Source organism: Camellia sinensis, chromosome 11 (genome assembly GCF_055761805.1).
Source record: "Camellia sinensis isolate YWXY chromosome 11, ASM5576180v1, whole genome shotgun sequence".
Taxonomy (NCBI): Eukaryota; Viridiplantae; Streptophyta; class Magnoliopsida; order Ericales; family Theaceae; genus Camellia; species Camellia sinensis.
The window spans coordinates 75792565-75936743 of NC_138971.1; the positions used below are offsets into that span (position 1 = coordinate 75792565).

General features: G+C 39.5%; 2 protein-coding genes and 1 long non-coding RNA gene across 10 annotated transcripts; 2 read left to right on the forward strand and 1 right to left on the reverse strand.

The window, feature by feature from the left end:
• Positions 1-1224: 1224 nt before the first annotated feature.
• LOC145802013 (uncharacterized) lies at positions 1225-8222 on the reverse strand. Its single transcript, XM_082894169.1, has 11 exons — positions 7801-8222; positions 5061-6019; positions 4831-4971; positions 3343-4192; positions 3043-3129; positions 2641-2944; positions 2461-2545; positions 2283-2372; positions 1908-2159; positions 1653-1792; positions 1225-1572 (listed from the first exon to the last, which is right to left on the reverse strand). The coding sequence occupies exons 2-11, from the start codon at positions 6015-6017 to the stop codon at positions 1386-1388; spliced, it is 3093 nt and encodes a 1030-aa protein (XP_082750295.1). The 5' UTR covers positions 6018-6019; positions 7801-8222; the 3' UTR covers positions 1225-1385.
• An 8333-nt stretch (positions 8223-16555) lies between these two features.
• On the forward strand, positions 16556-23023 carry LOC145802418 (uncharacterized). Its single transcript, XM_082895130.1, has 4 exons — positions 16556-16593; positions 18400-18580; positions 21154-21990; positions 22072-23023. The coding sequence occupies exons 1-4, from the start codon at positions 16556-16558 to the stop codon at positions 22915-22917; spliced, it is 1902 nt and encodes a 633-aa protein (XP_082751256.1). The 3' UTR covers positions 22918-23023.
• A 33382-nt stretch (positions 23024-56405) lies between these two features.
• Positions 56406-78745, forward strand: LOC114301777 (uncharacterized). Of its 8 annotated transcripts, XR_014344145.1 has the most exons (7): positions 56406-57321; positions 57440-57544; positions 58641-58731; positions 60224-60289; positions 66282-66353; positions 66942-67036; positions 67134-67544. It is a non-coding gene; the product is annotated as an uncharacterized LOC114301777 (long non-coding RNA). The 8 variants fall into 8 exon arrangements; XR_014344148.1 differs by lacking the exon at positions 66282-66353 and having other exon boundaries at positions 66942-67042; XR_014344144.1 differs by lacking the exon at positions 66282-66353.
• Positions 78746-144179: the final 65434 nt, after the last annotated feature.

Here is a 144179-nt window from a genome sequence, read left to right on the forward strand (position 1 = left end):
TTGAGAACTTGTTCATGTCGAAAATGGGAAATAAATGGGTATCCATGTCAACATGCTGTTGCTGCAATTTTTAGGAGTGGAAAGAATTTGAATTCATTTGTTGAACCATTTTTTCATGCTGATATGTATCGTCAAGCATACTCCTTTTCGATTGGCCCAGTTCCAACTGTTGAAAAACCTGTGTGTAGCATTGAAGATGCTATGATTTTACCTCCATTGAGCAAGAGACCTGCTGGGAGGCCGAAGAAGAACAGAATTGCTTCTACTGGAGAGTTTAAAAGAGTGATTAAGTGTAGTCGTTGTGAGAGTATTGGTCACCATAATAAGAGGACATGCAAGGAACCTTTGTTAAATAGTTGAGGATTATACATTTTATTGATGGAATAATACATTTGATGATTACTTTGTGTATTTTGTTTTGTGAAATTTATTTTTTGGACAGTGTATATAATAATATCAATCAAATTCATCCAGAGAAATTTTTCAATATGAGTTAAAGTGTGTTTGTTGATATATACTATAGGCAGTGGGTTTGTAGTACCTGTAAAATTCATCCAGAGAAATTTTCCTATGGCAGAGAAAATTCTGTGTGTTGTGTTTTGAAGCTTCATATTCATCCACATAAATTTGACAATGGCAGACTAAAGTACTGTGTGGATTGTGTTTTTTCAATTTGATAATTGTTTTGTACTAACACAGTGCATTAGAGATTGAATGATCATATAGGCACCTTCTTTGGTGAGATAGGAGTTAAATTTATCTGTAAATTTCTGGTAGCTTCATATCAGTCATTTCAAGAAATGTGCACAGCAGACAGAGGATTCAAAAAATTTCTCTGAGTTGAGAATTTCTCTGGACCAGGATAGAATTTCTCTGGACTCACTTGAACTCAGAAATTTGTGTCAAAGCCAGAGAAATTTTCATCCAGAGAAATTTTTCACCAACAGAGAAAACTATATGGGCATTGTGGTCTGAAATTTGAAATTCATGCAATGAAATTTTCCAGTGGCAGATAAAATTATTGTGTGCTTTGTGTTTTGTTGAGTTTGATGATTGTTTTGTACCAACACAAAGTTTTACAGATTACATGATCATATAGGCATCCCCTTGGGACGATACAAGTTAAATTTCTCTGTGAATTTCTGGTAGTTTATACCAGAGAAATTTCTGCAGACAATTTTCTCTGGTAGACAATTGTTGAAATTTACATTAGTCGAAATAAAAAAAAAAAAAATGAAATTTAGATTAGTCAAGAAAGGATATATACATATACGTCAAGGATCATCATTCCTTCAATGTATGAACAAGAAAGGATATATACATATATGTGAGACAATTTTCTCTGTGTGGATATGTACATTGTCTTCCTTTCACTAGTTTCACTATTACATTTGTGGTTCTTCTGGGGGTATTTCAATTGGTTCAGTCCATGACCTGCCAACTTCGGTCACAAATCTCTCTATGAGTTCTGCCCTCATCAACCTTATCTCTTGTGTGGATAATTTGGATTTGATAGGTTCATGCTTGCTATATTGTTTCATTATATAGCAGACGAAGAGGCCACAATCCAGACTGCATACAAATTATAGGTATGGTTAGTTTTAAGAAACATGCAACAGAAATTATCTTATTTATAGATGTATGAAACTTACGAATCGCTTTCTTGTTGTGGAGCATTGTTGACATACTCAAAGTCATAACTTGTGTTTTGTGAGTTAATTAATTTGAAAGAGGGTTGTGATTGAGCGTCTCTTTCAAGACAAGCTTTCAGAAAATTCTCCACGTAATCTTGCTGCAAAAAAATAATTTTTATATAAGAGAGAAATTTACGGACAAGTCAATGGGATTCTATGAAAATTATCATCACATAAAGATGATGATGGATCAGAGAAATTTGCACTCGTTACCAATTGTTTTGCATCTTTGACATATTTGTCTTCTGCATCATCCCTCCTTGGCCTCAATGAGTTGTAGAACCTCCATAAATTGTCTTGTTTGTCCAGGACAAGCAAGGTCCAGTGATTTCCATGTGTGGACTTCTCATTACCTCCAGTATTTATTGGGAAATGGAGGAACCTATAGTTCCTCCATGCTGTTTCAATATGCTTGTCAAATAAGGACACTCGAAAACTTTGATTTTCTGTCATGTTGATGAAATTCTGTGCTCAGAGAAAATCAAAAAATGGTTTTGTTAGTGACACAACTGACTTCAAGAAGTATATTAAGAAGAGAAAGTAGAAAGTAAATTCCAGAGAAAATCAAAAAAAATAGTAGTAACATACTAAGCACATGGATGTGAAAAAAAATGAGGTTGGTTGTTGTTTCTCTCTGATTTGGTCAGCCAAAAGGATCTCTCCATAGCCATCAATGACCTGAAAAATATGATTTATAATTGTAATATTGTTTTATAAAGGCTGATGGAACATTGCAGAGAAATGTTGATGAAAGGGAAAGACTTACATTGTTGGCAATTTCTTTTTGCTTTATGAGGTTTCCAATGTCTTCAAAGGTAATGATATTCAACTCACTTGTCCAAATTAAAGCTCTACAAGATGACAAAGAAGGGATTGAATTGTTGTTAATGCAACATAAGTTTGTAATTTGTTGTTTGTTATGTTCTATTTTGTTTGTTGTACTTACTCAAGCCCAGACACATTTGATATGTGCTGCAAGATGTCTTTTATATGATCTTTTATCAATCTTGAAATGGGAAGAGTTTGTGGAAAGACCCAAGATTTTGTGATGTTTATAGGTTGAGGCAAGACGTATGCATCAGCATCAAGCACTTCTTTGTCCTTTGTGCTTTGCTCAACTTGTTTTGCAGCTTGTTTTGAAGCTCTAGTCACTTTCGCAACTTTCGGATATTGGAATTCTGGATCATGCTGCTTTTCCTTCCTTTCTTTTGCCTTTAAATTTTTTATCATTGAGGTTGGATCTTTTTTGACTGTAGGCAGTGAAAATATTAGGAAAAGTGAAATTTCTCTGAAGCAACAGATGATATTTCAATATGTAAATTTATTTAATTCAATATTTTGTAGTTACCATAGAGTTTCTTCTTTTGTTTCGGTTGTTGTTTGTGTGGGATTTGCTCTTGTTGGGTTGTTGGTTGTTGTTCCAGTTGCATTCCAACTATATACAGTGAAAATCAAACAAGCCCCAAAAATGGAATAAGAAAATATACAGAGAAATGAAATGAGCAGTAGAAATATAACTAATGTGTTGAGAGAGATATAACTTCCAGAGAAAATTACCAATGACAGAGAAAATTATAATAAATAGAAATTTCTCTGAGTTATGATGGCACAAGGACATAACTTTTTGTGGCTCAAGATTTTCACTGACCTTGTGGTTGAAGTTGTGTTGGTGTTCGGTATGGTTGTGTTGCTAGTTGGACAGATAGTTCTTGAACTTGTTCATGCAATTTGGCATTTTCAGTTTCAAGCTCCGAATTTGAACACCTCAACTGTTGAATTGTTTTTGCATCGTCTGCTTTTTCAACCTCCAACATCCTTAGTTTCATTCGGATTGTGCTTTCTTTTTCTTGAAGTTCTGAGTTATGTGATGTCAGGATTCTTATTGAAATATCTTTTTCAGCAAGTAATTCCATCCAATTTCTGTCTTCTTCTTTTTTAGATTGAGACAGTGCCTTCAGTCTTTGACGTAGATCAGCAATTTGGGCATCCTTTGATTCCTCAAATTCTTCAGGCTGATGCATTGTTGAGCCACAAATGCCATCATGTTGTTGGTCCATCTGCTCATTATTTTCTTCTTCATCACTTTCATCCTTGTTCTCTTCTTCTTGTTCATCTTCATCTTCATCTTCTTGTTCACTTTCTTTCTGTTCATTTTCTTCTTCATCACTTTCTTCATCATGTTGTTGGTCCATCTGCTCATTATTTTCTTCTTCATCACTTTCTTCATCATTTTCTTTCTGTTCATTTTGTTCTTTGTCTTCTGGTTCTATTTCTTCACTTTCTTTGGTGGTTTCTTCTTCTGTGCTGCTTGCTTGATGTTCTTGTCCATTGCTGGTTTCTTTGGTGGTTTCTTCTTCTTTTTGTTCATTCCCTCCATCTTCAGATGGATCTTGTAATTTCTCCTTGAATATGACAATTGCCTTTTTTAATTCTTTCTTCGTCTTTTTGCCAAGACAAAACTCCTCAGATGGGTTTTTGACTAGCTGCTTGTTATCAATCTGTAACAGGAGACTCTTTTATTAGAGAAATGTTACAAAATTCACTCAGAGAAAAAATTCAAATAAGGAAAATAAAATTCATCTAAATGATACTAATTGGAAACAAACTTCAGAGAAAATTGTATTGGGCCAGAGAAAATTAGAGGCATGGAGTTAATTGTATGGGGCAGAGAAAATTATGAAACAGTGAAATAAACAGTGTTTATAAGTTAATGTTTTACTATATTTGTGTCAGAGAAATTTGAATTCCAGTGAAAATTCATTAGAAGGGTAGAAATAAACAGTGTTAATCAAAGATGCAAGGCACACAAGTTATGGGCAGAGAAAATTACACACAAGGAGATAAAATTTGATGGGCCAGAGAAAATTATGTGACAAAGAACATAATTCAGATATTAGAGAAAATGAATCAGGGCACATAAGTTAATGTGTTACAATTGTGGTCAGAGAAATTTGGATGGGAGAGAAAATTGATTACAATGGCAGAAATAGACCAGTGGTTAACAAAGAAGAAAACAGAAATTGATATTTCAGAGAAAATTAATCTTAATCAATCAATGCATAAGGAGGGAAACAAAGCAGTAGTCAGAGAAATTTTTGAAATTTCACTGAGATTTCGGTAGCAATAGGAATCTAACCTGTCGAGGTGCAAGAGAGTGGACTGGTGTCTTCTGCAGCTGTTTCGTCAAGGTTTGAAGGTTCCACTTGGCACATCTTGGGAAGTCTGTTGTGTTACTGTCTTCTGAGTCAATGATAGTTGCATGTTCACATAGCCAATACTGTGATGAAAATGAAAGTAAATAAAATTTTGTAAACGCACAAATTTGTAAGTATGATAACTGCAAATTTGAATGGATATTATACTTACCAGCAATGCAATGACACACCCCGTAACTTTTTCTGGAGTTCTATGCAATGCCATGATAGAATCAATCAATGTTGATGTGATTGCTTCCGGCCAATCATACTGTTTCATTGATTCAAGAGGTTCCACATACTTTATAAAAACCCAACCTATTGAATTCCCACTTGTTGCAAAAAATAGGGTGAGACACAAGTACAATGTAACAATGATTGCTACATCTTTGAAGTCAGTTGGTTGCTTGCCTTTCATTGCTTTGACCAAGGCATTTTTAAGAACAGGACCAGTGAGCCTTGTGTCCTTTTGGAATCTTCTCCTGAGGAATGTAGATTTTGGCTTTTTAGAGTATCTTAATGACATGGCTCCTTTACCTCCTTCCAAACCAAAAATCAAGGTCATGTCATTTGTTGTAAAGGTCAGGTTCTTCTTCCCAACTGTGAATGCTTTTGTTTTTTCATTGTAACATTGGATTATGACAACTACATCATCATCGGATTTCCTAGATTTCTTTGGATCCATCCTTCCAGTGGTTAGAGCTTGAATCAAATACCAGAATGGGGTCTTTTGAAGCTCTAGAAGATGTTTTGAACTGAATTTAAGTGTTTGAAAGAAGGAGACGACAGATGAGAGGTTGGATCGGTATTGAATGCTGTAGTGAGCTCTCTTTCTGTGGAGTTTAACAGGTTTTTTCCCCCTTGAGCTTGAGTCTTTTGAAGTTGGGGTACTCATCTGGATGCTAGTTGCTTCATCAGCTTGGACTTGTGTGTTTTGGGAAGGAGTTTGTGGTGTTTTAGTGCTGGTTTTTGATCTTAGATGATAAGAGGACTGAGAGAGTTGTTCTTGCTTCCTTGGTGTTTCTAGTGTTTTGCTGCTGGTTTTTGATCCTTGTGCATAAGAAGACTGAGACAGTTTCTGTTTTTTGCTTGGTGTTTCCGGTGTTTCGCTGCCTTTACGTTTTGCCATTTCTAGACAATGATTAAAGCATAGAGATGTCAACATTAAATCCCAGAGAAAAATGGAAATGTCAGAGAAAATTACAGATAAGGGAGAAAATTGGAGATGCCAGAGAAAATTACAGATAAGAGAAAATTACAGAAAATTTGACATGTCAGAGAAAATCAACTCAGCATCATAAACATGGGAGAGAAATTTTCAATAATTGTTTAAATTACAGATAGAAGTAAACATACCAGAGAAAATGAATGATAGAAAAAAGTAAAACATGGCAAGTGAAAGAAAATTTGCATTCCACAATTAGCAAAGATAAAATAAACAAAGTAATGTAAACATGGCACTGAGAAGTATACCATATTGAAATCAAGAATTGAACAAAATAAACATACCAGAGAAAAATGCACATTCTGAAAAAAATTACACATTCTTGAGGAAATTTCCATTCCAGAGAAAATTTCAATTCATAATATTAAAATGCAAGAAAAATTTACATACACAAGCAGAGAAAATTAACCATGATAGAGACACTCAATGGAGGAAAGTGGTGCGATGTGGTCAGAGAAAATTATAAATACCAGAGAAACTTAGACAGGGGCAAGAGTGTAATTGACATTGCAGAGAAGGATACATATTCCAGAGAAATTTACAAAGCAGAGAAATTCAGAGACAAAATGACAAAACATATTCAAGAATAAGATTAAAATTCAGATAAATAACTTTTTCTCAAAGTACATATGGCAGAGAAAATTCCAAGAAGAAACATTCATTCCAGTCCACAATATTAAAATTCCAGAGAAAATTTAAAATGACAAAGACACAAGGGAGGAAAGTGGTGCGATGTGGTCAGAGAAAATTGTAAATACCAGAGAAACTTAAGACAGAGGCAAGAGTGTAATTGACATTGCAGAGAAGGATACATATTCCAGAGAAATTTACAAAGCAGAGAAATTCAGATACAAAATGACAGAAACATATTCAAGAATAAGATCAAAATTCAGAGAAATAACTTTTTCTCATAGTACATATGGCAGAGAAAATTCCAAGAAGAAACATTCATTCCAGAGAAAATTATAAATACCAGAGAAACTTAAGACAGAGGCAAGAGTGTAATTGACATTGCAGAGAAGGATACATATTCCAGAGAAATTTAGAAAGCAGAGAAATTCAGATACAAAATGACAGTAACATATTCAAGAATAAGATCAAAATTCAGAGAAATAACTTTTTCTCAAAGTACATATGGCAGAGAAAATTCCAAGAAGAAACATTCATTCCAGTCCACAATATTAAAATTCCAGAGAAAATTTAAAATGACAAAGACACAAGGGAGGAAAGTGATGTGATGTGGTCAGAGAAAATTATAAATACCAGAGAAACTTAAGACAGAGGCAAGAAAGCAATAGACATTCTAGATTAAGATAGACATTGCAATTAAAAATACATATTACAGAGAAATTTACGGAGCAGGAAAATTTATAGACAGAATTACAGAAACATGTTCAAGAATAAGATAAAAACACAAAAAATTGTTGTGAAAATAAACTTGCCAGAGAAAATTGAAAGAAGAAAATTACATTAATAAAAAATCAGAGAAATTCAAATGCCAAAGAAATTTACAGATAAAGTCAAACAAACATGTTGAAGAATAAGTTCAAAATACACAGAAATAAATTTTTTCAAATGCAGGTAGCTTTTTATTACGAAATTGAAACCCTAATTTATGAAAGGTTATTATAAAATGCTATTAACTGTGTTTCCAGAGAAAATCTAGTTGTATTGTAGAAAAACTGACCAGAGTTAGGATGAAACTTGAATGATGAGCTGATATGGTCCGCGATGAAGATGCGACGTGACGAAGATGGACTGAGATGATGATGAGCCGTGAAAACGAAGCTTTAACGTAGGTCAGAGAAATTTGTGAGGAAGGAATGGGAATGATTTTTGGAGAGGATAACGAAGCTGTAATGTCGATGGTGCAGATGATGTTGAAACCCTAATTCTGCTGGTCTCCTGTTCGTGAAGATGCTGGATGTTTGGAATGTAACTGAGACGTCGGAATGAGTTTGGTTCTGTGTTGATTTTGGCGAGGGTATTTTGGTCCACAAAATAATTAAAAACGCGCGCCAAGTTGTTTCAGGGACGTGAGGCATCACTATCTTTTTGTGTGTCCTTTAGCCTCTAAATTGTTATTATTAGGGATCTTAAAAAAAAATCTCCATTTTTTTTTTAAGGGGATATAATATCCGGTGGGATTGTATATCCCCCAAAAGTGGAGGATATACAATACCACACCCCCCCATTATATCATATCCCCTTGGTGGAGATATGATGTAAAAAGTCCAATTTACCTTTTTTTCTATCTAACATAATATAATTTAATATATTTTTTTGAATTTAATATAATATAATTATTGAATTTAATTTAATATTATTGAATTTAATATAATATAAATATTATTGAATTTAATATAATATAATATTATATTATTTTATTTAATTTAATTTAATATAATATAATTTAATACAAATTTTGAATTTAATATAATATAATATTATTGAATTTAATTTAATATAATATAATTTAATATAAAATTTTGAATTTAATATAATATAATATTATTTAATTTAATATAATATAATTATTGAATTTAATTTAATATAAATATTGTTGAATTTAATTTACTTTAATATAATATTATTTAATTTAATACAAATTTTGAATATAATATAATATAATATAATTTAATTTAATTTAAGTTAATATAATATTATTGAATTGAATTTAATATAATATAATTTAATATAAAATTTTGAATTTAATATAATATAATTATTGAATTTAATTTAATATAAATATTATTGAATTTAATTTAATTTAATATAATATTATTTAATTTAATATAATATAATTATTGAATTTAATTTAATATAAATATTATTGAATTTAATTTAATTTAATATAATATTATTTAATTTAATACAAATTTTGAATATAATATAATATAATATAATATAATATAATATTATTTAATTTAATTTAATATAATATAATATTGTGAGGGCAATCTTGGAAATTACTTGTTATATCCCACAATATATTTTGTAAAACAAACATGCATAACATATATCCAATCTTATATATCAAGTCAACAAACATGACTTGGGGGATATACTATCCAATATTTATATCCTATTCATTATATATCCTGACTAAATCCCACATCATATTATATCCTCCATTTTATATCCAACGAAACAAACGGGGCCTTAGATCTTGAAGGTATTTTATTTTTATTTTTATTGAGAAGTATTTGTTTTCTGAAATATTGTGGTAAAGAGTATTTTTTTATTAGATGATATTTTGTTTCCAGTTTTGTCTTTTATTTTAATCTATTTGATCAAATCTTTTTTTATGTGTTTAATTTTTTGAAACCTATTTGTTCAAATTTATATCTGTTGAAATTAATCTAATTTATTTTTTTTGGATAAATTACCAATAGATCATAATAATTGGATTTAATTCTCATCAAATTATTGAAAATAAATGTTAGTAAAACCGTCGCTAAAAAAAAATTGTGATGATTTTTTCCATATGTCGCTAAAAATTGATAATTAGTGAATTTTTTGTCACTATTTTTATAAATTATCGTTAAAATTTACAATTAATAACGTTTTTCTCTGACTAATTTTTCAAAATGTCACTAAAAGTTGAAAATTAGTGACATTTTTTTATGATATTTTTTGAAACTGTTGCTAAAACTCATAATTAGTCACATTTTTTGTGACAAAATTTTCAAACTGTCATTAAAAATTAACAATTAGTGACTTTTTTAATAGTGTTTGATGAAAAAGTCATTAATTAGTATAGAACCTATTGGACAATAAGTCCACCTATTAGGACCTACACGCAAGTCCCCAATTTTTTTCTATTTGTTGAAAGTTACAAAGTATGTTTCCTATCTGTTGAAATTCACGAGGCTTTGTTTTTCTTATTTGATTAATATTTTTTTTAATCCCAAATTTTATCTATACAAATTTATCTATCCAAATTTTATCTATACAAAAATTTGCAAAGCGTATTTTTCCTATCTGTTGAAATTTACCAAACTTATTTTCCTATCTGTTTAATTTTTTATTCTATCTATTTGTTGAGCCTATCTATTCAAATATTTTCATTTTATCTATTGAAACAACATAACACCGTATAGATACATACATATAGAAACAACACAACACCACAGGTACACAGATACATACACATAGAAACAACACAATACCACGGATATATACACACAGATATACATACACATTATATGAGCTATTCCAAAATAAATTAACTTTTTGATGGGTGGATGGGGCCATGAAAGGAATCCCAACTTCTTCAAGATTCAACAACAAAACTCATATCTTCTTATCAGTATAAGACATAGCAGATGCATCTTGAGTTTTAGAAGTCAATAAAGCTTCCAAAGGCAATGAATAATATATATATATAGCCAGTTCGCTCTATCTAGTTCCTAGGACAACGAGCTCCGCCTTTGGGGCCTCGACGGATTCAAACTCAGAAAGAACATAGACTTAGCTACTACCAACTTCTTACTCTGTAAGCATCGAGGACTGTAGATCATTTTAGAAAAGTAAGGAAAATCGTCGATCTGAGTGTTCGCGATCCACACTGGCAACAAAAAAGGCAATAACGTACAGCACAGAGAGAAGGTAATGGCGTACAACACAAAGAGATCTGAATCTGCAAGTCAATTTGATAAGATATGGTGCTGATTCACGAGTCTCAGAGCTGAGCGAGAGTGTAATATGCTCAGGGGGTACCCACGCGCGTTGAACAAATCGGACCCTCTGTCTCTTTGATCTAGTCTCACGAGTACAATGTGAAACATAGATGAGAGTCCTGTAATACCCCTGTTCTGTATTATGTTAACTGGTCCTTAACATGGGTATGATTATGTGTTTAATATGATTTTGTGTGCCATTATGTGAAAATATGTGGTTTTGAATTTCTATCTGTTCATCGTAGGAATATCTAATTGATTATCTGCTTTGGAAATTAAATCGAAGGCCTTATCGGCCACAGAAACCGAATTTGATTACGCCATTGTGATTAGTATAATTTTTAGAGCCTACGGTGAAGTTCAATTGAAAAATGGATTCGGATCAGATTAAATTGATTAAATTGTTGAATCCGTGCCCAATTATTTATTATTATTATATTAAATTAGTGGGATTTGTTGTATAAGGGCACTACACCCTCAATTCTCCTCCTTTGTTGCATTTTGGCTGATCTTGAGCTCTAAAATAGAAAGTGGGCCGGCTAGAGAGAGGGAGAGAGAAACAATTGAAGATTTGCTCAAGAAGCTTGAATAAATTGAAGGCTAGCTCAAGAATTAACCTTAATTTGAAGGATTAAAGCTCCTAGGTGAGTAAATTCATGAGTTTGAGCTTGTAATTTGTGAATTAAAGATTAATCGGTGATCAAGAACAAGAGTTGTGCTTTAATTGATGAATTTGAAGTTAAAATGCACATGCATGTATAAGATCACCATGATTTTGCATAATCAAGTATGTATTAAGTTGAATATGGAAAAATGAGTGTTAAATCATACATGCAAGTATGTTTTTGTTGAGTTTCATGAGAGTGAACACCATTTGCATCATCTAGGTTATGAATAAGGGTAATACATCACATGCATGTACAAATTATAAGAATAGGAGCTTTGAATGCATGAATTTGCATGTTGAAAATGAGTTTGGTGTCAATTGGGATATGCATGTGTTTGATTTATGAAATTGAGCTCCATATTGATGTAAATGGGTGTTTGTATCATGATAGCATAAATATATTTGAAGTTTGAGCCAAAAATTATGAGTTTGGAACCTTTGGAGGTCGAATTGGGCTCAAGAACAAATTCTGGGAAAACCCAAAATTCTTGATGTCCGCTCGCGCGGGGAAACCGCCGCTCGAGCGTGAAATACGAGCTCCCAACATATTTTGTAGACATGGCTTCCGCTCGAGCGGAGAAGTTCACGCTCGAGCGGGGAGCTATGTAGACAGATCTTCAGCTCGAGCGACCAAGTTCGCGCTCGAGCGTGAAATTCATGCAACCAGTACTTTTGCAGACCTCATGGGTCCGCTCGAGTGGGGAAGTCCGCGCTCGAGCGAGGACCTTGTTTTCTGAAATTTTGAAAAGACATTATGTGTTTCGTTTTCTGTTCTCTTTCACTTCTAAGTACTCTTAGGCATACATTGAGCATTATAATTGAGTTAAAGAGATAAGAATGAAGCCTAAAGAGGAAAATGTGAATTTAGAGCGGATTGAATTGTTTGTGACCCTTTTATGTTCATGGAATGTATAGGGTTGAGCTCCAGGGCAAACCAACCGACTGATCACTGTGAGTAATGTCTTAACAAGATATTTGAGATACGTTATTGTCCAACAGTTTACGTCTACGTAAGTTTTGTAAGCTCATTAATTTGAATAGTGGACAACGATTGACATGAATGATTGGGCCGAAGGTCGATTGATATAAATGATTGGGCCGAAGGCCGATTGGCATGAATGATTGGGCCGAAGGCCGATTGACATGAATGATTGGGCCGAAGGCCGATTGATATAAATGATTGAGCCAAAGGTCGATTGACATGAATGATTAGGCCGAAGGCCGATTGACATAAATGATTGGGCCGAAGGCCGAATGACATAAATGATTGGGCCGATGGCCGATTGACACAAGTGATTGGGCCAAAGGCCGTCTGTTGTAACTGTTTCAAAGATTGCTTATGTATCTTCCTTATTGATATTATTCACTGGGCTTTCGCTCACACTCATTCATGTACATGTAGGTGAGCCAAGGGACGTCTAGAACCAGCCTCGGTGAAATTGTGAGAAATAGTCAAAGTTTTGAGGAGTCAGTCCAAACGTCTCACGCACGAGACTGTCTTCGCTTTTGTCCTTTGTTCATAGTTTTGTTATGTTGGCGAAAGCATTGGACTACTTTTGTATATAAGTCTTGGGTTCGACTGACTTAAACTTGTATGATCCTGTATGTACAGTGTTCTGTGTTAGTACATATTTTGATGTGAGTTGTTAACATATAAATGTTTGGAATGTTATGGTGTGCATATATGTAATAACCCACATTCATGTCTTAGTCATATTCGTGTACATTTGCATGATTTTGTCTTGTTAAGCTTGCATTTGCAGACTTTGACTTGTTTTGCCTAAGTAAAGGTCCCTGTCTTGTTTTGTGCTTATGTGATTTGCCTAAGTGTTGTATGCATGTTTTGTTCCTTCCTTGCTGTCTCAAGCCTAGGTCATATTAAGTCTAGGTTAAGCCTAGGTCACACCTTTGAACCTCTTACCCCTAGGACCATCTTGGAACCACTTTGGTTGACCTCCACCATCACCTAGGCATATTGGCCGAGATGTCATCATCTAGGCCGAGATGTGCATCATCTAGGCCGAGATGTTATCATCTAGGCGTCCTAGATCCTTGATCCTCGCACCTACTGATCTTGTTCCGGGACTGAAATGACCTAGACCGAGGTGTGGCACATCTAGGTCGAGGTGTGGCACAGTTAGGTCAAGTGTTATCTTCCTAGCTGAGGTCATTGGAACCTTACTTGCCGAAGCCTATGTCCTAAGTCGAGATCACTACCTGCCGGAGTGCCCATGCCACCTTGCTTGTCATACACACTTTGTCATACACTTGTCTTGTCTTTCAATCACCTTTTTGAGGAGAACCAATCCGGTAGTGCCACCTGTCCCTACAGAGGGTTAAATCAGCCGGCAGAGAGAGAAAAACATATCATTTGCTATATCCTTGTCTTAGAAGAGAGAGAAGCTCTAGGAAGAGGAAGAGGAATTCTAGAAAGAGGTAGATTTCCAAGCTTGATCTTCACACCTTGAACCGTTAGATCCGTGTTTTGAGGTTAGATTCTTGGTTTACTCTTGTTGTTCTTATTGTTCATCTAATTGCATTGCATGATCTAGCATGTTTCATGAGCCATGCATTGCTTTGAAGTTCGATTTTAGAAAGAGAAAGAGAAAGTGATATTCATGTGTTCTTAAGGAAAAGCCATGTTTTGATCTGAAAGTTTGTATAAAGATCCATGTTTTCGTGTTTATTTTCATATGATCTTCAAGTATGGGTACTAAGGTCCATGTTTTCGAACTCATAGCATGAAATCCCAGATCTTGTAATAACAAGTTATGATTTTAGCATTCATGTTCTTCATGCTCATATCTTCATGTTCTTCAAGGAGGAAACCCAGATTTCCAAGCTTCATTTCCCTAGGTGTGATCACTGAGACCACTCTTGCCTAGATCACACACCTAGGCCAAGCATCGAATCTTACCTTGGCCTACCTTGCATGATCACTTGCACGTTAGTTTATCTTGCATGCACACCTAGGCCAACCTCTGCACACCTAGGCCAATCACTGCACACCTAGGCTAACCACTGCACACCTAGGCCAACCATGGTACACCCTTGCCGGCACCTTGTAACACCTCGGCAGGCAGCTGCACACTGAAGCCTAGGTAACCACACCTCGGCTAAGAGGTGTGGGACCTCGACCAAGACCTCCCGGGTTCACCCAGCTAAGTCATTTTAGCCTAGATCATCTCTGTGCATCCATTCCAAGACCTGGTTGGTACCCAACATGTTTTCCCTAGATGAAAAACAGTGTTTTAACTTCCAACATGTTTTCCCTAGATGAAAAATAGTGTTTTAACTTCCAACATGTTTTTTCTAGATCATTTGCATTCATGTAAAACTTATTTTTAAGAGTGCATTCAATAGGCTTTGCCATGTATTTGTAGGTCTTGGATCATTGCTTTAACCCCGACGTCTGAAGAGCTATGTGAGTGGTATTTTTAATAAAACTATGTTATAAAGTTTTGATAAAGCTTTGCTTTGTTTTGAAAAGTATTTGATCAAGCATGAATGATTATCCCTAGTTTTGTATCAAGTATTAGCTTTGTTTTGATGACATTCTTGGAAAGTTTTCCCATGCTAGGGGACTCTAAGCCCATATAGCATCATGTTTGAGAGATCTCTGCCATCGACGGTCTATAAACGAATGGCCCCACCGACGGTCTGGTGTACGGGTGGATTTGTCTACTCGATTCCGGGTTGATTATTCCCTTGTTTTGTCCCGAATGTCATCCCCCATGTTGTATATAGATGTTATTAAACATCCCAAGAAGATTTGAAAGACCATGATTGATGAACTTGATTCATCCCACGTTTTGTTACAAGCTATGATATGTATTGTTTTGATAAAGATCTCGGATATCATTCATTTAAATCTTTATTACTAATATCATTCACTAAGTATCCAAACTCACCCTCTCCTTATATATATATATTATGTAGGTGGCAAGCAAGAAGGCAGTGACGCCTAGATGTGTTGTTTTGCAAGATGTTTTTGGGTTCATGTTATGTCGGCATTTTGAAGATTATGCTTCTTGACTTTATATTTCATGTATTTTGTATATGTCGGCTTGAGAAGCTTTTTGATCAAGATGTAACATGTACTTTATTTTATGTGTATTCAAGTTGTAAAACTATGCTAAGATGTATGTCATTTCATTTGATCTATGCACAGCTCTTATGGACTACTTAGATTTAAATATATTGCTTCCGCACATGTAAGCCCCATATTTCTACTCTGATTGTGTGTGAATTTCTGTAAGTTGGCCTTTGGTAATCTCGGATTACTGGCCATCACGGCACCATTCTACTAAGGGCGGAATAGGGTCGTGACAGATTGGTATCAGAGCACGAGTTCCTTATAATACGTTATTCACACACTTTGAGTCCTAAAGAGCATATGATTTCCCTTAGAATGATGTTAGGATTGTATCATATTGCTTGCTACTTAACAAGATGTGCATCATCTCGGCATGATCATTTGTTACTTGCATACATATCTATTTGCTAATTTTGTTTTATGAGTCACATTTTTGCATACCTCTAGCATCATGAGAAGGGGTAGACCTCCAGTTGGCCGAGATCAATCCGAGAACAGGTTGGACAGATTAGAAAGGATGGTAGAGGGTTTGACCCATGAGTTGAGGCAAGCAACGCAACAGAACACTAGTACTACATCCACTCAGGCCGAGCAGACAGATGGCCGACATGCAGTTCCACCTCCGCCTCCTCCAGTGCCGCAAGTGCTTCCACAGCCAACTTTATATGGAGATGGCACAATAACCTTGATCAAAGAATTCAAGAAGATGAATCCGCCGAAGTTCCATGGAGGTATAGAGCCGATGAAGGCAGAAGCATGGGTTCTTGAGATGGAGAAGTTGTTCGAGATTTTTCCCAGCACCGACACTCAGAAGGTGTCATTGGCAGCATTCACATTGGATGACGACACTCGTAGATGGTGGATGATGATCCGAGAAGGTAATCCAGATTTGACTTGGGCCAGATTTTTGGAATTATTCTATGACAAGCATTTCCCTCTCAGTGTCCGAGATCGCAAGACCACAGAATTCCAAACTTTGACACAGGGTAACAAAACAATGGCTGAATATGATCGTGCTTTCACCGAGTTGGCAAGGTATGCACCTCACATGGTCAATAACGAATACAGGAAAGCTAGGAAGTTTGAGAGTGGACTTCGGGGACCAATACAAGATCGGGTTAATCTGCTCAACATGCCGACTTATGCCGGAGTGTTAGATAAAGCCATCTTGGCAGAAGCTAACTTGAACAAATACCAGAGTTCAGGGGAGAATCAGAGAAAGAGGCAGGATTGTGACAATCGCCAAGCATCGTCCGATGTCAATAAGAAGGTAAATGTGGGTAATTCAAGCAACTCAAATCAGGAAAGTAGCACCAGGCCGACATGTGATGTGTACACACAAAGTATAGACTAGTTTGCTCAAATTGGAACAATTCAATTTCATGTTTGTTTTTCAAAAAGGGTTTGACTTTGCCACTTAATAAAGTGGGCTTAAAACTCGTAAATTTGCCACTTAACAAAGTGGGCTTAAACGTACATTCATCGAATCATTCCAATTCAAGCAACAAGCCTTCATCTACAAACATTCAAATAGTTTATCATTTCAGCAATTAGTTTCATGGTAAGATGCTAAACATAATAAGAAAATTATGTACAAGCGAGGTGCTAAAGCATAAAAACTCACATATTTACCGATGTTCCACGAACAACTACAAAACAAAATTAGTAAAATATGCATAATCCTATATACAAAATCCTAATGTAATTCACTCATGAGATGCAACTAAAGATTTGATTTTTAAGATATGACATGTGAAATATTGCAAAACATGAGGTAATGCATAGAGTCACATAAGAATTGATTAAATCTACAAATATAAATTTAGCCGAATCTTAATGCATAAAGCATGGATGCAAAGCATGAATATGCATGGCATGTCAGATATATACATATGTACAGTTAGGGAAAACGATTAAAAAATGGGATAGATAAGAAGCAGGGCGAGGGATTATTACAACACTTAAATAAATTATTACAGATTCAAGGGAGATGAGGAAGAAAACAATTATTACAACAAAATATAAAAATTCTCACAAACTTTCCCAATAAAAATAAAATAAAGCAGTGACTCCTTAATCACTCTTGATAGAGATGGCTCGAGCACAACCTCATATAGAGTCACATGAGACTCACGCGTTCAATTAACATGAGAAGATCGACTATAAATAATCCGCTGCATTATGACTAAACAAAAATTTATGGGCTCACCAATCAAAGAACCCAAACAAACTTTGCCCATGCATGGCCCAATCTGTCTAGATAGAAGAATCCCTTCCGTAAGCTGCAAACCAACGAGTCCGGATCCTCTCCAGCCAAAGACTCCCACCGGTCCTCCTGTCAACGGCCACGATTTGGCCACGTCGCTCAAATGAAGATCTACGGCTCAGATAAAAAAAAAAATGAATTTCTGCCATTCTTTCATTCAACACAGTAGCAGCTTCCAATCAGTTTTTTTCCATTTCACTAAACATTTGGTGGTAGAGATTGGTCATCGTTTTGGGCAAAAGCAAAGATTTTGGTGGTAGAGATTTCTATAACCAGAGCTTCTCACAATTTGCTTTCAACATTTCAGAAATTACTTTGATTTTTTTCAACTGGAATCAACCCAAAACCATCAATGGCAAATTACTTTGTTGCTCTACCTCCAAAACCAGGCCTTCATCTTTATCACATTCCAAGTTGGATACAAAAACAGAGCAATCCATGTATGTATCCTAAAATGGTGGTCTCTCCATCTCAGATTTCCTTCATCTCTGGTGAAGGACGGGAAAGGGCAAGAAATTATTTTGGGGGAACAACAATTTTTTTTTTTAAGACAGATTATTTGGTGGTCTCTCCAGCTCCAATCGCGGCTCAAATCGTAGTCTAAATCTTCGGAGTAAGACAGAGGGAGAGCCCACCGATACCACCGACTTGGATTTGCCGTCGGTGTCACGAGATGCTGTCGTCGTTCACAAAGCTGAAGAGGGTGGGAAAAAAGTGAAGCGGAATGAAGCTTTGGAAGCTGCTGCTGCTGTTGCTGTGTTGACGGAGGAAAGAAATTCAAATTTTTTTTATTTATTTATCTGAGCCATAGATCTTCATTTGACCACGTGGTCAAATCGTGACAGTTGACAGGAGGGCCGGTGGGAGTCTTTGGCTGGAGAGGATCCGGACTCCAAACCAACACACAAATAAATCCATACAATCAAATTTATATGACTAAAAGCAAGGGGCCCACCGCCCTCTATCAAAATAATACCCGCCCAAGCAACAAAATCAGTGAGCGAAATGCCCACTAAAAAAATAATTGGCCAGCCTATGTGCTTCTCACAGATTTACACCATCAAAACGCACTTGAGCAAATTGTCCAGCTAATATATAAATATAATATTTATATATATAAAGATGACTACAAAAATCATAAATCATGGGCTACAGGACAACCTACGGTCCCTACTTCCCTATATGTTGCCGAAAGAAGACCCGTGTACTGTTTTTTTTTTTTTTTGGAAATAGATATGTAAATAGGCTACTCTAATATATTTGTTAATGTGTGGGTAAAAATCTGACCACACTGCCCGTTTAGTGATCAGCAGCAAAGCACCGGCAGAATAAATGGCTCCAGCAACCTGTAACAGAAAAGGAAAGCTCCGGCGGTGGTTCTTCCACCCGGGGGCACTCCGACGATCAAGTCAGTATGTTTCTCAAGGATAATCAAGTATTAAACTGAATACTCAAAGTCTGAATTACATACCTTAGACCCACGGGGGTGCCTCTCTTTTATAATATACTCAATCCAAGTCCAACTAGAAGTATGACTTCTATGAACTCCAATCTTAGTGCTTACTCTGGACTCTTTAAGAGATAGAGATAAACTCCCTAAGAGCTTTATCCTTATCTTAACTAAGTCCCCTCTTTGCCTTAGGACTCTTGTCCCTTATCTTCGGACTCCGACATCTTCGGAGATGACCTCGGCTTCTCCGAGATTACCTCGGCTTTAACTACCAGGGCACGTGGCACCTCGGCTGACACGTTGGCGTCACCATGCCACGTGTTGGTATTCAAAAAATATGTCCCCACAACTGCCCCCTAGGTTCTATTACCTCGGCATTCTGAGGTGATGGAACCTATTCCGAATTTTTTGTCACTTCCTTTCTGAATAATGGCTCAAGAAGACTGCTTTGCCAAGATTATCTTCTTTCAGCCGACGTGTTCTCTTCGGAGAACGAGGCTTCGGTCGTACTCCCCTATGCACATGAGCTGTCATTCATGTCTAACTGTTTCTTCCACGTGTTTCGTCTTTATTTGAGCGTGTCAGTGACGCGCCTGGAAGCTGTCTGTTCGTTCGTCTGCGCCGTCTGACGCGTGCGTTACCCTAGGCGCAATAATTGCCCTATTTTTGCCGCCGTTTCAAATTTTTGACAAAACTTTTTTTGCCTCTATCTTTTCTTCACTTTTTCTTTCCATCTTCTTTACTCTTTCTCTTCCGAAAGCTCGTTCTTCCTCTTCAAATCTGCCATTGCTTCAATTTCTTCTCTGGAACTGTTCTTAGTCCCGTATTTCTTGCAAAGCCTTTTTTGCTGTCGCAACTGGTTTCTGGGTTCGACGAGTATTGCCTTGGCTTCACTTCTCCTGGTAAGACCCCTTCCTTTAATTTCTTTCATTTTCTTTATGCGCTATTGTCAGTCTGTTGCCATTGCTGATCTTACTCGAGGTCTGGGATCTATTTGTATCTTGAATTTTGTGGCTATATTTTGAACCTCTATGTTTTTCCATCATTCTCTCTGCCGCTGTTCTTGATTTTTTCCTGTACCTCTATTGTTTCTGAAAATTATACCTCTGTGCTTGAATCTGAAACTTCATTTTTGTTTTCTTTTTTTTTTTTTTTTTACCTGCCCCAGATCTGTGCCCTCGATCTTTATCTTAATAGTTCGTAGATTTGGGATTTGTCTGTAGAACCCTTAATCTTTAGGGTAACCTGAAAAACGCCCGTCTTCTGAAACATATTCCTCTTAGTTTAGGCCGACATAATGGGTATGTGGAGGCATAGGGTAAATACCCCAACAAGTCTTGAATACTTTAGGCAAGAATTCTCTATCCCGGCCGACGTTCATCTTAAGCTGGCTGGGGATAATGACACTATCGTGCCTACAGACCATACAATGCCTTTTCCAGTAGTTGCTTTTATCGAATGTGGACTTCGGCTTCCACTCGATCCCCTTTTTCGTCAAGTTCTCTATTTCTATAAGCTACACCCCATGCAACTTACTATCAATTCCTATAGGGTAATTAATGGTATTATAGCCTTAGCTAGGCAAGAAAACCTTAGAATCACCCTAGCTGACCTTCAATATTGTTATACCATGTGCCCTCTTGATCTGAAGGATAGGGGTTTTGTCTATTACCTTAAGCCGAGATCCACTCAGTACAAAATTATAGCCGACCTCCCAGATTCCAACAAGGGGGCTGGAGATGATTTTCTCATTGCTTCTGGAAATTGGGAATTTGGCCCAGATGAAGATGTCCACCTCTACCCTCTTCCTCGAACACTTACAGAGGGCAAGAGTAAGAGCCCTGAGTCAACACTTAATTATTTTTACTTAGGACTTTAGATACTTTTTGTTTCTGACGTCTGTTTCTTTGCAGATCTTCATCAACCACCGAAAAATTTTCGTCAATCCTTCTTCCCAGGACCAGATCTAAGAACACTTCTTGGCCTTCCAATCCTTAAACGAAAAGCCCCAGTGTTATTAAACTTTGTCCCCACACACAAATCCATTTTACCCGACGTCCCTCGAAAAAGGAAGAAGAGTCTCTCTCCACCAACAGCCACAACCTTAACTGCTTCTACATCTCGGACAGATCAAGAGTCCACATCTGACCCAGCCGATCTTCCATCAACTTCGGCCCCCTTCTTGATACCAATTCCTGAACGTAAACGTCGACGAAGGCTAGTAAAGACTGCCGAGATGGTTCGTCCGAGGCCTGTCGTCCAAGATCTTCTCGCCGACATTCCAGCTGACGCCGAAGCCGCAACAACGCAAACAATGCTTCCACCCAAACCGAAGAGGGTAAAAAAGGCTCAGCCTAAGGCCAAGGTTACAGATGCCGAGGCTGAGGATGCTTTGCCGATTTCGAAGCTAGCTGAAAGCAAAAAATCAGCCTCTACTTCAACAAAAAGGTCTGCTGAGGGCCAACCCTCAGGATCTACACAAACAAAGAGGCCAAGGTCATCATCTGCGACGACCTCGGCTTCGAAGAAGCCCGACGTCCCATGGGCCCCTGATCTATCTCTGGAGGACAGGCCTATCATGGCTAGTGAAAGTGCTGATGATATCAACGTTGCTGTCGCCCTTAGCACCGCTCTTCTTCTACCGAATGACTTGGAGCGAAATGCCAAGTTCAGTGAGTATGAAAATTACGCTCTGATGCTCCAACACTCTGCCCAAGTAAGTATTTCTATTTGTTTTTGTGTTTTTTCCTTCTGTTTCTTTCTGAGAACATTTTCTGATACTTCTGTTTTCATTCAGGCTATCCAACATGCCCATTCATTTTCAATGCAATCCTTTGAGAATCGTCAAAGATTGGTTGATATGAAGAGGGAAGCAACTTCAATGAAGAGAGAATTAAGGGCCCTTGAAGTAAAAATGAAAAAACTAGAGGATCAAGCCGAGGCTGCAACGAAGAACCAAACCTTAGCTCTTGAAAAGGCCGAAGCTGCTGAGGCCGTTAAAAAAGTAGCTGAAGCCGAGAAAAGGGAGGCCGAGGCTCAGAAGGTCCAAGCGCAAAAAGAACTTCAACAAGCTTTGGCCACCAAGGAGGCCGAAGTCAAAGAGGCCGATGAAAAGGCCTACGCTCAAGGCATGGCCGACGTTGCAGAAGACTACAAACTTCAAGTCAGGCAGGCCTGCAACAGGGGATTTTCCCTTGGTTGGATGTCCCTGATAAAGAAGCTTGATCTCCCTGCTGACTCGCCATTGCGCCAAGCCGATGCTATTCCTTTACCATTTCCTCCTCCAAGTCAGACTGAAGATGAATCAGAGGCCGAGGTAGAGGCTGAGGATGAAGACGAAGAAAAAGATGAGGGTGAAGCCTTGGTGAGAAAACCCAAGGACGCTGCTAAGGCCAAGTCCTCTCTTCCAGCTGAGCAAATTTTAGACTTAACTCAAGATGAAGTGGGTGATGAGGCTGTGGAGGTGTCCAAGGAATCCGTTCAAGGGTGTCCATCATCTGACCTCCTTCTTACTGACAGAAGTCTTGACACAACTTTGGCAGAGATAGATGCCGAAATACAAGCGGAGAAGGTGGCCGAGGAGATTCCACCTGAATCATCCGAGGTCTCCGTTCTTGCTGCTGCTGATGTTCAAGAGTCTTGATTTCTCTTTTTTCTTTCCTGGATTCTTGGACTTTGTTTCTTCTCTTAATTCTTGGATAATGTATATTCCTTTTTGTGGCCGATGTTCTTTCTTCACTATGTGATTGTACTGTTCTTGCAATGGATATTTTCGATCTTATGATGTTCTGTTGTTTGCTTCTGCATAGTTCTATACTTAGAAATTTTTGCATGCTTTCTTTGTGCAATCTTCTCGGGGTTACATACCTCGGGTATAAAGCTTTTACTTTGGTAGGATACTGACCTGCAAACCTTGTATAAATTTTGATAAGCACAAAACATATACTACTCAATGTATTCTTCTGCCATTTTTTTTTAAGTTTTCAATAAGTATTTAAACAATGATTTCGTTCTAACCTACTTGTAAATTGCTACAAATTTCAACAAGTGTTTAAACAATATACTTAACCTTTGCATCGACCCGTTAATTTTCTGTATACCTCAGCGGGTGATCATACGTCGGCTTAACATAACCTTGTAAATGGCTACAACTTTCAACAAGTGTTAAGCATCTTCTCTAGGGTTCAGACAACCCACATATTGCTATGAGAACTTAAGCAATAACCTCGGCCTATCTTCGACTTGTAAATTGCTACAAATTTCAACAAGTGAAGGTAGGGAATCAGCTTGATTCCAACTTGTAAATTGCTACAAATTTCAACAAGTGGATCAAGGAATAATATCGGCTTAACTTCAACTTGCAAATTGCTACAAATTTTAACAAGTGAAGATAAGGAATCAGCTTGATTCCAACTTGTAAATTGCTACAAATTTCAACAAGTGGATCAAGGAATAACATCGGCTTAACTTCAACTTGTAAATTGCTACAAATTTCAACAAGTGAAGATAAGGAATCAGCTTGATTCCAACTTGTAAATTGCTACAAATTTCAACAAGTGGATCAAGGAATAACATCGGCTTAACTTCAACTTGTAAATTGCTACAAATTTCAACAAGTGAAGATAAGGAATCAGCTTGATTCCAACTTGTAAATTGCTACAAATTTCAACAAGTGGATCAAGGAATAATATCGGCTTAACTTCAACTTGTAAATTGCTACAAATTTCAACAAGTGAAGATAAGGAATCAGCTTGATTCCAACTTGTAAATTGCTACAAATTTCAACAAGTGGATCAAGGAATAACATCGGCTTAGTTTGCCTGAGTTTGATATGTCTTCAATAACCATTAATCATACATGTTGAGAGAATTCTGAAAAGACTTTATTGATAATATCGGCCAAACAATGATGTTTATCTAATGATAGAAGAATTTCAAGTTACAAGTATTCCAAGGTCTGGGTAGTGCTTTGCCCTCATTGTCTTCAAGCCGATATGCTCCATTGCCTAGTACTGAAGTAACTCTGTAGGGTCCTTCCCAGTTTGGGCCAAGCTTGCCCTCCCTGGGATCCTTCTTGTTCCCGACGACTTTTCTTAGGACTAAGTCGCCGACTTGAAAATCCCTTGGATTAACCTTCTTGTTGTAAGCTCTGGCAAGCTGTTGCTGGTATACTGCAAGCTGAATTGCAGCCTTCTCTCTTCGTTCTTCTAGTAAATCCAGGTCTCGGGCTAAGAGTATGTCATTGGTGCCATTCTCTACTCCCTGGGTTCTGATCCCTGGGATGCCGATCTCCAATGGGATGACTGCTTCTGTGCCATAGGCCATGGCAAAGGGGGATTCTCCCGTTGATCTTCTCGGCGTAGTCCGATATGCCCAAAGTACGTTGGGCAGCTCGTCCACCCACTTTCCTTTTGCTGCTTGGAGCCTCTTCTTTATTCCATCCAGGATTACTTTGTTGGACGCCTCTGCTTGCCCATTACTTTGAGGAAAACTTGGAGTTGAGAAATAGTTCTTGATCTTGAATTTCGCACAGAAGTTTTTGATAAGTTTGCTGTCGAACTGTGTTCCGTTGTCGGCAACTATTGCTCTTGGAATCCCAAATCTGGTGATTATGTTTTTCCAAATAAAATTCTTGACATCCACATCTCGGATTTTGGCAAGAGGTTCTGCCTCTATCCATTTTGTGAAGTAGTCTGTTACTACCAGTAAATATTTTCTTTGCCCAGTTGCCTGGGGAAGTTGTCCAACCAGATCCATGCCCCATTGGGCAAACGGCCAAGGGCTGGATACTGGGTTTAGGTCAGCAGCTGGCTGATGTATCAAAGGTGCAAACCTTTGACATTGCTCACACCTCTTTACATAGGCTTCGGCATCCTTTTGCATGTAGGGCCACCAATACCCTTGGGTAATGGCCCTATGGGCTAACGATCTGCCCCCAGCATGGCTTCCACAAATTCCTTCATGAATCTCATAGAGAAAATCTTCAACCTGCAAAGGGTGTACGCACCTTAAAAGTGGTCCAGTGAAGGACCTCCTGTAGAGATGGCCTCCCGCTGTTAGGCTGAATCTGGCTGATTTCAGCCTAATTTTATGTGCTTCTTTGTGGTCTTCTGGCAGCTTCCCCTCTTTTAGGAACGCAATGATTGCATCCATCCAGCTTGGTCCAAGGCCCACGCACATCGTTTCATGCTCGGTGCTCTGTTTATCTATACTTGGGGCCGACATGTAGTCGATCATAATTGTCCTTGTTTTTCCAGTTTGAATTGAGCTGGCCAGGTTGGCTAACGCGTCGGCGTGGGTGTTGTCATCTCGGCTGACTTGGAGTAATCTGCAGTTGTGGAATAGGGCCGCCAGTCGGATGACTTCCTTTGCATATGCCGACATTCTTTCGTCTCTGGCTGCAAATTCTCCTGTTGACTGGTTAACAATTAATTGTGAATCACAAAAAACAATTACCTCGTCTGCCTCTGCTGCTGCTGCTAGCTTTAGTCCTGCAATTAATGCCTCATATTCTGCTTCATTATTGGAGGCTTTGAACCCCAGTCGGATGGACTGTTCTACAATCTCTCCATCTGGAGATATCAGCAGTACTCCTGCTCCTGCTCCCTGGCGGTTTGAACTTCCATCGACAAATAGTCTGAACGAATCGCCGATGTAGATGCTGCATGGTCTGAGCCTTTCTTTCTCTTGCTGTTTTGTCTTTGACTGGGTTTCTTTTTGTTTGTCGGGGTGATGCTTATCTCGGCTTGACGGAGCCTGAGGTGTGATGGCTTCAGGTGTGAGTTCTGCGACGAAGTCGGCCAAAACTTGGCCCTTTATTGCTGTTCTCGGCCTGAATTCTAGGTCAAACTGTCCCAGTGTTACTGCCCATTTTGCTATCCTTCCTGTTAAGTCTCCTTGATGTAATAAGGACTTCAATGGGTGCTCTGTTAGAACCACAATCTTGTGTGCCTGGAAGTAATGGCTTAGTTTCTTTGAGGCCATTACCAAGGCTAGCATTAATTTTTCCAGTGGAAGGTACCTTGTTTCCGCGTTAGCCAAAGTCTTGCTTACATAATAGACAGCTTTCTGCTCCCCTTTTTCCTCTCGGATTAGCACTGCACTGACTGCGTGTTCAGAGACTGCTAAGTACAAAAATAATTCTTCCCCTGGGATTGGGTTAGAAAGGACCGGGGTTGTGGTCAGGTACTTTTTCAGGTCGGCTAAGGCTGCTTCACATTCTTCGGTCCACAGGAAGTCTGTGGCTTTTTTCACCAGGTTAAAGAAGGGTCTGCACTTGTCCGAGCTTCTGCTGATGAATCGGTTCAGGGCTGCAGCCCTTCCAGTGAGCATTTGGACTTGCTTTGCCGATGTTGGGCTCTGTAGCTCCAGGATGGCTTTGATTTGGTCTGGGCTGGCCTCTATGCCCTTTCTTGTTACCAGATAGCCTAGGAATTTACCTGACCCAACTCCGAAGGCACACTTTGCGGCGTTGAGTCGGAGCCGATATCTTTTGAGTATGTCAAAGACCTCTTTTAGGTCGGCAAGATGACCTTTTGACTCCTTGGTCTTTACGACCATGTCATCAATGTAAACTTCTACTGTTTTGCCGATCAGATGTTTAAACATCTTTGTTACTAACCTCTGATAAGTTGCTCCTGCGTTTTTCAGCCCAAAAGGCATTACCTTATAACAGTACAGGCCTTTCGGGGTGATGAACGCGGTCTTCTCCTCATCTGGAGGGTACATAGCAATCTGGTGGTACCCTCTGTATGCGTCTAAAAAACTCATTCTTTCGTGTCCCGAAGTGGCGTCTACCAGTTGGTCGATTTTGGGCAGAGGGAAGCTGTCCTTGGGGCAAGCTTTGTTGAGGCTGGTAAAATCTACACAAACCCTCCACTTGCCATTTTTCTTTTTTACTACTACTGTGTTGGACAGCCACGTTGGGTACTGAACTTCTCGGATTGCCCTGGCTTCAAGGAGTCTGTCTACCTCTTCCTCCACCGCTTCGACGTGTAATAACGTCGGCCTTCTGGCTCGTTGAATCACTGGTTTTGCCGATCTGTCGACATTCAGACTGTGGCAAGTGACCTCGGGGTCAATGCCAGGCATCTCATAGGGTGTCCAAGCGAATGCCTCTATGTTTGCCCTTAAAAAATCTTCTAGTTCCTTTTCTTCTTCTTTAGCTAAGCCAGAGCCGAGAAGAAAAAATCGTTCTTCGTCGCCCTCCTGGACGAGGATTTTCTTTAGCGCTTCTTCGCTTTTTTCGGTCGGTTCTTTCCCGACGTCTTCCAGGACTTCCATGTCTTCCTCTTCAACTTCTGCTTTCTTTGGCTCCTGTATACTACAGGTGGACTTTATCGCTGCCATTGAGCAATTTTTGGCTTGTAGTTGATCCCCTCTGACTTCTTCAATCCCATTCTCTGTTGGGAATCGGAGTAGTTGGTGCAACGTCGAGGGAACTGCCCCCATTGCATGTAACCACGGTCTTCCAAGGATGATGTTGTATGGTGAGGGTGTGTCAATAACCAGGAATTCTGTCCTGATCTTTTTAGTGCCGGCTTGTACCTCTAAGCTTGTTGCACCCAGTGGCCATGTCGGCGTCCCATTAAAGCCGACCATCGGGCCGCTGGATTGCTCTAGGTCATCGGGGTGGAGGCCTAGCTCTCTGTAACATCTGACGTACATGATATCACAGGAGCTGCCTTGGTCTATTAGGATGCGTTTTACTTGGCATTCCCCAACCTGGAGGGATACTACCAAAGCATCATTATGCGGATGTTGGACCAGTTCTAGGTCGGCTTCGGTAAAGGCTATCATTGGTCCTTGGCATTCTTCTGGCCGATGTCTCTTGTCCCCAACTTGGTGGATATGCTGTAAATGTCTTACCCTCTGGGTTTCTCCTCTGACCTCGTTTTCGTTGACCCTTGAGTGAATCACATTGACCACCCTTGGTTCTCTTGCCTGTGGTAGCTGTGCTGGGGGAGGGGGTGCTGCTGGTGCTTGAGGCAACCTTGCCTGCTCTTCCCTTGTTCTGGCCTCATCGACCAGGTCCCTCAGAAGGCCTTGCCTTACTAGGTCCTCCAAGTGTGCTTTTAAGGCTCTACAACCTTGAGTTGGATGCCCTCCTTCATTGTGGTAGGCGCAACGTCTGCCGACGTTTTTTCCCATGAATTCCCCTGGTGCTCTTTCCGGAGCCCTGAAGTATGGTTGATTCCGAATCCGATCCAAGATTTTATGGATTGGGATCCGGAATACCGTGGTTACCGCCTGTTTATTTCTTAATTCTATTTCTTGTCTGGTGGGTCCATTGTTGACTCGGCCTCGCTTTGGCGAGCCGTTTCCCTTTTCTTGCTTCACCTCTTTGTTTCCCGACGTATCTTCCTCGGCCCTGGCGTATTTCTCAATTCTTGCCATGAGTTCTTCCATGCTCTTTGGCAATGTTTTTGCCAAAGACTTCCGTAGTGGGCAGTCATCTTTCAGGCCGTTCTTGAAAGACACGACTGCTACTTCCTGGTTGCATTCAGGTATTCGGTTGAACACCTCGTAGTATCTCTTCGCATAGGCCCTAAGGCCTTCTTCCTTGGTTATTCTTAGAGCCATCAAAGCATCAACCCTCAGGGGTTGCAGCTTGTTGGTCACGAACCTGGCCACAAACATCTCGGCCAAGCCTTCCCATGTCTTTATACTTCCTTTCGGTAACTTGTGGAACCAATCAGATGCAATTTCCCCAAAGGATGAGGGGAATACCTTGCAGAGCAGTGGTTCGTTCCCGCTATATAGTGCCATTGAATTTAGGTATAGCCCAACATGAAAGTTTGGATCTGACTTACCATCATAGATTTGGAACCTCGGCATACTGAACCTCTTGGGTGGTTCGAATTTGTCCAGTTCTACCGAGAAGGCTGTCTTCGGTTTTACTGGGGAGTTTACTTCGGCCTCTGCATTTTGCTGCCTCCTCTTGAGGTAGTCCCTTAAGTCTTCTTTGCTCCTCCCTGGAGCTCGGCTGTCTTTTGATTTTAGTCTTTTTGGTATACTGCTCTCGGCCTCGAGGTGGGTCCGTTTGGGTCTTTCTTCATGGGTTGTGTCAAAGTGGAGTACTTGCCCCTGAACATGTCGATGTTCTTTGGGGTCTGGATTCTTCACGTGTTGCGTCCTTCGGGACTCCTCTTGCCTTGGCCTTTCTCGTCCGACTTCCCTGGAAGACCGGTGAGAATGCCTTCCGCTCCTGGTATGTTGAGGGACCTCGGGGATTGTTTTTCCTCCACCTTTCTGGGTGTTGGTTGCTGGCATCGGCGTATCTTGCAGCGGGTATGGTGGTTGCATAACATTGTTCTGCATCATGAAGTTGACGACCGACTGGAGGTCCGCCAACTTGTTTGCTAATTCCTTTACTTCCTCGTCTCTGCGTAGGCACCTGTCCCTCCATACCTGGAGGTTGTCTTCATTGTAGTATTTTCCTTGGTTTGATCTTTTTGTTGTGTCACCTTCCTGGATATGGTCGTTCTCCCTGTGACCCTGGTCACGGGCTTCTGTATTGTGATTGTCTCCTTCGGTGTCAAGGTTAATCGGTCTGCTGCTTCCAGAAGGAGCATCGTCCCCAGCGTTTCCTTGTTGTCCGTTACTGGCCATCTATTCTTCCTTCGTTCCCACAGACGGCGCCAAATTGTGTGGGTAAAAATCTGACCACACTGCCCGTTTAGTGATCAGCAGCAAAGCACCGGCAGAATAAATGGCTCCAGCAACCTGTAACAGAAAAGGAAAGCTCCGGCGGTGGTTCTTCCACCCGGGGGCACTCCGACGATCAAGTCAGTATGTTTCTCAAGGATAATCAAGTATTAAACTGAATACTCAAAGTCTGAATTACATACCTTAGACCCACGGGGGTGCCTCTCTTTTATAATATACTCAATCCAAGTCCAACTAGAAGTATGACTTCTATGAACTCCAATCTTAGTGCTTACTCTGGACTCTTTAAGAGATAGAGATAAACTCCCTAAGAGCTTTATCCTTATCTTAACTAAGTCCCCTCTTTGCCTTAGGACTCTTGTCCCTTATATTCGGACTCCGACATCTTCGGAGATGACCTCGGCTTCTCCGAGATTACCTCGGCTTCTCCGAGATTACCTCGGCTTTAACTACCAGGGTACGTGGCACCTCGGCTGACACGTCGGCGTCACCATGCCACGTGTTGGTATTCAAAAAATATGTCCCCACAAAAAATATGTCCCCACAGTTAAGAAATATTGTCTCTTAGCATCTATAATATATTTATGAAGAATCTCATCACACCTACATCAGAGCCGAAGCTTAAATCTCGCGCGTGCTCCAAGAACTAAGCAGCATGTTTAACTCCAACAAAAAATTATAGAGACTCGAACTTAAATTTTGAACTAGAAATTTAAAGGTCTTAAGCAACCCCGATTAATCCGTGTTTTGTCCTTTGAGTGGTAGTAAACAACTTTGCAGCTGGTCCCTCGGTCCCAAAAGGGTCAACACTCAATGACTATGTTACGCGCCAACAGCTCAATGACGTGCCGAGCAAGGTAAACATCGTTATCTTCATTATTTCACGCTCACTGTAGCGATGCCGGCGCTACGAAACCAGAACCAGCGCTAGAGTGACAGAATTCCTTAACCTCAAGCAGTTCGGTACGGGAGCCACAGGCCTACTTTAGAGCCAACAACTTCTCGACCTGGAGAGCACCATTGCCGGAGTCCAAAACCAGTCCAGGAAAACACCTTTGGCCCATCACCAAAACCCACAACGCCGACTGAAAAGGCCAGCGAGGCACCAGGAAACTCACACCGGAGACAACCTGCGTAATCTGAGACAACAAACAGAGCCAAACAGACTGAGGTTTAGACAGCAACAACGCTATTATCAACAAATAGAGCCAACCAAAATACCATCTCTGTTATCATCATCTTCCTCTCTCTTGAACTAGAGAGATGCGCACCTACAGTTAAACCATAACTGTAGACAAGCCACTCTCCGATCTAAACTCACTAAGAACGTGAGCTACCAGACTGTGATAAACCCAGCGACGGCTAGATGGATGGAGCCACCTAAGACTCAAGTAAACCCATAAGCATAACTAGTTGGAAATAAGTCCGGACTAGGCAGCGTTAAATCCAAACCCACTAGCACCGCAGTGGATGGAATACAACCATCTCCATGAACAACGAGACCGCCACCACCAAGCACAACCGATACGCACCGACGACGAAGAAGATTATCGTAAAACAACACCACCCACGAAGCTCAACTTCTGTCAAACCATTGCTGTTGACGACTACTGTTCGATCTAACAACCCACCAAAATGTGAGCTACCAGATTGTGATATCCTCAAATGCAATAGTCGATCATCAAACAATTTGTAACCACACCAAACTCACACAGAAAACATGCTCACTCACACTCAAATTATAGAGTGGAGGAGCCAAGTTGGTTTTCACTTTTTCTTCACTGATGCCAAGAACCTTCATAGCGCGAAAGGCTTTTACCACTCTTGGATTTGGGTGCCATTGCTTATCTCCAAGCCAACCATTTTCAAAACAGACTCCCAATCATCCACGGTGATTTGCAATGGAGTGCAATGAGAGTGTCCGAGAGCCAGCCTCAAGAAGAGAGATTGTTGTCTTTGTTTTAGAGAGAGAGCGCCAGCCCCGTGCTGTGGTGTGTGTGTTTTTTTGCTCAGCTCCAAAAAGCCCTCTCCCTCTCTATCATTGTATCCCCCCCCCCCCCCCCCCCAAACAAAAAAAAACCCCATCTGGCCCTACTATCTTTTTTGTTTTTGTTTTGGTTGTTTTTTTTTCTTTTTTATTTTTATTTTTATTTTTTATTGATTACCAATTTATATAAAGACATCTAAAAAAAAAATATACACACTCATAAAATTATAAAATACTACAAATTAATGAAATAATAAAAAAGATTTGAGTGATATAAAATAATTTGGCAAAAATGGGTGAGGTTTGGGATTAAAGTTTCAATTTGATTTTTCTGCTAAGAAATTCATAAAATAGCATATTCCAATATTCATCATCGCACGTTCAAAAAAAATCGCCAAAGTATTAGGACCGGTCAAAATAGGGTGTCTATAGAGAGCTTTTGGCTTAAGGTATCAGACATAGCTTTCATCTGAACTCTTATTCGAAGATGGCCTTCGTACTCGGCGGTTCATGGCTTCTGAATGTGGTGCAAAGGCAATGTGGATAGAGAGATTGGGGTTAGAGAGAGATATAGGTTTAGAGTGAGAGGGAGATTAGGGAAGGCGCGCTTTAAAGAGAAGCGGAGATCGCATTCTTTCGCTCTTTCTGTAGAGTGTTGCTGATGAATTGTAAATGGAGAGATGATTCTAACTTTGAACTTAGTAGGGGAAAAAAAAAGTCTGAGAGAAATGGAGCAAGAAGGAAATGAAGGTTGGATTCCGGTAGTGAGGCAGCAGAAAAGAGGTAGAGCACAAGGCAAGGAAGTAAAGCATGGACTTTTTATTATATTCGTGGATAATTTACCAAAAGCTATGGATGCTAAATCATTGTTCAAACTTTTCACAAAGTTTGGTCATGTGAAGGATGTCTTTATACCTTTCAAAAGAAGGAAAGTGACAAACTCAAGATTTGGGTTTATGAGATTCGGTTGCCATGTAGTCGTAGATATTGCCATCCAAAAAGCGAATGGTTTGTTGGTAGATGACATGGTGCTATAAGTCAAAAATGCTACTTTTGATAAGAGCAACAGAGATGGACAAAGTAGGAAAAGGCCACAGATCACCAGAAAGACCTTTTGAAACAGGCAAAAATAGGGATAAAGTTCCATATGCAAGCCAATGATTCTTCGCTGAGGTACTAAAAGGGGACACACCCACTACGGCTGGGAAAGCAAGTACGACCAAAAAAGTCAATGAAGATGGCCATGGCTGGCTCTATGAAAGTGCAATAATTAGACTTAATGCTAAGTATTCCACTCATGACATTGGCAAAGCCCTGAAGGAAAAAGGGTTGGATCAGGAAGTGGTCAGAAAAAAAGGGAGGACGCGATGTAATATTAACTTTCAAACCTCAAGAGAAGCTGAAATCAAATATCTACAACATCAAAGGATGGTTCAAGGAATCAGTTTGTGGTGGAATGGAAGCCAGGATTTCATCTTGAACAAGAGAGATGTCTGTGGTTGAGATGTTATGGCATACCCTTAAATCTCTGGAATATGAACACATTCAACAATATTGGAAGTATACGGGGTACTGTCCTCAACTTGGATGGAGATATTTGTCAACCAAAGTCTTTCTCCTATACCAGAATCTGAATGGTTACAACATATATGGAGCTTATTAACAAAACTACAATTTTGAGTGTAAGGGTAAACTAAATCTCATTCTTGTGTGTGAAGATCATCTAGTAGACTTTAGTAGCGTGAAGCACAATGGCATGGAAGATTACAGCTCCAACGAAATCTGTTGCAGTGAAAATGAAGGAAATTTCCCAGAGGAGTGTTGCAGGGAGAAAGAAGTAGGGGTGGGCAGCAGTTTATCTGATCCGCAAAACCCGCCCAACCCACCAAACCCGTATATAAATTGGCAGTTTCGCAGACACAATATGGGTAGATACGGTTTAAAATATGTCATGTTTGCGGGTTTAACCTGCACCCACAAGCACCCGCCCGCACTATTTTTTATTTTTATTTTTTTTATCTTAACCCTTGATTTCATTCCTATCTCCTACCTATATATTTTTCAGTTTGTTTTTGTGCAGGGTTTATCAACCAAATGCATGGAATTGAGATTTTTTAAAGTTGGATATGATCCATGATGGAGTTTGAGATATTGTAAATGTTTTTATGTTATTTAATGGGTTTGAATTGAATGCAGTTTCACAACAATTTATTTTTATTTTATTATTGCATTTTGGATAAATGTAAAAGTTTATGAAGAATCACTTTTAGGTAAGTTTAGGATTTTGAATGATTTTACTTTAATTGTATTGTTGGATAGTAGATAAATACTGAATGTGATTAATGATCTAGCTTAGGATTTTGAAATATGTACTTGTATTACTTTATGATTTGATTTAGGATTTTGAATGATTTGTTTATGTTAGGAATTGGTTTTGTTGTGTTTTTAATTTTATAAGTTTTAATTCATTGATTATTAATGTTGGAGCATTTTAAAAAATGGGGAGAAAATGGCTCAAAATAAATATTTATAAAATGGGAAAAAAGCTCAAAAATAATTTTTTAAAGAAAAAAGTTCAATCCGCAAACCACTTGTACATCCACAAACCCTAACCGTACAAACTGCAAACCGCATTGTAGGCGGTTGCAGGTTGACTTTTTCCCAAACCGCATACATGTGGATAGGTCCAAACCGATCCGTAAACTGTCCAAAATCGAACCACGGACACCTCTAGAAGGAAGATGATGACGAGATGGCAAAAATGTGTGATTGTCACATGCTTGGTGCTGAGCTGGCACGTACCAATGAGGTAGAACAAAGGAAGGAGCCTATTTACTGTCACATAAGAGAGGAGGTAAACAAGTAGTTGAGAAGACAAAGTAGGACGGAAGAGAGCATGCGCAAAGGAAATTATGATGGAGGAGACATTGCACAGACCAAGAAGTAATGATGACAATCAGAGGTGTGTTAAGTAAGTCTTTACACCTGGTTTTATTAGAAGCTTTAGTGGACCTAGTGATAGACTTGAGCCTGACATCAATCTCGAAGTGGATTTGGCCTAATCACCAAGTAAGAACTTAGCTGCTAGTCTTTCTAATAGGCCCAATGAGTCTACTGATATCAAGCCTAACAGTAATGGGATTTTGGCCTTGTGTTTCTCTCATATGCACTCATCTAGGCCATTATTCAATTAAGGTCCAAATGGGAAGGGCATTTTGAGCCTAAATCATTCAGGCCAAGTTAGGCCACCTGCTACTATCTCAAATCCCTGCAGAATGAGAAGAAAAAAAGGGAGGGAAAAAAAAAGGCTCAGCTAGAGGGATTTACTAGCTTTGCTAGACTATACAGGCACAAAGCTGCACTATTCAGTAAGCACACTGTAACGGGTTTTTCATGCTCCTCGGAGGGATTTAGTGTTCTCGGATGCGATTACCCTATAGTTCGGACTCCCGTGGTTCTGAATCTGGTTTCACAAGTGCAATGTGAAACAGAAAAAAAAACAAATGAGAGTCCAGATCCAAAAAATCTTAGAAAATCCATTAATCATCAGAGATGCCAAAAATAGAATGTATTGCCAAATTTCAAAGTTGCCACCTGAATATTTTTGAGAAATTTAGGAAACCTGTGACTCATACCAAAGGCCACTTGTCCGTCATAACTAAAGTGTCTCAGTTCGGGAACGTAGGTATGAGAAGGAAAGGTCATGAATTAAGCACCTTACTCACCTGATCAAAGATCGATTTGTACTAAATTATGATGTGAATTTTATGGACATTATATGCTCATGTTCTAATTATTTAATATATTAACATTACTATGTGAAGTAAACAAATATAGACCACGCCACTTACTTTGGATTGCTTTGATTTCATCCTTTTTTCGAAAAAGGTTTTGAATATATGCACCTCAAAGGAAAAGTGAGCTCATATGTACAATAATCAATGCCATTCCAATCTAAGCAAAATAGCCTCCATCCAAAGGCATTCATAGAGATATTTCAAGTAAACGAGTAACCTCATGGTAGTACGCTCGACATGGCAACGCAAACACATATATGATATGCTAAAGCAAAAATGCTCACTTAGTACTTAACGAGGCAAGCCGAAGAAAAGAAGATAGTTAGAAATGCATGATCCTACAAAAATGCGCATGACTAATGCAACACATATAAAATGCGATTACATGATTTGGCTATGAATATGTCGTATGAATCCACTCAAAGTATGAGGTAACACATGTATTCAAGTACTAAATAATAATGACATCAAGTATGATAAGCTGAATCTTAATGCATGCAAAAATGGATACAATCATGGTAGTGATAAAAAAAATATGATGCTATACACTTACGGTAAGCATTTAAATAAAAGGAAAAAATAAATGGGGGTTGGAAGACATATATCACATGTTACAAATTTGCCCTCTTCCAAGAGGGTTCGAATATCCTAAGTAACTAATTATTACAAACACAAATGAATGAACTAATTATCTAATTATTAACTAATTATTACAAAAATGCGAATCTCAAAGTGATTAATCTAAAGGAATTGAATGAAAGGTGAGGAATCGCGTGTGTACAAGCAAGAACATCCTCCAGCAACCCCCTTTGCTTATTGCCAGAAACTGCCCTATTCATAGTCAGACAAAAAAAAAAGTTCTGTTTTGGACCTCGGGATTTGAAAAACCATCACTGTCGTACAAACAACGTGGTTGGCCAGTCTAATGAACTGGTCGGCCGTACAAAATTGTAGCCTGCTGGCCACTACTTTGGGAGGAAAACCTACTGCTACAGAATTGGAACAGAGCAAAAACAAAGAATTTCCAATGGATGTTCATCATTCTTGTTCCCTCCTATCATGAAAATTTTCAAGAAGAGAGTAGGTTTGCTTCACAAATCATCAAACATCCCAAAGGTCTTTAGACGATGATTAATGAAGCAGCGGGATGAAAATCAATGAATACAAAGCTAAAGCAAATTAAGAAGATGAAGCGTAGATGGCAACTTATTCTATCTCATGGAAAATAAGGGTAAGTGAGTACTCAAATTTAGAGAGAATAGGTTTAGCCATTCTTGAAAATAAAGCTTACAAACAAGAGATTACATCATTGAGGAAAACAAAGAGACTTTGCTTTCTATTCATGGAAGATGGATTGAAATCCATTTCCATACTTCAAAAGGAACTAGAAGAGAGTCTCTGATACCTTCGATGGAAGAGCTCTCATATGACTTCAAAGCAAATTCAAAATAAGACTAAGCAATTGAATGAAAGCGATAAAGAGTTGTTGGATGAGACATCCATATCTATGCTTTAAAGATGGAACTAAAAGAGAACTTAAAACAACTTTGAAGAAGAATGATAGATTCAAGAATTAAGCTATCTATTTAAATCTTTAAACACATATATAGAGTCCATATTCATGCAAAAACTAACTAAAATAGTGCTGAAGTCAATCTAAAAGTGAAAAAAAAAAAGAAAAGAAAAAAAGCATAGAGAAAACAAAGAGAGCACAACTATGGATAAGCCTATGGAAGGGCAACCCTTCCACTTTTAACAAGGTTTAAATTGCATTTTTAAGCCTAAAACAACTCTGAAAATCAATGTTTAAAACAGAGGATGAAGAACAAGAGGATAAAAGAAAAGACAATGAAAAGAGTTCAAAGATCAACCTCTTGAAAAGAGGAAGAGCTTCTTGATTCACAAATTTCAATCCACACACTCTCAAGTATATGAAATAAGGTTCAAAACTTCAATAAAAAACTTCAAGTTTGAGCTTCAATGGTATATCTATAGTGTATCTATATTCAAGAGGGTGGAGAAATGCTTTGGACAATCTTTTAAGCCTTTGGAAAATTGTTCTAACCCTAAACTTTGAGGTGAGGTTGTCCTTTTATAGATTTTCAATTGTCTTCCAACGGAAATATCTTCAAAAGAGAGCAATTGACCAAATCCCGTGCATGGGAGCAGCTTATTTCTGTAAAATATCTATTTCGCTAAACATGGCCAACTAGCCAAAAAAATGTGGCCTGTCGATCAACTTTTGGTCTTGCTGTTCTTTGAGTGGTTAAGCTAGAATAGCAGGTTTTGGTCCAAATGGGGTGCAAGGTTTTGGGTTCAAAGCTCAAAACTGAATTCTTTTGCAGAAAATTTGAAAGATTACATAGTACAATATTTCATCATCAAGTGTTTGGAGTGAAGCACCCAAATCTTAGGGGTGGTCAAAATGGGGTGTCTATACACACCTCCAAATCTATCATCTACAGACCAACAGCAGTTGCTGTTATACATTTAGATCTATCTAAGAGTCATACAAGTCTGAACAATTATCTCCGTAAAAAAGCTACAACCACTATCTCATTGGGAAAAACTTTTGGTATCAACTACAATGGGAAAGAAGATGTTGTTCTGAACAAGATTATTGATCTAGAGCTAAAGGACAAAGAGAGAATCAACAATGCGGGAAAGGCAAAACAGTAAGTTGATGTTGATGGGAGACTTTGAGTGTTTTAATTGTTTCTCCATGAAGCTACTATCTTGGAATATTAGGGGTTTGGGAAAGGCTGAAAAGAAAGGTAGAATCAAGAAGCTATTAAAGGATAGACATATTGATGTTGCTTTTTCTCATGAGACCAAGAAAGCAGTGGTTTCTGATAATGTTGTTAGTGGGCTTTAGGGGAGTAGGAAAATTGAGTATATGTCTATGGATCCTGAAGGAACTATTGGAGGGCTATTATGCATTTGGGACCCAAACGTATTCTAGTTTTCTGGTTGCTGCTGCAATAAGAGGTACATTTTACTTTCAGGTACATTATATAGCTCATTTGATTGTGTATTGCTCAACATATATGCACCCAATGATGTCAGTATCAGATCCACTCTTTGGGACTATGATGGCCGAATAAATGAAACTGAGTCTTGGGCTGGCATAGTACGAGTCGGCAGAACATGCTGAATCCATGGTCACAGACAAGTCGGCCATATCAGGTCACACAGAAACTTTTTTCTCTTTAAGTTCTTGATTTTTCTCTAAATACAACACTTCTATTTATACCCAAAAATATACTCGTTGGAAGTAGGACGCTCCTTGCTGACGTCATGAATTACATGGGCACGCTCCGTGATTTCAAATAGATAACTTTTTTCTTTTTTTTCAAACAATGAGCCACCGTTTTTCTCTTGTAGGCAATTTTACCAAAATAATATAATACAATATTCATAACTTTAAATTCAAACAAGCAAATGATTTGCTCCATCTTTTTCTTCTTGTTTTATTATAATAATATAATACAATATTTACAACTTTGAATTCAACCAAGCAAATGATTTGCTCCATCTTTTTCTTGTTTTATTATAATATAATATGTGTGTGTGTGTGTGTGTGACATGATATACTCAATGTAGTGTAAAAAATCTAATTGATCACGTGATGTATCTTATTTATATTATATGCATTATATATAATATTCTAATTAGTAAAATCTCTTTAAGTAATATTTATTATAGATCTGAACATGTATACCTGTGGGCTCACCTTTTTCCGCGCCCAGCCTTTCGGAAAGGGTTTGAAAAGAAGGCCTCACAGTTCAGACTCCCGCGGTTCTGAATCTAATCTCACAAAGTACAATGTGAAATTGATAATCACCAAAGAGTCCAAATCCGGCAAACTTTTTTAGAAAATCGATTTTAAATCAAATAATGCCAAAATTGGACTGTTTTGCCAGATACAGAGTCGCCACCTAAATATTTTATTTTTGAGAAAATTTAGGAAACCCTGACTCATGCCAAAGGCCACGTGTTCGTTATTACCAAAGTTGCCTCGGCTCGGGATCTTAAGTACAAGAGGGGAAGGTCCTGAAGTAAGCACCCTCGCTCGCCCGATCAAAGATCGGCCTCTACTAATCATGATATGCTTTTTATAAACATTATATGTTTTTATTCCGGTTATTAAACTAGCTTTACTATGTGACGTACACAAGCAAATATAGACTAGTTTGCAAGATTTGAAACAATGCAACTCATGTTTGTTTGCAAAAGTGGTTTGAATTTGCCACCTCAAGTGGGCTTAAAAAATGCAGATTTGCCACCAAACATAATGGGCTTAAATATGATTTGCCACTTCAAAATGGGCTTAAAACTTACATTCATGGAATTGTTCCAATTCAAACAACAAGCCTTCATCCACAGGCATTCATACAGTTTAGCATTTAAGCACATAGTCTCATGGCAAGCATGCGAAACATGACAATATGGCAATCACACTCGTGCAAGTATGCTAAAGCATAAAACTCACTGAGTACTCCAAGTCAAAACAAAAACTAGTTAGAAAAACGCATAATCCTAACTATGTAAGATGCCTAATGTAATACATGCAATATGAAATTAATAAGCTTGGTTACTAATATAGCAAATGATCAATTTGAACAACATGCGATTAACACGTATTCAAAGAAGTATTGAAATTGCAATGCAGTTTGAATGATACGCCGAGCCTTGGTGCGTGCAAGACAAATGAATGGATGCAATCATGCAAGCATAAGGTATGCTAATTGAAAATGTCCCAAATCTAACCATTGAAAACGAATAAATAAAAAGAAGAAAGACGTGGGGTTGGAAGACATGTACACACGCACGCACGCACACTTATTACAATATTATACCCTCGCGAAGGAGGGTCCAAATGAAATAAGCTAGCTAGCTACGCTAATTAAGCTAACTATTACAACACGAAACTAATTAACTATTCTAGTTAACTAATTATTACAAACTAAAATTGAATAATTAGCTATGCTAAGCTAATGAAAGCAATTAAACTAATTAACTATCTAAGCTAATTAAAGCAATTAAATGGCCTTAAGGGCGAGAGACACATGCATGCTTGGTTGGTTTCCTCCCGGGAATCCACCGCCTTGCCATTGCAGCCTCTGTTTGCACATGCTTGAACACTAACAGTGCTACCAACTTCCAGAATGTCTCTGCTCCAACTCAAGAGCACACTGTGCAAAAATTTCATTGATGGTCGGTCGGCTACCAATGGTGGCCGTCGGCTATCATTGGTGGCTGGTCGGCTACTATTTTTTGCTGCAACAGAGAGCAAACAGAGGCAAAGCAATGCATTCTCAAGGTTTGTGTGTACTGTTACTCTCTTTATCATCAGACAAGCTCAAAGGCGTGTAACTCTTGGCCCTCAAACCATCAACCAAGCATTTTTCATACATGATGGCCAAGGAACCAAGCTTGTACAAGCTTAATGAGTGCAAAACAAGACTCAACAAAGCCACAACCCTATCATGCATGATCAAGGGTAATGATGACCAAGAAAAGTGGCACGTTTCATCACTTTGAGTATGAAACATCCCATTTTCCTCGTGTTCGAATTAACGTTCGATCCGAACACATACAATGCAACACGAAAGATGCTTTATCTTGCCTCTTTTACTTGTTCATTTTGTTTACTCATTTTAGATTACCAATCCATTCTTTAATTGATTAGTCCAAAAGTGATTGTCCTCTAATGAAAGAGGTGTCAACCAATGGATGATTTAAGGCAAGAGAGGGGTCATGTCTTTGATTAGTAGAAACCCTCAAAAGAGGATTAAAACCATTAAGCATGAACCTCGATCTCAAGCTTAAACACAACCCGAAAGTTAACCAACCCTCAAAACAAATGAAAAAGTGAAGAAATGAGGAAGGTTGCAGAGATTTAAAGCGCTGAAATGGATCAAAACAACACTTAAACATGCTTTCAACTCGAAAGAATGATGATCCAAGCATTAAAACATCGAACTAACGAAGGAATTAACCTTACAACTATGCAAAACAAGCCTTAACTGAATTAACCAGCCTAAAGCAGAGCCAAAATAGGTCAAATCAAAGGCAAAAACATGCTGAGATTAAGCTAAGTTAAGCTAGAAAAACATGTTCACATGTGAAGCTACCTAGGCATGCAAGCAAGACACAAGGAGGGGAGGCTAACCCCTCCAATTTTGGACTTCAAAACAAGGTTTTTACCACTGAAATAACTCTAGTTTTCAGTGGTTAAAAGGCCCAAAAATTTTGATTTAAAGGTGATGAAAGATGGCACAAAAAGCTTTACAAACTAAAGAGCAAAAATGGGGGACAACCCCCTAACTCACCAAGACTCAAACTACCATTTTGATGCCTCAAAAACAGAGTTTTTTTATACTTCAAAAATAGCCTTAAAACAGTTGAAAAAGATAGTAAAACAAATATGCACAATAAGTTTAAGTGAGGTAAGTGCAATACTTTTGAAGCAAAGTGCAATTCAGCCACCAACTTAAGCTCGAATCTCCTTCCAAGGCTCAAACAAAGCTCCAAGGGACCTCAGCTCAAAGGTGAGAGTGTTTGGTTTAGGGTTGATGTGCTAAAGTGTAGAGAAACCAAGCAAGTGTATGCAAAATAACAAGAGAAAGAGAGAGAGAGATTTTTGATCCAAAATTTCTAACCTTCTAAAATGGGAGAGCACACCCTATATATATAGAAAATCAAGGTTTAAGCTTGAGTGCATCCTACCATACACGTGTATGAAGATGCAGTTCAGTGAGCAATAGTTGGCACAACTGGCAAACAAATATCTGGAAAAAGGAGATTGGTGGCTGTCGGCCACCACTGGTAGCCGACTGACCACCAACATAGCCGACCGGCCACCACTGATGGCCGACAGGCACAAGGCATGGTCGATAGGCTGTAGGGCTGGCCGACAGGCCACCCTTTCCTCCAGACTTGAAATAACAAGCTCTTAATCCACAACCAAGCACAAAGCAGATAAGGCTCAAAGGCTCCAAAGACAAGGCGCTCGGCCAAGAACTTCGGGCACTCAAGACAAACACGAGCATACAAAATCATTGAGTGTTCAAAAGATGACATCCAAATCTTGAGGACGGTCAAAACTGGGGTGTCTACAATACTCTTTTTAAATTTCTATATATGTTGTAGAGATTTTAAAATAAATATAACTGTCACGACCCGAACCCGCCCCCATGGGTTAAGGACGTAACCGGCCAGCAATCCTCAGATTACCTACGGCCTCAAACCAAAACAGACTTAACACATCAGAGTAAAGGGGGCCAAAAGGGAAGCAAAATTTAAAACTTTGTCCATAGAGCTGTGCTTACATGGCACCTCAAAACAAACCATACATATGTACGTTAATAACTCACAACAGAAACATAGTGATATAGGTTCTGTACCGACAGGATCATCCAAAACTAAGTCAACCCATAAAACTATAAGCAGACATATACAAAACTTCGCCAACCTGACAAAATGCCAATACACAACAAAGGGCGAAGGCGGGTCTCATGCGTGAGACACAAGGGCTGACTCTCTCAAAACCTTAGTGGTTCCATACAGACTTCTCTGAGGCTGGGTCTGGACTTCTCTTGGCTCACCTACAAACACATGAATGAGCGTGAGCGAAAGCCCAGTGAATAATATCAAATCAAATACAGAAGTTACATAACAATGTAGCACAACACGTTCCAAACGGCCTTAGGCCCAATTCCTATTTCTATTTAACAGATATATAACTATACGAAATTCAAACCAAGTGACTGTAGTTCTAAACATTCTGGCCCTTGGCCCATTTAAATTTCCATTCATGTCAAAACGGCCTTCGGCCCATTCATTTATGTCAAAACGGCCTTCGGCCCGTTCATTTATGTCAAAATGGCCTTCGGCCCATTCGTTTACGTCAAAACGGCCTTCGGCCCATACATTCGTGTCAAAACGGCCTTCGGCCCACTCATTCATGTCAAAACGACCTTAGGTCCATTTATTTCTATCAAAACGACCTTCGGTTCATTTATTCATATCAAAACGACCTTCGGTCCATTCGTTCACGTCGAAACGACCTTAGGTCCATTCATATATGTCAAACGACCTTCGGTCCACTCATTCGTTTCAAAGCGGCCTTTGGCCCACTCATTCATTTCAGAACGGCCTTTGGCCCACTCATTCATTTCAGAACGGCCTTTGGCCCACTCATTCATTTCAAAACGGCCTTTGGCCCACTCATTCATTTCAAAACGGCCTTTGGCCCACTTATGCTTACCGAAACGACCTTGGGTCCATTTATGCGTTCATATCAGACTTACGTCCACAATCCCACAATCCCAATTAGCAATTCATAAAGCTTCAAAGGGAGTAAACAATTGGACATTTACAAGCATTCAAATATCGATATTACTCACAGTGATCGGCTTGTGGATTTGCCCTGGAGCTTGACCCTACACGTTTCATGAACACAAAAGGGTCATTAACAGTTCAATCCGTTCTTTAATTCACATATTCCTCTTTAGGCTTTATTATCATCTCATTAACTCATTTACAATGCTTAACATATGCCTAAGAGTGCTTGCAAGTGAAAGAGAACGGAAAACAGAACACAAAATACAAAAACAGGATTTCAGGAAAATAAGGTCCCCGCTCGAGCGGACCCTTAGGTCTGCGAAAGTACTGGTTGCCTTCAATTCCAGCTCGAGCGTGAACTCGGCCGCTCGAGCGGACTGCCTGTCTACATAGCTCCCCGCTCGAGCGTAAACTTCCCCGCTCGAGCGGGAACCATGTCTGCAGAAAATGCTGGGAGCTCGATTTCTCCGCTCGAGCGTCACTTCACCCGCTCGAGCGGACGACGAAAATCTGGGAATCCCAGGTTGAGTTCTTGAGCTCCATTCCGACTTTTAACCAACAAATCATGCATGTTGTAGCTCAAATATCACATATAAGTATACTAACAAGGTATAAACACCAAAACACCTTATTATGGAGCTCAATTTCAAGGATTAAACACTTGCATGTCTCAAATTGACACCAAACTCAATTCTATCATACATATTCATGCATTCAAAGCTCCCATCTTCAATTATTCAGACATGCATGCCCATTTGACTTCATATTCACTTCAAATAATGTAATTAGTGCTCATTCCCATAAAATTTAACAAAGACATGCTTGCATGTGGGATTACACTACCAATCTTTCACAATTTCACAAATTACATGCTAGATTTTGTGATTCCATAGGAGTTCTTTACATGCATGCACATATAGTCTTCAAATTCATCAAAACCAACTCCTTTCATGTTCTAGATCACAAATTAATCTTCAATTCCCGAAATCACAACTCAAATTCATGAGTTAGGGGTTGGTTACTCACCTAGGAGCTTTAATCTTCCAAATTCTAGTCAATTCTTGAGTTAAATCTTCAAATCCCCAAGCTAGAGCCAAAAATTGCTCAAGTCTCTTCCTTTTTCTCTCTATAGCCGGCCTCTCTCTCACTCTCAAGTGTCTAACTCAGATTTTGAGTTTTTGAGAGAGCTAAAGGAGAGTGCAACGCAAATATACAACAAGCCCCACTAACAAATATTTTAATATAAAATAATGGCGCACTTAATTTATCAATTTAATCAGTTTAAATTGACCAGAATCAATTTTCAATTAAATTTCACCGTAGGCTCTAAAAATTACGCCAATCACAATGGCGTAATCAATTTCGGGTTCTATGGCCGATAAGGCCCTCAATTTAATTCCAAAGCGGATTATTCAAACAGATATTCCTACGGTGAACAGGTAGAATTCCAAAGTCGCATATATTCACATAATGGCACACAAAAATCATATCAAAACATATAGTCACATACGTATTAGGGACCAATTAGCATACTACGGAACAGGGGTATTACAGTCTTCCCCCCTTTAGGAAGTTTGGTCCTCCAAACTTATGTTACCTTTAGTCGAAACAATTCGGAACACTTTTCATTCAACGGTTCCAATCATTCTTATAGCCATTCACTTAGTCTCAAAATCAAGCAACGCTCTATTCTCAATCAGTCATAGATTTCCCTTTTTCCGCCATACAAGGCTTGTACGGTGCCATGCCAAAACTAGAGTGAGAGCTGTTGTTGGAAGCAAAGTTTGCCAACGATGGATAGATCTTTCCAACTCCCCTGAAAAATCTAATGCATATCTTTGGAGCATTCCTCCCAAAACTCTAACAAGTTCTTTCTGATCATACATCAATTTGCGGATGGAAAACAGCGCCGAATCATAATTCAGTTTCGTATCAAATTCATAATTCGTCCAGATCATATACAGAAATCATAAGTCATGATTAAGTTCACGTGACACATCCATTAGCATTAACAGAACAGAACAGAACGGAACAGAATAGAACAGAACATATACACGTGAGGTTACGAATAACCAGTTCCATAAGGGAACCTCCGGGTCCGGGTAACATAACAGAACAGAAGCTGAGCCCCCATTCCTCTTGGAGGCTTTTCAGAATTCAAACGCATTTTAGAATTCCTGTCTAAACAATAGATATTGGGACCCCATGTAACGAGCGATCTTATCGATGTAAACAGTGGCTAGTCTACAAGCATCATACAAATTTTATAGGGAGAAATGGACAACTTCAATAATTTTACCTACAATAGCCCAAATGGGACTTATACCTTGGGTGCTCAAGGTAGCCCCACAACGAAATTCGTAGCCACATATTTCCATTTCCATTCCAAAATGGAGGGAGGTTGAAGTAGTCCCGCCACCATCTGAAATTCAACTTCGACCTGTTGGCATCGAAAAATATTTAGACATATTCACCAACTGACCTCTTCAAGGTAGGTCACCAACATATTTATTTCAATGTCAGCTGACTTTATCACAGAAGTTCGGTCTATTCCGTGTCACAAAAGTTCAATTCATTCTTCAATAATTTCCCCAATTCACGATCTGATTCGGTATTTAGTCCAGTGACTCATCACAATTATCCAAGGTCAATTAAAAGTCTTCAGGAATATAAGGTGGATCCAGATACTGATTCCCGAAACAACAAAGGTAACATCGAAGTAATTACCCACACAATACACATAGTCCAGACATCCCCATAATACTGATTGTAAAGTACAATAACATCGAAGCAGGCAATTTCTGACATAATACACGTGTTCTCAATTCATTTAACAGTTACAGTTCACAATTCAGTTCAATATTCAATTCCCTGTTCTATCGAGTCTTTCCACATTATCTGATAGTCATCAAAAGCATAAGGCAATTCATATATAAACCTCCATAATGGCAAAAGTAGTATCAAAGGAGTCAATCACATGTTAAGCACAATTTACACATCCTCAGGGCCCCAATTACAGAATATAATGGCGCTGGGCAGGCGTTCACAAGGTGTACTGAATTCGCACACTTATGGATAATCAGGATTTTTTTTTTCAAAGCTTCTTGGATGTCTATAACATCTGCATAATGCCAAAAGATGACATTCTGGACAAAACAAGGGAATAATCGTCTCGGAATCAAGCACACCCGTTCACAACCGTCGGTGGCCGACTCGAGATCGATTAGTCGAACCCACCTGTACGAAACCGTCGGTGGCAAAAGGTATCTCGATCAAAGGTGCTACATAGGCTTAACGTCCCCTAGCACAAAAGGACGCCCCAAGAATGTCATCAAAACAAACATAATGCCACTCACCGTAACCTGATCTTCCAAAATCCGATAACACTGAAGCAACCACTCTCCCATACACAACATATTCTGATCAGTCAAAGACAAATGTTCAGTACTGCTCGAAATCAAATCAATCTACCGTCATCAGTCCCCATAGCATCAAACCAACCAGGATGGGACAATACACAAGCATCGTTCCTTAAGACACCCGATCACGGGATTTGTACAGTTCAGTTCATCTATAACACATATGTCCTCAATAGTTGAAGGTTGGTTCTCAATGGTGTTCATAGGTAGATCAATCTATTGATAGCCCACAAAAGGTCTTTCAAATAAGTCAAGCACTCCAAACGGATTCAAGTTTTGAGTCCATCAGTTTTCCTGCCAATAATAATCTGGTCATTTATTTATAGACAATTCTTAACCCCCCCCCTTTTACCAAATCAACTTAGATAGAGGTTCTTATCAATCAATCCAAGCAAAGGTCTTGTCAGATTAAATCAAACAAGGTCCCGTCAAATTATATCCAATGGGGGTTCTATCGGGTCAATTCAGACAAAGGTTCTATTGGATCAAGTCAGATAGAAGTTTTCTCAAATAGGGTACATTTGATTCTGTAAAGCTCACTTCGTTTGTTTAGGCACATGGCTGATAGTTTCACAACTGTCCTAAATTTATTGGTTCTCAAAGTCGTATCAGAATCATTCATCACAACTGTTCATATCAAAGTGTTTCAAATCACGTACAATACGGTATTGTCCACATATGTTCAGGTATAGTTACATAAGCATGCAAGTGTTCATATCAGGAGGTACGTACCATAATCAGTATAGCAGTTCCCAAATAAGCCTCACATGCAAGAACATGGTGCACAGTAATACATTATACAAAGTTCCTCGAGTACATACAGTATGAGATTGTTACGCAAAAGTTCCAAATTAGTCACATCACCCAGTCAACTTTCTACCAATCAAAATATATGGTCTCACAATTAGAGTTCATCATTTAGGGCGCTCAACTTGGTCACACGATTACAGAATCATAATTCCAGTGGTTTAGTCATTGAAGGCGGTGACATAATAAATCACCCTGAGCATAGGTGTAGATATATATGTGCATGTGCAGAGTCAATCAATATCCCGAAACGTATTTCACAAATTTCCCAAATGGGGCATATACCTCCAATGAATACAGTCTCGATCATGTGAGTCTAACCAATCTAGATACACATACAGCAGATATGAAATATATGCCGATCCGAATCAAATAATATCCCAAGCGAAGATGTACAAACGTACTAATTCAGAATCAATCAACACATAAGCATTCATTTGTACACAGTATAGATACCTGGGATGATGGTTACAACATTCTGAGTGCTTTCTGGGATGAGTGTAATTACTCCATCCTGAGTAGCAATTCCTACCACTGGTACGGATTTAGCCAAGGCAGAGGATTCATGCACATTTCGTTCAATCCGGGGACAGTTCCTTGCCGTATGGTCCATTTTACCATATCTATAACGAGCCCCAAAAGTCTGATAACAAACTCCTCGGTGTTTCTCACACTGGTGGTGACAAAGGTTCTTGCCGTAGCGGCAACTGACACCGCTGTCTCAAGATCTTTGCCAATTCTTGTACTACTCTTTCCGGACTATCAAGTCGAGCTGTGGAAGAACCTTCCAACCCGTATGCCCTTAATTTGTCCATACTCTACACAAATTCTTATCAAACTTTACCAAATACTGGGATGCCCAATACGAAATTAAACACAAAATCACATGAGTACATTCGCACATAGGCACATTGTTATATTCCCCTTTCACATATCGTACGCAATTAATCACTTACGCAACAGATAATTGCATATTTATCAAATATCGCATGCTGAACATTTACTAAGTAATTATATACTCAAATCATGTTCATGTTTCACATAGACACCCGTAAGCAGAATTGAATGCACATAGACAACTTTTCATGATGTGCATTATAACAAAACAAACTTATTGTACACATTAGTGTAACAATTTATATCTCATATTCGAATCATGTGTGGTATTTCTTTTAGCGTGACATATCATGTTGGTCAAGCATATCAACATATCTCATACATAGGCCACGGTATTATTTCCCCCGGGCGAGGGCCTGTGCCACGGCATTATTTCCCCCGGGCTAGGGCTTCATGACCATAAGCCACAGTATTATATCCCCTGGGCGAGGGCCTTCGCTAAGGATACCACAATTATGTTTAAGGAGAATTTAGGAAATCATTCATTCATTTCATATCATTAACAAATATTTAAGGTTAAACATAACTTTACGGAGTTCTTATTCACCGTCTGATTAAACTTGCATTATACAATATACAAAAGATTCTACGAATATGCATATACTAGAGAGCATATGTAATCAAACAGTCTGCAATGCGAGTACAGCACAACTTATAGCACATAATTGCCCAAATCAAAACACTTAAGCATATTCTCGATGCTTTCGAATTCATACTTATCTCATGAATGCATCCTAGATCTTTTCTAGACGCTTATTGCTCTTTTGGACAAGTGCGTGAGTTATTAATTCATGCTCTGATACCACTCTGTCACGACCCGAACCCGCCCCCATGGGTTAAGGACGTAACCGGCCAGCAATCCTCAGATTACCTACGGCCTCAAACCAAAACAGACTTAACACATCAGAGTAAAGGGGGCCAAAAGGGAAGCAAAATTTAAAACTTTGTCCATAGAGCTGTGCTTACATGGCACCTCAAAACAAACCATACATATGTACGTTAATAACTCACAACAGAAACATAGTGATATAGGTTCTGTACCGACAGGATCATCCAAAACTAAGTCAACCCATAAAACTATAAGCAGACATATACAAAACTTCGCCAACCTGACAAAATGCCAATACACAACAAAGGGCGAAGGCGGGTCTCATGCGTGAGACACAAGGGCTGACTCTCTCAAAACCTTAGTGGTTCCATACAGACTTCTCTGAGGCTGGGTCTGGACTTCTCTTGGCTCACCTACAAACACATGAATGAGCGTGAGCGAAAGCCCAGTGAATAATATCAAATCAAATACAGAAGTTACATAACAATGTAGCACAACACGTTCCAAACGGCCTTAGGCCCAATTCCTATTTCTATTTAACAGATATATAACTATACGAAATTCAAACCAAGTGACTGTAGTTCTAAACATTCTGGCCCTTGGCCCATTTAAATTTCCATTCATGTCAAAACGGCCTTCGGCCCATTCATTTATGTCAAAACGGCCTTCGGCCCGTTCATTTATGTCAAAATGGCCTTCGGCCCATTCGTTTACGTCAAAACGGCCTTCGGCCCATACATTCGTGTCAAAACGGCCTTCGGCCCACTCATTCATGTCAAAACGACCTTAGGTCCATTTATTTCTATCAAAACGACCTTCGGTTCATTTATTCATATCAAAACGACCTTCGGTCCATTCGTTCACGTCGAAACGACCTTAGGTCCATTCATATATGTCAAACGACCTTCGGTCCACTCATTCGTTTCAAAGCGGCCTTTGGCCCACTCATTCATTTCAGAACGGCCTTTGGCCCACTCATTCATTTCAGAACGGCCTTTGGCCCACTCATTCATTTCAAAACGGCCTTTGGCCCACTCATTCATTTCAAAACGGCCTTTGGCCCACTTATGCTTACCGAAACGACCTTGGGTCCATTTATGCGTTCATATCAGACTTACGTCCACAATCCCACAATCCCAATTAGCAATTCATAAAGCTTCAAAGGGAGTAAACAATTGGACATTTACAAGCATTCAAATATCGATATTACTCACAGTGATCGGCTTGTGGATTTGCCCTGGAGCTTGACCCTACACGTTTCATGAACACAAAAGGGTCATTAACAGTTCAATCCGTTCTTTAATTCACATATTCCTCTTTAGGCTTTATTATCATCTCATTAACTCATTTACAATGCTTAACATATGCCTAAGAGTGCTTGCAAGTGAAAGAGAACGGAAAACAGAACACAAAATACAAAAACAGGATTTCAGGAAAATAGGGTCCCCGCTCGAGCGTGGACTTCCCCGCTCGAGCGGACCCTTAGGTCTGCGAAAGTACTGGTTGCCTTCAATTCCAGCTCGAGCGTGAACTCGGCCGCTCGAGCGGACTGCCTGTCTACATAGCTCCCCGCTCGAGCGTAAACTTCCCCGCTCGAGCGGGAACCATGTCTGCAGAAAATGCTGGGAGCTCGATTTCTCCGCTCGAGCGTCACTTCACCCGCTCGAGCGGACGACGAAAATCTGGGAATCCCAGGTTGAGTTCTTGAGCTCCATTCCGACTTTTAACCAACAAATCATGCATGTTGTAGCTCAAATATCACATATAAGTATACTAACAAGGTATAAACACCAAAACACCTTATTATGGAGCTCAATTTCAAGGATTAAACACTTGCATGTCTCAAATTGACACCAAACTCAATTCTATCATACATATTCATGCATTCAAAGCTCCCATCTTCAATTATTCAGACATGCATGCCCATTTGACTTCATATTCACTTCAAATAATGTAATTAGTGCTCATTCCCATAAAATTTAACAAAGACATGCTTGCATGTGGGATTACACTACCAATCTTTCACAATTTCACAAATTACATGCTAGATTTTGTGATTCCATAGGAGTTCTTTACATGCATGCACATATAGTCTTCAAATTCATCAAAACCAACTCCTTTCATGTTCTAGATCACAAATTAATCTTCAATTCCCGAAATCACAACTCAAATTCATGAGTTAGGGGTTGGTTACTCACCTAGGAGCTTTAATCTTCCAAATTCTAGTCAATTCTTGAGTTAAATCTTCAAATCCCCAAGCTAGAGCCATAAATTGCTCAAGTCTCTTCCTTTTTCTCTCTATAGCCGGCCTCTCTCTCACTCTCAAGTGTCTAACTCAGATTTTGAGTTTTTGAGAGAGCTAAAGGAGAGTGCAACGCAAATATACAACAAGCCCCACTAACAAATATTTTAATATAAAATAATGGCGCACTTAATTTATCAATTTAATCAGTTTAAATTGACCAGAATCAATTTTCAATTAAATTTCACCGTAGGCTCTAAAAATTACGCCAATCACAATGGCGTAATCAATTTCGGGTTCTATGGCCGATAAGGCCCTCAATTTAATTCCAAAGCGGATTATTCAAACAGATATTCCTACGGTGAACAGGTAGAATTCCAAAGTCGCATATATTCACATAATGGCACACAAAAATCATATCAAAACATATAGTCACATACGTATTAGGGACCAATTAGCATACTACGGAACAGGGGTATTACAATAACTTACCACTCCATGTGGATATATTATTTTTGTCAAAAGAAGACAGCTCATTAATATCAAATTTATCAAAATAAGACAAACAATCAATATCAAATTTGTCAAAAGATGAATTGTGATTAGCCTAAATTTTCAAAAAGTGAATAGTAAAGTTTTCAAAAATATTTTTTATTAAAATAATATTTAACAAATGTATCATATAATATATACTTTAAACAGATAATATTTTGTGTCAAATAATATGTATATTAAAAAATTCAAACTTTTCAAATAATATTTTATACATTATCAAAATTAAACAATATGATTAACAAGCTCCAAGCCAGCTATCCTTTTTCATATATTTTCAACGTCAACATCAAAATTCTATAAATACAACACCTGTCCTCAGTGTTTGGGGTTGAGAAACTTAGTAAGCAAGCCTTTTTAAAAGAAATCCAAACATTTCCTACCCTCTTGATATAGATACACTAGCTATACACCATTGAAGTTTGATTTTGAAGCTTTTTGCTGAGATTTTGAACACTATTTCAGATACTTGGAAATGTTTAGCTTATGGTTTGTGAACAAAGAAACTCTTCCTCTTCTCTAGAGGTTGATTCTTCAACTCTTTCCATTTCATTTTCTTTTAAGCTTCTTGTTCTCCATTTCAATACTTTTGTTTTCAAAATATTTTAGGCTTTAAAATGTGATTTAAACCTTGTTGAAGGTAGAAGGGATAGCCACCCTTCCATAGACTTGTTCTCTAGTGTTGCTCTCTTGTTGTTCTTCATGTTTTTGCTTCTTTTCTTTCATTTTTAGCACTGTTTTAGGTAGATTGTAATTAAACATGAATTGCATATATGTGTTTAAAGCTTATATAGATAGTTTAATTCTGGTCTCATATCTTTTTTCTTGGAAGATATTACAAAGCTCTCTTATAGTTCTTTCTTTGTAGCATGAAAATTGATGTTTCATCCATGTTTCATGAGTAAGAAGATGAGCTTGCAATCATCTCTCAATATCTTTCATTTCTTGATTTTACTTAATTTAGTTTTGCTTTTGCTTTAAAGTTATATAAGAGCGTCTTTTATCAAGACCATTGGAGACTCTCTTCTAGTTCTTTTGAAGCATGGAAATGGAGGTTTCAATCCATCTTCCATGAGTAGGAAGATGAGTCCCTTTGGTTTTCTTTATGATGAAACCTCTTGTGTATGAGCTTTGCCTCCAAGAATGGCACCTTCTAAACCTATTCTTTCTAAGCTTGAGTATTCACTTGTTCTTGTTTTCCATAAGATTTAGTGGGTTTTGGCCATATCTTTGATTGTATCTTTCATAATTAGTTTTAGTTAGCTTTGTATCCATTTATTGCCATTCCGTTGCTTCACTAATCATCATTTAAATATCCTTGGGATGTTTGATGATTTGTGAAGCAAACCTACTCTCTCCTGGAGAATTTTCCATGACAGAAGAGAGAAAGAATAATAAACATTTGTTAGAAAACCCCTATTTTGCTCTGTTCCAGTTCTAATTGTAGCAGATCTTATATGGCCGACCACTTTTGTAGGCCGGCTGACCACATTTTTTTGTACGACTGTGGGTGCTTTTTTAGTGAAATAGAGCAGATTCTGAGGCCCAAAGCATAGTCATTTTTCAAACTGTGAATAGAACAGCCTCTGGCAGTGAGCAGTGGGGGTTTTCGGAGGATGTTCTTGGTTGTGCGCATGCGATTCCTCGTCTTTCGTTTAATATTAGCCACTTTGATTCGTTTGTAATTAATTAGTTGCTTTCATTCGGACTTGTAGTAATTAATTAGTTTATTAATTTGTGTTTGTAATAACCATTCGGATCCTCTTATGTGAGGGCAATTTTGTAATATTTGTATCTTTTCCAATCCCTATTTCTTTCTCCTTTTTACTTACATGCTTATCATGGTTGTATATAACATTATGTTTTCATTTCATATCATTGCCATGCATTAAGGTTCGGTTCATCATTATTGAATATCATTGTCATTACTTACTTAAATACGTGCGTTATCGCATGCTTTGAGTTAATTTATGAGACATATTAATAAGCCGAACCTAATAGTTGTATTCTTGTATGTGTTGCATTAGTTATGTACATTGTTAGGGTTATGCATTTTTCTAAGTACTTTCTTTTTCTTTTTCTTTGTCTTACCTCGGAGTACTAAGTGAGTATTTTGGTTTTAGCATATTCATGTGTGTGATTGTTGCCATGCTTAACATCTTACCACGAGGTTACGTGCTCACTTGAAATGAACTGTTTGAATGCCTGTGGATGAAGGTTATTTTACTTGCATTGGGGATGATTTTGATCAAATGTATGTATGAGCTCATTCTTTTTTTTTTTTTTTTTTCATTTTAGTTGTGTGCACTCAAAATTCTTTAAACGAAAATCACATAAAATCAAGTCATTTCCAAAGTAAGCGACACAGTTTATACTTGTGTGCCTCACATAGTAAGTTAGCATAACAAAATCATAAAATGAGCATATAATGTACATAAAATTTACATCATGATTAGTATAGACCGATCTTTGATCGGGTGAGTGAGGTGCTCAATTCATGGCTTTCCTTTTTCATACCTAAGTTCCCGAACCGAGACAATTTTGGTTATGACGAACAAGTGGCCTTTAGCACGAGTTACAGAGTTTCCTAAATTTTCTAAAAATATTTGGATAACGGCTCTGAAATCTAGCTATACAGTCCACTTTTGGCATCTCTGATGATTAATGAATTTTTTGGGATTTCTCGGATTTGGACTCTCATTTGTTTTATGTTTCACATTGTACTTGTGAAACCAAATCTAGAATCACGGGAGTCCGAACTGTAAGCCTATCGTACCAGTGGAGAGTAAACCCCTCCGAGGAGCACGAAAAACCAACTACAGTTGGTTATGAAGAGTAATAAATTTAGGGTTTAGAAAGATGTAATATGTATAGTTAGAGGTGGGAGTAGGGGTGAGGGTGGGTGTTCAATATTGTAGAGTGTTAGTTCTTATTTAATAGGTGAGTGTTTCGATGTCTTTTAATGTAATTTTACTTAAAAGCATAATTGTAATAAAAAAATTATAAATTAGAGATCCCAAAAAATTTAAGCAGGAGTTAATAGGGAAGCTTCTATTTGCACACACCCATTACACTCTATGCACATCCTTCTCAATAAATAACTTGTTCGGAAGTAGCATTTCGAAAATTATCATTTCTTTCGACAATAGAATTTTGAATTTTTTTTTCTTCATTTTTTTGACATTCAACTTGCGAATATGTTTATTTGAATTGTGTGTGATATCCATAATAGTAATTTCACTTGGAAATAAAATTATAATAAAAATAATTATCATTAAGTGTGTGCACGGAGTGGAATGGATGTGTGCACATATAAGCTCCCTGTTAATAGTAAGACCAAGTTTGGCATGCTTGAAAAAAGATAAAAAGTCAAAAAATACTATCCTATTTAAGTAGTATCACTTCTCTAACACAACACTTCAAATCTAACCCAAATTCAATCCATATTTCATAAAAATTCAAAAAATATACTTATTTAGATCATCCCAAACAATCTCTAATACTTTTTAATATATGACACTGTGAAATGACCAAAATACCCCTACATATACAAAAACATCTGTTCAAAAATCTCTCTCCGCCTCCTCCCCTCCTCCTCCTCCTCTCTCTGTCCTAGGGTTTTCTCTCTCTCCACTGTCTCTCACTCTCGTCACCACATATACCGCTGCCCCCATCTCCGCCGCGGCGGCAGCGGTAGCGTCAGTGGCAGTGGCGAGGTTTAATAGATCTGGCCGGACTCTTTCGATGGCTCCGAAATCGTTCATGAAGGCAATGCCTCACGCTCCACCGATCGTCCTCTTAAGGCTTCTCCACCTGCTCGCCGCCATGACTCTGAAGTTCATATCCATGAAAGTTAGAGAGAGAAACTGTGAAGTTCATATCCATGGAGGAGCACCACTGCGACGTCGATGCTGGTATTAGAGGAGCAACACCGTGACGTCGGAGGCGGCATTTTGGAGGGAGATATCGGCGCCGAAGCTGGCGAGAGTAAGGCGGCGAATGCATCGTTGCGACGGACGGCCTAGGCCTTCGAATCCTCAGAACTTGAATTCAACAAGTAGCAGAGATTGAGCAACAAAAGAAAAAAAAAATCCGAAGGGTTTCGTTCGAAAACAAGTCAGAAATTTTCAGATCTATTTTTTTTTTCTTTTTTCTTTTTTCTAGAGAGAGAGGGGGGAGGAAGATGAAGGAGGGGTTTTTGTGTTGTTGAAGAACTGTGTTGTGGGAGATGAGGTAAGAGGTGAAGAAATAGCAGGAGAGAGAAAACCAGAGAGACGCTGGTGGGTTTGTTTTGTAGCATCACTGTATTTTTATACAGAGCTTCTCTACTTTTTTTCTCAAAAAAAAAAAAAAAATGCCTCTCTGTGGGTCTCTATTGATCAACATCACGAAGTTCTCTCGTTTTCCCGTCTGTTTCACTCTCACTCTCAGTGCCTACGGTTTCTGCATTAGGGCACAATGCCTCTCGCGATTTTGGGACCATTTATCTCAATTTGATCAGGCATCTCTCTCTCTCTCTCACTGTTCGTGATTTTCTGATCATATAATCTTCATTTTTGTTGTTCCTAGTTTATGTATTGCTCTCTGTTTGTTTATATGTGTTTCAACTTCCATCACAGGCATTTGAAGGTTAGCTTCTAATCCCACTCTTTTAGGTTGTGTTTGGTGTATGGACTTGGGGAGGGATTTATAAAGGAAAAGGAAAATGGTGTGCAAAATTAACTGCAAGTACATTTTATTTACATTCTACTAACCTTTTTCCTTTCATTTTCCAAATTTCTCTCCAAATCCTTCAACCAAACACGGCTTTAGTTTTACTAATGCTAGTCATCCTTGACATTTTTTTCAATCAAAAAATATATTTTATTAATAAAAAATGAAAAACATTTTATTATTAAATGTTGATGGAAGGATTACATGAATAAGCATCATGTATTCATGGTCCAAGCCAAGCATGTATAACTGAAAAAAAGAAAGAAAAAAGAAGCAAAAAGATGACAAGCTGCCAGCCTTTGACATGAAAAAAGAATCAGCAAATATACTCACATCATATGCTGAAAAATAAAATACTCTGGGCATGTTTGATTAGTAGGATTATAGCATAGAATTGGGATTGTTAGTCTACGGACTCACAATCCCATGTTTGATTGCAAGTTTTACTAACCGGCTTGCATGTACATCAGACATTGAGTAAAAAAAAAAAAAACTAAATAAATACATAATAAATGATTATCTAACTAATTTAATTAGAAAACTAATCCTACACTAATTCATGGGATTATTAACCCATTCAATATTAATCTTGTTTATCAAACAAGGTCTCTCTGTTTGCTTTTATCCAGAATGCAGCACTGTCCTTTACTAGATAACCACCTTTGGTTGAAGATAACTTCATTTCTAGTTAACCATAAAGTCCAAATAACAGCAACAAAAACAAAAAACAAAACAAGGATTCCTAGATTAATTTCATCAAATCCTTAGAGACGTTTCAAAACTACCAAGATCCTAACATCTCCAAATTCATAGGATAGGACATATACCCAACAGATACCCCACCACTATACTAATTCACCCCAAAACTCTCCTCAACAGAAAAGATCGAGTGAGTTGAAGCCTTATTTTTAGAGTTACAAAGCACAAAATATGTATGTTAACTATCTGAAAATCTGTATGTTTGGTATAAAGGCCTTCCAAACAGCTTTATTAAATGCTTATTATTGATTGAACCTCCATGCATCACACTTATTCATCAGAGTTCTTCAATAGTAAATGCTTGTTATTAATCAAACTTATTTGGTACTATCTCTTGTCTTGCTGTAGCTATAATTCATGTTTTCGATCAAAAAGCCAGAGCTTATTACAATCTGCAAGGGCTTTGACTACTGAGACGTCATGTAAAGAATACACTTAGGTAAATATTAGGCATGCTTGTAGGTTGATTTCTTTCATGAGGGAGTTCTGAAACTTATTACCTTTTCTCGAAAAGGGTTTGTAGACCTATTGCCAAATAGTTAGGATGTGAGACTTTGTTAAGTTAATTTGTTAATTGAAAGCTTTTCTGTCTTCTATTAACTTTTTAGAAAAAAGTACTTACTGTCAAGTCTAGACATGTTATAAAAAATAGCACAGGAATTACTTAATTTTTTTTTCACAACATAGAAACATAAAGTCAGGTTTAATTTTTTTTTCACAACATAGAAACATAAAGTCATCAAAACCTGACTATGTGAAAGTATTTTGTTCATGACAATGAGTATGATTAATTTAATGAACACCCCCCCGCCGCCCCCCCCCCCCCCCCCCCCCCCCCCTTTTTAATAACTCTTTGTTGTTAATTTGTAATTCTATGTTCAATGAGGACTTTTTTTTTTATATATAAATTTTCTAGATGCAAATCTGCACATGTATGTATGTATTTATATTTGTAGGTGTATACATGTGTATAGATATGTAGATGTACATTCTTCTCTCTGCTGGGATTATACTGTGTGGGATCCATTTTCTATTAAAGTGATGAATTGGAAAAATGAGTTGGTCTAGATGCTTTGTTAGAAAAATTAAGAGGCTGCCAAAATTGGATTTTGGTTTTTTGTGAGGTCTTTGTGGGAACTAAGCACGTTACATCACATGCACATTCCGTGCCCAAAATTCAAGGATTAGCGGATGTGACCAGCCAGTAACTTATCTGTTTAATGCATTGTATTTCTCTTTGTTTGGATATGAATGTAGTGATATACAGGGAAAAGCAAAGGGGTTTAGGGTTTGTCACATTTCCCTTCTTCTTTTTCCTTTTCACAAATTCTACTTAAATCCAAGATCCAAACATCTTTAATTTTAAGAAGAAATCCAGAATTAAAACATTGTTTGAAAATAATTTTCATTTGGAAGCAAAGAAACCATATGGTGCACAATCACTTTTAATTGGTAAAAATATGCCAAGAAGAGATGTAATGTACCATACTTCATTCAAAATAAGAGAGGCTGGTTCAAAATTGCTACTTGGACTGGCAGATTTAATGATTCGCTGATTAACTAGGTTGGTTGATCTATGTGTTAAGTTCACACCTTGATGGTGAAGCAACATGCTATTAAGAGTAGTGTTGTTGCTAATAATAGTTGAATAGCAATAATATTGAGATAATACCGATTTGCGTTCTTTTATTTATTTATTTATTTTAAATAGCTTCCTTTATCCATTTTGTGCTTGTCAAAATTTGAAACATTGTTTTTGCAATGTTTCATTAATGGCTTTTTTTTGTTCTTCCCCTTTTCTCTTTTTTCTTTTCCTTGAAACATCATTTCAAACTTTACATTCATATGTTTAACTTTTTGCTCTATTTCCCAGTTTTACTTTTTTTAAGTCTAGAGTTAAATTATATAATTATGTTTTCTTAAATTTGCAGAATGGAAACAAGGGAAAAGACTTCTAAAGGATAAAAGCTTGAATCTCTCCATCCCAGGCATCACAGGTTAGCTCCCAAACCCACTCGCTTTAGTTTTGCTAGTAATCCTTGACCTTTATATATATAATATCAATAGAAGGAAAAAAACATTTTATTAAATAAAAATCAAAAATAAGAATTACTAGCAAAAAAATAAAGAAACTAGAACCAAAAAGTTGGCAAGCTGTCAGTCTTTGACATGAAAAAAGCATCACCAAAACAACTTTCTAATACACTATCTTGTCCTCCCAAGCTATGTCATCCTCTGGTTTCATCCATGTGTTGCTAGATTCATGAATTTCAAGTGCCCTTTCAATTCGATAGACAAAATCATCAATGCTTAAGAATAAACCCTCTATGTTTGCTATATCCAAATAAAGCTCTAACCAGATATAGGATCACTAAAGAATAAAAATAATTCAAGAGAAAAGAATAAAGCACACCCAAAAGAAACGAAAATAAACCCTAAACTCAATGCCAATAGTCTCAATTCATTATTCATAGCTAAATAACCCTAATAGCCTATTCATAGGCATCTAAAAACCCTAATTAAACACTCCAAATAATTAAATCCTAACTAATAACCTACCTAATATTCTAATAGTGTAATAATTCCTAAAATTTTAAATTTCCAAACTTGCTTGATTCTTTCCTCATCTGACACCTTTTTGGTCCACATCATTGAGATTTTGTGAATATGGAATGTTTAACGTTAATTATTATGGGTTGTGGAGTGTCATAGGCAAGGGGCACTTGGTAGTCCATCAATAGCACAGAGTATTTTGTTAACCAATATTTTCAATTATAATGATTCAGATGTTTAAATAAATTTGAGAAAGATGCATACCTAAAATTGTGTCGGTAGTTATCAAAATTATTATTTTATCATAGCAGTTGTGAATTTTAATTCGTCATCAAATTTGTTTTCAATGTTGCTATAAATCTAAAAAAGGAGACCCAATAAGACCGGATCAAATTTCAATATAATTCAAGTAAATTAGACTGAAGTTCATCACGACCTTCTATTCTTCTTCTTCTTCTTCAAAAAAAAAAAAAAAAGGAAAAAGAAAGGAAAAGAAAAGAAAAGAAAAGAAAAGAAAAGTTGTTGATGCATGCCCAACCCTTGCTGCTCTATCTGCAAAAATGTTCAGGCTTGTTATAAAATTTAAACAAATTTGTCCCATACAAAGTCCCAAACATAATATTTTGTATTTCATGATCGTAGCACCTCAGCTGCACTTAATCACTTCCAAAAACATATGGCCAAGTTCAAAACACACAAAGAAATGCCAAAAACAATAGGAGGATGAACCAACTGAAAAATGAATATTGATCTACGGAAGAATCAGGCAAGTCACAACTTATCTAATTAACCACATTAGAAATGACAAGAGACCAAAAATTTTAAAATCCTCTAAAATATGAGTGGAAGAAACTAAGAAAGATCCAAATGGTTGTCCCTTACATAAATATAATTCTGAATGGAAGATTATCTAAATAAGACACACATCTTGTGCTGTCTTTTCAACACAAATATAATTCTGAATGGAGATTATCTAAAGAAGATGTATCTACTACATAATGTATTCTATCTTTTCATTGGACAACTCAATAATCTACCCTCTAGATCACAATTTTTTTTTTTGGGATGTGATACCATACACAACATAAATTTGTGCATTTCATTCATGCTCCAATACACTAGTAAATAAAACAATAAATAATCATTTAGTTTTTTTTTTCTTCTTCTATAAAACTCTTCGACTTCTAGTGTGTAGTAAACTCATATGCTAGATTGTTTCAACGAGTAAGTGAACGGTTCAGATCATGGAGGTCGGCCCCAAAATGGGCCTATCAAGCCTAAACACTCTCTCAAGTTAAGATAGCTAACTTGAGAGAATTCAAATCCCTAAGTTTACAATATCAAATGGGATAGAGTACACATAGCATCATAGCTAAACCTTCCATCCCAACTAGAAAGAAACAAATCATGTACACCTATTCTAACCTAAACCCAAGAAAAATGTAGTCAAAAAAGTCAAGGAATGGTTTGGCGAAAAAAAAAAAAATGGCGTCAGAGAAACAATACCCAACATGGAAAATTTTACAATTTTGATTATTAATATATATAAAGTTTTCTATTGATTTTTAAATAATTTTGCAAGATTACACTGATGTGATAATTTCCCTAAAAAAAAAAAGTAATTTTTGTTAAAAAAAAAGTCAAAAAGCAAAAAAAACTACAGTAATAAGCTAATTTGCTATCAGTTAAAATAATTATATGTTACATCAATTTTTTCACTAAAAAAAAAATAGTTTATTTAATAATTTCTTAGATATATTAACTTTTTTATCTCTAAAAAAATCTAAAAAGTCACAAAAAAGTTAGCTCAAACCAACTCAAAAGTTAGAATCAACAACACACCATAAAATTAAAAATAAAAATAAAAAATAGAAACAAAACGAAAACAAAACAGATACACCCATTAGATCCAAACATAAACAGATTGGAGCTCAAAGAGTATCAGACAATGAGTATCAGACAATGTCAACAAATTCAACAATGACACAATCAATGGGGAAACTTTGTGTAAATTTATCAAAGACTAGCTATTTGGACTAAGTATAATATCGGACAAGTGGATGATTCTATTAATGACCTGGTCTATAGGTTGAATTCCATAAGGGAAGATGATGTAAGGCTTGAACAGTGAGTAGGTGCATTGCTATGTGTTGGGTGTATGGTAGTGAATCTTTTTTTTATTGTAATTGCCTCCTGGATTAATTCTCTTTAATCATTGGCTTGTTGCCTTGTGGTTTGTGCTGTAAATGATTGGACATGATGCTTTGTGCCAAACTAGTTGGGATGAAGTTTTTGTGCTTTTATTTTTGGATTTTTTATTTATTTATTGATGTATGAAGTAAGGTTTCGCTTTGATTTGTTATCAATAAAGTTCATTTTGGAAATAAATAAAGAAAAAAAGACACCAGACAATACAATCATCAAAATAAAGAAAACATAATGCTCATTCAAATCTTAAACTAGTAAAAATAAGTGCACATAACTCATACACACTTTCTTAACACCATAAGTATCTATACTATTATATTGTCTAAAAAAAACACTGGACATTAATCTACTACTATTTGGTTGAACAATATTCGATTATATAATACACAAATTGCTCCACATTTTCTGGATAGGTTAGTCTTGATAGCAAGACATTCTTCTCTCAGGAAGACTTGAATTACGAATAATTTTGGTATAGTTGTTTACACCACAACGCATACCCCACGAATTTTGTATCAACCATAAGTTGTTCATTATGTCCTTATCAATGCCACATCTGATAAGCAAAACGGTAGGATGGTTTGGCTTAACACCTCTAGTGTAAAATTTCATAGATAAATCATATATACCCTACCATACAAATAATAATACATAATCACTTTATAGTTTTTGAACGGTTCAATGATCAAAACTGCACCAATAGGTTGTTTCTTGACTATTTTATCCCATCATTATTTTCTTTGTCTAAGTTCTTGAAGCTTTCAATCAAATCGGGCTTTTTATAACCAAAATAAATAAATAATAAGTTAAAGCAAAAAGGTCATAAAAAAAAGTATGAAATATATATATACATTTATTGTATCTTTCTTTTTATCCTGACATTGTTATTTTTCGGCTTTGAATGAGCAATTAATCTAACGCCTTATGCCATATTGTTTGGCATATCGAAAATCTTCATTGATCGAGTAGACATAACACGTTTCATTTTCTTTCTCGACGTAATTTATCAGTTCCTATGGTGATAATTTATATGGCTTATGTTATATATTGATTCAATAGCTGCGCATTATCATGACCTTGGTTTTTTCAAGCCAACTGTGCGGCGTTGACACCTTGCCTGGTTTGCACCTAAGTCAACTTACTTGGAAGAGAGATGGAAAGATTCACACATTTGAGAAATTCTAGAGAGATACTTTGTAGAGGGAGAAGCTCTTGTAGAATGCTTTGCTTGGTAATCACTTGGATTACACTTTCCTTATATGGTTTGGCCAAATGAGGCATCCCTTTATGTAGGCATCCTAGCCTCTTAGGAACAATCTAGAATATACAATTAATGTTTTCCATTCTTAGAACTATCTAGAATCTATGGTAAAATATATTGGGCGTTTGGCAATAGGTTTTTTTTTGGGTTTTTAGGCTAAAATAGCACTAAAAGACAAAATAGACTAAGATAGTCGAAAAGATAAAATGTTACATCAAATCCATAATCAATTTATTTTTTCTCTCACAAACATCACATCTAATTACAAAAAAAATCTAACCTTCCCAAATACACTATTTTAGCCTACTAAAATAGCTAAAAACTAAAATAGTCTACTAAAATAACCAACTTCCCAAACACCCTTATTATATACAAGAGAATTATATACAATATTCTCACAAGTTCTCAAGTTTTTCGGAAGGTTCTAGAATTCTCTCCATTAGCCTCAATGGCTTGAGCCCTCCTTTGGTTGTGTTTTTGTATTTAGCAGACTATAGCCCAATAAGTTGGCAATAAAAACAAAAACAAAATTTTAGAATAAATTTATTAGAAAATGTATTGAGATTTAATTGTCTTACCACAATGATGCTGATTTTGAATTTCATTTAAGAACGTTCTTTGAATTTCATTTAAGAAACGTACTTCTTTCCACTGAACACATGTCGCATTATTAGAAGACATCCTATACATCAAAATAAAAAACAAATTGAATAATTACAGGATAAACTTGACATAATCAAGATGTGTACAAATTTAACCAATAAATACTTTCTGCAAGACTCAAACCTAAAAACACCTATTATTATTATGTTTATGCCAAATCTTTGCAATTCATTCTTTTATAGTAACTTTATTCAAACTAGGTTTATTTATTTGATCCGCAAAGGAGATAAATTTTATTATTGGAAAAATGAAAGAACGGTTTATAAGGGAATATAACACCAATTACCAAGTTAAAGGGGACATGTTGCATCATAGCAAATGCATTCTAATGAGATTGGTATCCGAAAATCAGCGAAATCATATGCAATCCCGAAACTAAGCGCAAAAGTAGTAGGCAAGATGCTAACAAAGAGAAATAGGTAATTCCCAAGGGCAAATAAATATCAAAACCCGAAACAAAGAAAACTCGCCTATAGATAAATAACATATAATGTATCAAAAAACACTAAACAAAGAAAACTCTGCCATATGCACCTTATTACACATTTTTGTGACAAATATTACGTAATTTTTTTGATAAAGTTACAACAATTGTAGTTCAAAAATGAATTATGCATTTCAAGTGTTACGCATTTGTGGTTCAAGACTTTTAGATGAAAATGCTTAAAATTGTCACAAAATGCGTAAATTCATTTATGAACTACAAATTGTTGCATCTCTATAAAAAAATTAAGTAACATTTGTTATAAAAAAGATGTAATAAGGTGTGTATGATACACATCTTTTAAGGGTGTGTACCAAAGCGATTTCTACATTATATGTCATTTACCTATGGACGGGTTCTCCTTGTTTAGTGTTTTTGGTATTCAATTGCCCTTGGGGATTGACTCTCTCTTTGTTAGCATCTTGCATGCTGCTACTTCTCTGTTTGGCTTCGAGATTGTATATGATTTCGTTTGTTTCAAATACCAATCTCATTGGAATGCATTCGCTATGATCCAACCTGTCCCCCTTAACTTGGCTTTTGGTGTTGTATTCCTTGTAAACCGTTTGTTCTTTCACTTTTCCAATAATAAAATATATCTCCAATGTGGATCAAAAAAATTAAACCTATGGTTTACTCCTTGTTTGAATAAAGTTACTATAGAAGGATGAATTACAAAGATTTGGCATAAACATAGTGGTAAAAGATGCTTTTAGGTTTGAATGTTGTAGAAAGTATTTATTGATTAAATTTGTACAAAGCTTGATTATGTCAAGTTTATGCTGTAATTATTCAATTTGTTTTTTATGTTAATATATAGGCTATGTCTCCTAATAATGCGATGTGTCAATTGAGGAAGGTTTCTTAAATGAAGTTTGAAATCCACGTCGTGGTAAGATAATTAAATCTTGATACTTTTTCTAATAATAAATTTATTATACAATTTTATTTTTCAAAGGTACACGTTTTGTTTTTGTTTTTATTGCCAGCTTCTTGTTGGGCTATAGTTGCATGTTATTACAACCCACTGAGTTGCCTACACAAAATCCCAACCAAAGGAGAGGCTAATGGAGGATTCTGTAACCTTCCGAAAGACTTGCGAACTTGTGGGAATATTATATATAATTCTAAACATTGTGTATAATATTTTAGAAAAGCATCCTCTAAGAGCTTCTCTCTCTAGAAAGTGTTTCTCTCTCTAGAATTCCTCAAATATGTGTGAAAGTGTTTCTCTCTCTAGAATTCCTCAAATATGTGTGAATCTTTCCTAGTTCTTTTTCAAGTAGTCTAATTTAGGTGCAAATCAGGTGGGTGTCAAACATCTAAGGCCCGCACGGTTGGCTTGGAAAAACCAAGACCGTGACATTGCGCAGTTATTGAGTCAATATATAACATGAGATATATCAGTTAGCACTACAAGAATTGATAAATTGCATCAAGAAAGAAAATGAAACGTGTTATGTTCGTTCGATCAATGAAGGTTTGCGGTATGCCAAACAATGTGGCATAAGGCGAGAGATTGATTGCCTATTCAAAGCGAAAAACCAACAATGCCTGGACAAAAAGAAGGATACGGTAAATGTATATATGAATATATATATTTTTTTGTTTTATGATTTTTCTTTTAACTTTTTTGGTTAACTTATTATTTATTTATTTTGATTAAATAAAGTTCAGTTGGATTGAAAGTTTCAAGAACTTAGACTAAGAAGATGAGGATGAGATAAAGTAGCAAAGAAATAGCCTATTGGTGCAGTTGTTTTGATCACTGAACAATTCAAAAACTACAAAGTGATTATGTATTATTATTTGTATTTTAAGGTATATATGAATCACCGGATGAAATTTATATTGGAACTATTAAGCCAAACTATCGTGTCATTTTGCTTATTGGATGTGGTATTGATAAGGGCATATTAGACAACATCTGTTTGATACAAAATTCATGGGGTACGTGTTAGGGTGTAAATGTTTTCCTGAGAGAACAATGTCATCCTATCAAGACTATTCTATCCAGAAAATGTGGAGCAATTTTTGTGTACTATATGATCAAATATTGGCCAACCAGAAAATAGTAGATTAATGTAGTAGTTCCTCAAGTGGCTTACAATATAATAGTGTAGATACTTGTGGTGTTAAGACAACATATTTGTATGAATGTGTGCACTTGTTTGAGATTTGAATGAGCATGCAAGTTTTCTCTATTTTATTGATAAGAAATCAAGGTGAAACCTTACCTCATACATTAATAAAGAACAAAATCGAGAAATCAAAGTGTAAAACTTGCATTTGGTTGACACAAAGCATCATGCCCATAATTTGCAACACAAACCGTAAGGCAACAAGCCAATGGTTAAAAAGAATTTAACCATGAGGCAATTATAAGCAGAAAAGGATTTCACTGCCATACACCCAGCCCGTAGCACTATCCATACTCACTCCAAGGATGTTTAATCATCTTCACCTTATTGAATTCAATATATAAATTAGGTCATTAACAAAATCATCTGCATATCTGGTATTATATTGAACCCCAAGAGCTAGTCTCACTTTGATAGATTCACACAGTTTTCCAATTGATTGTGGCATTGTTGCCATTGTCAGATGCTTTTTGAGCTCCAGTTTGTTTATGGTTGGATGTAATAAGTGTGGATTGAAGAGACATCTTTCTGTCTTTGTTTTGTTTTTGTTTCTTTTTTTTTCTTTAATTTTTTGGTGTTGTTGATTCTAGTTTTAGGGTTGGTTTGGGGTTAACTTTTTTGTGACCTTTTAGATTTTTTATGAGTAAAAAAGTTAAATGTATCTAAGAAATTATTAAATAAATTATTTTTTTAGTGAAAAAGTTGATGTAACATCTGATTATTTTAACTGATAGCTTATTAGTTTTTTTTGCTTTTGGACTTTTTTAACAAAAAACTAATTTTTTTTTAGAGAAATTGTCACATTAGTGTAATTTTGCAAAATTATTTACAAATCAATAGAATACTTTATACATATTAATAATTAAAATTGTAAAACTTTCTATGATTGTGTATTATTTTACTTTGACTCCCATATGTTTAACTGGCACTAAACCATTCTTTGACTTTTTGCCAACATTTTTCTTAGGTTTAGGTTAGGGTGCTTGTACATGATTTGTTTCTTTCTAGTTAGCAATTTAGTTTGGATGTGGAGGTTTAGCTATGATGCTATGCGCACTCTATCCCATTTGGTATTGTAATCTTAGGGATTTGGATTATCTCAAGTTAGCTATTTTAACTTGAGATGTTTAGGCTTGGTAGGTGCATTTTTGGGCCGACTTCGGTGATGCGAACCGTTCACCTTTTAGTACTTATTGAATAAAATATTCATGCCAAAAATTAAGATGATCAGATATTGACAACTATATATTTAAATTACATTTGTTTTTTAAAAAATGGATGAGAATTATAATTTCAAGAGTAAATTATAAGAGAAGATTTTATTAGAGTACCTAATCTAATTTATCTTCTACAATATGATTTATTTAGTGTGAATTTTCAATGAATGTAATAATTATAATGTGAATATTCATATTTCAATAAGTTGTGAATTTTTAAAGTTGGTGTGCATATTCATAGTTTTTATTTATTTATTTATTTATTTTTTATTTTTTTAAATAATCATATTTTTCGAGCATTAACGTTTTTCTTATTCATAGTGTGAATATTCACACTTTTTAAAAAATCACATTTTTATTCACAGGAAGTGTGAACATTCACATATTATATTTTATAAATTACAAAAATATTTAATAAAAAATTTTGAATTCGCACTTTTTACACTTCATAAATATTTAATAAAATGCTTTTGTGCCAACCTTCTTGCCTAGAAGCTAGAAGGAATCAGTCTTAAAGGGGGGGCGAAGTGACGGATGAAATTCCTTTTTGAGTGACTACCCTAAGAAATCAAACTTATGCTCAGTTCTCTTGTTCTTGTTTCATAAGCAAATGCGGCAACCCGGTGGTATAGTGAGCTCGCTCTCTATGGATGTTGCTTCAGTCATTGATAGAGAGGAATCACCTAGCCTAGCATTAGAGCAGACTAGCTAGCCCTCCTTGGGCAGATTGCTTTTCATAGCTATGTTTTGTAGCTTTGTTCCGAGAAGGAGACTTGCCTTATCAGATGCGGGATTACCTGTTGATGTGGTAAGGTCTTTGCTTTTCCTGTTAGAGAATGAGTTGCTAAAGAATGAGTTGTTAGCCTTATATACATCTATCATTCTATAGTAATGTCGGCTCTCTCGCTGTTGGTGGTTTAGTTGTAGTAAGGGCAGTAGGATTAAGATTGATGGAGTGAAGTAGGGTTTGGTGAAATATTAAGTAAAAGGACAGATCCCAACAATCTATGAAAGAAGTCAAGTCTTTAGCCTTATGTCTTTCGAAAGGGGAATGAAATACAATGCTCTTATCCTTCATATGACACCAGGTCCTAGAGGGATTCTGGTGAATCTATTGGAATGGTGCTATTCATTGGATTTTTGATGTGGATGCATTTGTATTTCAAAGTTGACCAAGAGTATGCATTGTATAACAGGGTTGGCTATGGTTGGGAGTCTCATGCCATTTTGCACATTGTTGACATATCTATAGTGCAACGACCTAATTCAATGTTTATGAGATGGCAATAGACTACTGATAAGCTGGTACAAACTATTGGGTAGAATTTGCTTGTGTTTACATAGCTCGAAACATATCATCACGTTCTGCAGCCAATGTCTTGGTGGCCCATCATTCCTAATTAGGTAATTTTGTAAACCATGTCACTTACCGGTTGTAACCCTCTAGTAGTTGCAAAAATAAATTTGTTCATACAATTTAACCTCACTATTCTATATATAACAAAACGTGTTGGCCTGGTGGTCAAGTGCTGGACTCTGGGGTCGTGCTCCCTCTATGGTCTCAAGTTCAAAACATTTTGGTGTAAACAATTTCTTGAGACTAGTTCATATGGGGCTTTACCCTGATTTTAATTGGGCTTCCCGCTAATGGATGGTGGGATATAGAGCTATAAGAAAAAAACAAAATAAAACAATAATTGATTCCCTCAGTTATATGTTATATTTAGTTCTCATAATTTGCTTGCAACCCATCTTTCTTTATATATATATATATATATTTAAAAGAAAAATGAAAGTTGCAATTTTTTTGTTGTGATTATGTGCATAAAAGACCCCATTTTAAGTTATCGGCTACGGCCAAAGAACACAAAGTCAGAAGAATTTTTTTTTAAAGGAGAAATTGCCAACAAAAATATAATAAAACTCACATACATATGGTGAGATTCATATATCTAACCTCTTAAGGATTTGCCCAACACTATATTGAAATTTGAAAATTGAAAATATGGTAAGTCCTTCCCCAAGATTAAAATAAGAACATGATTTTAGTTGGGATTGGTTTCTCTCCGGTCTTAATTTGGATTGGAGGGGTCCTATTTCGATGATGTGAACCATTCGTTTTATTGGGCTCTACATTTATATCTTCCATAAAAAAATGAGGTCAATCCGATATTCGTAGTCCCTTCATTTTATAAAATTTGTATCTAAAAAAATTAACAGTTAATGTGTTTTAAAAATAGACCATCTATTTTTTTGGTTACAAAATTTAATAAAATGAAAGGACTATGAATATCGAATTAACTTGTTTTTTTTTTTTTTTTACGGATGATATACATGCATGATCTGATAAAAAGAACGGTTTAGATTGTCGAAATGGGGCCTGTAGTGAGCCCCACTAGTTTGGATAGTCCTCTCCAGTCTAGATTGGACTGGAAAGAAGCCTTACTTGAAAGAAATGTTGCAGAAAACCATGACACAACTCAATTGTAGGAAAGAATGAAAATTTAAAAATAAAAATAAAAATAAAAAGAAACCAGATCATTCCCACTTTGGTTAACTCAAAAATAAAAAAAATAGAAGAAATAAAATGAATACAACTGACAGTGGAAATATTGATGTATTGTTTGGTTTTTATAATAACATTATTGTGAAGAAAATGTATGATAATTTTGTGTGTATCAATGGGTTATTTTGTATATCAGAAATCAAATATAAAATGATCAGAAAAATACTCACAAAAACTGTGAACAATAAAAATTAGGGCAAATTACAAACACTCCCCTCGAGGTTTGGTGAAAATACAGATTCCTCCCCTGAAGTTTGAGAAATTACATCCCGCTCCCTGAGGTTTAATTTTCATAACAAATTACCCTTGAGGTTTTTATTTTCATACAGATTTTTTCCTAATTTTTCCTAATTTGTTATGAAAATTTGACCTTCATGGGACAATTTGTAATTTTTCAAACCTCAGGGGAATCTGTATTTTTACCAAACCTCGAGGGGGGTGTTTGTAATTTGTCCTAAAAATTAATATGATGGAAATTCAAAATCTAATAGATGGTGTTAAAACCTATCACCTACTTCACCCACTTAAACCTACTCTATTAAACCTAACCCACTACACCACTACCACCTCACCTACTCCACTAAACCTAACCCACTACACCACTACCACCTCCACTTCACCTACTCCTTACCTACTACACACTCACCCTCTTCTATATATAGGAATCATGAATTATTGTAATTGTAATAACATTATATCAATCAATAATACATAAATTTTTACATGGTATCAGAGCAAGGTTAAGAAATTAATATTTTTCGCTTCACCGGCGGGCGGCAACCTCGCCTTGACCGCCCGCCGGACCTCAACCTATTCCGCTTGAATTTTCTACACATACCTTGATCACTCTGCATGTCCTTCCTCCTCCTGCTGCTGAATATTGGTTTGCAACTTTGCTCGGTCAGTTCAATTTACACAAGTTCCTATCCTCTGTCAAAAAGAATGGATTGATGCAACCCTCCGAATCTTCATGGCTGAAAAACCTTGGACCTCCGGATTGCCCACCTTTCCAACCTCAGGAAGCTCTCTCTCCGCCAGACCCTCTTCCACGACGCCGGACAACTCCTCGATCAACATCATTGCCGGTATCGATCCCAACCAAGGCGACATCGCCGGGTACCTCCCGGAGGAGCTCGGACTCCTCACAGATCTCGCATTGTTTCACATCAACTCGAATCGATTCTGCGGCACAGGCCCTCACACGATCAAGAACTTGAAGCTTCTCTTCAAGCTCGATCTCAGCAACAACAGGTGCGCCACCAGCACCACCGGCGTCTTGCAAATCAACATGGGACTTGTCTACAGTTTCCATTTGCAAGACCCAGAGACAGATTCCTCCTGTAAAGGCAATGCGACACTGAGATCATTAATTCTCCCACAAAATATGGACGGTTTTCCAACTTGAATCAACCGTCTTCGGCGATTTCAAGCTCAATGGACATAAAAATGCAGGCTTTGGATCTCTTCACTTCTGGTAGTTTTTCAGGGTGTTTACATCAGGTTTCTCATGATAATCTTGGACTTTACAAAGACAGCCTTTCTTATGGTGTTGGTCATATGCATCAACAATCAAGCCACAACAGGCAGACGGTGGAATCTCTTTTTCCCAGTCTCTCTCACTTTACACCCAGCCTTACCATACTCCACTCATTCTCTCTCAGTGGTCTACCTTTTTATTTTATTATTATTATTATTATTATTATTAGTATTATTATTATTATTATATCAAATAATCCATACACTCATGTTTCCCACTGATAGTGTCCACTTTTGAACCCATCCCCACTTCTTTATTTCTTTTTAATCAAATTTCTTTTTATTATTATTATTATTATTATTCTTATTTAAAAAAAAAAAAAAAAAAAAAACCAAACACCATTGCAAACAATTTACAAATTTGCACACCAACTCATTTTATTCATGTCGGGTCTCACCCCGATCACCATGTTTCCACATACAAAAACACAAAAAAAATAAAAATAAAAAATAAAATACAAACAAACACCCACATTCACAGGTGGGATTTTTCTTCTCTATTCTGCCGCCGGTCTTTTCTTCTTGCCTCCGTCTTGGGCGGCCCTTGCCGGTGTTGCCTCCGTGTTTCCCACTCCACTGGGCATGATCACTACTCCCTGCTCCTCCACTGCAGCATATGGCGGCCCTCCAAATCGGAACATAAAACTGGCCTTCCGCTTCAGCTCCTTGTTTTCCGCCTTTAGCACACTTATCTCTGCTCGCGCATCCTTATACATGCGTTGGAGCAGAGCCAGTTGGGCGTTTAACTGCTGCACCTCATTTGTCCTACTCTGCAGCCGGTTCGACAAATTTGTAACCGCAGTCATGGTTTCCACACATGACTTCAAGGTATACTGATTGGCCTCTACATCCGACTGCACCGCCATTTTTTGCTCCACCGACCGCATCGGAAAATTCAATGGAGCAAACACAGAGGTGTTTGGTTGAGGTTCACTGGCCACCGCACCAGTTCTCTCTCTTGTTGACTCATTGAGGTCGGGAAAGAGAGTGAGCAGCCCACGGGAAGACGAAGCCATTTTCTGGGCAACAGAGTGTTACAGCGTATTACAGAGTTTCTCTCTCAGCAAAGGAAGAGTTTTTCAGAGGTTTCTCTCAGTTTTTCTGTCTCAGCTTCTGCCTCAGCCTCAGCCTCCGTCTTGGTTAAATAGCCGAGGCAGCCACGCGTATCGCGCGCCACTTGACGCCAGACGACAAACGGGCGCGCCAGCCAAGGCACTCACGTGCCTCGCCATCATGTCCGGCACACCTTTTTATGACTTGGGCTCGCCTTTTGATGGCACGCCTTTTTATGGATTGGGCACGCCTTTTGATGGCACGCCTTTTGATAGATTGGACACACCTTTTGAGGGTGCGACTTTTTAGGGATCCGACAAGACTCTGTAAACAGTCCCGACATTGATTCCGGTTAGTTTCTACAGGGGTTCGACAAGACTCTGTAAACTGTCCTGACATTGATTCCGGTTAGTTTCTACAAGGGTCCGACAAGACTCTGTAAACTGTCCCGACATTGATTCCGGTTAGCTCCTTCAAGGGTCCGACAAGACTCTGTAAACTGTCCCGACATTGATTCCGGTTAGCTCCTTCATGGGTCCGACAAGACTCTGTAAACTGTCCCGACATTGATTTCGGTTAGTTTTTACAAGGGTCCAGCAAGACTCTGTAAACTGTCACAACAACTGTCACAACATTATCTGCTACAACGGTTCGACATGACCCCATAAACTGTCTTCTACATCGGTCTGACACCGCCATATAGTGTCCTCTACAACGTTATGACACCACCATCCAGTGTCTTCACCAATGGTCTGACACGACCATACAGTGTCACCTATTCTCTTTTATTTTTATGTATTTTCTTGTTTTGTAACTCTCTCCAAACTCAAGTTGGTTAGTTCCTATCCCCCTTGAGTTTGCGGGGAGCTGTTAAAACCTATCACCTACTTCACCCACTTAAACCTACTCCACTAAACCTAACCCACTACACCACTACCACCTCACCTACTCCACTAAACCTAACCCACTACACCACTACCACCTCCACTTCACCTACTCCTTACCTACTACACACTCACCCTCTTCTATATATAGGAATCATGAATCATTGTAATTGTAATAACATTATATCAATCAATAATACATAAATTTTTACAGATGGTGACCGAGTTGTGTTTGATACAATATGCTCAAGACGAAATTTCCCTCGCACCACAATCCTCACGAGTTTGAATAGACATCCATCACCCATGATGCAACGATCGGGAACCTCGCAGAAGTAACACTTCAATTTACGAGTTTGGCAGACCAATGTAGTGCGGTACTCTCTTTTAAGAGAAGAACATAGTGCAAAAAAGAGAAGCCAAGATGATTTCAATGCCAAATGAATGAAATGGAGGGTTGTATTTATATAGACGAATCCATGGTTCTTTGAATAGCCATTGTGACTGTTTGGATGCAAGAGACACCTCTACCATGGAAAAGCTTCAATAGAACGGACATGATTGTTCTCAAAACGTGTTCAAATCTGGATCACATCCAATTTGGTTTTGATGCAAGTAAACAAAATAATAACAAATTTATTTGAATGAAAAATTATTTTTAATTTAAATAAATTTTTCTTGCAATCATGTTCAAATGATGATTTTTTGGAACAATTTCACATTCACCTTTTAATTATTTTGTGCAACCTAATACAATTAATTAAGGAACAATCATTGTCAAACACAAGAGTATCAACTCAATGCAGTGAGTAGCAACCCACGAGAAGTATATGGTTTAGAAGCTCTTGTCTAGCTTTATTGTAACTAATGACCTTCCTCACTACTATGATTCCTCATCATTTTCTACCCATACAGTAGAAAGTATACTATATACCTGAGTCTTGATTAGTTTTACCCAATGATTGTACATCATTTAACATAGAGCCAACCATCATGTCGAGTATGGGATAGAACAAAATTTATCCAAGTATCTCACTGAAAGATTGTGACCGTAATTTTCATTTTGTTCACACATTTTAATTGGTATAGAATAATTAGGCGTACCATTTTAGATGAAGTCATTACATATTTTTAGTATGAAATCCACATATTTGGGTCGCTCAAATTTTTTTTATTGTTCACACAAAACGTAAGTGAACAAAGTTATTTTCGTAACTTGGGGAGGGTTACAACTGATAAGTGACATGGTTTGCAAAATCATCTAGTTAGGTATGATGGGCTACCAAGACACGGTTGCAAAATGTGATGATATGTCAAGAGGCATGTAAACACAAGCAAACTGTACCCAATGGTTTGCACCATTCCAATAAAATCACCAGAATCCCTCTAGGACCTAGTGTCACATGAATATATCTCAATCTAGTAATAGGACTCCTCTCATAAGCCTCCAAGTGCTCCAAACACTAAAAACCTTTTCATGAGGACATCTTGATGGATTAAAAGCTAAAGTTGGGCCTTCGAGGCAAAGCGATATGGGGATCAGGAAGTGTAGTAAACTGCTTGGTGGTAGTATTGACTATTGAAGACAGGATAGCACCATGCACATAACAGTTACACTACCAACTCTGATTCTCAATCAATGCACTATATCAACAAAATACACAGAAGCAATTCAGTGATTTTGCTAATGTCATTCGAGCAGAAACCCCGCTTTAAATTCAAGTGAAAAACATGCAGGACATTTCTTTCACACGAAACACCTAACAAGTCATAGGCACAGTAAACGGACATCAATCAGTTTGACACCAGTCTTCCATCACATGAAAACAACTTCTGTAGACACCTCGCACACTTTCCAATTCAACAACATGCATATTGGGCATCTCCAACATTTAGGATGCTTTGGGCTTACATTGTTTTACATGTTTAAAGTAAAATATAACTTTGCAATCTACTTTAGATGACATTGTTTTAAAAATACTAGTTTAGACATCAGTTTAGAATATTAGTTTAGACATATACTAAATCAAGTAACATAATTATCAATATCCACCACATGTACAAAGATTCTAATATTAGATTCATTTTGTTCACACAAACACACTTCCAACGGCCCACTGGGACTCCATGTGCATATTACCTTCATGAAATCTTCAACCACACTTGTGAGTAACCAAAATATACGATCAATACTAAAATAGAAGCATCTAAAGTGACCACTTGTTCACCAATGTTGATTACAGAAACACTTTTATGGCTGTTCAGTTTTCTATGTGATCAAAACAAATATGCGAGTACTTGCAACCTCAACTCTTATGTTGTGTTTGGATCATGGATTTGCATAGGAATTTGGAAAGGGAAATGAAAATGTAAGGGAAATGTGAATGAAATATAAACTAAATTTTTTCTCCATTTTCTTTTTCCTTTCCAAAACCTACCTAATTCGATGATCGAAACACAGTGTTAGTGTTCAGCTATTGCTTCAGCCTACTCTAAACTTGCAAGTTATTAGTCTAGATTTTATTCAACATGGTACAACATAGTGCAGACATTTGTTTAGACTATGGCCCTATCGGTAACCCATTATACAATTCAGACAATTTTCACCATTTTGCATACAAATTGGTGTTGTCTCTTAGAATCTAATCATTTGAAGTTGTATCAATTTTTACTCACCCACCTCAACATTTTCAGCTTTGAAACCATGCCAGAGGACAGGTGACTAAGATAAATGTAGAATATTTTGCACCCAAGGAGGATGGGGAAATAAGGTTACTCCACTGTTATGTGTCGAGGTAGATGGATGGAATGATTGCCTGGTGGTGGGTTACTTTGTTAATAAGAAGTTATGTTTGTGTTGTTAATTCTATTGCCGAAAAACTATGGGGGAAGAGTAGTTACTTCATTGATAAGAAGTTATCTTTTTGTTGTTAACCTGCACAAAAACTATAGGGGAAGAGCGGACTGATTCGTGTTATGTCTAATGTAAAGGGTTTCTTCCTCTTTTGATTCAGTTTTGGAAGGGAAGCCATGGCATTTTGGAGGGAAACTAATGGTCCTAAAGCGATGGGACTACAGAAACTTGTTGGAAGGAAAGTCTAATAAAAGTCCCTGCCTGGGCTAAAATTCTTCAATGTCCCCTTCGAATATTGGGATGAGCAAGGGTTAAGCCACATTGCAAGCATGATGCAAATTCTAGTTGAATCGCAAAAGAGAATTACTTTTGCCAAAATCTATGTTGAGATTGAAGTGGGTAGTAAACTGGTGGAACTTTGACCTGGACAACAGGAATGAGAATTTTGAAGGGGTAAAAGTGTACCAATGGGTCTTTGGTTTATGCTGTATTCAGGAATGACTGGGGAAAGAAACCAAAAGTAGAATGGAGGCACATACAGAAGCCACAGGGGAGGCCATAGCCAATGATGATCATAATGCCCAAAATGTGGGCAAAGATGACCTAATTCCAATAATAAAGGGCAACCATTAGAGCAACGACAAAACTCATCTTAGGATGTAGCCAATTTGTTAAATGGGGAACATTATCATGAGGTAGGTTTTGATCAAGACCAAACTATCTATACCGTTCAGGTGATACCAGGCAATTCAAACAGCTGTGAAGTTCTAGAAAATACTTTTGACAACCTGGAGATGTAGGAAGCTAATTACGAGACCCCAGACCCATCAATTCCAGATAAGAAGAAATGGGGAAGGCTTTATTTTCAACTTATAACAATAAGAGTAAGAATGGGAAGGAAAGTTGACAGTAGTATAACATTAGCAGATACATACACCACAAATAAACTTGAATTCCTGGTTGGTATAAATGGAAACACCATCTAGAGATATTTATTAACAAGTAATACGAACAAATGATTTTTAAGAACTAAGACATTGTGTTATTAAAACAAGTTACACTTGAGAAATTGTGTAAATGTTATGCATTGAAGTTATAGTGTACAATAGTTCTTCACCACAATATATATAGACAAATACATACAAACATGCAAGAAAGAATGAAAATGCAAATTAACGTACACATAATGAACTCTTTGTAATTGCACTTAAAGCTACTCAGGTCTAAAGTTTAATCTTCCGATTACATAATGATAGCTTTTATTTTATTTTATTTTATTTTTTTAATTACTTTTTTCCTTTGGTTTGCTAATATCAGTTCAGGATATTGTTCAACACACAGTGGTCATTTACTTTTCTTCTTTCTATATGGGATACACGGAACAATAAAACTTCAAGTACTACTCTTTCAACACTAGTAGAAAGATAAAACATCCCTATTTGCTTGATCAACTATGGATGGATAAAATAAAAATAATTGTCATGTGAGGCTGTGACTCATAAAATTTGTTCACTTACCATCTCAAAAAACTGTTTTAAGTAATCATTTGCAATTTTGCTATTCGGATACATATCCAAGGAGGCATAGAACTAATGATGATCTGTGTATTAGAAGCTTCAACTAAACCCAGCATTGTTGAAACCGACAAAAAGAAGGAAGACAAAAAACAATTTGCAGTTGCATTGTGTAATTAAAATGCATACATGTTAAGAATCTGAAGCATAAGCTCAAAAAGGCAATGCATTAACATGAAACAATGATCCATTTGAAACCATTTATCCAAAAAACTAAAAATTAAAAAATGATCCATTTGAAACCATAAACAATATATGGACGTGCTGAAGAAAAAAGACAAAAAAGTATCATTAGTGCTAGAAAACTATAAATTAATTGTCAACAAACAATCAACATGCTTATAGTAACACAGAAATTAATTATTCACATTCTTTCTACTTTTCAGCATATTAATTTGAGCTCGATTCATATTCAACACACATATTTCTGTCATAGAAATGTATTGATATTGAATCGATCAATTACCACACAAGTCCAGTATCACCACAACCACTAGGCATAATCAGTGGCCAGCACTTTGCCATGAACTGGAAGAGATTACCCTAATATGTTGTATGCAATCATTCAATGAAATGGCCAGAGTGAGTCAAAACAAGAAGGAGAAGTGAAGCTTCTATAAACTCTCATTAAGTTCTCTGTGTTGTGAATATTTTTGTATGTCTATATATACACGAACTACCTTTCTATGGTAAAGTGGCTCTCTGCATATCTCAAGAAAAGGAATGTTTTGAATTTAATTACATTCACAATTTTCTCTGCAAAATTGGTAATCACATCAAATTTGACCTGAACAACGGGATGGGGACTTTGAAGGGATAAAAGTGTGCCAATGGATGCCCACAGCCAATATGCCCAAAATGTGGGCAAAGATGACCTAATTCCAAAAGTAAAGCGCGGCCATTGGAGCAAGGACAAAAATCACCCAGGATGTGGGCAATTCGTTAAATGGGGAACATTATCATGAGGTAGGCTTTGATCAAGACCAACCTATCTGTACCATACAGGTGATACCATCCTTCATGGGAGCCAACTCAAACAGCTGTGGAGTCCAGCAAATACTTTTTGACAACTTGGAGACAGAGGAAGCTAATAACGAGACCCCATGCCCATCTATTCTAGATTTAAAAAAAAAAAATAAAAAAAAAAAAAATAAAATTAAAAAAAAAAAGGTGGGGAAGGCTTAAATGCAAGGGGGCTTCCTTAATTTTCCTATACATAATAAAATGTGTCTTTATTTCGGGCTCTTGGAAACTAAAGTCAGAAGTGTTAATAAGGATATGGTCTTCGAATCTATGAATGGAAGCTGGGAAATGTTGTCCAATTACACCGATCCACTTTGTAACGGATATGGATACTATGGAATCAAGATATGCTAAATGTAATGTGCATTAGTACGAATGGCCAGGCTATTCACTGTCATGTTACTGCCAGAAGAAAATGGACTGGTAAGTTTCTGCCATATATGGTGATAATGTTGGGTGGGTCCCTCCTTTATTGGGTGGGCCATACAAAGACTATTTAGAGTCAATATTATTTATTATATATTTTGCTTGTAAAGCTTTCCAGAGAAACTTTGGTTTATACCTACAAGTCAAAAAAAAAAAAAAAAAAAATGATAAAGTAGTAAAAGGGACTTTTGTTTCTAATGTTTTTGTACACAGCAACAAAAAAGAAACAGAGGTGTCGAGAGATCGAGAGAGAGAGAGAGAAGAAAAGGAGAGAAAAGTTAGGGTTTCTATCATAGCTCAAATAAAGATTGGACGGTCATTTCTTGCCTAATCGTGATGAAATTTTAGCATGTTGTTCATGGAATCAAACTTTACATTTTGATCGGAGTGGATCTTGTCAAAGTTCTCTTGGATTGGTAGTTTAGGATATCCATTTTGATAAGACCTAAACTTTATATTTTGTTGATTTTCTTGAAATCCACCTTTAAGGTGATAAAATAAATATTGTTAGTGATCCAAGAATATATCTTGATGATTGTATACCTCTAGTTGTGACTAAAGATGAACCATTGTAACTTCATTATTTTATAGTGGAAGTTGATTCGGAGTTGGACCCGTGGACGTAGGCACTTTTGTCGAACCACATAAATTTGGTGATTTTGTGATTGTTTTGTTGCCTTTAATTTTAGCCGTATTGTTGCTTGTATTTTGTGGTTTGTTGTCCATTTTCTAATTACATAAGAAAGGAAAAACATAGGAGTTTTCCCAACAAGTGGTATTAGAGTGGACGGTTCGTGCCTATAAAGTGTTTGATAAAATTCTTGTGTAAATTTTAGAATGAAAGATAATTCGGGGGCTATGATAAAATTGACCTTTTCGAATTATGCGATTTAGAAACCACGAATGGAGGATGTCTTTTAGACTTGTATAGACCAATTTATGATGAAAGTAAAAGGCCGGAAAGTATTGATGTTGAAGATTGGATGATAGTGAATAGGAGAATCGTTGCTCAAATTTGCCATTAGGTTGATCAAAGTATGTTTCATCATGTGGCTCAAGAAACAAATGCTCACACTTTGTAGAAGAAATTGGAAGCCATGTATGAGAGGAAAACTGCGCAAAACAAACTTTTTTAATTAGTAGGCTTGTAAACTTAAAATACAAAGATGGGTGCAATGTTGCGGAGCACATGAGTGACTTCTAAGGTTTGATCAATCAGTTGACAACAATGAAGATTGTCACACCCCAAAATTTTAATTGTTCGGAACATTACCAAAAGCCTTTAATTTAGGTCCTTTTTTTTGTTTTTTAATACAAATATCTATTACCCTTGAGTAATAGAAACATAATAATACATGTTCTCTCTCTCAATGAATACAACAATAGCAATAATACAAGCCAAGCTCCCGCTGGGAAGCTACAAATAGATAATTACAAACATCAAGATACATCATTCATTTCCTTCACATCTACAATGAAATTACACATAAGAGGTTCATGGACTTTTGACTCTTCAACTAATGAATCTGAACTCTCTTCCTGAAAAAAAATAAAATGAGGGATCAGCACTAATGCCCAGTAGGAAATCTCATAATTTTAAAGTAATAACTATCACATAGATAAAAATGATCATGCATGTAGGGTGATACTATATGTAAATCATAAAATATTATGATGCAGCGGGAAAAAATTCATACTCATACCTTTTAATAGAGCCTGAAGCGAAGAATCTTGTGGGTAAATCACGTGCTTCAAGAATGCGAACAACGAACCCAGCGGTGGAGTGATACTACAATATGAGTATCACCCACACAAGTCACAGTGCAGAAGCTGGATCGTTCTAATATGTGAAAGAGTTAGAGAGAGAGTCTGGGAAAAAAGGTTATGGGTAAAAACCACATAACGTGTCTAATATCTATATATTATTCCCATCATATCAGATGTATATAATCAAATATATAACAACCAATATCTATCTATCTATCTATCTATCTATCCATATCTATTGATATGATAGATATAGACATCATGAATGGTTATCCAAATAAGTTTTGAATTCAAATTCAAGCTTACATCGATAAGGTTCAAAAGGTTCAAAGGGTTATGCCACATGGGCGCCCAATTTCTAATATCTCCCCCTCGCACATGAGTTGACATGACACTGTCACATCTCTATCTCAATCTCCCAAAAAATGAACATTCTCATACTAGCCAATGCACCGTGCGACTGCTGAGAACACCTGCATGTGGGAGCTCTATACTAGAAAATCAAAATGAGCCAGCATAGAGACATCAACCCAAAAAGAATAGAAATAGTGTCTCATATACCCTAGACCCATCTAATTACACTGGTCCAAAAAACATCTCTAATCCCTCAAAAATAGCATGTTTGACCCTCTCAATTCTTGCAATATATTCACACTCAATCTGCCTCTCATACGGAGCGATGTGAGTTGCCGGTAGTGAATATACAACAGTGGTGTAATACTAGATGATCTTCCCTTTGCCCTCATGCCATTTAGTTTAGGATTGACCGCTTTCCCAGTGATGCCCCTTAAGGCCGAATCATACATGACCGCAGTCAACATACCAAAGTAGCAGAACATCAACCCCTTACCTTATGACATAGTCAAAAGTCACAAAAGGGTACATAAATGAAGTCATATCAATAATGACACGTAAGACTCACACAGTGAGAAAACAGGGATCCATTCTCTCACCTCATTACTCGGTCGCCAAGCACATTAGTATGAATATATGCTACGGTGGAGTAACTCTTCCAAAAAAGAGTGACGTCATACTCGATATACTGTACAGATATTAGTTTAGTCAGTTTCTAGCACCTAACCCGAATTCTCTATTTGCTCGCCATCCAAGCGCCAAATGAGATCTCGCATCTAGCTAATCATAACAGGCACAACATGAAAAGTGGATACTAACATCCATGTTTGGTCCTTAAAATGACCTCATCTTGGTTGTAACCGAGGCGACATGCATAGTGGATAATTTAAGCCTCTCTTGGCTCCAAATAAAAATAAACCACTAGTCTCATCCTTGCTCGCTCCCAAGCGCCAAGGGCGATTGCTCGTGTGAGTGAGCCAATCTTGCCTGCTGACATCATCATCTGCTAACCATTATGACACAAACCATAATAGTGTCAACATCCCATCATCTCACAACAAATAAGTGATCGATCTAAAAAATATGACCACAGCTTGCGCAATTCTAGATTCCAAACATAAGTCTTATCTGCACCTCTTGCGATAAACATATACAACGGAATCCTCCATGTACGCCTCACATGAAGTGATTCAAGATCACTACCTCTTGCGCAATAACCTCTCTAAAGATATTTTGGTGACCAATTTGCGTTCATTCTTGATGCGCCCAACTAGTGCATTGAATCTTATAAGGAGCAAATTAATATACTACTAGTTAAGCATTCAATCCACAGTCTAATGAGCAAGGTCAATGTCTAAACAACTCAGTTGACCATTTACCAAAGATAACACTTATCATGCTGAATACGCCCACATAGCGTACTTTAGGCTCCCATAACAAAGAAAAGATCAAGGAATATACGTCATCTATTTCTCCCAAAGACAATCCGAGGATTCACTCAATAGCTAAGGCTCTGGCTTTTACCGATAGGTAAGCCAATGGGTTTGTAATTTTGCATCTAGAATCATTCTAGGATATTCCTTATGTAAGTCATCGAAGACAAAACAGGAATTCTCCCAAAACAATCCCTAAGGATCGTACATCCGAGTATATAAATTACATCACCCATGTCCATTATATCTAAAACAGAGGACTGCCCACCCTAGGTGGCGACAACCCTATAAATTTCTGGCACATAATGAATAAGTAAGGAAAAACTTCTTTTGGACCATTGATCATGCCTCAGTGGTCTTCATCTATCATCGTTGGCCTATCATGGCTTGACGAAATCTAAGAACCATTATTTGGATAACTGTTTTAGGCTGTAAAAGATTTATTAGAACTAGCAACCTTTTTGCGCTCCTAACTTTTCACCATAAAAGTAGAAGGTAAATCCCTACGGATCTACTTATCCAATTCTCTAACGAGAAAATTGGGTCATAATGTCCACAAATCAATGTTCCGAAGTTATGTCAATCATAGCCTAAGTCAAAATAACCTCACTCCCAGGAGGAAGTCTTCTCATGGTCTACACTTTCCTCAATGGTGCGACTTTTCGGTATCTAGCGAGCCTTATGCCTTAACAATGACTATCCAAATTACGCATAACTTTAGAACAGTTTCGCATCATAATGAAAGTCAACCAAATTATAGAAATGGTTAATCCTCAAAGACTTTGTCTTAAACTGCGCAACATTGATCCACTTTCTAAAAATAGGGGACTAGAGCCTTTGGCATTATCCTAGGCTCTTTATCATCTTGCGGAGCAATCATGAATGTTTCCTTCTCAATCACCCAGTGATGACGTGGAAAATTTGCACATTCGCTACCACACAACTAAGAATGTAGAGTATTCTTCTCTAATGGAGCAATCCATTAGTAGGCACATCGCTCCCACTGTCCCTAGGATATTGGAAATTTCTTTCCATTCTCAACTAGGCTACATAAAAGCGCTATGCTTAGAATTCTCTATCTTATAGAGTTTCAAAACTCTATTCACGTCACCTTTACTAAAAAAACTTTATGTGACTTAGTTACACTTCTACAAAGCTGCTTACCTATATGCACATGACCCGGAGGGTTTACATGACCGCATACAATAATGTGCCACACGACCCTATGTGTTTATAAGATAGCATACAACAATGCGCTATAGAACCCTAGGTCTTAACTTCGCAACCTTATGAGAAGTAAAATAAAGATAAGCTGCTTAACGGTTACAGATCGCCCATAGATAGCTCTCTGCTAACCCATTACTCAAATGGAGTGTAAAATCTGATATGGAGGGCACTTAGTTAGGGATATAGGCAACAAACTAGTGCAATTCCCAATTGGGAAACATTTTGCGCCATTATTCACCTAACATTAACAATATTTAATTCCTTATCTCTACTACACCATTATATTGCTGAGTACTAGGAATAATCAACTTTCTAAGCATCAATTTCTCTTCACAGAGGTTTCTAAAAAAAAACTCAAATAGATATTCGCCACCTTGGTCAAAACTAAAAGCACAAAAACTCTTATCTAATTAATCTGACCTCATATGTGCAATGTCAAAAATCATCTCAATACTTTTGACTTATGGAAGATCAAATAGTCTTGACTCAGATGCGTATCGTAATCTATAAATGTGTCGAGATTGAGGCTTAGCTATCATACCCTTACACATATCTAGTTACAAATATCATAGTGGACTAAATGCGCCAAAACAAATGACCTTCTACGGCTTTCCTACTTACTTGTGCGCACCTATTGTGAACAAAGTTACACATTTACATGAGAGCAGGATGTCGTAAGCGAATGGGCCCGAGAAGGCCTACTCAAACCATCGTGTCATCATCTCATTAATGTGATTAAGTATAATAAGCCACCGGTTCATGACCAATGTCATAAACTAATTCCAATCATCTTAATGTGTGAGTTCTCGAAGACAAGTTTTAAAGATTTAGGCCCAATTAGGTAATGACTCACGACTAATTCATATTCACTAGATCATAAAAGGATGTCATGGAGATATCAAGTGCGCCCAAGTCGCAAATTTAACTAGTAAGTGCTAATCTCCTGCACCTTCAAGTCAATTTTATTCTCCATACACTTTACTGCATCTAGTTGAAAGATGACGATACTCCTTTTGCCATTTCTATTTCTCGCTTCATAGTTACTTGCAATTAATTCTGCTATCCACAAGAAGGAGAGAATAAGCTATCAATCTATGACAGCTCCTAAAGTAACTTAAGCACGAATTAGGCTAAAGAGTCTTATTCAACACAATGCTCTCACAAGTGATGCGTCAAATTCTTAGAGTCATAACAACCTTGTCGGCCTTGACCTTTTCATTTCTATGCTGCAACGTTTGCGCTTAGTGGTAAACGTTAATAAAAAAAAATGTTAGCCTAGCTAAGGAATCATACAAAGAAGCACCTCAACATGTCTCACACTCAAGTGTGGAAACAGTAAGTGTCCAGACTTAGACAAGTTGGCAATGCTAATAGATTTTGCAGCCACTTGACGCTAATCTTTTCACTTAGTGTTAATAGATTTTGCTGCTACTAAGCGCTAATCTTTTAACTTCAAGTGATACTTTAATGCATACTATTATAGTGAGTGAAATTTTGCTCCATCCACTCCCAATAGTTGGGTAAAGAGCAAAACACTTCTCATACTGGCTACTCGTCTTACACTTAATGACTAACTCATTAAAGCTCGTATTTCTTGGATGACGTGACTCCTGAATGTTACTTCATCCAATGATGCAACATCATTACAAGTCAAATTACAAAGTCAATCCGCGCAGCTCAACAGTCAAGATCATATAGAGATCTATTGAGGGCTTACTAATTTCATAACTCCAAAACTCGCTAACCAAAACTATGTAGCGTGCCGCTAACCATAGCGCACACATTAGTTTTTATTGTGCCAAACAAGGCAACAAAACCACGACGACTTTGAGTCATGTTTCCTTACTTTGGCTCAATTAAGGTTTGACCTAAAGTCTCCAAGACTTTTGATCATCTAAAGAATAGGATTACATTGTTTACATTTGAACATCTCTACTAAGTCTAGGTCAACCAAATTAACTTCCATAAGCTAATTCAATTTAGAGAAAAATTCGCATTGCGATTAATTTGATTAGCATAATATAATTTTGCCACAAAAATCTAAATTAAATAGTGACAATATTACACAAGTCGCAAGATCGAAAATCCGCTATGCTCGTAATCATCTCTTGCGCCACAGGTGACAATTATCCAAAATTTAATTTAATTCATGCGCAAAATATTAGTTTTCGGAAGTAAATCTACGAAGATTTCTCTCAACCGAACAACCTCCCACTGATTATGGCATGTCTAAAAAATATGATAAAATATTCTAATTCCATATAATAGCATCATAATGTAGATTCACAATCAATACATGTTATGTTACATTTAATAACGGAATTAAAATAAAAAATAATTAATAATGCTATTCTAATTGCAACATATTAGAAATTCTAGACAAAAAACAACAATATGCTGTATTTAATATTCAAATTATGCCATAACAGAAAGTATATCACTTTTGAAATTTTCTGGAATTTTCTGATATTTTTTGAAATTTTCAATAACTAATAAACACACATAAAATTAAAAATAAATATTTCAGAATCTGGTAAAATGCAATAACCATACCAGTAAATAGTAGACTACAACAGTAGTTTACAATAAAAAAATCAGCCCCAGAAACTTAATCATGCAACACCAGAGGCAATTTAAAGCAGAAATAATGAATTATTATTTCAGGAAAAATATTTTTTTATGTTCATAAAATTTTAAAAATTTAACAGAAGATAGAAAATTTAATTCTGAGTCTAATAGTACTAACCACGCTTAAAACAAAGCTATAACAAATTACTTATGACCATTTAACGCAATTTTGAATTAAAAAAAAACAAACAGACCCTTAACATCAGCAGCCAAGTCGGCAGAGAAAAAATGGCGCGGTTCAGCGCGCGGCTCAGCGAGCGGCTCAGCGCACGGCGCAACACGCGGCTCAGCGCGCGGGTGAAAACGCGGACAGCGCGGGCATGGCAGCGCGTGAGAGCGCGTGAAGGAATGTGGCAGCGCGTGGAAGTCGCTGACGGCGTCAGATGGCGGGTGCGGCCCACGCGCCGCCTTCCAAGGTATTTTCTGGTCTAATTTTGGTACTGCCAGACTTCATTTTTCAAAATAAATACATTTATGGCATTAAAAATAACATTTAATGAATATAAAAATGAGGTATTTTACGCTCTTCATCTAATAAGAGTGGACATCTTCCTGCTTTATTAATATTCATGCATATATCATGTATATATATTTATATAAAAAAATATACACATATTTTAATGCATAAAAATAAGTACGAAAATACCCATATTGGCTCTGATACTAATGTAAATTATAAAGTATTATGACGCAGTGGGAAAAATTTCATAGTCATGCCTTTTAGTAGAGCCTGAAGCAAAGAATCTTATAGGTAAATCACGTGTTTCAAGAATGCGAACAACGAACCCAGCAGTGGAGTGATCCTACAATATGAGTATCCCCCACACAAGTCACAGTACAGAAGCTGGATCGTTCTCATATGAGAGAGAGTTAGAGAGAGAGAGTACGGGAAAAAAAGTTATGGATAAAAATCACATAATGTATCTGATATCGATATATTATTCCCATCATATTAGATGTATATAATCAAATATATAACAACCAATATCTATCTATCCATCTATCCACATCTATTGATATGATAGATATACATATCCTGAATGGTTATCCAAATAAGTTTTGAATTCAAATTCAAACTTACATGGATAAGGTTCAAAAGGTTTAGGTTCAAAAGGTTCAAAGGGTCATGCCACATGGGCGCCCAATTTCTAGCACTATATAGTAAGGTGACGTTTTGTAAGTTGAAAATATTATACGTAGAGTATCTTTTTCTTAAAATTTCAGTTGAACATTTAAGAAAACTCCCTGCCATAAATATTGTCTTTCATCATTAGGAAGCCATTAATTCTCTTTGAAAATAAATACACTTAAAAAAGAACATCATCTTAAATTTATTAACCTGATTCCAAATTATTCCCCATTTCATTTCCATTTTAATATTCGTCATTTCATTTCCATTTTTCCCTTATACTATTTTCAATTACTATAACTCCATAACAGCAAAATCCAAATTTCCTTTATATTAAAAAAGACGATCCTCATACACTCAACTCCCACTTGTTTAACAATTACATCACATTAACGTTTGCATTATCAATTAAAGTTCAAACAAAACACAAGAATAACAAACCCTTTTTAATTCAATTTCTCAATTATTTACAAAACAAAACTCATAATCTTCCCTTATAGTTAGAAGCAATCCAGCGAGTTTATCATCACCAACCCCTAATCCAATTACCATTTCATTTTTTGTTCTTTCAAATAATTTCATATCAAATACCGGATCCATTAACAAGTCATCTCCAAGAGTCACACGCTTTACCAGTCACAAGCCGAAAGGAATGTGAAACCTTACGCTTTACCGGTCAATAGCCAGAAGGAACACGAAACCTCACGCTTTACCGGTCATAAGCCGGAATAAATGTGGAACCTCAACATACCGCACACTTTACCGGGCGCTAATCCGGAAGGAAGGCAGAACCTATTTCAAACGCCACGCTTTGTCGGCTCAAAATAGTGCGGGAAATAGACCCCATGGTAACATCACAATCCATCATTATAATTAGTGGGCAATGCCAACACATCTTTCATTATTCCTGTAACACATTCATTCCATTATTCTCGTAGCACATTAGTTTAATACACATTCACCATATGTTAAAATTCCATTTACATAACAAGTACACAATATGTTCCCCCACCTTCTCTATTATCCATCAGATCATTCATTGTTTTTGTTACAAAAATATAACAATACATCCATAAAGGTATAAAGATTCATCTTTAAAGTGTTCACAATTCTTGGGTTCAAATTATTTCTTTACTTTTTCATATTATTATCAAGTCTTCAAATTTAATTTTCACAACACATTGATTATCAATTACTACCTAAGGCTATAAATTAAATCTCCAACATGAATTTCTTTGATTCAACTCCTTTATATAACACCATCATATTTCACAATCTCTCATTTATCATTATTCACACTTATCTTAATCCAACCTAGACTTAACACAATTTAACATAACCCAATGCAATTCAACATAACACAATAAAATTCTTAAATATTCACTTCATCATTTTATCACAAATCTCATATCATCCATACCATTAACAATTCATTTACCCAAATTTGGTTTCATATTATAACATATTTTAAAAGATCAACAATAAGAGTTCAATCACAATTTTTACATAAATTTTCAAACACTTTCAAAATTCAATTAAACTTGCATATGTGAAATTTAATACCTCAATTTCATAATACTACTTTCAATTTAAGCAAAACCATCATCTATCTTCATGAACCAAACAAGGGTTTTTAAGAGAAATTAAAACTTTTCACAAAAACCCTTTTTATTCCAACTCTTCTCTTACTTATACACCCAAATTTATAAACCAAAATCATAACACAACAAGTAAACCCCAACACTTCAAACCCTAAACCCCCAATTCCATAATTTATCACAATATGCTTAAAATATAAATTTTGTATTTGTATAAGGGAAATACCACAAATCTATCTATAAATGAGAGTATTGAAGGAGAATTAGAAACCCTTACCTCAATGATCAAGAAAGAAAGCAAGGCTCTATGAGATTCCTTCATAAAATCAAAAATCCAATCAGTGGGAAAAATAAGATCTTCATGTATTCTCCACTTTTTGGTAAGTGATCTTGGCCAAATCTTTGAGAAATGGAAGGTATTTGGGTCAAGAATTCAAAGGTTTTCGGACTTAGAATGAGAGGATGGAAGAGAGAAAAGAAAAATGGAGGGAATAATCTAGAAAGGCACTTTTTAAACTGCTGAATTTGCACAGTTCGCTCGGGCACAACTTCCTGCGCTTGAGCGCACTTGCTTCCAGCACAGATACTAAAACTTCAAACATGTATAACTCTCTCGTCCGGACTCTATTTTAGGTCATTCTAGTGTCCAAATTGAAACTCTGAAAACAAGCTTTTCAATGGTTCTAGCCTCACATCTAAATTCAAAGTGTGAAAAAAGAAAAGGACAAAAGAGTGATGACTGTTCATATGAAAATTATTCAAATCAAAGTTTTTGGTCCAATCTTACTTTGCCATTATGTTACCACTTCGATCAATATGTCAAAATAAAACAAGGAGGCTCCAAATACAATAGTAAAAAAGTCAAGAGCAATCCCATTGGTCCCAAAAGTACAAGATGTCACGCTACGCTCGAGCGAACAGATTCAGACAAGAGAGACCGCTCGAGTGACAACTCCTGCGTTTGAGCGTAAATCACTCACTCTCAGAATCTCTAACAGACCTGAAAAAGTACTGGGAGCCTCACAAGACTACTCGAGTGTCAACTCTTGCGCTCGAGCAGAGAGAAAAATTTTGGAGTGCTACAAAGATGGTGTTGGATAATGAGTTGCAAGCATTGTTGATGTTGAACTCTTTGCCTGATAGTTGGGAAACATAGATATGGTGAAAGATAGCATGTTCAATGAAGAAGCTAGAAGAAATGAGTAGGGTACTTCTAGTGAGTCATAAGCTCTTGTTGTTGAAAACAGGGGAAGAAGTAGAAACAGAAAAATCTACAACCGTGACAAGTTAAGAGACAAGTCAAGGGACAAGTCTAGAGGAAAATCCCAATCCAGGAAAGACATTGAATGCTATCATTGTGGCATGAAAGGGCATGTGAAAAAGGAATGCCAAAAGCTTAAAAGAGAGTAGAAGAAAGAAAGAGGTGGTGAGAACAATGGTGATAAAGAAACAACTGCACTTGCTTCTAAGGATGGTGATGTTATCGTTGTCAGTGATGATGACTATGTTGGGCTCACAAGGTATGATCAGTCCAGTTAAGTGATTGATTTAGGTGTTTCCTTCCATGTTACTTCACATAAAGACTTCTTTACATCCTACACACTTGGTGACTTTGGCAATGTGAGGATGAGAAATGATGGTGTGTCCAATATTGTGGGAATGAGAGATGTTTGCTTGGAGAACAACACTAGTTGCATTCTTGTTCTTAAAAATGTAAGACATGTTCCAGGCATTTGTCTTAACTTGATTTCCACCGGGAAACTTGATGATGAAGGCTACAAAGATCAATTTGGTGATGGAAAATGGAAGCTCACCAAAGTTTTCTTGATAGTGGCAAGAAGAAAGAAGTGTTCCACTCTTTATATGATGCAAGCAAAGCTAAGTAAAGGCGATGTCAATGCAGTTGAGAAAGAGATCTCTACAGAGCTATAGCACAAGAGGCTTGGTCATATGAGTGAGAAAGGCATGCAAGTTCTAGCCAAGAAAGATATCATTCCTGAGGTAAAAGGTTCACAACTCAAAACTTGTGTTCATTGTTTAGTTGGAAACAACATAAATTTTCTTTCAATAGATTTCATGCATCTAGAAAATCACATGTTCTAGATTTTTAGTATACTCTGATGTTTGTGGGCCAATCAAAGTTAGTACGCTTGGTGGTGCACGTTGTTTTGTCACTTTCATTGATGATCATTTTAGAAAAGTTTGGGCTTATGCTTTGAGAACTAAAGATTATGTGTTGGAAGCATTTAAGCTTTTTCAGGTTAATGTTGAAAGAAAAACTGGGAGATCTTTGAAGTGTATCTGGTCAGATAATGATGGTGACTACAGGGGTCCATTTGAAGAGTACTGCAAGAAGATTGGCATCAAGCATGAAAGAACTATTCCCAAGACACCTCAACAAAATGGTGTGGCAGAGAGAATGAATAAAACGATTGTGGAAAGAATCAGGTGTATGCTCTCTCATGCAAAGCCTAAATCCTTTTGGGGTGAGGCAATGAGGATTGCAGTTGATCTAATCAACCTTTCTCCTTCAGCTCTACTTAATGGTGATATACCAAACAGAGTTTGGACAGGAAAGGATGTTTCTTATAGGCATTTGAAGGTGTTTGGGTGTAGAGCATTTGTGCACATTCCTAAAGATGAGAGATCGAAGCTTGATGGAAAGACAAAACAGTGCATCTTTCTTGGATATGGCCATGAAGAGTTTGGGTACAGATTATGGGATCCAATTGACAGAAAGATAGTGCGGAGCAAAGATGTAATCTTCTTTGAAGATCAAACCATTGAAGACCTTGATAGAGGAGTTGAGAAGCCAACTTCCACAAATGAGAATCCAATAATCTTGGATCCAGTGCCTCCACCCACGGTGCATAATGATGACAGGGGAGATGTACAAGAAAATGTTGGTGATATAGTTAGTGATGATGCTATGGATTTAGAAGAACAAAATGATGAGCAAGAGGAACAGACACCCCCTGAACCACCAAAGAACCACAATTGAGGAGATCTTCTAGAGAGCGTCAGACTTCAACAAAGTACTCTCCTAATGAGTATGTGATGCTTACAATTAGGGGAGAACCGGAGTGCTACCAAGAAGCTACAACTCACAAGTATAAAGGGGAGTGGTTGAAAGCCATGCACGAAGAGATGAAATCCTTACATGAGAACCACACTTATGAGTTAGTAAAATTGCCTAACAGGAAAAGAGCACTCAAGAACAAATGAGTCTACAAATTGAAGACAGAAGAAGGAAACTCACAGCCTAGGTACAAGGCAAGATTGGTGTTGAAGGGTTTTAACCAGAAAAAAGGAATTGATTTTGAAGAAATCTTCTCACTCGTAGTGAGGATGTCATCTATAAGAGTTGTTCTTGGTTTGGCCACAAGCTTGAACTTAGAGGTTGAATAGCTTGATGTGAAGACAACTTTCCTTCATGATGACTTGGAGGAAGAGATATACATGGAGCAACTTGAAGGGTTCAAAGTGAAAGGCAAGAAGAACTTAGTTTGCAAACTAAAGAAGAACTTATATGGGTTAAAGCAAGCACCACGACAATGGTACAAGAAGTTTGATTCCTTCATGGTTAATTATGATTACAAGAGGACTACTTCAGATCATTGTGTGTTTGTGAAGAGATTCTCAGATGGTGACTTCATCATTTTGCTGCTTTATGTTGATGACATGTTGATAGCTGGGCATGATGTGAGCAAAATTGAGAAGTTGAAAAAAGAGCTTAGCAAGTCCTTTGCCATGAAGGATTTGGGTCCTGCGAAGCAAATACTTGGCATGAAGATTACTCGTGACATGAAGAATTGTGAGATTTGGCTATCACAAGAGAGGAACATTGAGAAAGTACTTGAAAGGTTTCACATGGACAAGGCGAAATCAGTGAGTACTCCACTTGCAAATCACTTCAAACTTAGCTCGAAGCAGTGTCCAGCAAGTGAGAAAGAAAAATATGAAATGAAGAGAGTTCCCTATGTATCCACCGTTGGTAGTTTGATGTATGCAATGGTGTGCACCAAGCTGGATATACCTTATGCCGTTGGCGTTATGAGTAGATTTCTTTCCAATCTTGGAAAAGATCATTGGGCTGCAATGAAATGGATTCTCAGGTATCTTAGAGGCACTTCCAAGATGTGTTTATGTTATGAGTGGTGTATGCACGAGCGCTGTTCTTGTCGCCCTGAATTGTGGAGTTTGGACCTTGTACTAGAAAGGACTCTTAGGAACCTTAGAGCCTCTTCCCATGTTCCTAGGCTTGAATATCCATATCCATACTTTGAGCCATTAGAGATGGTGAACCCGAATGTCCCAAATGGGCCTAACCGGACCCTTAAGGATTACTTCACACCCATTGCATATACATCACCATCATGCATTCAGTTACCCGACACCATCGTTGCTCATTATGAGATTAAATCCAATACCATCCAAATGCTTCCATCATTCCATGGATTAGCTCATGATGACCCTTACAAACATCTGCATGAATTTCTGAAAATTCGCTCTACAATAAGGATCCAGAATTTCACCAATGAGCCCTTAATGTTGCGACTGTTTCCATTTTCACTGAAGGACAAAGCCAAACATTTGCTGAACTCCATACCTGCTAATTTTGTCACAACATAGGACCAATTACAACAGCAGTTTTTGGAGAAGTACTTTCCCATTGGTAAGACCAACCAACTTAGGCAAGCTGTCATCAATTTTGTTCAAATTAATGGCAAGAAATTTCATGAAACATGAGAAAGACTTCGTGACCTTCTCCAACAATGTCCCCACCACCAATTGCCTGATTGGCAATTTGTTCAAACCTTTTACTATGGCTTAACTGAGCCTCACCGCCAAATGGTGGATTTTTCTTGTGGTGGGACATTCATATCAAAGAATGACACCGAGGCATGGCAACTATTTGAGAACCCAAGTGATAATTCCCTTCACCATGCCTCTGTAGCCCAGCAAGTCCGACAACCAATAGTTGAAGCCTCGAAAAGAGGGAACATTTATGAGGTAGGGCATAATGTAGAATTATCCCAACAAGTAGAGGCATTGTCTCATAAAATGGACCAATTATTAGCTTCAGAACATGCCCCTACACCTCAAGTTTAGCCTCAATTTCATGAGGCATGCGTTATTTGTGCGGGCCCTACTCATGACTTGAGTGAGTGCTCTTCGGCATCATAATTTCCAAAGTTAGTCCAAGAGTATATGAACGCGACTCAAGGTTTCTCCAACCCGAGTAATGACCCCTATTCCAACACATATAATCCGGGATGAAGGAACCACCCTAACTTTTCATGGAGACCTCCTTCATAAGGCATCTCTTACAACTTTCTACCACCAAGGCCGAATTTTAATAATTTTGCCAACCAATCTTCCTACTGCCCACCACAACCTTACTAGCAATCATAAGCCCCACTTGTTCCTCAAGGCAACTCGGTCTTTGAGACTTAAGTATTTGAAGTTCTTTAAGAACTTAAGGGGTTAGCACTAATAGGTCACTCCAATACTCACTCCATTGCCAAGCTAGAGGCCCAATTAGGTCAAATGGCTAATAACATGAATAGAAGAGAGGAGGAAAAATTATCAAGTCAGACTGTGGCTAACCCTAAGGGTCAATATGGGGCAGAGGGGTTAAGTGGGAATGGAAAGCACCATGAACAGGTGCAAGCAGTGATCACTTTGAGAAGTGGGAGGGAGTTAAAGCCTCGACCATTTGTGTATTATGCAACTAGGGCTAAAAGGGGTGACCATGGTGGTAAACCCAATGAGAGCAAGGGTGAGGGAGAAACATAGAGAAGGGATGACTTAGTCCCTAGTTCTTCATATGAGTCTAAGGCACCTTTTCCCCAATGCTTTGATACACCGTCCCCTTTTAATAAGAATGCGACATCCATGGAAGCAATGATGGAGGTTTTTAGACAAGTTAAAATCAACCTCCCCCTGTTGGAGGCGATTAAGCAAGTACACTCCTATGCTAAATTTTTGAAGGATCTTTGTATGCAAAAGCGTAAATCTAAGACACACGTGTTCCAAAAGGTCGTATTCATGGAGTAAGTAAGCTCCATCTTATTGAGTGACACACCCCCTGAGCTTAAAGACCTGGGTGCCCCAACCATTGCATGCATTATAGGGGACCATTTTATTGATAAGGCCTTGTTAGATTTAGGGGCTAGTGCCAATTTGTTACCATACTCTATGTACGAGGAATTCAGGCTTGGCAAGTTGAAGCCCACTACTGTCACACTCCAGTTGGCTGACCGATCCCTCAAAGTGCCACGTGGCATGATTGAGGATGTGCTAGTAAAGCTTGATAGGTTTTGTTTTCCTGTTGATCTTTTGGTTTTAGATATGGAACGGGTAGTCAGCTCTAAGAAACAAATCTCGGTGATCTTAGGTCGACCTTTCTTGGCTACAGCTAATACATGTATTAATTATCGTATCGGAGTTATGGATGTTTCATTTGAGAATATGCAAGTGAAACTCAATGTTTTCCAAGCATCCCAACAACCCCATGAAAGAGAGGAGTGCTTATTTGTGGATGTTGTGGGGGAGATAGTAGAGGAAGCTTTACCCTCCATTGTTGTAGAGGACCATTTAGAGACTTGTTTAGCTCATTTGGGATTTTAGGATTTTAATATTAACAGGTCAGTTGAGGAATTGAATACTTTACTTGATTATTTTCCTACCTCGGATTTTCTTACGTGGAAAGCCCAGTCTGAGCCCCTTCCTCCTCTGTCTAGAGAGCTTGCCATACCATCTCTAGGCACACCACCTACGCTTGAGTTGAAGCCACTCCCGGCCACACTTAAGTATGCATTTTTAGGGTCTCAGGATACTTTACCGGTCATAATTGCATTTGACATAACTGCTGTGCAGGAAAGTCAATTAATGAGTGTCCCATGGCACATCAGAGTGCTATAGGGTGGTCGGTGGCTGATTTGAGAGGGATAGATCCCTCCTCCGTATGCATGCATTATATACATCTAGAGGAGGACACTAAACCTTTTCATGAAATGCAACGGAGGCTTAATCCTAATATGAAAAAGGTAGTAAAAAAGAGGTGTTGAAATTGTTGGATGCGGGTATTATATACCCCATCTTGGCTAGCAAGTGAGTGAGTCCCACATAAGTGGTGCCCAAGAAATCGGGCATCATTGTTGTTGAGAATGAGTGTAGACACCCCATTTTTGACTGACCTTAAGACTCAGACGTCATCGATTGAGCGCTCGGTGATTGCGCATGTTGTGCTCGTTCTGAGGTTACGGAGTCTTGGCTGAGAGCCTTGCCTTTGGACTTCGGGACTCTTTTGTGCTTTGCCTCGGTTTGCAAACCAGGTTCTGTTTTCTCTTCCCGAAGGGAGGGAGACATCTTGTAGACCATCTCTTAGTGGCCGTAGACTACTTTTCGTGGTTGTAGACCACTGTTCCCGTTTGGAGACCAGTTTTTGATTTTCGGAGCCGTCGGCCGTGCGCCTCGGTTCGGGACCGCTTAACTTTCTCCGTTTGCTCCGGTTTTTGGCACACACCTTGTTTCCTCTCTCTAGAGGGACAATGTGGCGGGGAAAGCACCTTCGTGGTCGCACGCCACTTTTGATGCTTAACAGTCAGTTTTTGGGGCACCCGGCTGTGCGTTTTGGCCCCCGAACCCTCGTTTTGCATCAGTCTTGGTTCATTTTTGGCATGGACCTTGTTTTCATTGTTTGGAAGGTGGGACAAGGGTGGGAAACCACCTTTTCTTCTTGGAGACCACTTTTCCCCGCCGGTCGATTTTTCTTGTCAGGTAGCTGGTCTCCCTGACATTTGAACCACAATTACTGGTCTCCCACCATACCACTAGCTTGCATTGAGTTGGGAGACCACCCCTAGAGACTGCCGACCAGCTTTTGGAGCTTGAACCTTTTGACCCTGGTCGGCCGACCAGGGTAGGTGGTCGGCCGACCACTTGAACTGGTTGGCCTACTTCCTCCTTTTCTGTCTCTATGAGTGTGTGCCAGCTGTGCTAGCTGGAGGGCACAGACTGCATCCTCCATACATGTGTATGGAGGATTGGCAACCTTGTTTTGGCTTCTTAAAGAAGCTTGGCCCTTTGCTCTAAGCTTCTAAGAGAAGTTTGAACCTTTTTAGGCTTCTTGAAGAAGCTTGATCCTTTGGCTCTGGCTTCCTCAAGAAGCTTGACCCTTTTGTTATAGCTTCCTCAAGAAGCTTGGACCTTTGCACAAGCTTCTTGAAGAAGCTTGGACCTTTGTTCCTCTATAAGAGAGGCCCTCTCCCTTATTTGCAAAGGTTCAGAAAATTTGTCTAAGGCATACACACTTCCCTCTCTATATCTCTCTATTTGGTGTTCAAAAGCCCCTTGTTCTTGCACCATTGCATATCACCTCTTAGCGTAACACCTCCAACATCAACCTAAGCACCTTGGAGCTGGTTTTCAGAGGTTGAAGGTGTGCTATTTTGGTCCAGAAGCTGCTGGTCCCTTTGGCTACAAGGGTAACACTCTTTTTCCCTTTTCTTAGCACTGTTTTGCTTCATCTTTTAGCCATACTTGCAAGCATATTTGGGTTTTTTCATAAAATGAAAAAAGTTTTATTTTGAGGTCCTTAACAGGTTTGTTTAAGATCATTTTTCTGTTGGGGGTCATCTACCCCCTTGCATGCTTCATTTCCCTTTGTTTTGAGCCATGCATTAGGGCCTTTGTGTTGAGCTTTGTTGGCCTTTTTGACCACTGAAATCTAACAGATTTTCAGTGGTTATTATGTGTTTTTGAGCACCAAAATCAGAGAGGGGTGACCCTCTCACCCCTTGTTTTGATTTCTAGAATATTTGGCCTAACAAATGAGCCCTTATTTGCATGCTTCCAAGCCATGTTTCAGGCCATTTTTGGTGGGCTTTAGGACCTGCATAGGCTCTTTCTAGACCCCTTTTTTCCATTTTGGGTGTCCATCTTGCATGTGTAGAACAACCCTCTTTATAGCCTATCAAAGGGGCATGTCATTCTTGCATGCGTTGGTCAAGTTTCAGTGGGTTTTTGGGCTTCATTTGACATGCCATGATTCTGTTTTTGACTGGTTTGGTGGCCTCTCATGTGCTTCATATGGTTGTAGTGTAAATCATGGTTCACTAGCTTGTATTGCATGATGTTTTGGCCCTCTTTGCTAGCATATTTTGGTCGTGATCCAAACTAATTTTATTCATATTTTGGGCTTCCTTAGCTTTGTTTGAAGTGTTTTGGGTCATGCATGCATTGTTGTATATGGCTATAGTTCAATTTAAGCTCACTAGCTTTGCATATCGGGGCCACTAGCATGCGTTGTTTGGGCCCTTGACATGCTTTGGCATCATCAAGCATGATTTTTCAGAGCATATAAGGTTTCCACATTCTCATGTTCATCAATCCTTCAATATGTTTAAGAGTTGTGCTTGCATGCCTTATTTTGAACCTTAGCATGAGCTTCATTTCTATGCATGTTGAGCCATCATCTTAGGCCATTTTCCCATTGTCTTGGACTAGCCTAGGGTTTGTTTGGGGCTAGTTTTGCCATTTGTGCATTGCTTTGTATACCCCTAGTGTAACGCACTTCACTAGTTTCGGTATTCGGGCCACCTAGCATGCGTTGTGTGACATATTTGCATGATTCGGGACCATCTTGCATATCATTTAAGAGCTAGAAAATGTATGATTGTATGCTATATTTCATCTCTTGCCATGCTTTGGTAGAGTGGCATTTGATGCCTTAGGTTCGAGCCTTTGCATTGTGCATGCTTATGTGTGTCATGTTGCTTTGATTTCATCATGTTTGGCCACTGATTTCGGTGTGGCCGAGGCCCATTCACTTTGGTTTAAGTCCATCTTGCATTGTGTATGCCACATAGTCCACGTTGTCGCATGAGTTGATCTTTACATTGAGCACGCCTTGTTCATCTCATTGTGTTTGTTAGTCTTCACATGTGCATTGTGTATGCCATAGTTTAGTCCATGTGCATTGAGTATGTCATGTGTAGTTCATAGCATTGTGCATGCCATTTGCATGCTTGCATATCATCCTTTGCATGTTTACGTCACTTAGTCGCATTACATTTAGGATTGCATACTAGAGTTTCATTTGTACATGCCTTGCCATTCTACTTGTTGCATTGTGTTTGAGATAGGAGTTAGTCCAAACACGGGAAACGAGAAATGTTCCATACTCCAAGTGATGAAACGTGGCTCGATTCCCGATCGCTAACACTCTTGACCATCCGTGATGGAGTTGTTGGTTTTAGTTGCTTATATGTGCATTCATGTCCCATTGAGTCGTGCAATTCGACTCCTCGGCCATCATGCATCAAGATACGTGATTGGTGGTCCGAGGATCGAGGGTTACACTCCCTAGAGCCTATGCTATGATGGGGAGAGTGGTCGAGCACACATTTGTTGAAAATACCTTGCCATGCCTCCCTATTGCTTTGTGTTGCAGAAAACCAGGATCCAGGGGCAGAAAGTGGTCGGCCGACCAGGTTTTCTGGCAGGCCGACCACCTTTTTTGGTCTCCACCACAAAGGGTGGTCGGTAGGTGGTCTCCAATGCCATTGGCTGGTCGGCAGCCCTCCCACAACTTCCCAGAGTGGAGTTTCAACCTCTTGGAGCTTCTTGCAAGTTTCTGAAATCAATTGAACACAAAGGCGAGACGAGGCATCGCGATGGATTTCCCGACGAGGCAACTCGAGCATGCATGCATCCATTGTCATCCAAAACAGAGCCGAGGCAGTCCATTCTACATAGTTTGCATGCTAATTTATTGCGTACTTAGTTGATTTATTAATTAGCTAGAATTGTGTAATACTTAGCTGTGAGTTATTATCCATTTTGGTTGTGTAATATTTATTCGAACCCTCCGAGAAAGGGCACAATTGTGTAATAAGTGTGTGTGTGTGTGATGTATGTATTTCGATCCCACGTCTTTCTCCCTTTTATTTACTAGCTTTTGATGGTTAGTTTAGGGCATGTTTCAATTAGCATACTTATGCTCGCATGTTTGTATCATTCATCTGTATTGCATGCACCGGGCTCGGTGCATCACGTTAACTGCATTGTATTTCAATTCCAAGTTGAATACATGTTATCTATTGCATTTCATATGCCATGTTTAGAATAGCCGAGCCTATCCTAGTTGCATTTTTGCGTGTGTTGCATTAGCCATCTTAACATGAACTAGGATCATTCATTGATTACTAACTAGTTTCTGTTTTGGCTTGGAGTACTCGGTAAGTATTTATGCTTTAGCATCCTTGTATGTGTGTGAGTGACTGCCATGATAGCATGCTTACCATGAGGCTATGTGCTTATGTGATATACCTTCCTGAATGCCTGTGGGTGAAGGTTGGGCTGCTTGAGTTGGAATGATTCGTCGAAACCCGTGTTTTAGCCTACTTGCGAGTAGCAAACTTCAATCCATTTTCAAAAATAAACGGATATGCGATGCTTTGTTCTAACTTAGGCAATCTAGTCTATACTTGTTTTGCCGTGTGCATCACATAGTAAGTCTAGGGTAAATAACTGGAATAAGAGCACATGTGTTTTAAAAAACTCGATATCATGGTTAGTAGAGGCCGATCTTTGATCGGGCGAGCGGGGGTGCTCACGAAGTGACCTTCCCCAATCATACCCAAGTTCGTGAGCCGAGGCAACTTTGGTGATGACGAACACGTGGCCTTAGGCACGAGTCAGGGTTTCCTAAATTCCCCCAAAATAAAATATTTAGGTGGCGACTCTGTATTTGGCAAAGCAGTCCATGTTTGGCACTTCTTTCTAAAAATCAGTTTCTCAAAATGATTTGCCGGATTTGGACTCTTTGATGATTCATCGGTCTTGCATTGCACTCTACGAGATTAGATATAGGACGTGACAATTGAGTCCGAACTGTAGTAAGCCCCAATGAACAAAACAGGATTCCCTCCCGGGACGTTCAGGACGTCTACAGTTTCTGGCGACTCTGCTGGGGACTTAGAGAACTTGACTCGAACTCATGATATCTTGTTTTGATTACACTTATGTGTTTCTTTGCATTGCATTTTCATTGGTGCGCCTAGGACACCGTTTTTGCCATTTGCTATTCCTGAATGGTTTGCCGGAGGCTCGCTTTGAGAAGCGTGCCATAAGGTTGACCCGTTACGGGCTCTGCCATGATGGGAACACAAACCCCGATTTTCACCGGGGCACCCTTTTTGATCATTCGACCTAGTGCATATCGAAATCCGTAGTGACCATTCCAAGCTAGGATAGGTTGCTTACTGATTATAGGTTGTTTGAAACTGATGCGTGCGTAGTGAAACCCTAGCTCTTGACAAAATAGGATAGGGAAACCCTACCCCTCCATAGGGGTGTTTTGGCTCTCACTTGTTTGCTATGTGCTTTAGAGTGCATCTCTACAGGAATGCATGTATCTGTTTACAAGTTTAGGTATTAGGCCTGCGGGCACCAGTTCAGTATTTTGGGAATCAGTTATCTGCGGGTATCAGATTCAGTCGAGTATTAGATTCAGTTTTGGGGGCAGTGATTTGGGAACAATGATCAGTGTTTGAGAATAGTCTATTTAGCTTATCAACTGTGTGTTTATTTACGCTGTTATGTTGTCCGTTTGTCTGGTTGTTTATTTCCTTATTACGATTTATTTATCTTTTTGCTAGGTAGTTTAGCACAATTGCGTCCGACCAAGCAGATATTCCCCAAGCACTTTGGACTAGAGGTCATCGACTCCATCGATCTGAGGATCTGGTAGACGGACAACCAGTGTTCTCCTCTTTACCCCCGGTTGCTAGACGAAGGTCAGTGAGGCACAGTGTATTGGTACCGAGATTGCCAGATCAGTGGTCTTTGATCAACCAGGTTGGAATTTTCGAGTCAACTACAGAGGCAGATACATCGACAGTTCAGATAAATCAGGGCAGTATGTTAGGGGGCAGTAAGTCAGGGATGGACGACATGGTGCGTTAGCTCTAGGAGAGCATGAAAGCCATGCAGGAGGACGCTGTTCGTCAAGCAGAATTTGCCAAACAGCAGGCCGTTGTCATGGCCCAATAGGCAGAGCTAATTACCCGGCTACAGCAGCAAACTGGAGCATCTGCTTCGCACCAAGCTCCTCCCTCCACCAAGAATTCCGACACCCGGGGAGGCACCAAATGTCCAGGGAGAGACGGACATTCCGACAGGGCTGGCTCCGCCCCCGATTCTACCTCAACTATCCAAGGCACCTACCCTTATCAATCAACCAGACTCTCCCTTTGAGTTCGAGGTCAACCCTACAGCGTTGAAGTTGAGCGAGCTTGAAAAATTATTCAAGAAATCCCAAGGGGTAAAGTCCATCCCAGACATTGAGGACGGGTATATCGACGCGGCTGTGACGCTGCCAGATCGATTCAAGATGCCACAAATCGACCGCTTTGATGGGTCCGGGAATCCCATGGTGCATCTACGTTTGTTTTCGGACATGCTAAGGCCGATGGGCCTCACTAGACTACAGAAGCTTTCATTGTTTGGCCGGACCCTGTCGGGTGTGGCAGCCATCTGGTACGCAAAATTGGAAGACGATGTCAAGCGGAACTGGGATGAGATGGCCGAGGCTTTCATTGCACAATACTCCTATAACACGCAAATCGAGATTACAACCCGTGATCTCGAGATGACTAGGCAGGAGCCTAAGGAGAGTTTCTCTGAATTCATAACCCGCTGGAGGGCCAAGGCCTCGATGATGACCCTTAGGCCAACTGACAAAGATCAAATACGGATGATTGTACGCAATCTCTAGCCTAAGCTCATGCAAAAAATGATCGTACTGCTCTTCCCCACATTTTCAGATTTACATGAGATGGGGGTACAAATTGAAGATGCTATGAAACAGGGCCTAATTGACCAAGACAAAGAGAAACCCAGGAGAACTTTCAACCGAAACAACAATGCAGGCACAAGTAGTGCTGCAATTGCTAGAACTTTGGAAGTAAGCATGGTCACCACCACCCCTTCAAGAACCCCGGCATCTACACCATTCTCCGGTGCGTTCGGAAGTAACACACAAACAACCAAATACCAACCCCGAGGCCAAAGAACCTTCACCCCATTATATATGCCCCTGTCCAAAGCTCTGGGGGTACTAATCAGGAACATGCACTTGAAGCCCCTAGAGCCGAGGCCGTTGCCAAATGCACTTCCTCCCTCCTATAACCCAGCCAAGTACTGCGCATATCACCAACAACATGGTCACGACACCGACTAATGTTTTAGATTGCGTCATGAGATTCAGGATCTCGTTGATAACAGGGTGATTGTGCCTCTAGAAAAACCCAATGTCACAACCAACCCTCTCCCACCACACAACCAAGCCCCACCTCCCAAACGCATCAACTTTATCCAGACTGGGGTCGTGTCTTACGATCCTAGCATCTATATCACCCCTTCCCACCTACCTAAGCCGGAGGTGTTCATTCCCAACAGCACTGACTTGTGCATGTTGGACATCTCCCGAACCCAACCTGAACCAATGGTGGTGACTGTCAAAGACAGAATAGGGATGATTTTAGAGGAAAGTGGTACAGTCGATTCGGGGACTGAGGAACTGGGAAGCTTTGTTGAGGAGGGATACAATCCGAGTGGCTACACTGCGTCAGTAAGTCAGCTTAGGCTAGATGTGGAATTACCGGTGGGGGCAGAAATTTGTGTACTACGGGGGGATGGACTTGATCAGAGGCAGGATGACTTAGCAACTCTGGAAGGGGGCATGGCTGACCTTCAGATTTTCAACGAACAAGATCTGGGGGACACGACAATCAACTGATTTGATTTTGAGGAGTCAGCAGAGGTTACGGGTGGCTTGACGACTAATTAGATATTGTTGAAGAATCTCAGCTGGAAAAGGGCCCGTCAGAGGCAAGGACATCAGTTGTGGCTGGAAGGGCCGGGAATCAGAACACATCGCCGGAGAGCGCCGGTGCCAAGAATTTTGCTTGGGATTTGGGCATTTTGAATATAAGAGATGTTGAACAATAGACTGCATTGACGCAGCTAGAACGGGAAGGAATTGAAGACTCTGAAAGCGCCAGAAAAGCCAAGGTCCCTGTGGGGACTGAAAGTGCTGTGTGCACAAGAACAGAGGGTGCTGCGAACACATGGACAGAAGGTACTGTGAGTACAAGGACAGTGGTAATGGAGCCGGACAGGTGTTTGTTGGCTGCCGATGGAATGTGGTGGGAGGACGATGATCTATGTCTTGCCCACACGGATGAGGACTGGGGAAGCAATCAACCGGATGATACCTAGTACATTGGTGAAGTTGACCATATGACTAGGAGCGGGCGGTATTTCCAGCCCCCACACCTAGATTAGCTAGAGGCATCCGGGAAGGACAAGGAGGCAGAGAAACAGAAAGAGAAGCAACTCGAAGAAGAGGCTGTGTTGAAACAGTTGAAAAGATACAAGCAGACATCTCCATCTGGGGACTGCTTATAGCTTCTCGAGTACACAAACAGGCCGTCCTTTCAGCCATGGACAAGGCCAAACTCTCGATAGACACCACACCAAAGCAGCTAGTTGGAATGGTTTTTCCGGGAGGAGGTTCCTCGATGTTGACCTTTTCTGACAAAGAACTACCGCCTGCGGGCGCAAATCACAACAAACCTATCTACATCTCTGTGGAATGTAGAGGCAAGTGGGTACCGGTGGTTCTTGTCGACACGGGATCCGCCATTAATGTGTGCTCATCGAGGACGGCATATGCAATTGGGTTGAAGCCCGCGGACTTCGTGCCAACTGCCCAGGTGATTCGGGCGTATGATAACACAAGTAGGGAGGTGATGGGGACTGTCAAAATTCAGACCCAGGTTGGTCCAGGACAACACGAGATCGATTTCCATGTCTTGGACGTTCCCGCAACCTTTAACCTACTTTTGGGGCGACCGTGGTTGCACCAGGTAAAGGCAATTTCTTCCACCTTGCACCAGATGTTGAAATACCCTCACGGGAAGGGGGTAGCTATAGTTTTTGGAAACTCATCAATCCATCCGCCGCCGGAGATGTCTACACCAGTCTTGGAAATCGAGCATGGCACGGAGGATGTATTCTTATCGGGGTTTACTCTGGCTGAGGCTTGAGTCGTGCAAAACATCTTGGCTGTTGATGAGGGGATGTATGTCAGCGCGCAATCAATATACCTCATGAACAAGCTTCAACACATCCCCATGATGGGATTGGGAAAGAGTGGCCGGAAAGGCATTGCAGTATCGGCCGAAGTGCCGCACAACCCGCATACCTTTGGCTTGGGTTATCTACCCACCAAAGAGGACTGGGTGAGGAAAGGCAAGGAAATGGCTGGAAGAGCCAGAGCGAAGAAGGCAGGGAAGCCATATGAGTTAATGCACCGACCCATTCAGGGTACCCTAAATGGACTCTTCGTCCGGGAGGGGGAGGATTTTCCATTCTGCGGCTTCCCAGAGCCATGGTTGAATGCAGAGAGGAAACGCATGCCAGGTTTTGAGATCTTCTTCGACCTGCAGTTATCCGGGGATGATATTGCCGAGGAGCAGACAGACCCATCAGCTGAGGTTGAGCAGGGTAAAAATGTGGATTCCGAGAGCACTGAAATTGAAATGGAGGTAGCACTGGCTTGTCTACTTTCAGATCCTTCGATCGTATAGAAGTGCTTGGGGGATACCTTCTCGGTGTCCATGATTGGGAATGAAACGGCTGCGAGCCTACCTGCAAGTATTTTGGATGCATCCACCGCACCCTCTCTCACCTGGCAGTACGAGGAAGGATTTTTGTCAAGCAGCACCGGGTCAGGTAGTGAGCCGGAATCTGATTCCACCGAATCTGTTGAGTCGGAATCAGGTTCCAGCTCGTCTGAGTCTGAGTCCGGTACTCCTGGGGGTGATAACCCGGATGCCATAGTCCTGTCTAGGTCATTTTTTTCTTTCTCTTTTGAGTCTGTTGTAACAGAAGAATCAGACGATTTGGAAATGCTTAATGAGAATGGAATGGATGTGATTTCTGAGTACTTTTCTGTGCCCTTGATTTATTGTATTAATCAGGACTTTCAAAATTTTGATGAAAACGACGAAGAAGAAATTCCTCCAGTTTTGCAACGCTTAATTGATCAAGAGTAGGAAAGATTTGTTAAACCTTTAGTTGATGAAATCACTACTGTTAATGTTGGTACTGAGGAGGACCCGCGGCTGGTCCAGATCGGGTCCACGTTGTCTTCGGAGGAACGCGAGCGCTTAGTCACTTTATTAAAAGATTTCAAAGATGTTTTCGCGTGGTCCTATGAAGACATGCATGGAATTGATCCTGGGATTGTATAGCACCGGATCCCTCTTGACCCGGAGGCCCGACCCGTTAAATAGAAACTCAGAAGGATCCGCCCGGATTGGGCCCTCAAGATTAAAGAAGAGGTCACCAAACAAATTGACGCAGGGTTCCTGCTAGTATCCGAATACCCAACTTGGTTGGCCAACATTGTTCCAGTGCCAAAGAAGGATGGTAAGATCCGAGTATGCGTGGATTTTAGGGATTTGAACAGATCCAGTCCGAAGGACAACTTTCCCTTACCGCATATTGATGAGCTAGTGGACTTCACAGCGGGGCATGCTTTGCTTTCGTTCATGGATGGATTCTCGGGCTATAATCAGATAGTGATGGCACCTGAAGACCGGGAGAAGACTGCTTTCACCACCTCGTGGGGGACTTACTGTTACAGGGTGATGGCATTTGGGTTGAAGAACGTTGGAGCTACATATCAACGGGCCACGACCACAATATTGCACGACATGATCCACAAAGAGGTTGAGGTGTATGTGGACGACATGATTGCCAAGTCCAAAGAAAGAGAGGGCCACTACACCGCCTTGCAAAAGTTCTTCCAAAGGATCAGAGAATTTCGGTTGCGGCTGAATCCTCAGAAGTGTACGTTCGGTGTTACAGTAGGGAAAATGCTGGGGTTTCTGATTACACAGAGAGGTATCGAAGTCGACCCTTCCAAAATCAAGGCCATCTTTGAAATGCCACCACCAAGGACTGAAAAGGAGGTGCGAGGCTTTCTGGGTAAAGTGTAATTCATAAGACGATTTATCTCAAAATTAACCTTGACTTGTGAACCCCTTTTTGGTCTCCTGAAGAAAGGAAGGAAGTTCCAATGGGACGGTCGATGCCAAGTTGCTTTTGAACAGATCAAAGAATACTTACAGAACCCACCTGTGTTGTCACCACCTGAGCCTGGGAAACCGTTGATTTTGTATCTTTCAGTAACTGAGACTACAATGGGCTACATGCTCGCACAAGAGTCTGGGGACAAGATGGAGAGGGCTATCTACTATCTGAGCAAGAAGATGCTGGAGTATGAAACCCGCTACACACCATTGGAAAAGGCTTGCTTAGCCTTGGTATGGGCTACCAGGAAGCTGCGGCACTACCTGCTAGCTCACTCTGTAATGTTGGTTTTAAGATTAGATCCCATCAAATATCTCTTCAAGAAACCAGCACTTACGGGTAGGCTAGCTCGTTGGTTGTTTTTGCTTTCCGAATTCGACCTGAAATACGTGACGCGCAAGTCAGTCAAGGGAAGAGCGGTAGCAGAGTTCTTAGCCGATCATCCAGTGGAAGGAGGTGAAGCAGTTGAGTACTTATTCCCAGATGAGGCCATTTTGCATATCGAAGACGAAACTTAGACGATGTACTTTGACGGAGCGTCAAATCAATACGGGTATGGGATCGGAGTGTTGCTGATAGCATCCGACAATTCCCGTATCCCTCTAGCTTTCAAACTCCGGTTCAAGGTCTCGAATAACAAAGCAGAATACGAAGCATGCATTGCTGGTTTAGAAGCAGCCCTGGAACTAGGGGCAAAACGGTTGGATGTCATCGGAGACTCGAACCTTGTTGTATCTCAAGCAAAAGGAGATTGGAAAGTCAAAGAAGAAAAGATGATAATGTATCACCAGACCTTGGACTTGTTAATTCCTCGGTTTGAGAAACTAAACTTTGCTCATCTGTTAAGAGAGAACAACAGGTTTGTAGATTCACTAGCAACTCTATCTTCCATGATAGACATCCCTTTCGGAGTCCGAATACGTCCGATTATCATTGACCAGAAATTTGCACCAGCCTACGAGTCGATTGCTGCCACAGATGAGGTTCAAGATGAGAACCCCTGGTACTACGATGTCTGGAACTTCTTGGAAAAAGAGGCGTATCCACCAGGGGCAAATGCCAAGGATAAAAGGGCAATAAGAAGAATGGCCGTTCAGTTCATCATCTGCCGGGGTAAATTGTATAAGAGGGGTCATCTGGGGATGCATAAGCTGTGTGTTGATGCCGAAGAATCGAAGTGCCTGATGGAGGCCGTCCATAGAGGAGAGTGCAGAGCAGACATGAACGGGGTGATGCTAGCATGGAAGATCCTCAGACAGGGTTACTACTGGTCCACCATGGAGGAGGATTGTATCGGTTTTATTCGGCGATGCCACAAATGTCAGATCCATGCAAACCGCATGAACATCCCGCCGTCGAAGCTGTACAATATGACTTCGCCATGGTGTAGACACCCCATTTTTGACCGTCCTCAAGACTTGGACGTCATCGTTTGAACACTCGATGATCAACCATGTTCGCGTTTGTCTTGAGTTCTCAGAGGTCTTGGTTGCGCACCTTGCCTCAAGATCTCTTGACTTATTTGTTTTGTGCTTGGTTGGACCAAGGACTTGTGGTCTTTGCACCTGAGGGCGGGAAATGGCTTCTTGGCTATCCCCACATCACCGGCCATGGCCTGAGGCCACCGGCCCTGTTTTATTGCTACCGGCCAAAAGTGATGGCCGGTTGACAATATATTTAGTCGGCCAGCCCTTTGGGTTGGTCGATCGGCCTTTTCTGCTGGCCGAACCCTATTCATCTGCTTTATGCAGATATTTAGTGCCAGGTGGCACAGACCCTGCCCTTGCACCCTTTGTTTTAGCTTCTTGAGGAAGCATGAACCTTTTGAACCCTTGTTTTAAGCTTCTTGAGGAAGCTTGAACCTTTTTAGCTTCTCCAAGAAGCTTGAACCTCTTTAGCTTCTTCAAGAAGCTTGAACCCTCTTGTTTCTCTATAAGAGAGGGCCTTCCTCTCCTTTAGAGAGGTTGAAAAATTTGTCTAAGACACGAGATATATCTCTCTCTATATCTCTATATTTTGGGTTTAAAAGAGTGAGATTCTTGGCCCCTTTGCACACCACCTCAAAACCACACACCTCCACCATTCATCTAAGGTTCTTGGAGGGTATTTTCAGAGGTTAAAGAGTTGGTTTTTGGTCCAAGAACCTGCTGGTTTTGCTGAGCTACAAGGGTAACTCATTTTCCCTCTTTATTCCCCATTTTTGCACAAGATTTTAGCCTATCTTTAATGTTGTTTTGAGCTTAGTGTATAACTAATAAAAGTTCTTTTTTTTTCATTCTTTTAATCTTTATTTAAGATCACTTTTGTATTTGGGTTTGTTTACCCCCTCTTAGGCCTTGTTTGGCCTTATTTTTGTGCCTTTTTTGTGAGCTTCGGGACCACCTTGTATTGGCCTTCTTACCACTGAAATCCAAAGGGTCCAAAGGGATTTCAGTGGTGGGGATGGCGTTTTGAGGTCCTAAGAAGGAGAGGACCATCCCCTCTCCTTTGTTGTCTTGTTTACTAGCATATTTGGCTTATCAAAGGAGCATATGTTTATATCATTTGGAGGCCAATTTCAGGCACTTTTTGGTGACTTTTGGGACCTGCCTAGCCTCTGTCCATGGCTGGTTTGGTCCCCTTTTGTTTGCCTCTTGCATGTATAGAGTAATCCCATTCATAGCTTATCAAAGGAGCATGTCATTCTTGCATGTATTGACCATGTTTCAGTGGATTTTTGGTTGTATTTTGGCATGCCATGATTCTGTTTTTGGCTGGTTTGGTGGCCCCTCACATGCTTCATAGGCTTGTAGCGTAAATCATGCTTACTAGCTCACATTGCATGTTGTTTTGGCCCCTTATTCTAGCACCTTTTGGCCACACTCCAAACATGTTTTGTTCATATTTTGGGCTGCCTTAGCTCTATTTTTAGGCCTCTTGGTCGATTGGTGCTTGCCATGCATGGTTGTATTGTAATAGCCTTGCTTACCTTTGAGTTTTGGGGTCCCTTGCATGTGTTGCTTGAGGCATTTTAGTGTTTTGGCATCATTGAATATGATATTTCAGAGTTTATAGGTGTGCCATATTCTCATGTTTATCATGTCTTCAATTTGTTTGAGAGTTGTGCTTTTATACCCCATTTGTGAGCCATTGCATGAGCTTCATTTTTGTGCACTTCAAGGCATCATCTTAGTCCATTTTGCCACTGTTTTGGGCCTGCATATGGACTGTTTGGGGTTGGTTTGGTCATTCGAGCATCGCTTTGCATACCTCTAGTGTAATGTGCTTCACTAGTTTCAGTATTTGAGCCTTCCTACATGCATTGTGTGAGTCGTTTGCATGATTCGGAACCATTTTGTATGTCATTTCAGAGCTGGAATATATGCCATTATATGCCATACTTCATCTTTTCAATGCACTAGGAGAGTTGTATCTTGTGCTATGAGTTAGAGCCCTTGCACCTTGCATGTTTGCATGTGTTTTGTTGCCTCATTTCCGTCATGTTTGGCCACTGATTTTGGTATGCTTGAGAGCTACCCATGTTAGTGTAAGTCCATCTCACCATGTTGTTGCATGCTTGTTTCATTTTGCATGTTGTTGCATGCTATACATGTTCACATGTTTAGGTTGTATGCCTATTGCCTATTGCCTATTGCCTATTGCCTATTGCATGCTTGTGTTGCTTTGTTAAGTTCATCATGCATGTATTACATTGGTCTAACTATACTTGCCTTTGCATGTTATTAAATGTTAGCCTATTGACATGTTGTTGCATGTTCATCCATCTTGCATACGTGTTAAGTTACATGCTTGTTTGCATGCTTGTCTTTGCATATTGTTATATGCTAGTTGCCTTGTATAGCATTGTTGCTTGCATGCTCATGTTGCATTAGTTTGCTTGCATGCTTAGGTTGCATAGCATTGTGTGCGCATCCCTTGCCTCTTGAATCAATCATGATAGAGGTTGGGGCCCTTATGCGTTTTTGTGTATTTCATTTGATATCAAATTGCACACTTGGCGCCTTTGGCCATCATGCATTGAAATGCGTGATTGGTGCCCCGAGGGTCGAGAACCAAACCCTCTTGAGTTCATAGCATGATAGGGAGGGTGGTCGTGCATACATTGTCTTGTAAATTCCTTGCCATGCACTGTCTGTCCTCTGCTGCAGCAAAAACAGAGTTCTGCAGGAGTAGATGGCCGATCGGCCCTCTTCAGTGTCGGCCGGCTACCAAAGTCCAGCCGATGGCCCCATTTTTGGTCGGTGACCACTTCCTAATGGCCGGTGGTCCTATCTTTTGGCCGGTGACATCCCACAATGCTCAGGGAGTAATTTAGAGGCATCTCAAGGATTTTCACAGTTCTCAGAGGTGTAGAACAGTGCAAATAGAGGCAACATGTGGCATGGCAACGGGTTTCCGAGCGAGGCGAATCGAGCATGAATGCATTTGACCCTCTTCCCGAGGCAGGTTTACTGCTTTAATAGCTTAATTAATTCGTTAATTAATTAAGGTTCTGTAATATTTAATTAGCTAGAGTAGTTAATTATTTATTTGGTTTGTATTATTCTTTTGGCCGCTCTAAGAGAGGGCGAATTTTGTAATAAACGTGCGTGTGTGTGATGCATGTCTTCCAACCCCACGTCTTTCTTCCTTTTACTTACCTGCTTTCAATGGTTAGTCTTAGGGCACGCTTCAATTAGCATACTTATGATAGCATGTCTGCATACATTCATTCGTGTTGCACGCACCGAGCTCAGCGCATCATACTAATTACATAGTATTTCAATTCCAACTTGAATACGTGTATCGAGTTATCGCATTTCACATGCCATTCTTAGGGTAGCCGAGCCTATCTTAGTTACATTTTGCATGCGTTGCATTAGCCATTGCTAACGTGAACTAGGATCATGCATGATTACTAACTAGTTTCTTGTTTTGGCTCAGAGTACACTGTGAGTGTTTATGCTTTAGCATCTTGCATGTATGTGAATGTTAACATGATAGCATGCTTGCCATGAGGCTATTTGGTTATGTGATATAACTGCCTGAATGCCTATGGGCGAAGGTTGGATTACTCGAATTGGACCAATTCATTGAAATCCGTGTTTTAGCCTACTTGCGAGTAGCAAACCTCAAACCATTTTCCAAACAAACGGATATGCGATGCTTTGTTCCAAATTAGGCGATCTAATCTATACTTGTGTGTTGTGCGCATCACATAGTAATTCTAGCTAATTAATCGGAATAAGGACGCATGTGTTTTCAAAAATAACATATCATGTTTAGTACAGGCCAATCTTTGATCGGGTGAGCGGGGGTGCTCACGGAGTGACATTCCCCAATCGTACCCAAGTTCCCGAGCCAAGGCAACTTTGGTGATGACGGACACGTGGCCTTAGGCACGAGTGAGGGTTTCCTAAATTCTCCCAAAATAAAATATTTAGGTGGCGACTCTGTATCTGGCAAAGTAGTTCATGTTTGGCACTTCTTTCTAAAAATCTGTTTTTCAAAACGATTTGCCGGATTTGGACTCTTTGATGATTTATCGGTCTTGCATTGCACTCTACGAGATTAGATACAGGACCGTAACATTGAGTCCGAACTGTAGTGAGCCCAACGAACAAAACGGGATTCCCTCCCGGGATGTTCGGGGATGTCTACAGTTTCTGGCGACTCCGCTGGGGATTTAGAGAACTTGACTCGAACTCATGATATCATGTTTTGATTACACTTATGTGTTTCTTTGCATTGCATTTGCATTGGTGCGCCTAGGACACCGTGTTTTCCATCTGCTATTCTTGAACGGTTTGCCGGAGGCTCGCTTTGAGAAGCGTACGGGCTCTGCCACGATGGGAACACAAACCCCAATTTTTATCGGCGCACCCTTTTTGACCATTCGACCTAGTGCATATTCGGAATCCATAGTGACCATTCCAAACTAGGACAGGTTGCTTACCCGATTGTAGGTTGTTTGAAACCGCTGCGTGCGTAGTGAAACCCTAGCTCCTGACAAAATAGAATAGGGAAACCCTACCCCACCATAGGGGTGTTTTGGCTCTCATTTGCTTGTTATGTGCTTTTAGAGTGTGTCTCTACAGGGAATGCATGTATCAATTCGCAAGTCTGAGTATCAGGCCGCGGGCATCAGTATTTGGTGGAATCAGTTTTACCTAAGGGTGTTAGTTTACAGGCAGAATTTTGGGCAGAATTCAGTAGAGAGCACGGTCATTTAGCTTTGCTCATATCTGTTTTGGTGAAATCAGGCTGAGGTGCTGTCTGTTTTCTCTCTTGCTAAGTAGTCTTGGAACCATAGCTCCAGAAGGGTCTGATATCCCTCGGGTACTCTGGACCTGTGTTGTTATGTGATCAGGGGATGAACCACTTGCTGTCGGTGCTCAGTTTACTCCAGATGTGATGGATGACACGCACTATTTTGAGCATTTGCGAATGCTGTTTATTCTACTTTCTGACTTGGGTATTGAGTCTGTCTTGTTGTATCAAGTTAGTCCTGTTGAGTCCGTCCCGTTGTATAGAGTCGGTCTTTTCATACTCAGTCAGTTGGGTCTGTCTTGTTGTATCGAGTCAGTCCTGTTTTGTTAGAGTCGGGTGATTCCGGGGATGTTACCTCGGATGTCACTATTTTGTTTTGTGTTTGTCTCTTTGCTTTCTTTTTGAGTCTGTTTCTTCCATGGAGCCAGTTACACCAGAAGATCTGAATGAAGCAGCAGTGGTTTTCATACTTCGTGCTTATTTCTACTTTGAGCCTGTTGTACCAGAAGTTCTGAATGAGATGGCAGTATTTGACTAAAAATTGTGTCTTTTCTGTGCTTTGAAATCATTATATTAACCTGAGTTTTTCAAAACGTTTTGAACATTGTGATGAAAACGAAGAGGAAGGAATTCCTCGGGTTTTGCAAAATTTGATCATATGAGAGAAAGAGAGGAGTGCTAAGCCCTTAATGAATGAGATTATGCTTGTTAATGTGAGTACTGAGAAGGACCCTGGCTTGATCCAGATTGGTTCTACACTGTTTTCAGCGCGAGCGATTTGTCGCTTTCTTAAAAAATTTCAAAAAATGTTTTGTGCAGTCCTGCGAAGACCTGTGTGGAATCACTCTTGAGATTGTGCAGCCTAGGATCGCTCTCAGCCTCGAGACTCGACCCCTTGCTTTCAAACCTTGGACCTTAATCCAGAATGTTCAAAGGTCAATCATGATGTGAGGCCTGTGTGGCCAGATTTGAAGTAGCCCTCGAACTAGGGACAAGAAAGTCAGATCAAGAAGATCAGATGTCATCAAAAGAAGCTTGCGAAGCTAGATCAAAAGCACCCCTCGGACTAGGGGCAAAAAATATCAGACGTGCTCGAAGAGCCAAAGATGGATCATTGCTTAAGATAATGAAGATCGGCAAGAATGCCAAATCACAGAGGGAGGAAAGAGGAAAGTATTGCTGAAGGACAATTGAGCTTTTATTCGCAACACCAGGGGCAATTTCAACCCCCATTGGATGGACTTCTACATCATCAGCGAACATCAGCCATTCTCTTAGATTCAGATGGCTTCGAGATCTCAAAACCATTTGACATGGACAAAGCTACACTTTTACCCTTGAGAGGCTCGCTGGGCCGAAAACCCGGAAGGGCAACCCAGGTAAAAGTTAGAGCAAGAAAAAGAAGAAAAAGAACAAAATAAAAATAAAAATGCAAAGAATGAAAAAAAAAAAGAAAAATGAAGAAAATGAAAGGAAAAGATGAAAAAGAAAAAAGAAGAAAAGAAATGAAAAGAAATGAAAAGAATTGAAAAGAAAAGAAGAACATAGCTCGCAAGGTTGAAAACCCGGAAGGGCGGCCTTGGCAAAAGTTAGAGCGCAAAAGGAGAGGTTAATACCTGAGTGTACCTTACCGGAACTACGTAAGGCTTGATTCCCATGTTTGGGATACGTAGACAACTTTATCCTGAAGTCCAGCCACAAACACTTCCAAATTGATTATGTCCATGTAATGGTTTTGATCATCTTTGCCTTATCTGTATCCAAGAGTTTGGTTGTGTTCGTCACTCTGAGGACTGACTACAATGCACTGTGGTGCCATTCAAACAAGGGGCAATTTTCTGTTGCCATTCAATGCGTTGCGGTGCCGTTCAAACAAGGGACAACTTTCCGTTGCCATGCAGCGTCCTTCAGACAAGGGGCAGTTTTCCTTCCGATCTGAGGTTGTGCATCTCAAGAGTAAGTTCTGTGCTCGTTGAGCAGTGGCTGTTTGCCAAAATGGTTTTTGACAATTTTTACTGAGGTTGACTGATTCTCTTGAAAATTATCCAATTTTTCCAAAACTGGACCATTTCTTGGACCCAAAAAAAGAAAATTTTCAGTGCTCATAGCCTAGTTTGCATGATTTCAAATCAGAAAATTGAACAAGCATGTTAATCTAACTCTCATTTTGATCCAACTTGTTTTAGTAGAAAGCCAAAAACAAGAAATGGTCAAAATGATGAACTAGGGGCATAGTTGAGTCAGGTGTTCTGTCTTTTCCCCTTTATCAACGCACTTGCCAGAAAGGGCACTCCACTTGCCGGAAAGGGCATCGTATTCGCCAGAAAAGCGCACCACTGAAGTTGACCGCAAAAGGGCAAAAAGCTCTCACATCCTCCAAGCAACGAGGTATCAAGCCAAGTATGAAGCACGAACTGGAATGGACCAAGATATTCCACTTCCTCATCTGGATAGATCTGATCATGTCCAAACCCCCCAGCAAAGTATCATCAACCGATGTCAGCTGCAAATTTGCTACACACCCCATCTTAGTGCAACGCCTCTGTGGGTGGAACTCACTGGCTGTGAGCGGAAGAAAGAGAATCTAGCAGCATGCTAGGGGCAAGAGCCCGCAATTTCTTGTTTATCTATCAACCACCCAGGGGAAGGATAAAAAATGAGAGATTGAAGAATAAAGAGATGTGCGCTGAGAGAAAAAGTGAGGAAAAATGGCTTTTTCAGAAAAATAGAGCTTGAGGGCCGAGTGATGTGAGGATCACAAATGAGAAAGGGTGGGAAACAATACCCGGAGAAACAGGCTCCCTGTGCACGTCTGAGTGTCGTGTCTTTTGTTTTGTCTTGATTCTTGTTTTGAGTCGTTTCGAGTGTTTCTCGATGTGTTTAGGTTGTTTACCTCTTGTTTTTCTTTGTTGAGTCGTTATGCGCTGCGTTCAGTTGTAGGCTCAATACCTGGTTGAGAACTCATTTCTTAATTTAAAAAAAATCGTTTTGTGCTCAGAGTGCCGTGCCGTTCTCCACATTTGTGCAAAACAAGATTTTGTTCTTTCAAAAACTGCAGGGTTCAACCCAGGTCATATGAGAACAGTAAAACCAGGATCTATCTGAAGCTATATGGGTTCCAGACTGCGAAGCAAAAGAAAAGAAGGAAAATCAAAGCATCTTAGTGTGTTTTGACTTCGGTACATGCCGTGGTTGTACTCCGGATGTACCTCTTCAGGCCTTGTCAATGCTACCAAAGTATGAGTGCGCCTCTACCTCAAGTGTAAGCCTGCTTCATGTCAAAATGGCGGTCTAAGCAGCACATGTGGTTTTCACATATAGATGTTATCTCTTGCCAACATAAACGGGGTGTACCCTTTTCAAGCAGAGTGTGTTACAAACCCCTCCGAGAGGTAAATCCGAGGTCGCGTTTGGATTTGGTCTCGTTAAGGCTTGTATTTTCTTATTCGGCATTTTGTTTCAATCACGCTTTTGAAGTTGCACATTCGTCGCATTGTTATGCACACCATTTCTCGCATTATTACGCACACCATTCGTTGCATTGTTATGCACATCTATCTAGCATTGTTATGCTCGTTACTTGCATTATTATGCACATCTATCTTGCATTGTTATGCACCCTTCCACCCACATTGTTATGCACCTTACTTGCATAGAACATGCATTTTATTGCACTGTCTTGTGCACTTACAGTTTGCATCTCATTCGCACTGTCTTGTGCACTCGCGTTGTCTAAACGCATCGCGCTGTCTAGTGCATCGCACTATCTTGTGCATTCGCACTGTCTTGTGCACTCGCGTTGTCTAACGCATCGCGCTGTCTAGCGCATCGCATTGTTTTGTGCAATTTTATCACTCGCGCTCTCTTGCGCACCTCCATCGCACTATCTTGTGCATTCGCACTGTCTTGTGCACTCGCGTTGTCTAACGCAATGCACTATCTAGCGCATTGCACTATCTTGTGCATTCGCACTGTCTTGTGCAGTCGCGTTGTCTAACGCATCGCGCTGTCTAGCGCATCGCGCTGTTTTGTGCAATTTATCACTCGCACTCTCTTGTGCACCTCAATTGTACTGTTTTGTGCATTGCATTTCAATCGTGCTCTTTTGCGCATCGCACTGTTTTATGCATTGCATTTTATCGCGCTATCTTGCGCACCTTACTTGCACTTTTTAGTGCATTGCATTATTCGCACTGTCTTGTGCACCCTTTGGTCTAGGAGACCTTAAATCCTCTAGTCTAGAAGACCTTAAATCATGCATCTTCATTCGCACTGTCTTGTGCATTCTCCGGTCTAGGAGACCTTAAATCCTCTAAAGGTACAATTCCTTTGGTGTTTGTCATGCCCGAACGACTCCCAGTGGTCTGGTATAGCCACCTGCTTATGTTTGCAGTGAGTTCCTAGGGGACCAACTGAGACGGTGGAAACTAGAGTTCGAATAGCTTACGCCTAGAACGCAAAGGTTCGGGATTTCTGAGACTAAAGTCTGGTTTAAATACCCAGGGGTTTATCCTTGGCTTGAAATCTGTATGGCAGCCCTATAGATTGAGATAGCATGTATATGCGCCTCAATTCTGGATACCGAATCAACCTAGTCTGTCACCCTGTTGGAGAATAGGGAAAGCTGTGACCATAGCCAGGGAGAAAAGTAGTACCTGGGTTCAACCAAGAAGAAGCAAAAGATCCCCAGCAGCATGAGGTAGGTCATTGCCAATTGCCCCTGTAAGGTATCTTCGCTTCCTAACTACTACATCATCTAGTATGTATATTACATTGTACATAGCATACATTACATGCATTCATTGCATATAGAATATATATTGCATTGTAGTGCACTTCCACCCGCATTGTCGTGTATTCTTCACTTGCGTCGACACGCATGTTTCGTTTCCACCTGCATTGTCATGCATTCTTCACTTCCGTCGACACGCATGTTTCGCTTCCACCTGCATTGTCATACATTCTTCACTTGCGTCGGCACGCATGTTTTGCTTCCACCTGCATTGTCATGCACTCTTCACTTGCGTCGACACGCATGTTTCGCTTCCACCTGCATTGTCATGCATTCTTCACTTGCGTCGACACGCATGTTTCGCCTCCACTTGCATTGTACATTGCATTGTAGTTTGCATGCATTTACTGCATTATCCATCTATGACTTGCGCCTTTCCATGTTGAGCTTGGTCTGGTATGTGCCCATACTTTTCGCGTTGAAACATGGTTATGATATTATGTGTACGCACCTAGTGTTGAGGGTGACGGCATCGTTTCTGTGTTAAACGTGGTTTGTTTGTGTCCATGCCTTTCCTAGGCAAAATTTGGTTTGGCCGCGCGCCTTATCCACTGCATCCATTGCATTTTAGCTAGCATGTATATTGCATTGTACATAGCACACATTGCATGCATTCACTGCATCACCTCCATCTATCACTTGCGCCTTTCCATGTTGAGCTTGGTCTAGTATGTGCCCATACTTTTCACGTTGAAGCACGGTTATGATATTATGTGTACACACCTAGTGTTGAGGGTGACGGCACCGTTTCCGTGTTAAACGTGGTTTGTTTGTGTCCATGCCTTTCCTAGGCAAAGTACGATTTGGCCGCGCGCCGTATCCATTGCATTCATTTTATTGTAGTGTAGTGTGTTGCATCCAGCATTTAGGATCACGATCTTTCCTCAGCCGGTCATTCCTCACTTATATCATGCCACCCAATTACTTGTTTTATCTACGAAACACATAGTTATGAGATTATGTGTGCACGTCTAGTGTTAAGGGTGTCGGGCACCATTTCTATGTCAGATGTAGTTTGATTTTTGCATCTCCATCCCTTCATGATATTTGTATGGTTTTATACTGCTTGTGGTTTGATCATCTCAAATGCATTGCATATCATTTGCATTGTTTCAATACATTATATATCATTACATTGTTTTGTAATATTGCATATCATCTTGCATCCAACCCGCATTGTTATGCGTCACACTTAGGTTGCATTGTCATGCATCCACACTTTGCTTGCATTGTCACATACTTTTCACTTGCATTACTATGCATGTTGCTAACGATATTGTACCTATTAAGTTTTTTTTCTCTTTCAGGCACGATATTGTATGTACGGTTCATTTGAAGCTGGCGCGACCAGACGAACCGAACATGTATTGTATTGTCCGCGTGAGTGAGATGCAGTGAGAATTGTATAATTTCCTTACATCCTTTCTGCATGAAATGTAGTTTGGTTTGTATATGCTTGCTTAAAACTGTTGCATGATTTGCTTCATTACAGCATCCTTTGCATGATCATAAGTTATGCTCGGCTTTGTGCATTGTTCTTGCATTTTGCCCCTGCCTTCGGGCGCATATCTTTATCTGTAGCTTGTATGCTTTGTCTAAGTCTTTGACCTTGTCAAAAATGGGTCATCTCTGGGCTTTGACATTCACTTCCGTCATTGTTATGACTTTCGAGTTCTGTCAAAGAGGGGCAATTGTAGACACCCCATTCGTGTTCGTGTTCGTGTTGAGTTCTCAGAGATCTCGATCGCGCGCCATGCCTCAAGATCTCTCGACTTATTTGTTTTGTGCTTGGTTGGACTAAGGACTTGTGGTCTTTGCACCTGAGGGCAGGAAATGGCTTGTTGGCTATCCCCACATATCACCGGCCATGGCCTGAGGCCACCGGCCCTGTTTTATTGCTACCGGCCAAAAGTGATGGCCGGTCGGCAATGTATTTAGTCGGCCGGCCCTTTGTGTTGGTCGATCGGCCTTTTCTGCTGGCCGAACCCTGTTCATCTACTTTATGCAGATATTTAATGCCAGGTGGCACAGACCCTACCCTCCATACACGTGTATGGAGGATTTGCATCCTTTGTTTTAGCTTCTTGAGGAAGCATGAACCTTTTGAACCCTTGTTTTAAACTTCTTGAGGAAGCTTGAACCTTTTGAACCTCTGCTTTAGCTTCTTGAGGAAGCTTGAACCTTTTTAGCTTCTTAAAGAAGCTTGAACCTCTTTAGCTTCTCCAAGAATTTTGAACCCTCCTGTTTCTCTATAAGAGAGGGCCTCCCTCTCCTTTAGAGAGGTTGAAAAATTTGTCTAAGGCACAAGAGATATATCTCTCTCTATATCTCTATATTTTGGGTTCAAAAGAGTGAGATTCTTGGCCCCTTTGCACACCACCTCACAACCACACACCTCCACCATTCATCTAAGGTTCTTGGAGGGTATTTTCAGAGGTTAAAGAGTTGGTTTTTGGTCCAAGAACCTGCTGGTTTTGCTGAGCTACAAGGGTAACTCATTTTCCCTCTTTATTCCCCATTTTTGCACAAGATTTTAGCCTATCTTTCATGTTGTTTTGAGCTTAGTGTATAACTGATAAAAGTTTTATTTTTTCATGCTTTTAATCTTTGTTTAAGATCACTTTTGTATTTGGGTTTGTTTACCCCCTTTTAGGCCTTGTTTGGCCTCATTTTTGTGCCTTTTTTGTGAGTTTTGGGACCACCTTGTATTGGCCTTCTTAGCACTGAAATCCAGGGGATGGCGTTTTGAGGTCCTAAGAAGGAGAGGGCCATCCTCTCTCCTTTGTTGTCTTGTTTACTAACATATTTGGCCTATCAAAGGAGCATATGTTTATATCATTAAGAGGCCTATTTCAGGCACTTTTTGGTGACTTTTGGGACCTACCTAGCCTCTGTCCAGGGCTGGTTTGGTCCCCTTTTGTTTGCCTCTTGCATGTATAGAGTAATCCCATTCATAGCTTATCAAAGGAGCATGTCATTCTTGCATGTATTGACCATAGTGGATTTTTGGTCATATTTTGGCATGCCATGATTCTGTTTTTGGCTGGTTTGGTGGCCCCTCACATGCTTCATAGGCTTGTAGTGTAAATCATGCTTACTAGCTCACATTGCATGTTGTTTTGGCCCCTTATTCTAGCACCTTTTGGCCACACTCCAAACATGTTTTGTTCATATTTTGGGCTGCCTTAGCTCAACTTTTAGGCCTCTTGGTCGATTGGTGCTTGCCATGCATGGTTGTAGTGTAATAGCCTTGCTTACCTTTGAGTTTTGGGGTCCCTTGCATGTGTTGCTTGAGGCATTTTAGTGTTTTGGCATCATTGAATATGATATTTTAGAGTTTATAGGTGTGCCATATTCTCATGTTTATCATGTCTTCAATTTGTTTGAGAGTTGTGCTTTTATACCCCATTTGTGAGCCATTGCATGAGCTTCATTTTTGTGCACTTCAAGGCATCATCTTAGTCCATTTTGCCACTGTTTTGGGCCTGCATAGGGACTGTTTGGGGTTGGTTTAGTCATTCGAGCATCGCTTTACATACCTCTAATGTAATGTGCTTCACTAGTTTCGGTATTTGAGCCTTCCTACATGCATTGTGTGAGTCGTTTGCATGATTCGGAACCATTTTGTATGTCATTTTAGAGCTGGAATATATGCCATTATATGCCATACTTCATCTTTTCAATGCACTAGGAGAGTTGCATCTTGTGCTATGAGTTAGAGCCCTTGCACCTTGCATGTTTGCATGTGTTTTGTTGCCTCATTTCCGTCATGTTTGGCCACTGATTTTGGCATGCTTGAGAGCTACCCATGTTAGTGTAAGTCCATCTCACCATGTTGTTGCATGCTTGTTTCATTTTGCATGTTGTTGCATGCTATACATGTTCACATGTTTAGGTTGTATGCCTATTGCCTATTGCCTATTGCCTATTGCCTATTGCCTATTGCCTATTGCATGCTTGTGTTGCTTTGTTAAGTTCATCATGCATGTATTACATTGGTCTAAGTATACTTGCCTTTGCATGTTATTAAATGTTAGCCTATTGACATGTTGTTGCATGTTCATCCATCTTGCATACGTGTTAAGTTACATGCTTGTTTGCATGCTTGTCTTTGCATATTGTTATATGCTAGTTGCCTTGTATAGCATTGTTGCTTGCATGCTCATGTTGCATTAGTTTGCTTGCATGCTTAGGTTGCATAGCATTGTGTGCGCATCCCTTGCCTCTTGAATCAATCATGATAGAGGTTGGGGCCCTTATGTGTTTTTGTGTATTTCATTTGATATCAAATTGCACACTTGGCGCCTTTGGCCATCATGCATTGAAATGCGTGATTGGTGCCCCGAGGGTCGAGAACCAAACCCCCTTGAGTTCATAGCATGATAGGGAGGGTGGTCGTGCATACATTGTCTTGTAAATTCCTTGCCATGCACTGTCTGTCCTCTGCTGCAGCAAAAACAGAGTTCTGTAGGAGCAGATGGCCGATTGGCCCTCTTCAGTGTCGGCCGGCTACCAAAGTCCAGCCGATGGCCCCATCTTTGGTCGGTGACCACTTCCTAATGGCCGGTGGTCCTATCTTTTGGCCGGTGACATCCCACAATGCTCAGGGAGTAATTCAGAGGCATCTCAAGGATTTTCACAATTCTCAGAGGTGTAGAACAGTGCAAATAGAGGCAACATGTGGCATGGCAATGGGTTTCCGAGCGAGGCAAATCGAGCATGCATGCATTTGACCCTCTTCCTGAGGCAGCTTTACTGCTTTAATAGCTTAATTAATTCGTTAATTAATTAAGGTTTTGTAATATTTAATTAGCTAGAGTAGCTAATTATTTATTTGGTTTGTATTATTCTTTTGGCCCCTCTGAGAGAGGGTGAATTTTGTAATAAGCGTGCGTGTGTGTGATGCATGTTTTCTAACCCCACGTCTTTCTTCCTTTTACTTACCTGCTTTCAATGGTTAGTCTTAGGGCACGTTTCAATTAGCATACTAATGATAGCATGTCTGCATACATTCATTCGTATTGCACACACCGGGCTCGGCGCATCATACTAATTACATAGTATTTCAATTCTAACTTGAATACGTGTATCGAGTTGTCGCATTTCACATGCCATTCTTAGGGTAGCCGAGCCTATCTTAGTTGCATTTTGCATGCGTTGCATTAGCCATTGCTAACATGAACTAGGATCATGCATGATTACTAACTAGTTTCTTGTTTTGGCTCGGAGTACACTGTGAGTGTTTATGCTTTAGCATCTTGCATGTATGTGAATGTTAACATGATAGCATGCTTGCCATGATGCTATTTGCTTATGTGATATACCTGCCTGAATGCCTGTGGGTGAAGGTTGGATTACTCGAATTGGACCAATTCATTGAAATTCGTGTTTTAGTCTACTTGCGAGTAGCAAACCTCAAACCATTTTCCAAACAAACGGATATGCGATGCTTTGTTCCAAATTAGGCGATTCAGTCTATACTTGTGTGTTGTGCGCAACACATAGTAATTCTAGCTAATTAACCGGAATAAGAGCACATGTGTTTTCAAAAACAAGATATCATGTTTAGTACAGGCCGATCTTTGATCGGGCGAGCGGGGGTGCTCACGAAGTGACCTTCCCCAATCGTACCCAAGTTCCCGAGCCGAGGCAACTTTGGTGATGACGGAAATGGTTTTGAAAAGTTTTAATAAAAGTTGATTTTGTTCAAATTAATCTTTTTACAACTTAGACCATTTTTGGACCAAAGCAGAAAATTTTCAGTACCCACAACCTTCAATTTTATTGATTTCAATACAGAGTCCTCCCGCTCTTGCATACAAATTGAAGTTGTTTTTGGTTACATTCATAAAGAAAACTTGAAAGTACTAGTAAAGCAATAAATCCTGGGCATAGCTAAGTCAGGTGTTCTTGCGCCCCCTCGCAGAGCTGGTCGAAGCCTCTGACGCCAAAGTGGGCCCAATCTGTGCCTCTTCATTGAGCCAATCTATGCACTCATCAGACAAAGTGCAACTGAAAGTGGGAGCGGGGGCCAGGAGTTCTCTCGTCCTCCACGCTGTGGCATACCGAGCAAGCTGTGTACCTCGGACCGGGAATGCAGCAGGGTACTCTATCCCCTCTGGCGGGCAAGTTTGATCATGGCCGAACTGGCGCTGGAACTGGAAAGGAAAGTAAAACACGCAGTGCGTCAGACCAATCAGCTGAATCCCAGTCTGCCGGGACATGTTGTAGCTCATTGCCGGTAGATTGAGCCAAGGACAACGCCAAGCAATGCAGTCGGTGGACAAATGGCACATCCAGTCGAACCACCATCCCTCATCAAAGGCATCGACTAGGCGTCGTCGGAAGTAGTAGCCGCGAGCTGAGTATGTTGGGCAAGAGTCCACAACCTGTAACTTGTCCATCAACCACACCTGGGGAGGGATAAAAATGAGAGATTAAAGAATAGAGTGGTGTACGTTGAGAGAAAAGTGAGAAAAGGGTTTTGTGAGAAAAATCGAGCCTGAGGGCCGAGTGATGTGAGCAATATATATATGAGATAGGGTAGGAAACATTACCTGCAGCAGTAGTGGACTCCCCGCAAATCTGGTTGTTTCCCGGCAATGGAAAGCATCCAAGCCCATCAGCGTTTCGGCTAATGTTATGGCAATGCAGCTTTTACCCTCCTTCAAACCTTGGGCAACCTCGATCAGACGAATGCTAGACCCGCCGAAGCCTGGGGCGAGCAAAAAGTGAGATAGCATGCACAAACAAAGGGCGTGTCGCCGAAAACCTTGCCAATGATGGTCGCCGCGGTCACCGGCATTAGAAAAGCGATGAATCAAGACGAGGATATCCAGTTCCTTGTTGCAGATCAAAGACCGAGCGTCATGCATAGTAAGCCCACACATTCGTCCTAAGGCTTGAGCATGGCTGAAGCGGAGTTGGGGCAAGATCTCTTCGTTGCGCTCGGATTCCATCAAAGCTTGGAAATCTTTGAAGGTAGGACACACCTCTTGCCCGCCAAAGCTAAAGACATGTGTTACCGGATTCCAAAACCTCGCCGTGGCATGGAGAAAGGGAAGATGTAGCGGAGTGTGGCTCAATGTGAATTGTGCATTCAAGCCAAAGCCCTGGAAGTTCAACTTTTCCGAGCCGTCTAAAGTAGCAATCCAAGCTGCGAGATTTTCGATGAGGAATGCCTCTATTTTGATGCAAAACTGAGATGAAATGAAAGAACCACGAAGCTGGAGCTTTTATAGAGGATAAGGCACTGTTCGGGGACACTTGTCAAAAATCTGGTGGTCGTCAAACCAGGTGGTCGGCCGACCACTTTTTCTGGTAAGCCGACCACCCCTTTGATCTCCAAGGAAAATAGCTGGTCGGCCAGCCTCCTCTGGTGGTCGGCCATGGAGGAAAGTTGGTCTTTAGCCTTTTCCTAACCTCTAGAATGGAGCTCCTAGCATTCCCGTGTGTTGGGAGTATTGATGGTCCATGTTTCCCTCTGTTTCGGACGCATTCCATTGCTTGCCTTGTCCGAATTACATTTGTTTATCGAGTTGTTGTTAAGTCTTGCTTATCGAGTTGTTGTTTTGCTTATTGAGTTATAGTTTTGCTTATCGAGTTGTTTTGTTTATCAAGTCATTAGTTTTTGTCGAGTTGACGAGTTTTTGGCCGTTGAATTGTTGTTTGTTTATCAACATTTCCGGGATTTGCTTATCGAGTTGTAAATTTGCTATGGTTTCATTGTTTCTTAGCAAATTAAGTTATTTAGTTTGTTGCATTGGTTCACTACCTGACTTGGTGACACACATTGCTCAACTTTCATTCAATCTTATTTTTGTGCAAAATGATGTGATGCGATGCTAAAAACATAAAATGCAACACTTTTTCAAAAAAGCTTTTCATTCCATCATGCTTCCTTTGTTACAACATTTTACAACATGAGTACAAGTTTTACAGAAAATAAAATTGCCTAATAATGTACAATGTGCTACAACTACTAGTAAAAAAGGCAAATAAAGCAGGAACAGCTACATCAGTGCTATCAAACGCAGGAATAAGAGGCCCTCTTCGTCATCTTCTACAGAACAACCTCTGCACCATCATCATCATCTGAATTGGAGCCGCCGCCCTCAGAATCTTTCTCGGCATCATCTCTACTATCAGAATCGGAACCAGAGTCACCCTCTCTGTTAGCGGATGTCTCTGATTGTGGATGTCCAGACTCCTCCTCCTCGCTGGACTCCTCCTCTATGACAGGCGCTTTGCGTCCGCCTCGGTTGTGGGTCGAACCCCCTCTCCCAGCTCCCCGAGAAGGCCTAGATGGCCTAGCCTATGGCTCAGCCTGTAGCGACGGCAAATGAGAAGGAAGAGTGCAATTTGAATACATTAGCCAATATATATATTAGATACAGAGACAAGAAAGCTACATGGAGTGGGTGTATACGGATACAATGTATGAATATGGTGTGTGTCAGATGTGCCCTACACATACAATCAATCAACGCAGTGAAATGGTTAAATACAGCATGTCATCAAAAGTATGATAAATGCAAGAAAACTGAAAAGTACCGAAACACCAGCGATGAACAGCTGTGTCTCTCTCCGCAGGACCATGCCCTCGAGTGAGGCTACCAACCCGAGCAACCCCTCAGTATACTCCCTAGGAGGCTGCAGATACAAGCTCAAGTCATCAATGAATAAATGAATGCCTAAGTATCTGAGTGGTAAATGAAAAGCAGTGGAACATACCAGTGGTGAGTCAGGATCACTGACATATCGGTGATCGGGCATAGGAGGCTCTATCAGAATCGGGTAAGATGACCCGTATCGCCATCCAGTCAACTCGGTCGGAAGACCTGGCCACCCGGCGTGTTGATAAGTCGGGGGAATCTGGGGAACCAGTCTAGCCCCACCTCTCGATGTGCCAGCCCTACTAGTCGAAAGGATATCTGTAGCCTGGGCTCGACTCGATGATGGCATGCCAGTAGCCCTCCAAGTGGGAGTGCGGATACCTGTCAATGGGGGCATCAAGTATGTATGACGGTAGGTCGCGTACTCCCCCTCCTCCAAATGTAGAGCTGCATCAGTGCCCAGCATAGCCAAATCAACCTCCTGGGGAGTGAGTCCCTCAGCGGACCGCATATCGTTCGGAGGTGCTGCGGGGATACTCTGCTCGGGGTAGCCCATCGTCTGATGCAGAAAATGGTCCCCCAGAAACCAGGCCCTGCCAACTGGCCCCTCAAATAGGATCCTGTACCGAGAAGTGGCCTATCCCTTAGGAAACTAAAATCGAGTATCTCCACCCAAGGGCGCCCAGGGCTGCCAGGTGATCTGCGGATAATCAAGTGCATGAGCCGATTAGAAATCGCAAATGTGCAAGATGAATCAAAGATGAAAACATGGAGAACTGAGAGTTCTGAATTACCTCGGTCGTTCGCACTGTATCAAAAAACTGCCGCAGGTAGGGCAAAGACTCCTGAGCCCTCGGCCGGTACTGGCCCTCAAATACGAGCGAGTAAGAAATCACAAGAGACACCTCTACCTCGAGCTCCGAGGCTAGCGTCGGAAAGTATGCGAAAACCCATAGCTGTGGAAAACAAGGCAATAACCATTAAAATACAGAATGTACAGAAAATACAGAATGCTGAGTGCAGAATGTAGAATACAGAATGTAAAGTGTGCCGTGTGTGGTGTACAGGTAATGAAAAGCAGAAGTGTAAATCAAGAGGGTAGAAAGTACCTCCCAGGCTCTCCAGTAGCTGCCAACTATGTTCCCCTGCCTGCGGGAGGTCGCGTTCATGTAGCAGTAGAGGGTAGCAAGGCCAGCACTACCCCAATCATACTGGCTGACCTGTGATAGGTCTACCAGAGCACTCAGCAGATAAAGTCCAACGGTGTCCCCCCTATTGGAGAACAAAGTGGTCTCGAGGAGGAACATCAAAAACCCTCGAGTGTATTGCTCTATCTCCTCGAGAGTCTCGGACACAGTCTCTCTGAAATGTGTGGAAAACCAAGTGTACCTGACTCTGCCCGATGATCTGTCAATCGGCGAACGGGCTCCTAACAGATAAATCCAAGCCGCCTCCCACTCGCCTATGTCTGCGTCGTAGGGAACCGATCGGCCGACCACGTCAAGACCAGTCAACAGGGCAAAGTCAAACGGGGTCATCGTCATATCCCCGGTAGCCGAAAAGTGGAAAGAGTTGGTGGTGTCCCACCATCTCTCCACGAGGGCCCCCATCAGCGTCCTGCTCTCAGGGTAGTGAGATATCCCCATGCAAAAGGGTTCGAACCCTGCCTCATCAACCAGATCACGAACGGTCTTTGGGAGCTCTGTGTACCACTCCTTAGCGATGATTGAGCCATAGCCCCGTGTAACACGGAAAGATACCTGCATTCAGAATGAACAAATGTATTCAGTTTCAAAATGAAAGTATGAGCTGTGTGCAAATCAAATCAGATACAATGTTGTGGACTGCGTGTTCAGTATGAGCTGCGTGTAAATGCAATGAGTGAGCTGTGCGTTCACTAGTGAAAATGTATGAGCTACGTGCAAACACAAGGAATGAGCTGTGCGTTCAGAATTGAAGTGTGTGAGCTGCATGTTCAACATAAAGTATATGAGCCGCGTGCAAATGAAACGTATGAGCTATGTGTTCATCATCAAAAAGTTTGGGCTATGCGTTCGACTTTCAAAAAACTGTGGGCTGTGTGTTCATCATCAAAAGTTTGGGCTGTGCGTTCGACTTTCAAAAAACTGTGGGCTGTGTGTTCATCATCAAAAGTTTGGGCTGTGCGTTCGACTTTCAAAAAATTGTGGGCTGTGTGTTCATCATCAAGAGTTTGGGCCGTGTGTTCAACTTTCAAAAACTGTGGGCTGTGTGTTCATCATCAAAAGTTTGGGCCGTGTGTTCAACTTTCAAAAACTGTGGGCTGTGTGTTCATCATTAAAAAGTTTGGGCTGTGTGTTCAACTTTCAAAAACTGTGGGCTGTGTGTTCATCATCGAGAGTTCGGGCTGTGTGTCCTACTTCCAAAATATGGGCTGCGTGTTTACGACAAAAAGTTTGAACTATGTGTTTAGATTTAAAAAATGTGGGTTATGTGTTCACAACCAGAAGCATGAGCTGCGTGTTCAGAAATTCAAATGCTTGAGCTGTGTGTTCAAAATGCAAACAGAATACTGTGCTACAGACTGAGTGTCCAAGAACAAGCTGTGTGCCGACTCAACAGAATTCTGTGTTATAAGCTGTGTGCTAAAACGAGCAAAGTCTAGTGATACATAAGCTGTATGCCAAGTGGACCGGATGGTGTGTGAATGTGTTCAAAATAAGCAGATGAACATATATAGCGAAAACAAGAAATGCACAAAAAATGCAGATTACATTGTAGAGAATGTAAAAATGAAGTACGTACCTCTCGTGCCTAGTGAAAGAGGTGAGACTCCGGCTCCCGTAGTAGTAGATCCGCGGGCACTCGTCGATCAAAATCAGTAAAGTGGTAGAAAGTACTCGGGGGAAGGATGTGCTCCGGAGGGTCGTACCTCTCGGGATCAGAGGGTCGAACTCTCGGGGGCAATGACATGATGTCCGGCTCACCCTCGGCGCTTGGAGGACCTCCACCGTGAGGGAAATGACACGCCATTTCAAGAAATCTACAAAAAGGAGCAAAAATGAGCAAAATTGGAAAAAGTCAACAAAAGTCAACTCTCGGGAAATGAAAAAGTCAACAAAAGTCAACTCCTGAGAAAATGTTCCAAATATCGAGGCAAACTTACCTCAAGTGGTGAAAATGGAGAAAGAAGCTCCGAAATCAAATTGTAATCGGTCCAAAGTGAAAAAAATTGAAAGATTTTGTGAAATAACTTTCCGTGGGGCGTTGGAAAACGCGTATAGAGCACAGATCTGAGAGAGAAAATGGTCTAGGAAGCAAGAGGGACTAATTTTGGATCTGAAGTTGTGAGCAAAAGTGTTTTGGCCATGTGTATTTAAAGATCCGAATGTAAAAGGACCAAACTGTCCTTGTTTTAGCAAAGTGGTCGGCTGACCAGATTTTGTGGTAGGCCGACCACCCCTTGAACAAGCCCTGGTCGGTGGCACTCTAGGGTGGTCGGCCATCCTTCCTAGGTGATCTCCAATGTCTCTCTGAACTCCCTGCAAATTTTGGTAGTGATTGGAGTCCCCGGCTCTCGAGAAAGTACAAGGAAAGTGTACTTTTCGGCACGAAATCCCTCCGCGAGAACTTCAAATCCAATCTTCGATGCACGACTCATTGTTGCTCGCCAAAAGCAAGGTGTATCCTTTTGAGTACGTTGCGACCCCTCCGAGAGGTAAACCGGAGGTTGCGTTTAAGTTCCCCTCGTCGAGGCTTACATTCCTTTGCTCGATGTTTTGTTTCAAATATGCTTTTAAAGTCACACTTATCCTGCATGGTTATGCACGTCACTTGCATTGTTATGCACGTTTTATTGGCATTGTCGCGCCCTCCATGTTTAATTTGCGTTGTCGCGCACGTTTCTTTTTGCATTGCGATGCACTTCTTCATCGAAACCGTGTTTGTTTGCGTTCGATATAGCGTTGAACATACGTTGCTAACTATGTTGTGCCTATTAAGTTTCTCTCTTTTGCAGGCATGATATTGTATATACGGTTCATTTGAAGCTGGTGCGACCAGACGAACCAGGCTGGTATTGTATCTTCTCCGTGTGAGATGTAGCAAGAATTGTAATTCTCTTACATCCTTATTGCATGAAATGTAGTTTTGCTTTGCATTCTTACTTAAAACTGTTGCATTTATTGTGAATATTTGCTTCGTTACAGTTTGCTGCTTTGCATGATCATGAGTTATGTTCAGCTTTGTGCATGTCAGTTGCATTTTGCCCCTGCCTGCGGGCACGCCTGCGGGTCCATCTCTTGTTTATCTCGCCTGTTTGTCTAACTCTTCGGCCTTATCAAAAATGGGTCGTCTCTAGGCTTTGACATTCACTCCCGTCACTTATGACTTCTGAGTTCTGTCAAAGAGGGGCAACTGTAGACACCCCATTTTTGACCGACCTTAAGACTCAGACGTCATCGATTGAGCGCTCGGTGATTGCGCATGTTGTGCTCGTTCTGAGGTTACGGAGTCTCGGCTGAGAGCCTTGCCTCTGGACTTCGGGACTCTTTTGTGCTTTGCCTCGGTTTGTGAACTAGGTTCTGTTTTCTCTTCTCGAAGGGAGGGAGACGTCTCATAGACCATCTCTCAGTGGCCATAGACTACTTTTCGTGGTCGTAGACCACTGTTCCCGTTTAGAGACCAGTTTTTGGTTTTCAGAGCCGTCGGCCGTGCGCCTCGGTTTGAGACCGCTTAACTTTCTCCATTTGCTCCGATTTTTGGCACACACCTTGTTTTCTCTCCCTAGAGGGACACTGTGGCCTGGGAGACCACCTTCATGGTCGCACGCCACTTTCGATGCTTAACAGTCAGTTTTCGAGGCACCCGGCTGCGCGTTTTGGCCCCCGAACCCTCGTTTTGCATTCGTCTTGGTTCATTTTTGGCATGGACCTTGTTTTCATTGTTTGGAAGGTGGTACAAGGGTGGGAGACCACCTTTTCTTCTTGGTGACCACTTTTTCTCGCCGGCTGGTTTTTCTAGTCAGGTAACTGGTCTTCCTGACTTTTGAGCCACAATTACTGGTCTCCCATCATACCACTAGCTTGCATTGAGTTGGGAGACCACCCCTAGAAGCTACCGACCAGCTTTTGGAGCTTGAACCTTTTGACCCTGGTCGGCCGACCAGGGTAGGTGGTCGGCCTACTTCCCCCTTTTCTGTCTCTGTGAGTGTGTGCCAGCTGTGCTAGCTGGAGGGCATAGACTGCATCCTCCATACACGTGTATGGAGAATTGGCAACCTTGTTTTAGCTTCTTAAAGAAACTTGGCCCTTTGCTCTAAGCTTCTAAGAGAAGCTTGAACCTTTTTAGGCTTCTTGAAGAAGCTTGACCCTTTGGCTCGAGCTTCCTCAAGAAGCTTGACCCTTTTGTTATAGCTTCGTCAAGAAGCTTGGACCTTTGCACAAGCTTCTTGAAGAAGCTTGGACCTTTGTTCCTCTATAAGAGAGACCCTCTCCCTCATTTGCAAAGGTTCAGAAAATTTGTCTAAGGCATATATACTTCCCTCTCTATATCTCTCTATTTGGTGTCAAAAGCCCCTTGTTCTTGCACCATTGCATATCACCTCTTATCCTAACACATCCAACATCAACCTAAGCACCTTGGAGCTAGTTTTCAGAGGTTGAAGGTGTGCTATTTTGGTCCAGAAGCTGCTGGTCCCTTTGGCTACAAGGGTAACACTCTTTTTCCCTTTTCTTAGCACTGTTTTGCTTCATCTTTTAGCCATACTTGCAAGCATATTTGGGCTTTTTCATAAAATGAAAAAAGTCTTATTTTGAGGTCCTTAACATGTTTGTTTAAGATCATTTTTCTGTTGGGGGTCATCTACCCCCTTGCATGCTTCATTTCCTTTTGTTTTGAGCCATGCATTAGGGCCTTTGTGTTGAGCTTTGTTGGCCCTTTTGACCACTGAAATCCAGCGGATTTTCAATGGTTATTATGTGTTTTTGAGCACCAAAATCAGAGAGGGGTGACCCTTTCACCCCTTGTTTTGATTTCTAGCATATTTGGCCTAACAAAGGAGCCCTTATTTGCATGATTCCAAGCCATGTTTCAGGCTATTTTTGGTGGGTTTTAGGACCTGCATAGGCTCTTTCTAGACCCCTTTTTACCATTTTGGATGTCCATCTTGCATGTGTAGAACAACCCTCTTTATAGCCTATCAAAGGGGTATGTCATTCTTGCATGCGTTGGTCAAGTTTCAGTGGGTTTTTGGGCTTCATTTGACATGCCATGATTCTGTTTTTGACTAGTTTGATGGCCTCTCATGTGCTTCATATGGTTGTAGTGTAAATCATGGTTCACTAGCTTGTATTGCATAATGTTTTGGCCCTCTTTCCTAGCATATTTTGGCTGTGATCCAAACTAATTTTATTCATATTTTGGGCTACCTTAGCTCTGTTTGAAGTGTTTTGGGTCATGCATGCATTGTTGTATATGACCATAGTTCAATTTAAGCTCACTAGCTTTGTATATCGGGTCCACTAGCATGCGTTGTTTGGGCCCTTGACATGTTTTGGCATCATCAAGCATGATTTTTCAGAGCATATAAGGTTTCCATATTCTCATGTTCATCACTCCTTCAATATGTTTAAGAGTTGTGCTTGCATGCCTTATTTTGAACCTTAGCATGAGCTTCATTTCTATGCATGTTGAGCCATCATCTTAGGCCATTTTCCCACTATCTTAGACCTGCCTAGGGTCTATTTGGGGCTGATTTTTCCATTTGTGCATTGCTTTGTATACCTCTAGTGTAACGCACTTCACTAGTTTCGGTATTCGGGCCACCTATTGTGTGACATATTTGCATGATTCGGGACCATCTTGCATGTTATTTAAGAGCTAGAAAATGTATGATTGTATGCTATATTTCATCCCTTGCCATGCTTTGATAGAGTGGCATTTGATGCCTTAGGTTCGAGCCTTTGCATTGTGCATGCTTATGTGTGTCTTGTTGCTTTGATTTCATCATGTTTGGCCACTGATTTGGGTGTGGCCGAGGCCCATTCACTTTGGTTTAAGTCCATCTTGCATTGTGTATGCCACATAGTCCATGTTGTCGCATGAGTTGATCTTTGCATTAAGCACGCCTTGTTCATCTCATTGTGTTTGTTAGTCTTCACATGTGCATTGTGTATGCCATAGTTTAGTCCATGTGCATTGAGTATGTCATGTGTAGTTCATAGCATTGTGTATGCTATTTGCATGCTTGCATGTCATCCTTTGCATGTTTACGTCACTTAGTTGCATTACATTTAGGATTGCATACTAGAGTTTCATTTGTACATGCCTTGCCATTATACTTGTTGCATTGTGTTTGGGATAGGAGTTAGTCCAAGCACAGGAAACGAGGAATGTTTCATACTCCAAGTGATGAAATGTGCCTCGATTCCCGGTCACCGACACTCTTGACCATCCATGATGGAGTTGTTGGTTTTAGTTGCTTATATGTGCATTCATGTCCCATTGAGTCGTGCAATTCGACTCCTCGGCCATCATGCATCAAGATACGTGATTGGTGGTCCGAGGATCGAGGGTTACACTCCCTAGAGCCTATGCTATGACGGGGAGAGTGGTCGAGCACACATTTGTTGAAAATACCTTGCCATGCCTCCCTATTGTTTTGTGTTGCAGAAAACCAGGATCCAGGGCCAGAAAGTGGTCGGCCGACCAGGTTTTCTGGTAGGCCGACCACCTTTTTTGGTCTCTACCACAAAGGGTGGTCGGTAGGTGGTCTCCAATGCCATTGGCTGGTCGGTAGCCCTCCCACAACTTCCCAGAGTGGAGTTTCAGCCTCTTGGAGCTTCTTGTAAGTTTCTGAAATCAATTGCACACGAAGGTGAGACGAGGCATCGCGATGGATTTCCCGACGAGGCGACTCGAGCATGCATGTATCCATTGTCATAAAAAACAGAGCCGAGGTAGTCCATTCTACATAGTTTGCATGCTAGTTTATTGCTTACTTAGTTGATTTGTTAATTAGCTAGAATTGTGTAATACTTAGCTGTGAGTTATTATCCATTTTGGTTGTGTAATATTTATTCGGACCCTCCAAGAGAGGGCACAATTGTGTAATAAGTATGTGTGTGTGTGATGTATGTCTTCCAACCCCACGTCTTTCTCCTTTTTATTTACTAGCTTTTGATGGTTAGTTTAGGGCATGTTTCAATTAGCGTACTTATGCTCGCATGTTTGCATCATTCATCTGTATTACATGCACCGGGCTCGGCGCATCGCGCTAACTGCATTGTATTTCAATTCCAAGTTGAATACATGTTATCTATTGCATTTCATATGCCATGTTTAGAATAGCCGAGCCTATCCTAGTTGCATTTTTGCATGTGTTGCATTAGCCATCTTAACATGAACTAGGATCATGCATTGATTACTAACTAGTTTCTGTTTTGGCTTGGAGTACTCGGTAAGTATTTATGCTATAGCATCCTTGCATGTGTGTGAGTGACTGCCATGATAGCATGCTTACCATGAGGCTATGTGCTTATGTGATATACCTTCCTGAATGCCTGTGGGTGAAGGTTGGGTTGCTTGAGTTGGAATGATTCGTCGAAACCCGTGTTTTAGCCTACTTGCGAGTAGCAAACTTCAATCCATCTTCAAAAACAAATAGATATGCGATGCTTTGTTCCAACTTAGGTAATCTAGTCTATACTTGTTTTGCCGTGCGCATCACATAGTAAGTCTAGGGTAAATAACCGGAATAAGAGTACATGTGTTTTCAAAAACTCGATATCATGGTTAGTAAAGGCCGATCTTTGATCGGGCGAGCGGGGGTGCTCACGAAGTGACCTTCCCTAATCGTACCCAAGTTCCCGAGCCGAGGTAACTTTGGTGATGACGGACATGTGGCCTGAGGCACGAGTCAGGGTTTCCTAAATTCCCCCAAAATAAAATATTTAGGTGGCGACTCTGTATCTGGAAAAGCAGTCCATGTTTGGCATTTCTTTCTAAAAATCAGTTTCTCAAAACGATTTGCCGGATTTGGACTCTTTGATGATTCATCGGTCTTGCATTGCACTCTGCGAGATTAGATACAGGACCATGACAATTGAGTCCGAACTGTAGTAAGCCCCAATGAACAAAACGGGATTCCCTCTCGGGACGTTCGGGGACGTCTACAATGAGCAAGGAGAGTTAGTCCCCACATGAACCATTACTGGGTGGCGAGTGTGCATTAATTATAGGAGACTGAATTCCATGACTAGGAAAACCATTTTCTATTGCCATTTATTAACTAAATTCTAGAGCGGTTAGCAAGGCAGAGCTATTATTCAGTGTGTTTGGTTTGAGTTTTTTGGATTAAGTTTTTTGAAAACTAAGTTTTTTGGTTTTCATGTTTTTTTTTTAATTTTATTTTAGTGAATATTTTTTAAATTTTAAACATTTTTTTTTTACTTTTTTAGATGCGCCTAACTTAGATGTATCTAAAAAGTAAAAAATTTGTGAAAAAATATTTTAAAAAATTAATAAATACATAAAAAAAATAAAAAAATGTATTGAATTCTCGTATTTTTTTTTTTTTTTGTATTTTTGGTATTTTAGTGAATTTTTAAAAGGTTTTTTTTTCATATTTTTTTTACTTTTTGGGTATATTTATGTTAGGTATGTCTAAAAATTAAAAAAATTGTTTAAAATATTAAAAAAATTCAGTAAAAAAAGAAAAAAAAAACACGAAAACAAGAAAGTAGAATTTTCTGAAAAGCGCTTTTGGAAAACTTTAACCAAGCGAAGTGAAGTTTTCTTGATGGCTATTCTGGTTACAATCAAGTTCCTGTGTATCCTGTTGACCCGTAAATGACCACCTTTACATGTCCTTTTGGCACTTTTGCCTATCGTCGAATGCCTTTTGGGCTTTGCAATGCACCGATGACCTTTCAATGGTGCATGATGGCTATCTTCTCTGACATGGTGGAGAAATTTTTAGAGGTCTTCATGGATGACTTCTCTGGGTTTGAGCCGTCTTTTGAGGAATGTCTCCAAAACTTAACTAAAGTCCTTGCTCGTTGTGTGGAGACACATTGTTTTGAGTTGGGAGAAGAGCTATTTTATGGTTCGGGAGGGTATTGTGTTGGGACACATTGTGTCTCCCCATGGTATAGAGGTCGATAAGGCCAAGGCCGACTTAATCTCTGGCTTGCCCCCACCTACTTCCGTGTGCCAAGTGCACTTATTCTTAGGGCACGCGGGTTTTTACCGTCGATTTATCAAAGATTTTAGTAAGATCTCACACCCTTTGTGCACTCTATTGGCCAAGGATGCCCCATTTGTCTTTGACAAAGCATGTTTGGTGGCATTCAAAACACTCCGGGTTGCACTTTCTACTGCTTCCATCATGCAATCCCCTAAGTGGTCCCTTCCTTTCAAGATTATGTGCGATGCATCTGATTATGCCTTTGGCGTCATCTTGGGCCAAAGGGTGAATAAAGTGCCTCATGTTATATGCTATGCTAGTCGTACTCTTTCTGATGCTCAATTAAACTACACTATCACTAAGAAAGAGTTATTAGCTATTGTTTTTGCACTTGATAAGTTCCGGTCCTACCTCCTAGGGTCTAAAGTCATTGTGTTCATTGACTACGCTGCTTTGTGGTACTTATTGTCCAAAAAAGAGACCAAACCTAGGTTGATTAGATGGATTCTACTCCTTCAGAAGTTTGACCTAGAAATCTAGAACAAGAAGGGGTCCGAGAATGTCGTTGCGGATCATCTATCCTAAATCCTTATTGAGCACATGAGTGATCCCTTAGCCTTGCACGACTCGTTTCCGGACGGGCAACTTTTTGCGGTGTCACAAATGACCCTCCCATGGTTTGCTCACATAGTGAATTACTTGGCAGTTGGTCAAATTCGTAAAACTTGGTCTAAGCAAGACAAAGACTGTAATGGCCCGAAAATAATTACAGTAATTTGACCCAACAGAACTTAAACCAAGACAACATAATCAAAATAGTAAACGTCCGTTAATCTGAAGTGTTATACAAAAAGTGACACATGCGATATATATTCATAAATGGTTTATCTTGAATCTACAACATGTGTTACAAGTAGTAAAGAGGGATGAAAGCTAAACACATATTTGTATGCCCTAAAGACTTACATCTTTCCAAGTCATTGCTTGGTTACAACAAAAATAAGACTAGCTCAATACAAATAAAGTCCTTGGCTATACAAAAGAAATACAACAACAAAAAAAAAAAGCTCTTGCTCCAAGGTCCCTCCAAGCTATTGCCTTGGTGGAGGCATATCACCAACACCTGAAAATGATTTTTCCCAAATAGGGTGAGCCAAAGCCTAGTAGGAACAATCTAACACAATATACGAATCTTAACAAAGATATAGGTACAAAATGCATATGGCTTATGATAAAACATTCATATTCTACATGATTATAAAATGCCAAATTTTCCATCTCAATCCATTTACTTCAATTCATTTCAAGCTAATTTATTCCATCTCAATTCATGAGTCGATTTTATTATCTTCCAAACAACCCAACTAAGACTACAACTTAGTGGTTCTCAAATCAACACAATTTCACACAAACACTTCAATTTTGCCATTTTAGGGAAATTTCGTCCGCAGGATCGGCACCAATGTATACACGTGGTTTCGGGACTTTTACTTAGGACACATAGGTTAACTTAATTTCAATGGAGTCCATCTCCTATCTCCTCTCAAACATTGGAGTACATCCCATTTCTCCTCTCAAACAATCATACATATACAATGTATTTAAAACATAGTCATATTCAATGACAACCAACAGGGGATTAGTTTCAATTCACCTAATTCTCATGCAATTTCTATAACAATCATGACTATCCTCCACCAATAGCCCAATACAGAAATTTCTAAATAGATATTCAATCTCAAGATAAATAATTTATTCAAAATTTCACAAGTGAGAGGTAATGCATATCCAACTCCACCACTCACAAATATATTCATCTAATTTCACATTTTCAATACGAATTCCATTTATTTGTACAAAATAAGTATTTGAAACATTTTAGGACAAACTCCTCTCTTTCCCAAACATCAACCCAATTGCCAAAATCGACTATTTTGTCACAATATAACCTCATATTCAACCCTCATAACCATTTATAACACATCTACTTAGAAACCCCTCTTTTAATTTTAAACTCCAAGCCCTAGTTTGCTTAAAATACTCCTAAGTCCTACCATTGTTACACAACGACGAATAACTAAGTTAAAATCCATATGAAAGTGTAGAAAACCCCTACCTCAAAGAGAGAAGATGAGCAAAGCAAAGATGAAACTCCATTGACGTCGAAACCAAAGTCTATTCGGATCAAAATGATGCCCGTGATGTGCTCTACCTTTTTATCAAAGGGGGTAGGGTGGACAAACCACTAGATCTAGATGGAAATGTAGAGATAAGGTAAGTTTAGAGAGAGAGGGTCTCAATTTTAGGGTTTGGAAGGAAATGGATCTAAAAAAGTGATATAAAAAGTCATTTTCGCGAACTAATATACGCATAGTCCGCTCGAGCGTGAGAAGTGGCGCTCGAGCGTTAGACACAAAAGTTGTTCCGCTCTAGTGCAAGAAGTGACGCTCAAGCGCCAAGACACAATCAAAAGAGCATTACCGCTTGAGCCCAAGAAAGGCCGTTTGAGTGCAGAACACACAAATCTAGTAGTTTTGCAGAGAACAGGCCAACGCTCAAGTGCAAGAAAGGTTGCTCGATCGCCCATCCGCTCGAGCGTAGGAAACACCGCTCGAGCGTGGAATACACTCTCCCAATAGTTTTGTAGACCTGCAAAAGTACTGAAAGTTTACAAAGCCCGCTCGAGCGTAAGAAGTGTCGCTCAAGCGGAGGACCAAAAATCTGGGTAACAAAGGTTTGAAAACCAAGTGACCAACCTATTCCAAATACAACCACAACAATCCCAAAGCCAAATTTAAGGGGAATACAAAGGAAGTCAGATATAAACAACAGTATAAAATCATTACACCCGAGTCCAGGATACAATAGGAGTCGGATAAAAACCAGGATCGCTATAAAGACCAATTTTTCTCACAAGTCAAGCACTATTTCTGGGAAGACCCGAAATTGTTCAAGTATTGTCCGAATCAAGTGATTTGGCGTTATGAACCTGAGATTGAAACCGATAGCATTCTTACCTTTTGTCACTCTCATGCATGTGGCTGCCATTTCAGTGGGTAGAAAACGACCGCCAAGGTTTTTCAATGTGGGTTCTACTGGCCCTCTATTTTCAAAGATGCCTATAACTTCGGTAGAGCTTATGTGCGTTGTCAACGAATGGGCTCTATGCCATGACGAGATATGATGCCGTTGGCCCCTATTTTGATTGTTGATGTTTTTTATGTTTGGGGCATCGACTTTATGGGTCCCTTTCTACCATCTTTTGGATTTGGTGGTCATGGACTATGTCTCCAAATGGGTTGAGGCAGTGGCCACCAGAATGAATGACCACAAAGTTGTGGTTAAATTCCTCCACGAAACCATTTTCTGTCGTTTTGGGTTCTCACATGCCATAATTAGTAACGGTGGCAAACATTTTTGCAACCGATTTTTCTAGGCATTGGTGCGCAAATACATGATCACTCACAAAGTTGGCACTCCTTATCATCCCCAGACTAGTGGTCAAGTAGAGGTTTCTAATAGGGAAGTCAAACATATCCTCGAGAAAACTGTAAGGCCTGATAGGAAAGATTGGTCCACTAGGTTGGTTGATGCACCTTGGGCCTAGCGCACTGCATATAAGACACCCATCGGGATGTCTCCATGTAGGATTGTGTTCGGAAAACTGTGCCATCTCCCTGTTGAGTTAGAACACCGGGCTTTGTGGGCCATTCAGAAGTAGTTTTGATATGGCCAAAGCTGGTGACCATCGAAAACTCTAACTCAATGAGTTAAAGGAGCTCCGCAATGATGCATACGAGAGCTCCAAAATTTGCAAGGCTAGGACTAAGGCATTTCATGATAAATACATTTCTCGTAAGTCCTTTGAGCCTCACCAAAAAGTGTGGTTGTTCAATGCTAAATTGCGGTTGTTCCTAGGTAAACTCCGATCTCGGTGGGATGGTCCATATGAGGTTATCGAAGTATTTCTGCATGGGGCAGTTGAGATTAAAAATCCTCAAGATGGTACGACCTTCAAGGTAAATGGCCAAAGATTGAAACATTATGTGGATGGTATTGAGAGAGGGGAGATGATTAAGGTTGTCCACTTGACGGACCCAATATATCTTTCATCGTAATTGAGAGAGGGGAGATGATTAAGGTTGTCCACTTGACAGACCCAATATATCTTCCATCGTAATTGTTTTGAGTCTAGGAAACTTAAATCCTCTAAAGGTGTAATTCCTTTAGTGTTCATGGTGCTCGAACGACACTTGACTGTCTGGTATAGCCACCTAACTGTGTTTGTAGTGAGTTCCTAAGAGACCAACTGAGACGGTGGAAACTAGAGTTCAAATGACAAAGCCCAGAATACAAAGGTTTGAAATTTTCAAGACTAAAGTCTAGTTTAAATACCCAGGGGTGTGGAGATTGCTTCAAAACCGCCCCAGCTTAAACTCTGTATGGAAACCCCATAGGTCAAATTAGCTTTATACGCCTCGATTCTGGATACTGAATCAACTTAGTCTGTCACTCTGTTAGAGAATAGGGAAAGTTACAAATATTGTTAGGGAGTAAAGTAGTACCCATGGTTTTCGCATGAAAATTATACCTTTGTTGAGCATTTGGATGTTTTCAAAGTGCTATATTTATTTCCAATGTGCAATTGCATGAGCAGCCAGTCCCCAAATTGGGCACCCAAGCGTACGAACGGCCCAAGCCCAAAACCATTTTGCTTGAGTGCTGCTGGAGCGGCCCAATATTCACTGCACGTGTAGGCGACAAGGGCGCACAAATGGTCCATCACCCAAAAAAAAAACGGGCACACGAGCAGAGACCTAGACCGCACGAGTGGCCCAAGCCCAAGACCATTTTGCTTCACAGCCGTTGGAGCGGCCTAATTTCGCCGCTAGTGCGGCTCATAATTCACCGCATGTGTGGCACACATGGGCGCATGAGCGGCCTATTAAAAAAAATTAATAAAAAATAATTTCGTGCAGATGTTTTTTATTTATTTATTCATTTCTTTTTATTTACTTATTTTATTTCTCTTTTTTCAAAAAAAATAAAAAATAAAAAATTGTTGGAACCCCAAAATCGACCACTGCATGTGCGGCCAACTTTGGCGCACGTGCAGCCAACTGCGGCGCACGTGTGGCCCACCCTTAAAAAAAAATTCTAGGCATCAAAGAAACCGACCACAGCACGTGCGGCCATTTCCAGCGCACGTGCATTCCAAAAAAAAAAAATAATAATAATAATAATAATTATTATTATAATATAGCTTGTGGTTGCCTATATATTTTTTTTTATGTAGTTATTTAGTTTAGTTGT

What these genes read in the sequence shown, in the direction of transcription:
- LOC145802013 (XM_082894169.1), bottom strand. Translation starts at nt 6,017, where the DNA reads ATGGCAAAACGTAAAGGCAGCGAAACACCGGAAACACCAAGCAAAAAA. An exon ending in GGTGTGTCATTGCATTGCTG is followed by an intron (nt 4,972 to 5,060) that starts GTAAGTATAATA and finishes TTTTCATCACAG; the next exon opens with TATTGGCTATGTGAACATGC. An exon ending in CCACAACAAGAAAGCGATTC is followed by an intron (nt 1,573 to 1,652) that starts GTAAGTTTCATA and finishes ATTTGTATGCAG; the next exon opens with TCTGGATTGTGGCCTCTTCG.
- LOC145802418 (XM_082895130.1), top strand. Translation starts at nt 16,556, where the DNA reads ATGGCTGAATATGATCGTGCTTTCACCGAGTTGGCAAG. An exon ending in GCTTTCACCGAGTTGGCAAG is followed by an intron (nt 16,594 to 18,399) that starts GTATGCACCTCA and finishes TGGTCTCTCCAG; the next exon opens with CTCCAATCGCGGCTCAAATC. An exon ending in TGCTCCAACACTCTGCCCAA is followed by an intron (nt 21,991 to 22,071) that starts GTAAGTATTTCT and finishes GTTTTCATTCAG; the next exon opens with GCTATCCAACATGCCCATTC.